This window comes from Leptodactylus fuscus, chromosome 2, assembly GCF_031893055.1.
Source record: "Leptodactylus fuscus isolate aLepFus1 chromosome 2, aLepFus1.hap2, whole genome shotgun sequence".
Lineage (NCBI taxonomy): Eukaryota > Metazoa > Chordata > Amphibia > Anura > Leptodactylidae > Leptodactylus > Leptodactylus fuscus.
In genome coordinates this window covers 171,246,981-171,356,908 of record NC_134266.1, presented here as the reverse complement: position 1 = coordinate 171,356,908, position 109,928 = coordinate 171,246,981, and the positions used below count along the sequence as shown (strand labels likewise).

Sequence of the window (109,928 nt, the reverse complement as noted above, 5' to 3'; positions counted from 1 at the left end):
GCTTCAGCCTCAAAATGTTTTTTTCCCATTATAGACCAACTTGTGGGAGCTTTACCTTTAGGAAAGATGGACATCTCTTCTGAACATCTTGCAGTATTGGAGTCCTGGGTTTGAATCCTGCTAAGGACAATATCTTCAAGTAGTTAGTATGTTCTCCCTTTTTTTGCATGGGTTTGCTTCCACACACCAAAGACATACTGATAGGGAAAGGTAGATTGTGAGCCCTATATGGGACAGTGATTGATAAGGTCTGTACAAGCACTGAAGAATATGATGGCACTTTACAAGTAAGCTTAATAAATAAAGTCAAGGAGAACACAGTGCTTGTATCAAAGTTAGAACTTAGTGTAAAAGGCGCTGGGCAGCATTCTCCACCATACAGCAAGCGTCCCCAGGTTTCTGTCATATGTGTGGTCCAGGGCGGATCTTGAATAGGCCTCAGCCCCAGGTGTGGGTACTGGGCCATAAAAGGCTGCAGAGCTTGCACGTCAGGGGAGATCCTGGGCCCGACATCCTTGCGAGACTGTACTACACTACTTTGTTTTGGTTGTGTGTTTAATAGTAAGCCACATGTATAGTTAGTTTTTTACTGTTTAGTTAGAGCTCATACGAGCAGGATTTTTTCTGTTTTTGTCTGACGTTAAGGGCTAGTTCACACGGGACAAGAGGGGGCGGATTTTGACATGGAATCCACCTCAAAATCCGCCCCCTCACAATAGAGGTCTATGTAGTGGTTTGTTCCTGCTTTTGGAAAAAAGAAGCGAGCTGCCCTTTTTTCAGGCAGATTCTGCCATGGACGTCCGCCTCGCGACACCTCACTCCCGACTAGGCCCATTCATTTGGGCCTAATCCGGAGCGGAAAGACGCGACGGAATGCTGGTGCACTGCACCGGCATCCAGTCACGACAGCTGCAACGGAATGTGCACAAGTGGAACCCCCATGTGAACTAGCCCTAAAGCTATATTATATTTTGTGCCTGATGTGAAGGTTTATTTATTTATTTTTTTACTATTTTTCCAAATAAACCTGTTGGCACCAGACATTGTGTCCCTGTCTCTGACTGGTTCGGTCCACACCATTGCTGCTACTGAGCTATCATCCCCACAGTGTTTATAGTGAATTTCTACACATAGTAATGAAGTGGGGAATTCAAGCTTATACCTGGTTTCAATCTTCATTGTTGCCAAAAATAATAATGATTAATGGACTTAATTATCAGAATATATACAGTAAAATTGAACAATGGGGTATAATGGGAATTTTACTGTATATATTTGTTAAAGAAGACTCTTCATCACTTGGGGCACATGTGGTTTTATACACCACTAGAAAGCCGACAGTGCGCTGAATTCAGTGCACTGTCAGCTTTCACAATCTGTGCCCCAGGTGAAGAGCTATCGGTGCCGCTACCGTAGCCCTCACAGTTAGAAGGGCGTTCCTGACAGGCAGTCAGGAACGCCCTTCCTCACAGCAGCACCTATAGCACTGTACTGTGAGAGCGGGGAGGAACGCCCCCTCCCCTCTTGTTAGTACTTGTCCATAGAAGAGTACTGGGGTAAGGAGGTGTTCCTCCCCGCTCTCCCAGTACAGCGCTATAGGTGCTGCTGTGAGGAAGGGCGTTCCTTCTAACGGTGAGGAGCTACAGTACTGGCACCGATAGCTCTTCACCTGGGGCACAGATCATGAAAGCCAACAGTGTGCTGAATTCAGCATACTGTTGGCTTTCTAGTGGTATATAAAACCACATGTGAATCCCATAGAACACTTGTGGAGAGATCTCTTGATGGCAGTTTGGAGAAGGCACCCTTCACATCTCAGGGACCTGGAACAGTTTGCCAAAGAAGAATGGTCTAAAATTCCAGCAGAGCATTGTAAGAAACTCATTGATGGTTACCGGAAGCGGTTGTTCGCAGTTATTACCGTATTTTTCGGACTATAAGACGCACTTTTTTCCCCCAAAATTTGGGGGGAAAAGAAGGATGCGTCTTATAGTCCGAATGTGGCGCCTGGCACCCGCTGTACTAGAGAGGCGGAAGCCGGAAAGGGATAGACGCCGGGGCCTGAGACATCGCTGCGCTCCTCTGCCCTGCATGAAGCCAGCAGCGGGAGGAGTGATGCTATTCCGCTCCTCCGTCCCCCCGCCGCTGGCTTCATGCAGGACAGTGGAGCGCAGCGATGTCTCAGGCCCAGCACCTGTGCCAGCGTCTATCCCTCCCCGGCATCCGCCTCTCTAGTACAGCGGTTGCCGGGTCAGTATCGGTGGCCCCTTCTCCCCCGGGGCCGGTCCCCACCGGCCCCGTACCTGTAGAGTTGCAGGCCGGCTCCTGCGCGGCGATATCGCAGGAGCCGACCTGTTCGGGTGACAGCCGGGAGCCTAATGAGGCTCCCAGGCCTGTCACGGCTATATATTAGTATTGCGGCTGGTCTCTATGACCAGCCGTAATACTAATAGACAGAATGTCCCATAGACGGCAATACAGTTGTATTGCCGTCTATGGGACTTGCAATCAAGTGACTGCAGGCTCAAGCCCCCGGGGGGGAATAAAATAGTAAAAAAAAAAAAAAAAAAAAAGCTTTAAAAATATAAATAAAAGTTCTAAATCACCTCCTGTCCCTAGAAAAAAAATATATATATATATATATATATATATATATATATATATATATATATATTATCATAAACCACCGTTTTTTTTTTTCAATACAAGGTGATCTAAGCAATAGATATTCCCCAAAATGGTATAACTAAAAAGTACAGCTGGCCCCACAAAAAAAAACACTCTATGCATCCCCGTACAGCTGCAGGGTCACCTGTCAATGTGGCCTTGCAGCTGTTTCAAAACTACAACTCCCATATATTAAATATTTCACCATTTTTTGCTTCAAAATTTTTTTCCCCTATTTTCCTCCTCTAAAACCTAGGTGCGTCTTATAGTCCGAAAAATACGGTATGTCTAAAGCTTGTGCTACCAAGTATTAGGCTGAGGGTGCCAATACTTTTGTCCGGCCCATTTTTGGCGTTTTGTGTAAAATGATCAATGATTTGACTTTTTTTTCATTCTCTTTTGTGTTTTTTCATTGCAAGCAAAATAATCGAAGATATTAATACCAAAGAGTTTGTGCTTGCAATCATTTTCTGGAAGAAAATTAGTATTATCTTACAGAATTGCAGGGGTGCCAATACTTTTGGCCAACACTGTAGCTTTAATATCCCGAAAGCAATATGTCATCATTTTTTTAAGTTAGCCATAAATAAGGATATCAACTACTGAAGACTCCAAAAATGTTTTACTTCTTTCTACAGTTATTCTTTTTTCCACTGGTTAGTGTGCCACCTGGTGGTAAAACATAATCAGTGCATGTTTCAAATTGCTGAGATTTAAAGAGGCTCTATCAGCAAAAATCATGCTGATAGAGCCCCACATATGCGTGAATAGCCTTTAAAAAGGCTATTCAGGCACCGCTAAAGTTATATTAAACTACCCCCCTGTTTTAAAATAAAACCCTAAAAAAAATGAATGTGATCTACTTACGTATCGTGCACGCTGGGCGGGCATTCAGGATGTGTCTTCTTCATCCACGCCTCCTCTTCCTCCGATGTCCTCGGGTCCCGTCCTCCTCTGGCGCTCGCGAACTGACATTGATATAAAAAAATGACCTGGGCACATGCGCAGTAGCATGCGGCTTCTACTATGGCTACTGCGCATGCGCCCAGGCCATTTTTTTATATCAGTGTCAGTTCGCGAGCGCCGGAGGAGGACGGGACCCAAGGACATCAGAGGAAGAGGAGGCGTGGATGAAGAAGAAGACACACCCTGAATGCCCGCCCGCCATGCACGATGCGTAAGTGGATCACATTCTCTTTTAGGGTATTATTTTAAAACGGGGGGGGGGGGGGGGGGGGGTAGTGTAATATAACTTTTACGATGCCCGAATAGCCTTTTTAAAGGCTATTCACGCATATGTGGGGCTCTATCAGCATGATTTTGCTGATAGAGCCCCTTTAACAATAACCATATTCATGCTGTAATCAACATCCCTGAATATACTGGTAGAATTTCTCTGGGTCTTGGCAGTTTTATGCTCATGTAGTCTTAGAGTAAGTTCATACAGAGAAAACTATTGCTGATTATGAGGCGGTTTCCATCTCAAAATCATCGATTTACTTGCTCTTGCTACGTAATCTGCAGTTGATTCAGTTGCAGAAGGTGGAAATCCACTTCAAATTCCTCTTCACTTTTTGCCATGTGAACTTACCCTTACAGTGAATGCATATTGTATTTCTCCATAATTCAGGATACGATTCCAACAAATTCTGATGGATTACACTTACTTACTGTGGAAAACATCTGATGTGGTACCAGTCCCAAAAAACCCCAACCCGTTGGACTACAATGGCCTATAGCACTGGATCCCCTCCAGTTTGCCTATTGGCTGGGCATTGGGGTAGATGATGCCATCATCCATCTTCTTCACAGAGTTCTCTCTCACCTGGAGAAACCAGGGAACACTGTGAGAATAATGTTCTCTGTTTTCTCCAGTGCACTCAACTTCATTCAACCCGGGATACTGAGGGACAAGCTGGACCTTGTTGGAGTGCACCATCACCTGTCCAACTGGATCGTAGACTACCTGACAAACCAACCTCAGTATATTAGAGCCTGGGGCTGTGTGTCTGACACTGTGATCTGTAGTACGGGGGCACCACAAGGTACAGTTCTTGCCCCATTTCTCTTCACACTGTACACTGCCGACTTTAGGCACAACTCATCCAACTGTTACTTACAGAAGTACTCCGATGACTCTGCTATATTAGGCCTTATCACTGATGGTGACGATAGGGAATACAGAGACTTAAACCAGGATTTTGTTGAATGGAGCCAGTGGAACCACCTTAGGATTAATGCTGGGAAGACCAAGGAGATGGTGGTGGACTTTAGTAAACGGAGAAGTGCTCTGACCCCGGTGGAGATCCAAGGGACATGTATTGAGATAGTCAGGACCTATAAGTATCTGGGTGTGTTCCTCAATAACAAACTGGACTGGGCTGATCACCTGGAGGCGCTGCACAGAAAGGGTCACAGCAGACTCTACCTGCTCAGGAGGCTGAGGGCCTTTGGAGTTCAGGGGACACTTCTTAGGGCCTTCTTCAACTCTGTGGTTGCTTCAGCCATCTTTTGGGGTGTGGCCTGCTGGGGAAGCTGTATATCAACCAGGGACAGAAATATACTTGACAGGCTGATCAGAAGGGCCAGCTCTGTCCTAGGTATCCCCCTGGGCCAGCTCTGTCCTAGGGATCCCCCTGGACCCAGCATCCAGGTGGAGGGTGACAGAAGGATACTTTCCGTGGTGAGCTCCACGCGGGAGAATAAATCCCACCCCATGTATGAGACCTTGATGGAACTTGGCAGCACTGTAAGTGACCGCCTTCTCCACCCCAAGTGTGAGAAGGAGCGCTATCGCAGGTCCTTCCTTCCAACCGTGGTCAGGTTACATAATCTATATCTGACTAAGCGAGACCACTCCGCACAGAGAGCTAAATGACTCCGAAGTCTTCCTTCTTTCTTTTTCTTCCTTAGCTGCTAGTATTTTTTTTCTTTTCTCAGCTAATGTGTGTCTACATATGTAACATATTTACTGTTTATTATCCTGTATCTGTATTTCCATACTGCTGTAACACACTGAAATTTCCCCGTGGTGGGACTATTAAAGGATTATCTTATTTTACAAACTATAGGTTATGTCAGGTTGCTTTAATTTTTTATGCTGAGACTATGCTTTTCAATTTTGACCATAATTCCCCAGTTTGCTTCACAAAACCAGGTGGCCATTGATGGTGAACAGGAAGATTGGTTGTAGAAATTTCTGTTACTATCCCATTCATCTGACAGGTTGATGAACTTTCTGCAACTATTCGGCAGTTTGTGAATATACCTTGTGCATGCATATAAGAACTATAAATACCTTCACATTTCATTATTAGGCATTTTATTTGAGGGACTTTGTTTAGCTGACTTGGGTTCTGCCTTACTAAGCATTGTTACAGACCAAATGCGCGCCTTCATGGCAGTAGGATTCCCTCTTTCAGCAGGATAATGCACTCTGCCACACTGCAAAAATTGTTCAGGAATGGTTTATGGAACATGACAAAAGAGTTCAAGGTGTTTACTTGGCCTCCAAATATTGCAAATCTCAATTCTATCAAGCAAATGTGGGATGGGCTGGTAAAACAAATCAGATTCTCACAACTCATAGGATACAAATCATCTGCTGGTAACATCTTGGTGCCAGATACGACAGGACTCCTTCATAGGTCTTGTGGAGTCCATGCCCATACCTCCCAACCGTCCCAGATTCTGTGGGACATTCCTGGATTCCGGGTTGTATCCCGCCATCCCAGTCAGCAGGAGTTATGTCCCTTTTTCAACTCATCTACGTCCAGAGGACACAATTGAGTTGACTCCATTGGTGAACGAAAACAGGAGCTGTCAGCAGACAGGGCCTGCTTCACCACTGTATTCTGGCCCCGGAAGCTGTAAGCGTGAAGTGATGATGTCACTCACATCGTGCTTACAGCTTCAAGAACACTCCATGACTGAGACTGCAGACAGAGTGGCAGGGGAGCGAGGAGAGGTGAGTATCAGTGTTTTTGATGTTAAAGGGATTCTATCATTCAGAAAACACCTTTTCAGCTAAACATATGCCTGAACAGCCTTTAAAAAGGCTATTCAGGTGCTGCCTCTAGTCCTGCAAATGACCCCCCCTGGTTTCTTGGAAAAATTAGGCTCACTGAGCACCCTGGGCGTTCCCCAGGGCCTCCGAGCACCCCCCCCCCTCTCCATGTTATACCTCAGAAAAGCCCCTCCATTGCTTGTATTACGGATGCCCCCCTCCTCCAGACATCCTGTACCACCCATATCTCCATATCTTATCTATTCTCGCTCCGTCTGTTGAAATCTTGTGCATGCGCAGTACCACTCCGTTCTGAGCGGTATTGCACATGACCAAGCGCCACTTTGTTGCAGAGAACTGCACGACCATACGACCATTACTGACAGCTTTTCACTATCAAAAGGGCATTCCTGACAGTCTAGCTGGGAACGTTCTTCCTGACAGTACTGTCTGTAGCTGTATACTGTCAGAGGGGGCATTCCTTACCACCCAACCATGATGCTGAGATGTGATTAAATAATTATACACAGTCCAACCATATTAATGTGACCACCGCCTACTTTTGACGTCAATGTTAAATAACCAATTGCAGAAGGCATGTGTCATCAGCCATCTGGGTGCACTCATCATTGTGGAAGGCACGATGGATCAACACAAGTATGCAGCTATCCTTGCAGACCATGTTCACCCCTACATATGAATTGTTTTTCCTCAGGATGATGGCATCTACCAGCAGGACAATGTGATGTGTCATAAAGCTCGCAGTGTACGTGCATGGTTGGAGGAGCACCAGGATGAGTTTACTGTACTCCCTTGGCCAGAAAATTCCCTGGACTTGAACCCAATCGAGAATCTGTGGGACCATCTCGATGGGGTTGTTCGCACTATGGATGCTCAACCGCGTAACCTAGCGCAACTGGCCATGGGACTGGAGTCAGCATGGCTCAACATCCCAGTGAACATCATCCCAACATCCCTTCGCTTCCTGCACGTCTAGCAGTGGTCCGCTCTGCGAAAGGTGGTTATTCTGGATTTTGACAGGTGGTCACATTTACGTGACTGGACTGTGTAATTTCCACCAGAATACTGGCATGAGTTATATTGGAAATCTATGCCAGTTCCTGAGTGGAATAGGTTTCCATTCTGGCACATTGGCATAAGCCTGATTTATTAAGAGGATGGAGCCTTATGATAATTCACACCAGTCAATGCCTTCATTAAAGGAGTTGTCCAGGATACTTTCTTTTTTTTTTTTTTTTAATTAGGCTGTGGTAGGTGAAAAAAAAAAATGTCAGAAAACGATACTCACCTGTCCAGTGTCTCCTAGCTCAGTCTGGTCCTGCAGCTCCGTTGTTTTCTTCAAGCGGAAGTCTCTGCTGTGTGTGATTGCTGAGGCCAATCAGTGGCCTAAGGGAAAGGACCCTGGACGTCACAGCCGGTGAAGACTTCCGGCATAAGACCATTCCTGCACCAGAGCACCGGAGAGGCTTGAACACTAGTGTTTACCTAGAGTAAGGGTGCGAACGCACCCTAAGACCGATATAGATACAAGTCTTAAATTTCCTCTCCATTTTGTTTTTGTGATATCAGCAAGCAGTCTGAGCTGGTCTGTACATGTCTATAAAACAATGCTTTAGTACAATGTATGATATTAAATGTAATGCTTTAGGCCGGGGCCCCATGTTGCGAATACCTGGCGTTTTGGCTGCGGCGGAAACTCTGCAGCAAAAAATGCTGCACATTACAGTACCTGCAAAGTGGATGGGATTCTTGCTAATCTCATCCTTAGGGTGCATTCACACTGAGTAAACGCTAGCTTATTTTGTAGAGTAAAATTACACTTGTAAATTTTGCTATCCCATTGACTTCAATGACATTTTACAGGCGTATTTTTACAGGCGTATTTTTTACAGGCGTATTTTTTACAGGCGTATTTTTACACTTGTAAAAAAATATCATTGAAGTCAATGGGATAGCAAAATTTACAAGTGTAATTTTACTCTACAAAATAAGCTAGCGTTTACTCAGTGTGAATGCACCCTTACATTGCAGAAAAAAATCTGCTACAGAAATCCTGCGATTTCAAAAAAACATTTTCATATAGGTATAATAGGAACGAAGAAGAAGGACAGAGGCAAACTCTGCGTATGTATTATGAAAGCAAAATGCTAAAAAAATGTGATATGTTTCCTCTGTTGTCTTTTTGCACTTTTAACTGTGGCTCGCTACGTGCGGCCTTAGGGTCATATAGTTGCATTTCTATCAATGACTGCAAAGGCTGAAATCCATGGCCAAACATGTCCTGCTTCCCGGAGGTATGTCCCGGATTCAACTCATCTGCGTCCAAAGAGGACGCAGATGAGTTGAACTGAATGGTGAAGCAGGAGCGGAAAGCTCCTGCCTCACCAGTGTGCTTTGGCCCAGGGAGCTGTAGGCACAATGTGATGATGTCACACACATCATGCCGCCAGCTCCCTGAACAGTCCAGGAGAAGAGACAGTAGGGGAGTAAGGAGAGGATAGTATCAGTGATTTTATTATGTTAAACACTGGAGGGGGACATTAAGCTGGTGGTAAATGAAGGAATATTAAACTGATGGCAGATGATTGGGGACAGTAAGCTGGTGGGGGACATTAAATTGGTGGTAGATGAAGGTGGACATTAAACTAGGGGCAAATGGAGAGTGAGACATAAAACTGGTAGCAGTTGGTGGGTAATTAAACTGGGTAAAGATGAAGGGGGACAATAAACTGGGGACAGATGGAGGAGTGGACATTAAACTGGGGAGGCAGATGGAGGGTGACATTAAACAGGGGGCAACTGGAGGACTGCATTAAACTGTGGGGGTAACTGGACATGTCTGCCTCTAGTTGCCCCCAGTTTAAACTAGGGCATTAGGTCAGGATTTCATACTGTGGGCAATTGGAGGGGAACATTGTAATGTGGGGGCATGTAATGTTAGGTTGACTGTAAGAGCATTATACTGTGTGGGTGCACAAAGAAAAATGGATGAGAATGGGTGACGACAATGTAGGTGGAGCTCAATATGCCACGGTGCACATAGCGCGCCACACATGCTATCCCTTTTTCCGTCCTTTTTTTCCTTCTCTTTTTTTTTTTTCCTACAGTGTGGATGGAATACGTTGAAATCCCATTCATCAAACTTGTACTGCATCTTGGAATGGGTTAACCACTGGAGATTTTGCAGCAGCTAACCTGTTCCAAACTCAGTTGTGCGGCCTTACCCTAGTGGTGACAATTAAAACTGCAAGAAAAATGCAAAACAAAAGTGCAAGTGTTTTTACAAATAAAAAGTTTAAGTTTCACCAGTAAAACCTCACAATAAGGGAAGCAAATCTAAGTAAAACGGACACATGTAAATACACTCTGATAACGGCGTTTTACAGTGTATGACAGACAGTGGATGCTATGGTAACATTTCTAGATGAATAAAGGGTAGTAAGGACATCTTTCAAAGTGTAGACCTCCTACGCATGCGCACTGTTTCCAACACAAAGCAGGGGGCGAAACGTCAATCTCACGAGCGCGCACGTTAAGAGGAGCGAGTACGACGCTTGCACGTACATGACGTCAATTCGCAGCGATAAACGTACTCGGATTTTTTTGGATAGCTTTATTAACAAGTGGAATGAAAAACAATAGCAAGCCGGCTGAAGTCATAGCAAGCGCTATCCTTCAATAGGACTAGTACTCGAAGCAAATGAGAGAAGAGGCGGGAGAGCAGCTGCACCAGTAACAGTTGAACTCAGGCCGGACACACCATGAATCTGTGTGGAAAGGAGTTGTCCAACCTGCTGGGCATCATGACGGAGGAGGCGTGCAGTAACACATTCGAGGGCCTTTCCTCTGCTTTCCACCATTACTTCACCAAGGCCGACCATTTTCGGGTTGGGTCTGTGTTGGTGATGCTCCTGCAGCAGCCGGACCTGCTGCCCACCTCCCCGCAGCGTCTCACCGCCCTCTACCTCTTATGGGAGATGTATCGCACCGAGCCTCTGGCCGCTAACCCTTTTGCCGCGGTCTTTGCTCACCTCTTGAACCCTCCGCCCTCAGAGGAAGCGGAGAGGCCGCTATCAGGTGAGCCCCGGGGTCCAGTCTGCACATGTCCATAAGCTATAGCAATAGGCGGAATGCTGGGACTTCTAGTTCCTACAGAAGGTACTGCAGTCCCATGTTGACAACTATGCGACCTTTTTCAATAGTCTGTGATGAGACAAGTCCTTCCTAGCTCAGATCTACTTTCTATTACTCCTGTTTTACTGTGTAGGCCAGTGATTTAGATGGTACAATTACCTGGAGGGTACATGTCAAGAACAGCTACTCTGGTGGCCTCGCACCGCCATATGGTGACCACTCACATCTCTGGCAGACTATCTAGGTGACCTGGGAACCTGTCTGGCACAATGGGTTTGTACAACCCAGGCTGACAGTGTGGTATCGCTCTCGCCCAGACACTATGCAAGAGTAACTAAAATCAACTAGCAGCGGCAAATCGTAAAAAATAACATAAGAAAGCAAACCTCTATTCCTGCTAATTTCGGAACTCGGACAACTGCAACTGATCTTGTAAATTCACTCCTGGGCTTTAGCTAAGTCTTAGAAGCTTTAAGCACAAACCAGATGACTATAGGTGCAAGGGCTCTCATGGGATTGATCAGCCACAAATGCTCCAGAGGAAAACCACCTTACCCCTTGTTTACATCTGCGTTGGTATTCCGTCCGGGAGAGTCCACATGAGGACCCCGAACGGAATACCAAACGCAATTGCAAGGACTGTGCAGTGAAATCACACAGACCCCATAGACTATAATGGAGTCTGTGTGCTTGCCTCGCGCTGCCCGCACAAATTGACAGGCTGACAGGAAAGTAGATTGTGAATTACTTTCCTGTCCACATGTTCTGTGCAGAGATCTGATGGCAAGCACACGGACCCCATTATAGTCTATGGGGTCTGTGTGATTTCACTGCACAGCGCTTGCAGTTGCGTTTGGTACTCCGTTCGGGGGGGTGGATCCTCATGCGGACTTCCTCGGACGGAATACCAATGCAGATGTGAACGAGGGGGTAGTTTGCCATGTCACTTGCTTGTAAGAGAAATTAGTTGACAGGTTAGGCCTCGTTCACATCTGCGTTGGTATTCCATTCGCGGGAGTCCGCATGGGGACCCCCCCCCCTTCCCGGAACGGAATACCAAACGCAATTGCAAGCATTGTGCAATAGAAGCACACTGATCCCCATAGACTATAATGGGGTCCGTGTGCTTGCCGCCAGATCTCCGCACAGAACATGTGGAGAGGAAAGTAGTTCACAATCTACTTTCCTGTCCGCATGATTCATGCGGTCAGCACACGGACCCCATTATAGTCTATGGGGATCCGGTGCGTTTACTGCACAACGCTTGCAATTGTGTTTGGTATTCCATTTGGGTAGGGGGGGGGTCGGACTCCCCTGGACAGAATACAAATGCAGATGTGAACCAACCCTTAGGTTGGCTTGTGCCATTTTTATGAGCAATTTCTATGAGATATATGTATATTATGATGTATTGTGCATATGATTTGAAAATGATTCATGACTTGAATTATTGCTGATGACCTGTTATTTCCACAGGATTTTTACCACCAATAACTCCACCTGAAAAATTCTTCCTGTCTCAGTTAATGCTTGCACCGCCCAGGGAACTATTTAAAAAGACTCCTAGACAAATTGCTGTTATGGATGTGACCAATTTGGCCCAACCTGTGGACATCAGTGGACTTCAGCTGGCACTTGCAGGTATCAAATCTCTGCATTTTATACCACTGTACAACATGGGTCATGTTGACAACTGAATTATTGGTGTGTTTTGAGCTAAATAATCATCATCTGCATTATAGCCAGAAGTCATGGCAGCGGGCCTCAACGCTCTAGCAGGATCATAGGGGTGTAGAGTGCTTTAAGCCCGAGTCATTAGATCCTAAAGCCCACTTTCGTCTTCCATGAGAATGAAGCGCCACTGTGCATGAATTCCCCCCCCCCCCCCCCCCTCGTTATCGCTGGGCATCTCTTTAAATGCACATATAGCAACATGTCACTGAATCTGATCTCTGAAATGTCCAATATCAAGAATTAAGGGGGCAAAGGGTTAGCACTGCAGCCTTGCAGCGCTGAAGTCCTGGTGTTCAAATCCCGCCAAGGGCATAAAACCATCTGCAAGGAGTTTGTATGTTCTCCCCGTGTTTGCATGGATTTCCATCCCATATTCCAAAAAAAGACATACTGATAGGGAAAAATGTACATTGAGCTCTATGAGGGGCTCACAATCTACATTAAAAAAGAAAAAAAAAAAAAAAAAAAAAAAAAGAATTAAGGGGGCATTTCATCTTCGGCAGAGGAATTGCTGTCTGTTTGCTGGAGTTCTCACCATTAAAACACAAAGAAGCAGTAACTGCTTATTCATAGTGTTCTGTACATGAAGATGAGAAGTCAGTGACTTCTTGCTCATGGCACCAAGTACATCTTCATGTGGAATGTTGAAATATTAGAATTCCACATCCAAAAATCCATGGTAGCCTCTCACCGAAATAACAGACGTGAACAAAATAGTGTTGGTTATTTTGGTTCAGCCACTACAATATCTGCGGTTTCATTTGGCCCAAACTCAGTAAACTCAAAACTACTATTGTATACTGGGGTCTCTTCAGACCCCAGAGTTAAATAAGCAGAGGCCCAGGGAGGTGATCAAACTTTGTTTATTTTATATTTAATTGAGATACTATGCCCGATTAACCCCTTAGTGACCCTTGACGTAACTGTACGTCATGGGTCGCATGGGGATGTATGGAGCGAGCTCACACGCTGAGCTCGCTCCATACAGGGCAGATGCCGGCTGTATCATACAGCCAGGACCTGCCAATAACAGCAGCGGTCGGTGCCCGAGCCGATCGCTGCTGTTAACCCTTTACACACTGCGGTCAAACGTGACCACAGTGTGTAAACGGCGGCACGGGCGCCGCCATGTTTTGCCGATCGCCGCCCTCCTGAACGTCACAAGAGGGCGGTGATCGGTTGCTATGACAGCCGGAAGCCTATTGAAGGCTTCCAGGCTTGTCTCTGCCCGAGATCTATTAGACGATGCCAGAGGCCAGAGGCATCGTCTAATAGAAGTGCTGCGATTTTGCTATTCACTGCAATACTGTAGTATTGCAGTGAATAGTATGAGCGATCAGACTCCCTAGGTTTCAAGGTACCTAAGGGGTCTGATCATAAATGTAACAGAAGAAAAAAAAAAGTTTTTAAAAGTATTAAAAAAATAAAAAAAATATAAAAGTTCAAATCACCCCCCTTTCCCTAGATTAGCTATAAAAGTAATTAAAGAACATTAAACATAAACATATTAGGTATCCCCGCGCTCCAAAATGCCCGAACTATTAGAATGTTAAAACATTTATCCCGTACTGTGAACGGCGTAGCGGCAAAAAAAATAAAAACAGCCAAAAAGCGTTTTTTTCAACACTTTGCCTCCTATAAAAAATTGAATAAAAAGTGATCAAACCATCAGATCTTTCCCCAAATGGTATCAATAGAAACGTCATCTTGTCCCGCATAAAAAGACACCACAACCAGCTCCATACATGGAAATATGAAAAAGTTACAGGTGTTAGAACATGATGACACAAATTTTTTTTTCTATTTTGCAAAGTTTATCATTTTTTTTAAAAGTATCAAAACATTTCAAATGCTATATAAATTTGGTATCACCGCGTTCGTACTGACACGTAGAACACAGGTAACATGTCATTTGTACCAAACAGTGAACGCTGTAAAAATTGAACCCATAAGAAAATGGCGCAAATGCATTTTTTCTCCAATTGCACCTCATTCTGAATTTTTTTCCAGCTTCCCAGTACATTGCACAGCATATTAAATGGTGCCATTACAAAGTACAATTTGTCCCGCAAACAATAAGCCATCATGTGACTCTGTGAACTGAAAAATGAAAAAGTTATGGCTCTTGAAATGTGAGGAGGGAAAAACGAAAATGCGAAACCAAAAAATGGCCGGGTCCTTAAGGGGTTAATCTCTATTTTGATTTGACTCATAATCACCTAGGCTTAGGGTACACTGTTCTGTACTTTGCTCGATCCACAACCAGGAGCTGTCCAAGAATTACAGAAAACTCGGTGTTGGTTGGAGTGGGTGTAAAACCAAAAAGCATACTCTCCTTACCATGTCCAGTTCTATTCCCTTTCCCGTCACTTTCTGGGGCACATTGGGCTAGGAAGTGAGGAGGTTTACATGACTGCTCAGACCAATCTGTGGCTTCAGCTGTCTCTAATAAGGAACTGAATGGTGACTTATGTGAATGGCATAATCAGTACCTTTCCAGTGACTGCTGAGGCCATCTGAGCATCCCCACTTCCAGACCAATGAGCTCCAGCATATGAGATAGAGGGAGGATGGAGGCTGCACAAAGCCTTTTTTTTTTTTTTTTGTCCTTCTTCGTTTTACACCTACCCTGGCTGCCATACAATTTTCTTTAATTTGACACAACAACACCTTGAACCCTTTGGCTGCATGTGCGTTCAAGGAGTCTGCTTAGGCACTAGTGGTAAGCAGCACTTTTCTTTCTGCATGTTTTGAGTGGAAACCACATGGACCCATTATAGTCTATGGGTTCTGTGTGTTTCCTTAGAGAACCGCTTTTTTATGTGCCCTTTCCTTACAGAGATACATTAGACACTTATTATATCTCTGATTCACTCGCATCTTGACTACTATAATTCCTTACTAATCGGTCTTCCCCTTACTAAACTTTCCCTCTACAATCTATTCTGAATGCAGCGGCCAGGCTCATCTATCCGTCTAGACCAGGGGTAGGCAACTTTTTTTGTTCAGTGTGTCAATTTAAATTAAAAAAATCAAAGATGAGGTCCTCAGAGTGCTGGGCAATAATTGTAAGGCTGACGACACCTACACTAAAGTCATATAGCACAAACATAGGGGTGCTGTCATACTGCGCTCCCAGCCACATGCGCTTACCGCTATTTGCCTGGATACACATGTGCTTTTCCATTAGAAGTAATGTGAGTACATGTGTAACCCACAATTAGTGGTAATGTATGTGACTGGGAGCAGAGTGAGGTAACACCTGTAGGGGGAGACACACAATGTTCCATGGGTGCTGCATCTAGTCCCCAGCTGTCTGTAACTTCAGTTTTCTGTAAGGGCGGGTTCACACCTGCGTCCGGTCCCCGCTTTGTGGGTTTCCGTCTTCTGCCCGAGGAACTGGACAGGAGACAGAAACCTGGCAGTCAGTGTCCACCCGTGAGCATCTTCTGATCTCTGCCGCAAAACAGGTTTTTTTTTTGTTTTGTTTTTTAACCGGTCACAAAGTCCTGCATGTCCAACTTTGTGTCCATTAAAAAAAAAAACAAAAAAAAAAAACTGTTTCGCTGCAGAGAGGAAGAAGACGCTCATGGGCGGACACTTTGCAAACCCATTGAATGGGTTTGAAAACTGACTGCCGATTTAAGTCTACTGTCCAGTTTCTCGGGCAGGAAACGGAAACCTGCAAAGTGGAGACCGGGTGCAGATGTGAACCTGCCCTCAGTAAAACGTGAATTAAATTCAGCCTCTTAATTCCTGGCGGTGCAGTAACAGCAAAACCCCAGCCAGGAATTAATGAATGTCACACTTACCCCAAAGTGACTGGTGCCCAGAAACTGGATTTGGCTGTAGTTGCACCTGGGTACACAGTGTTACCACCCAATAGACTCCCACTAAGGATGATGTCCCACGTTGCAAAAACGCTGCTTTTTTTTTTCCCCCCATCAAAGCCAAGAATGACTACAAAACGAATGGGAAATAGGAAATATATAAGAAGCTCTTATACTTCTATTTTCTGCTCAATCCACTCCTGGCTTTGGCTAAAAAAACCAAAATCTGCAACAAAAAAAAAAACTTCGCTTCTGCAACGTGGGGTTTTAGCCTAAGGCTGGGGCCTCCACGTTGTGGAAACACAGATTTTTTTTTTTTTTTTTTTTTTTTTTTTTGTTGCATATTTTGCTACATTTTTCTGAGCCTAAGCAAGGAGTGGATTGAGCAGAAGGGAGACGTGTAAGAAGCTCCCTATATATTTCCCATTCCTTCTGTAGCCATTTTTAGCTTTGGTTGAAATAAACCGCAGCAGAATCCACAACAAAAACCAGGGCTGTGGAGTCTGAGTCGGAGTTAGTTTTGGTTGGAGTCGGAGTTGGTAGAAATGTACCGACTCCAGCTTTAAAATAAAGTATTAATATTTCATAATTGAATTTTCATATGAATTTTATAAATGTTACTCAAATATATATGTTCTATCAAACTATGAACAACAGTGATAAGCAATTCTGCTGGAGATAGAGACATTTCTTACTTCTTGTGTGTCACTGTTCTACACTGCCCTTATGTATTCTTATACTTGGTTAACCTCCTGCTGCCCCAACCCCCCTACTTACAATGTATGAAATGAAACTGAAAGTGATAATGTGTTGCAAATGGGTCATTCCATGTCAAGTGAACCAATGATTTTTCCCTCTATTTTTAATTCTTTTGAGATTTTGTTATTTGGTAATAGTGTGTCAGAGAATGCAAAATGTGAAGAAAAAAAAATTCTAGAATTTTTTTTGGATTTTTAATTGATTTTCAAAGTTCAGAAAAAGTGTGAATTTCTGTGTTGCCTGCCTTTACATTTCTCCTCATAACTTAGGCTAGAAAAAAGATAGAGAAACAAAATAAACACCATTCTACTCAGAAGTATACAGGCTTTCACCAAATATGTCACAAGAGTATCTTTGTTAATATTTTACCCATGTAAACGCAAAATTTTAAAACGCATTTCCGAAAAAAACATTTTATTTAAAAATTTCAAAAAAATGCACATGGGCCTGCTATGCACTTAGCCACATCTGTACCAAAATTCAAGTTGGGATCCCGATGGGATAATATTTTAAAATATAACTATTACAGTGTCATTCCGAAAATCTTGAATTCAGATCTGTTCAGCCTGTGGACAGTGAAGTCCATGAAGTGATAGAAGGCGGCACAAGATTGGCAATGGATGACATAACTGGTTATGTGACCTGTGAATATGCTCGGCGCTGGTGGCTGGCTACTGTACTCTCCAAAGATTGTGAAAATGAAGACATAAAATTGACTTTTTTTGCATCCTTCTGGTCCAGCACCATCCTTTGTGTATCCAAGAAAACCAGACATTTTACAAGTCAACAAAAATCAGATATTAACTCAGGTGGGGCCTAACACCATGACAGGCCGTACATACTCTTTGACACAAAAGGAAATGGCCATTGCTAGTAAGCGCTTATGGACAAGATTACATTTCACTCACTAGAAAGGACAAAATTGATGATAAAAGGCCAGTAGTTTAAAAATGTCCTATTAATTGTTTGATTAGTTCATATTTTATAGAATGAGGATTTATCTACTGGACTATTTTTCTTAATTAATTACATGTTTAGTGATATAATAAAAAACAATTGTTACATGTAGAAATAGGTGTTATAAATATTGGTTCTTGTACTCTTGTTAACATATAATTAGGATGAGACTATTTAGAAAATCGCACTTGAGGATATGAGCAGCTTTTTTCTTTCGGTTTGTTCAATGCATTCAGGTTGAAAATGCTGAACAAGTCCTGTTCTGATGATAAGATGTATTTGTTCTAGCACTTACAGTATTTGTTTTTTATGTTTTTTTTATTGTTGCATATAAATGTTGAATTCAGCAAGTTGTAATTTGAAAAGAAAAAAAAGGAAGAAGCTCACACAAACATAAAATCAGATGATTCAAGGCTTAAAATTTTTTTTTTTTTTAAAAAATTGATCCCAATTTGGTCCCAAGTTGAAAACCTGTACAAATAGAACCAAGAACACAAGTAACACAAATGCATTTTTTCACAATTTTAAAACATACGTTTTTTTCACAATTGCGCATCAAAATTTTGAATTTGATTTCTCCAAAACAAAATATAAAGAAAAATCGTCTTGTGACATATCAAATGAAAGCCAGTAGCGCTCTGAGAAAAATGATGCCTCTCCCACCTATTTATCTTAATTCTAGCCCAAGATATGTTAAAAAATGTAAAGCCATACCAGGCCAAAATTCACACTTTTTCAAAACTTTAGAAGTCTATTAAAAAATTAACTGATGAAGAAAAAAATTCAAAACTTTTTATTTGTAATTAACTTAAGTTGTACTTCATAAAAAATAAAAATAAAAAAAATCTAAAGACGTCAGGTAAAAAAAATATTCCTATTTGGATCACTTGATATGGAATGACCCAAATTCTTAGTAGTAAAGCTCCTCCTCTAGACTAGATGTTTACTAGGTGTGCGTCTTCCAAGCATCTCACAGCTGCCTGCTACTCATGCTATGATAATAGTTTACAACAGTAAATTTATTGTTACGAATTGGCCATTTATGAAGGAGCCGGAGTCGGAACCTGATAAAATCCAGGAGTCGGAGTCGCAACTGTGGCTTACCGACTCCACAGCCCTGACAAAAACACTGCATTTCTGCAACGTGGGGCCTCAGCCTTAGGCCTCCTGCATACAAATGGCACGGATGTGGTTTTCACTGACATATACATTAAAAATGAATTGACAGGGCTGCAAATGCAGATAGATATAGGGTATGTATAGGACAGATATAGGACCTGTATCTGATATAGGACCTGAATGGCTGTATATACAGGTCCTTGGAAATGTATAGGGCTGTACTTTTATCCACAGTTGTGGATAAAAAGTATGGTCATGTGTATTACAGTTCAGTAACTCCATGTGCCTCATATTAATAGCAGTTAACCCCATCATGTCCCTCACATTAACCCCTGTGTGCCCCATATAAGGGTTACTAATATGAGACATATGGAGATAATTAAATATCTTCATTATATAGGTTCTTTATTAGTACCACCATATGTTTCACATGTCAATAACACTTATGTGAAGCACACTGGGGTTAATGTTAGGGACATGATGTGGTTAATTGCTATTAATGTGAGGCACATGGAGTTACTAAAACTAAAGTAATAACCCCAAATGCCTGACATTAATAAGAGTAGTTATTAACTCCAGAAGGTACCTGGTGGTGTTGCTCAGCTTCCTCTCCTCCTCTTCTATTCAGGGCTGCAGAGGGCAGGAGCTCCTCCTCACGTGTAGCAGCAGGGTCCAGGGAGACATTATCCTGTGCAGTGAGAGGCTCAACTCTGATTGGTGGGCAGTGAGAGAAGGGGGCGTGTCCTACACCTCAGCTCTAGCAGAGCACTGAAGAGACGCTCTCTCTTAATTTAATTCATGAAGGTTGCGGGCTGGCTGCTGTGCCAGTCTTGGTACGCGTGCCAGGGGTTGCCGACCCCTGGTCTAGACGCTACAGCGATGCCTCTGGTTTGTGCCAGTCACTACATTGGCTGCCTATTCATTAGAGTTATAGAATAAAATATAAAGTTATCACCCTCATCCACAAGGCTCTCCATAATGCCGCACCTCCATACATTACCCCCCGTCATCTCTGTCTACCGCCCAACCCGTACTCTCTGTTCACTCAATGACCTAACACTTACATCCTCTATTATCATAACTTCCCACGCTCATATGAAAGACTACTCCCGAGCTGCACCACTTCTCTGGAATGCTCTACCCCGGACACTGATTAACTCCCAATTTCTACAGCTTCAAGTGCAAACTAAAGACACATCTTATCAGACAGGCCTATCACAATTCCTAATGTAAACCCTTCCGTACTGTCATTAGAATTCCCAAAATCTAACCCGCCTCTGTTCCAGCTCCCACATTTCCCCACATGATATGATGCCATTTCAGGCTAAATTTATATGTCCAAGCTCCATACACATATTAAAGCACACGACTGGTGAGGGATCATACAGTTCTATGTTTGTGTAATGACAGTAACCGCTATTACAAAATTGTCTGACCACTGTATAAGCAATGCCACCCCTGCTACCTCCTGTGTCACCCCCTCTACCTCATAGATTGTAAGCTCTTGCGAGCAGGGCCCTCAGTCCCATTGTGTGAGATGACTATTTCTTTGTAATGTATCTTTCTGTCTGTATTTGAACCCTACTAATTGTACAGTGCTGCAGAATATGTTGGTGCTATATAAATAAAATTCATTCATTTATGCGTATAGCTTTCCGTTCGGGGGTTTCCAAGCAGACTTCTTGAATGCAGATATGAAATGAGCCTTAATAGTACGGTGCAGCCAGCAAGGGTTTCCCACATTCTGCTGTTAACTGCTCAGAAGCTGAGTGTGCACCAAGCAGAGCATGTGATGACGGTTCCATAGAGCTGGCATCCTGCTTTAGCATTGGCAGCCAGAGTTGAGCTTCAATCATATCAAACTTGGCTGCATCATCTATGGGGTTGTGGATAGTAATTACTGTTTTAAGTCTCTTAGTGGGTCAAAACATACCGTATTTTTCGGACTATAAGACGCACCCAGGTTTTAGAGGAGAAAAATAGGGAAAAAAAATTTTCAGGCAAAAAATGGTAAAATATTTAATATATGGGAGTTGTAGTTTTGGAACAGCTGCAAGGCCACATTGACAGGTGACCCTGCAGCTGTACGGGGATGTATAGGGCGTTTTTTTTGTGGGGCCAGGTGTAGACCGGGCATTTTCAGACACAGGGATACCTAATGTATATGTTTCACAGTAATGTTATACTTTTATATGTATTCTAGGGAAAGGAGGTGAACTTTTATTTATTTTATTTTTTATTATATTTTTTTAAGTGGTTTTTTTTTTTTTTTTTTTTTTTTTTTACTATTTTAATATCCCCCGCCTAGGGGGCTTGAACCTGCAATCATTTGATTGCAAGTCCCATAGACGGCAATACAAGTGTATTGCCGTCTATGGGAGATTCTATACATTACTATCGCGGAGGGTCATAGACCAGCCGCGATAGTAATATATATCTATGACAGGCCTGGGAGCCTTCATTAGGCTCCCGGCTGTCATCGGAACAGGCCGGCTCCTGCGGCCTCGCCGTGCAGGAGCCGGCCTGCATCACTAAAGGTATGAGGCCGGGGGGGGGGGGCTAACTAACTGTCGGGACCTGCGGAGGAGCAGTGGGTTTGCAGCATGGCCGCGCTACTGCCACCGCTGGTTTTCTTCAGCGGCAGTAGCGCGGCAATCCGCAGGCCCCGGCAGCTAAGACAGTCCCCGGCATCTGCTGTAATAGACCGGCGGATGCCGGGGAGTGTCTTAGCTGCCGGGGCCTGCAGTATTGTCACACTCCTGCCACTGAAGAAAACCAGCGGTGGCAGTAGCGCGGCAATCTGCAGGCCCCGGCAGCTAAGACACTCCCCGGCATCCGCCGGTCTATTACAGCAGATGCCGGGGACTGTCTTAGCTGCCGGGGCCTGCGGATTGCCGCGCTACTGCCGCTGAAGAAAACCAGCGGTGGCAGTAGCGCGGACATGCTGCAAACCCACATTCAGACTATAAGACGCACCCTCATTTTCCTCCGAAATTTGGGGGAAAAAAAGTGCGTCTTATAGTCCGAAAAATACGGTACATAGAAAGTTTTATAAAAGAGGCATTTTAGAAGGTGTGCAGAAAAAAAGCAAAAAAGCTAGGCATTCTGAGCTGTTGTAGTAGCTAAATATGTCACTAAATAGGTGTTACATTGAAAATGACACATAATCTTGTACTCTTGATTTATTTTTGTTTCTAAAGAGGGTGTTTAGGTGTTTGCAAGTCCTTTTATACATTTATAATGTATATTATTTTTTTCTTCTTAGAGCGGCAATCTGAACTTCCAACACAGAGCAAGGCCAGTTTCCCAAGCATCCTAAGTGACCCCGATCCTGACTCTTCTAATTCTGGATTTGACAGTTCTGTTGCATCACAAATTACCGAGGCTTTAGTTAGTGGCCCAAAGCCACCCATAGAAAGTATGTGTCATTTTGAAAATGTAATGGCAACTCTGTCAATGTTCATGTTACTCTTTATTTTCGTAGCTATGCAGACTTGTAGAAAATCCTATTATGTTCAGCTACATTACTGGAGGACCTGCCTATGACAGCATCAGTTATGCTTTGCATACCAGTTCCACTCTTGTAGGGTGCCATGCTATTTTTGCTGTCAAAACGGTGAAAACCATATAGACCCTATTAAAAGTCAGTGGGGTCTACCTGAGACTGTTTGGAACTGTTGTATCACAGCTCCATTACGGCTTCATTAGTTTCTTTAACGCCTTCCTGACATCTGCTGTACTAATATGGCAGATGCCGGGTGTTTAAAGATGGCGGCCGCCAGGTGGCTGATGTTTTATATTGCAGACATCTGGCGCCAATGCCCGCAATTGGTGCCTGAAGCTGACTGAGGCGCCATTTTACTGGCGGCACCTGGGCTCCACCATTTTCCCAGGGATCACAGGCACCCAAAGCAAGCTCTGGGGCCTGCATCACATTTCTATGACAGCTGGGTGCCTTGTGAAGACTCTCAGGCCTGTCATTTTATACTTTCTATTGCAGGCTACTCTATGTTAAAACTAGAAGTCATGATGCCGTTGTGAACAGATCTTTATAGGAGAATGTATCGCATTTTACAGTGAGCCTATCTAAACATTTCGGTTGGAAATTTCATTGTAATGTCTACCCGAAGTTGGCAGTCGAAACAAATAAATGACACTAATGTGACTGTATTGTTGCTCCCCTCCTTGAGAACACATGCATGCCTGGCTTAAAGGGGCTCTATCAGCAAAATTATGCTAATAGAGCCCCACATATGTGTGAATAGCCTTTAAAAAGGCTATTCAGGCACCGTAAATGTTATATTAAATCCCGGTCCCGTTTTTAAATAAAAGCATTAAAACATATATGCTAATCTTACCGAACGTGCACCACGGGCGGGGATAAACGATGTGACGTCAGCTTCGGGCAGGCCTGCCTCTTCTGTCTTCTTGTAGTAATGCCCTCTGGTTCCGTTTCTTCCAGCTTCTTCTCTTCAAATCTTGCGCCTGCGTAGTAGCGCTTCCCTCCGCAGCGCTACTGCGCAGGCTCACTCGCCATTTTACTTAATGGCAGTTCGCGAGTGAGCCTGCACAGTAGCGCTCTGGAGGGAAGCGCTATTACGCAGGCGCGGGATTTCAAGAGAAGAAGCCGGAAAAAGACACGGAACCAGAGGGCGTTGCTACAAGAAGACAGAAGAGGCAGGCGTGCCCAAAGCTGACGTCACACCGTGCATCCCCGCCCATGGTGCACATTCGGTAAGATTAGCATATATGTTTTAATGCTTTTATTTAAAAACGGGACCGGGATTTAATATAACATTTACGGTGCCTGAATAGCCTTTTTAAAGGCTATTCACGCATATGTGGGCTCTATTAGCATAATTTTGCTGATAGAGCCCCTTTAACAAGCATGTAAGTAGGGGAGTCGAGAGGAATTGCTGTTGGTTACACTGGCATCTGGCTAACTCCTATTAAAGAAATGTGACCAAAATAACCTTTTCACATTTAAAGGTAGACTACTTACATGACTTGGAAAACCGTCTACTTTATACTTGGGCTTCACATTTGGGTTTGATAGCAGCTTTTCAATCTTATCAAACTGAAGTGCCTAACATCAGGCACCTTTTATTGTGGTCCTTTTTCATACATCTTTTCTCCATTTCTATATGCCCATAAAGTAAAATGTTTGACATATGTACGACATTGGTATGTTGACGTAAATATATTAAGGAGGTTTTCTGGGATTCTGTCAATTGGAGCTGAGCTGTAAGCTTTGGAGCTGTCTGCTTCCAGTTCAGTGCTCTGTATAGTATAGGGATTGGATATGTGTCTTGAACAGCTTAGACTTCAGATATTTATGGCCTATTCCAAGCATAGGAAGTAAAATGGATAGATATAAAAATCTTAGAAAACCCCATACAAAATAACCTATTTTTATGTGTTTAATTTGTGGTTTTCACAATTGTTTTTTTGCAGGCCATTTTCGTCCAGAGTTTATTCGCCCTCCTCCACCATTGCATATCTGTGAAGATGAACTTGCCTGGTTGAATCCAATCGAACCTGACCATGCCATCAAATGGGACAAGTCAATGTGTGTAAAGAACAGCACAGGAGTAGAAATCAAGCGCATAATGGCCAAAGCCTTTAAAAGTCCATTATCCTCTCCTCAGCAGACCCAGGTATTCAGGTCTTCATATTCCTAGAAGTTGTATCCTGTTTTTTCACAATTTTCTAATATATGCTATTGGGAAAATGGGAGACCACAATGTGCGTGGTTCAGCAGTTCTAAAAGCAAAACTGTCTTTATTGCCCAGAGCAACCAATCAGTTTTATTGTATATTCTGCTCCTGAAAGATAAGTTGTTCTGGATTTGGTTGGTATGGGAAACTAAAACAGCTTTGATTTTAGACAGTTTCATAAATCTGCCCCACTGTCTTGACAGGCACCAATGCAGAAGACAGGATGTTCTTCTGTAACCTTTACAATTTTAGTGTCATGGCAGGTACTCCATGTGAAGTAATGGCTCTGTACATGTTACATTCAAAGGAGCGTATGCCATACAATGAGACCTGATGCACGTCTGAAAGCTTTTTTTCAGTACAGATTCAGTTTGTCCTGTGTATGAGACCTCACTACGCCTGCAACTGTTTTGTTCTTGTAGTCCCACAATCTGCTCAACCAGACATATATTTTAATTATGGGCCGAGACGTGGCAATAAATTCTGCTGTGGAGTTTCCTGTTAATGTTTCTTTACATTGCAGAATTTCTCTGACCGATTCAGAGACTCAGATGTTTTGCAAAATCTGCCTTACCTAGACCCAGCCTGAAGGGCTGCTTTACCTCAATAACTGGTGAAAAAGCTAGCGTTAGAAATTGGTAGAGGGTCTCTTTTAAAGGGGTTGGTTATGGTTAGAAGACATGGCTGACTTCTTCATCCCAAGAAGTGACATGTCTGTAGGTCACATGGCAAGGTCACAGCTTAGCCCCCATTAAAATGAATGGTACTAAGCGACAGTATGGCCATGTCACCAGTGGACATAATGTGCAGGATTAGAAAACTTGGTTGATTTCTTCTCAGGAACTGACAACACCTTATATCATTATAAAAACTTGAAACATGCCTGTGGTGGTGTATTAAAAAAAAACAAAACAACAAAACTATACTATTTCCAGGGATTTCATCAGTTGAGAATAGTTGGGATTGAGAGCAGCTGCATATAAATAATACCCTATATTCCCTGCATTACACACCAGGTTCATACACAGTGAGAACCAGTGTACAGTTCTCAATAGAGAAGCAAGGGAATAAAGAAATTTCTAACCTTGTAGCTCCATCATATTACAAATGTAGTCAACAGAGAGTAGTTGAAGTGGGGAGAGAATACCACTATGAGAATTATTTCCTCCATACCATTATTCACCCTGCAGATGGTACTAACTTTTTCCTTTTTATCTTCTTGCATACAGCTACTTGGGGAGTTGGAGAAAGATCCCAAACTGGTTTATCACATTGGACTTACCCCTGCTAAGCTCCCAGATCTGGTGGAAAATAATCCCTTGGTTGCCATCGAAATGTTACTAAAATTAATGCAGTCAAGTCAAATTACAGAATATTTTTCTGTTCTGGTCAACATGGATATGTCCCTGCATTCAATGGAAGTAGTTAATCGGTAAGTGTTTGCATTGGTAATTTTATTTTATTTTTATTTTTGTCTCAATTCAAACAAACTCTGCATATGTAAAGCCATTCAATTACAAAAGGTTCTTATTGCATCAGAGGGGGTTTGTTTTTTTGTTTGTTTGTCCCCCCCCCTTTCCATTTGCCTGACTCAAAACTTGTTCCAAAGAGAATGTGGTGCAATCTTCAGACAATCTGCTCAGCTATTCCGGCCTCACTAACATGGCGTGTTGTTTTTAATCTACAGACTGACTACAGCAGTAGATCTGCCCCCTGAATTCATCCATCTTTATATCTCCAACTGTATATCCACATGTGAACAAATAAAGGACAAATATATGCAGGTAAGTTATGAATGCGTTCTTATACCCTCAGAAATTGGAGAATAGACGCTTTCTCTAAATAGTCATTTTGTATGGAAAGAATATAAAATGTATAGTTGTGGCCAAAGGTTTTGAGACTGACCCACGTTTTGGTTTTAAGAGTTGCTTTTCAGTAAATTTTTAGATCACCAGACAGTCCCACAACAGTGGTAACTATATACACAAATGCTGGCCAGTCACTATCAAGGAACCTCATCCGGTTGCCATTCTTCTCCTGTAGCAAGGGTCTGACCCAAGCTGAGACAATACCATGTGCAATTTGGGAATGAAAAATGCTTTTTCCAGCTTGATGGAGAAACATGTCAAATGGCAGTAGTGATTACCAGGTGGGCTGACAAATAAAAAGCAGTGCATAGGCAAGAATGTGTTGCCATTGGTCACAATTTGACCCAGAAGCTGATATCCAGCATGCCAGGGTGAATTGCAGAAGTATTGAAAAATAAAAGCAATTCACCCAAGCATGCTTGAGTTTTTGTGAAAACCAAAATTTGTCTCAACTTTTGGCCACACTGTATATAAAAATGTGTTTATGACTAAGGGCTCGTTCACATCTGCGCCACGGTCTCCATTTTGCAGGTTTTCGTTTCCTGCCCGAAACTGGACAGGAGACGGAAACCTGCAGTAATTTTTCAAACCCATTCATTTGAATGAGTTTGGAAAGTGTCTGGCTGTGAGCGCTGGTGAGCGTTTTGTGCTTTCCGCGGCGAAACCGTGTTTTTTTTTTGTTTTTTTTTACCAGATACACAGTCGGACATGTGGGACTTTGTCTGGTTAAAAAATCAAAACAAAAAAACATTTTCGCCACGGAGAGCACAAAACCCTCACCGGCGCTCACTGTCTGCCAGGTTTCTGTCGGCAGAAGGCAGAAACCTGGAATCTGAGATCAGGCGCTGGTGTGAACCCAGCATTAAAGGGGTTTTCCCACCTCCGTTTCAGCAGTTTTGCCTGCATCCTCTTCTCAGTTCCTGTATTCCTTATCCAAGCTCTCATACAGCTTGGGGACAACACGTTGGCTCAGTGGTTAGCACTGCAGCCTTGCAGCGCTGGAGTCCTGGGTTCAAATCCTCCCAGGAACAATGTCTGCAAGGAGTTTGTGTGTTCTCCCCGTGTTTGCGTGGATTTCCTCCCATTCTACGAAGACATATTGATAGGAAAAAAATGTAAGTTATGAGCCCTATATGGGGACCACAATCTACATTTAAAAAATAAAAACTCTCGTACAGCTTGCTGAACAGGACACTGAATTATCATAATACTTATGATTACTAAAAATCAAATTATAAATGCTGATCAAATAATATGCACATGATTCTAAAGAAGTGTTATCTGTGTGTTTACATAGAGAGATAAGACAGGGCTTTTTTAGCAAACCGCAATTAACTCAACTGCAGAGCTGTAAAGGTTGAGAACTCGGCCCCCTCAGAGAGCAGTGAGTGTCATTTGTCCTGTCTTATCACACAGGTCTGGCGCCTTGGAAACAAGGGGTAAACAATGGGAGGGAAAAAATTCACATAGCAGGAAAACAAAGCGGCATTGCTAAAGCAATATATTTAAGAAAACGCCTCACTTTACATGATACAGATACCTGTATAAATAGGATCCTTGAGATAGGAACACCACTTTTAAATCCCCAATATTGCGTTCTATCATGTATGATGTCTTCAGTCATGGGTATTTATCCAGGTATTGGCGCATTCAAAACCTTTAAGGTTTTCATAGAAGTCAGCCAGTGTTGATGTGTATTACAAACGTATTCCATTATGTAGCAAAATCTTCATCCCATGTATTTCAGTGGTGTAGTCAGATTGACCATCTTGTGAGTTAACCCATTTTAAAAAACAAATTGACTAAAATCACACAAGAATCTAAGTGTTTAAGTGGAGACAATATTTAGCTGTAGTTACAAATGATGCAATAGTGTTATCATACACTGATATTGTTTGACACTCAGAGGTGCATGGCTTTTATTTCATGATCCATATTGAGACTAGCAAACCATAGCCTCTATAGTTTTTATAGTACTTTTGGAGAAGTAGAACAGGACTATTTATGGTACAGGAATTTGAAGATTTGCTTATCTTCTGATCAGTGCAGAAAGGTATACAGAACTACAGTGTGATTGGTAACATACACTTTCCTATTCATGTGCAACAAGAAATACATATAGACTGATCAGTAAGACATTGATGTGATATGATAGGGTTATGAGACACTGAATTTGTGGGAAAGAAAAAGTTTTATCAAAGAGGCTTTGCTGCAGCAACTTCAGTATCTTAATAGACCTGTATTAGTGCTGTTAAATGGTGTTGTACACCAGATTGTAAGTTTCAAGCCATAATCTTCTGTTTGTAAAATACAGTGCTTTATCATACTGTTATACAGGACAAAGCACCATGACTCCTACAAAACAGTCCCTTGGTCACATATACAGGAGTTGCAGACAGTAGTATTTGTATTATATACTGCCAATAGTTATAACTTTTTTTTTTTTTTTTTTTTCCTCCTTTTTTCTTCCCCTCTCAGAATCGCTTGGTGAGACTTGTGTGTGTCTTCCTCCAGTCTTTAATTAGGAACAAAATCATTAATGTACAGGACTTGTTCATAGAGGTGCAGGCATTCTGCATAGAGTTCAGCAGGATACGGGAAGCCGCTGGATTGTTCAGGCTCTTGAAAACGCTGGATACTGGAGAAAACCCAACAGAAGCAAAACCTGCTAAATAAGCCACAGTATTAATCACTGAACTGATCCTTTCCTGTATAATACTCCCAATTCTGCTTATGGCCCAAAGCATAACAATACTTTGCCATAGACTTGTATGTCTTGTTCAGATAGGTTCCAGGCACATGACTGCACAAGGATTAGAGAAGTGTGTGATAGCAGTGTTCACAACTACATATTACAATGGAGAGATCTGTGAAGGGACTTTGTTAAAGATATTAATAGATTTTTATCTCCAGGCAGTCTGTAATTATAAGAGGGTCCCATATACTGTCTGGCCAGAACTTTCTACCATGTTGTACATATTTTAAACCTGCCTATATAACTTTTTTTTTTTCTTTAGTATGCTACACTAATGAAAATTTCAGCCTATAGATGTCATGGATTGGACTGAAATGACATTTCATTGCATTGTTATATTAACAATGAAGCCTGTGAGTATATTACAGTCCTCAAGCTGCAGGATGCCTGCTGTAAGAGTGCAGCTTCATAAGGAAAGCATCTGCAGATATAGGCATTACTTCACTGTCAATGTGGCACAGGTTATATTAGTGGGTAATGTAAATATACAAGACATGATTTTTAAGTCGTTGATCTTCATTCATAAGATTATTCTAAGTAAAGAATGTTGCAGGGTATTGTTTGTAGCCTACATCGTATTTCTTGCGTGTTGGATTTTGTCATGTTAAATACCAGATTGCTGTTTTTTAAATGTAAAGAATAAAATGATCTGAGATGTCTTGACTGTTTTGTTCACTGAAATACAAAACATTAGCTTTAGGGTGAGGGGATTTCACGGTCCTGTGTATGGGCTGAAGGTCCGGTTGGCTAAAAAAAAACAAACAAAAAAAAAAACTGTTTCCCACACAGAGAGGCTGCATATGGACGCCGGTGGTTTGCTTTTAAACCCCATTCAAATGAATACGTTTTAAAACTGACTTCGAGAAGCCGTCCCCTATTCAGTTTCCTCAGGAAATAGGATGGAGACCCGGAGGACTGACAAGTGTAAATGTCCCCTAAAGAGGTTTTCTGCAAAATATATAAATAAACTCAATATTTTTTGGCTGGTAGCAGATTTGTCTAGAACGGGGGATTAAAATGAGATCTGAACATTTAATTTTTCTCATGGAATTTCCTTAGTGTCATGCAAGACTGTTACAGTCAACTGCAAGAGAGAAACAAACCCAAAGCTGGCAAAGCACAGGGAACGTTGTGGAGTTGGAGTACGAGTACTTCTCCCCATAAGGGATTGGTATTTTTACAGGAAGCCATGTAACATGTCGTTTTATGGCTTGTGGGAGGAAACCCATGCAAACACTGAGAACTTAAAGTCCACTCGGATGTGCCTTTGGTTGGATTTGAACTCCGGTCCCCAGTGTGCAAGGGATATTCTGTACTGGAATCTTAGGCATATGAACAACTACCATATTAAAATAAGCCTACCTTCATTTTCTTGAAAAGGTTACATTATGTATTGGTTATTTGGGCCCTTACACTTCTGTGGGTACCATTACTTAACCTATTCTGTCCCTTCTTTTATACAGAATTTTTTTTATTGCGTTTTATTATTGAAACCATGCAGAGAAGAAAAATATGCTATTCTTTGTGCATACTGTGGTCATGGATGAAGAGAATTAAATATCACAAAGTTCAGGCATTTTTGGACTTGGAAGTACCTAAACTATTAAAATATCCTTTAATTTAAAAAAAAAAAAAAAAATCATTGTAGTTAATGCATCATCATATTGACCAACACTATCTAGGTAATTTTAGAGATGAGTAAGTACTATTCGAAGCTCCCGTTTCGAATAGCACGTACCCATAGGAATAAATGGACGCAGCCAGTATGTAGGGGGTTAAGCGGCCGGCCGCTTCAATTCATTCCTATGAGTGCGTGCTATTCGAAACAGCCGTTACGAATAGTACTCGCTCATCTCTAGTAATTGTCATTTTTACAACACAGTTGATTGCAGAAACCCTTAAGTTGTCAAAAAATGCATTCTCCCACATTCCCAATACATTACACAATATTAAAAGTAATTACAATGTACAATTTTTGTATTGCGGAAAAAAAAAATTAGGACTGAAAAATATTTGCCTCTCTGAGTAGGGCTGGAGATCTGGTGCCACCTTGCTTGTTTATATATACCACCACAGTTATGTTGTCTGACCAGACCTTGACTGACTTGCCTTTCAGATGCGGGGCAAAGTGGAACAGAGCCAGATAGACTGCCCTGAGTTCTTTGAGATTGGACGTCCCCAGCTCCGGTCTTCTCAATTGTCCTTGCATGGTTTTGTTTTCCAGGTGGGCTCATCCCTGGGAGAAAGGCAGAACTTCTTGTGCAGTCCCCGTGGAGAACCATCCCAGGTTCTCAACAATTCCATAAAGTCCAAGGCACCACCCTGGCCGAGGATGACATCAGGCCAAGGACTCTCATGGCATTGCGGATGGTAACTCGCCGGGTCCGAAACAGGAAGCGCGTGGTGGTCTCTATCCTCAACTTCCTTGGGCTGGAGAGGAAGATCTGCATCGCTTCTGAATCCACTATGAATCCGAGGAACTTCCTTCGGGTGGACAGTACGATCTTGGATTTCTCCCAATTGATCAACTCAATTTCCTAAATCTTGTAGGAAGGAGATGGCTCTGTTGAGCTGCAGTAGGAGAACAGCAGTAGACTGAGCTTTCATCAGCCAGTCGTCCAGATAGGGGACGATGAAAAGGCCCTGGAGTCTGCGGGCCGCGCGACTGGAGCAATCACCTTGGTGAACACAAATAGGGCAGAGGAAATGCCGAAAGGCAGAGCTATGAATTAGTAGTGCTCCCTGTGGCTGGCCATGTAAATGGCAATCCTGAGAAATCTCCTGTGAGGACGGGCTATTGGGAGATGAAGGTAGGCATCTTTTCGGTCGAGAGTGACCATCACCTCCCCTGGGTGCAGGAAGGATGTGATGGAGTCCATGGAATCAATCTGAAACGACTTTTTCCTAATGAAGCGATTGAGGTACCTCAGATCTATTATCATTCTCCAGTCCTCAGTAGTTTTGGGGACCAGAAAAACAGGGGAATATACACCCCAACCACAGTCTGGAAGAGGTACCCTTTCCAGGGCCTCTTTTAAAACGTACTCGGCGACCGAGGCTTCCAAGATGGACTGTTGGGAAAAAGGAAGAGGTCGGGTGATGATGAACCGATCGGGAGGTAGATGGTTGAATTCTATGGAATAGCCTTGATGAATTATCTTCAGCACCCAAGCATCTTGAATATGGATGTTCCATGCATCTGAAAATGTAGGAGATGTCCTCCAACAGGGATGAGGGCCACAGGGAGCTGCCCCACGTCAAAATTTGGGCTTCCTCTTAGGGTCTTCCCTGGGATGGTACCTTGAGCGCCGCTTGGATTGTTGGCGCTTATAACCGGATGACGACCCTCTGCCTTTAGGTGAGGCCCGTCTGCCCTTAGATGCTTGGGACAAGAATTTCCCTTTGCCCTCTGATAGGACCTCCATAAGGTCGTCCAGCCCTTGTCCAAATACTCTCCCGGGTTCAAAGGGGAAGAGAACAGAGACGAGATCCGCCCGCCAGGGTTTCAACCAGAGGGGCCTTCTGGCCGCCATGGCCTGCACCATTGACTTAGAAGCGAGTCTCAGCTGATGTCAAGATGACTCAGCCAAATAATCCACCCCCTATGTAGGTTGCCCATAGATGTCAATATGTTGTGACATCGACCCCGGAGTCGATGTCACGATCTAACAGGGACACGCGGGTACAAAGGAAGTCTGCAACAGCGGTGGAAGCTATGGCCACGGATGCCTGGGCGGAGGTGGCAGAATAAACTTTCCTCAGATTAGAGTCCGCCCTACGGTCCAAGGGATCTTGAAGATAGTGCCTCTCGAAGATGGATTCAAAGGTCCTGCGCGACAATTTTGCCATGGCGAGATCCACTTTCGGGGGAGGCCCCCAGGAATCCCACTGAGAAGGGTCCATCGGAAACAGGGATTTGAAAACTCTGGATGAGGAGTGTCCTTTCTCCGGCTGTTTCCATTGTTGATTCATAATATTGGCCAATGCAGCGTCTGCATGGAAGGTGGTATGACCCCAGAGGCGGACCTGGAGGCTTCCCCATCAACATCCAGGTCAACTGTAGACCGGATGGACTTCAGCAGCCTGGCAGTTTGCTCATAATGGAACACAGGTCTGCTGGAAAGTACAGAGTAATCCTCGGAGGATTCTCATCAGCTACCCGTAGACGTTCCAAAGGGGGAAGAGAAGGAGAACGGCTCTCGGGGCATGGTCTTTTATTGAGCTGAGACAAGGTGGAGCGAATATCCTTCAAGGAACCGTCCTGAAAAAAAGAAAGGAAGAGTACATAGCAGAGGGATGTTAGCCTGAACATCTGCTAAGCCCGTACTAACCATATAATCCTTGACCCAAGCCATCATCTCTCTGAAGGAGGGATTCTCAGATGCAGGGCCTCTACACCGGGCCCATTTATAGCCTGAAATAACAGGGCTATTAATGTCATCAGCAGGGAATTCTACCCAAGCCTGCTACCTACCATCAGGGAGCGGCGTGCCGCACTCAAAACACGAAAAATGTTTCCTCTTGGAGGAGACTTTCCTCCTGTGATCCCCAGGAGGGGTAGTAGAAGATGACATAACTTTAGCAGAGAGAAGAAACCGTAAAAAAACATGCCAAAATACAATGCAAAACCACAAAAGTGGGTTGATCTTACCAGATCTTAAGTAATTGAAAGCTGGACAGCTAGCTGGAAGCTGAGTGGCTGGCAGCTGCCAGCTGGAGGCTGGGTACCGGCTGAGTAGCTGGCGGCTGGAGCTGGCTAGTATAACTAGACAGCTGGAGCAGGAGCTGGCTGAAGGCAGAAGCTGAGCTGTAAGCAGACTGCTAAAGCTGGAGCAAGGCAACAAGCAACTGAACCCTCGTAGCAGAAGCTAGGAAGGTGAAGACCCCAGCCCGCCCTATAAGCACAAAAAAAAAAACGGAAGGGGCAGGATCAACGGCTGCAGCCTTAACCACTGCCAAATTGCTCCCCCAAATAACATCCAGGGGAGCATAAATTTGTCCCTCACCCACCCCCTTCATACCACCGGCATAAGCCCCGTTTTACTGAGGATGAGGGCAACAACGCCGTAGCCATCGCCGCACAACATATTCGGATACGGCTACTTCCCTCTATAGAGCGCCGGGGGAACGAATCGACAAAGGAGCATTCTGACCATTCAGATAGGTTCCCCCAAGGCGGCCAGACGTATAGCCGCCGAACAGAGATGGCAGGCAGTGGAAGGGCTTTCCGAGTGAGAGGGATTCTAACCATCACGCAGCCGCACGCCGCCCAGGAGAAAGTGAAGAGGGGAGCGTGGAGGGAAGAGACCAGATGGCAGCCAGGTGGTTGCCAGCCTGGGGAGGAAGGGGGGGTTGGTCAGAAGACCTAACTAACATTCTCTTCTTTCTCACAGGGAAGAGGAGAAAGCAACAAGAATGCTGCAAAAAGCTTGAAAGCTGCAAAGGAGCAGAGAAAACAGAGAGCCCATGTGAGCAAGACTGTACACTGAGCCCTCAAGAGGACGCAAGTCCTCCCACCTGTCCTTGTCCACACGGGACAGAAAAAAAAAAAAAAAAAAAAAAAACACGCAAGGGGGAGGTTCTTGCGCCTTCTTATAGGGCAAGCCATGTACTTATTGGCTAATTAAAATATTCCACCTGTCCTACCAGCACACTGGGGCAGAAAATACCCCACATTGTGCTGCTGGTACGGACGACAGGGAAATCTAATTTGTTGCAAACAACGAGAGCTATGAAGGTAGCCAGAAGTCATCAGAGTTCTCAAGCGCAGCTGGGGGGGGGGGGGATCATCGAAGCCAACAACACACATTATATGGCGTCCCAGCAAGCTGCCGAAATGCTGGAGCAGTCGGGTCATCAACACCAACAACACGCTCATATATGATGTTCCAGCGAGGTGCTGAGATGCCGGAACAATTACAGGCACAGTGCAAGAAACAACTTCAGCGGCAGGCCAGCTTGAGAGCTGCCCACACGCCGGAGCATGCGGATCATCAATGCCAACAACACGCTCATTATATGGCTTCCGAGCGAGCTGCTGAGATGCCGGAACAATCATAGGCACAGCGCAAGGAACGAGTTCAGTAGCAGGCCAGCTTCACAGCTGTCGAAACGCCAGAGCAGGCGGATCATCAACACTAACAACATGCTCATTATGTGGCATCCCAGCGAGCTGCTGACATGCCGTAAAAATCACAGGCATGGTGTGAGGAACAAGTTCAGCAGCAGGACAGCTTGAGCGCTGCTGAAATGCCGGAGCAAGCAAACCATCGACGGCAGCAATTTGCTGAATATAGGTGGCTCATCGAAGCCAACAACCCGCAGACGAAGTGGCAGACAGAGGCTGGTTGAGTATAAATCGCAACTCTAATACATGCTGCCACTATCTATTGTATTCAGAATCAATGATAAATAGGAATCCTAGACACATACTACTGCTCCACAGCCAGACACAAACACACATCAAAACAGGAAATGGGTTTATAAAGCAGACAGAATACCATTAAATGTAACGCCCAAGGGTTCTGTACTACGTATGGAAACGACAAGGGGAACAAAATGACAAAACAAGCAAACAGTTCTAAAAATGACAGGAGAAAAACAGAATAAGGCTACGGTCTCACAACGTGGAAATGCTTTTTTTTGTTGCAGAGTGTGCTGTAGGTTTTTGAGCAAAAGCTAGGAGTACATTGTACAGAAGGGAAAAGAATAGATACTTTCTTTGTATTTCCTATTTCTTCTGTAACTACTCTTAGGATTGGCTAAATAAACACCCAGCAAAATCTGCAACAACAAAAAAATTTGTATGTGTGTGCGTGTGTGTGCACAGTGTGGTCTGATGCTTGGTTCACATCTGCGCTTGGTAGTCAGAGAGTCCACATGGGGACCCCCCGAATGGACTACCAAACGCATTTGTAAGCAGTGTGCAGTGAAAGCACACGGACCCCATAGACTATAATGTCAGAACAATAAAACTATATAGACTATATAGTCCCTATGCAGACTCCCCCAAATGGAATAGCAACGCAGATGTGAACAAGGCCTTAGCCTGAAATTCTAGAGTCCTTTTGTTTCCTTTGATCTTGCCAGAATTCTTCTGATGGGAAAACAGGCACACTTCCTTGCTGGCTTTAACAGATGTGTCACCAGTTGTAAGGTATCACAGTCTCTCCTGCCAGAATGTCCCCTTTCCACATCTTGAGGGTCTGGCAAATGGCTGGTTTCATCTGCGCCTTGGATAGAAGTGTACTCCACAAATGGTTTACTTTTACACAATTAAGATATATTTAGAACATCTCAGATTACTGACATATTACATTGTTCATTACTAAAAGGTGTTACATTTATTCTTTTTTTAGTATCAATTTGGAGCATATACCTATATGGATATAAGATTTATACTGACTAACCATTGATACATTGTTATAAGTTCCCTAATGAACCAGTGTTTGTCCGGTTTCATTGTTCTGTTTGAGGGGATTGGTCGGATGGTATATGGTACCATACCATCTGTACGGATTTGTCTAATCCTTTCTGTGACAGTTATGGTTTTGTCTGTCTATCACATATTGTTTTTGTGTACTGTTGCTAAATGTTATGGGTATTACATTAAAACTTCTATTTTAGTATTTAAGTGTTCTTTTCTCTGTGATACTTTATCTCTCCCTTTCAGTTGAAATCTTACTGTCTTGAATAGGGAAGAATATGCAAATCTGACTTCCATGATGTAATTAGGAAGCCAGTGCCTCGGGCATGCACACCAATAGAGGGCGCTGACTGAGAATGTGCAAGTCCATCTTCCATGATGTAATTAGAAAGACAGAGTCTCAGTCAAGCAAAACCTATAGAGGGCGCTCCCTTTAACATCATGCCAACCCTCTCAGAGACCTTTGTTTGCAATGATGCTGGGATTTTGCCAGATACATCGAAACAGCTGTCCTTGGCTGAGAGACTGTACTTGCATCTCTTCAGCTTGGCGCAGAGAGGACTGATCTGGTAGAGGTGAGAGGCTTAGAAGGGTTGGGGGGATATCGTCACTCCATAGGGAGAGATCACCATTTAGGTGTGTGGAGACTTATTAAGCCATGAGTGACGATATCCCCTCAACCCTGTCTTGAATAGGTCATGAAATAAACACAGATCATGGAAACAATTTATTACAACCAATAAAAATGCTTTAATTCAGCTTTTTTTATATTCTGCACAGTACATTATGTATTAATTATGTTATTTGCTTTAATTCTAAATGTAAACAAAACAAAACAAAAAATATTTCAGCAGCCTTTGGTCAAACTAATGAATGGGTAAACCTTTAACTGAGTCTTATGAGCATATCCACCTAAAATTGTGTAATTTCCACCCACAATAGAATCTGTTCATCACCGCAACCACACAAATTCCTGAGCTGGATCCAAAACAAAACAGAACATAGTTAACATTACAGGTGCCTGGATCCCTGAGCCAGATCCAACAGAACAAAAGTTGTTCATCACTGTAGATGTCCTGATTCCTGAGGTGGACCAAGTAGAACAGAATTTGTTCATCACTGCTGTTTATACAGAATTCCTGAGCCAGATTTCCAGAATCAGCCATCAGATATACTTGCTTGTGTATGAAGACGATAGGTTAAGTACCAGGCGGTCTCCTTCAAGTGCTTTGTTTGTAAGATTTCTTTACATGGAGTCTAAGTATACAGGAAGAGGGGCTAGCACGTAAGCCATCACAGATACTATCTAGTCCACTAAAAAATAAAAAATATGGAGACATTCCTTCAGCTAGAGGTTGTCCGTCACCTCCAGGAATGCATATATTCTGTAGCTAGACAAGAAGTGTGCCTTATGCCCCCTTAGCCAGGCCTTACACAAATATGTAACAAATGCCATGTGCATGTGCTTGAAAAGGGCCTGGATGTTAAATTAAATAGAATAATAATATAATAAGTATCCGGCAGTTATAAGCCTCTTATACTCTTCTCATAAAACCAAATGTCACTTCATGGCTTATATAAAACCCGTAAAATTTCTAGCATAGTCTATAGGGCTTTAATAAGGAAGGTTAGAGAGCAGTCGGCGTTCCAGAATTCTGTGCTTGTTCCCCGGATGCATCCTCACTGCCAGGATCATCTGTAGAGGAAAAGACATGTTACATGTCGTCTGTGTATTCACATGTATCACAGCTATATATACATACAACACTCTAAAATAGATCATAACATTCACAAGAAGTTGGATTTATTTTACTGTGTAACAACTTGGTTAAAGTAGCTGCAAACTGGCACTCATTCCAATATATATTCAGAAAATATACATATTCTAGGTTCTCTCCCATCAAACATTACAGTAGTCAGACTCCTTTATTGTAGGTTTATGTACTGCGAGACCTAGAAGCGAGGACACGCATTAACTAGAGACGCCTGTAAAGTATTTATTAGGGTAAATACTACTAAACATGCACATGACTACTGTACATTAAATGCAAAACAGCGTTTAGCAGCATCACGCAAGCATCAAACCCATTTACATAATCTTACAGGACACGACACCCAATTATTTTGAGCTGGACGGTTAAAATTACTGGAACTGGAACGTTAAACTTCCAGTAAAGCCTACTTTAATAGAGTCATTTGGTTTTACTTATAGCTTACTAGTCAAACCTATAAATCGTGCAAGCAGCTTTCAAAGGGTTTTTTTCCACAGGTAGGGGGGCGAATTAACATCAGCCCAAGGGCATCAGAGTAGTTGGCAATTTCTCTAATGGCTAACTGTTTACATGGGCTCTCAGCTCTGAAAGAAGGTAGAGGCCTGAGCAGGGGAAATCTCAACACCCCTCATTCCCCCCACCTCCTGCTCACAATGTCCATATGCCCTGTAATGGATTGCCTTAATGAGACAATCCCTTTAAGTGAAAGAAATCATGATTCTACTTTGGCACTCCCTCTTATGACATACATGATGCATTTGTTTGCATCATCTGTAGCAGCCCCAGAGGGAAGATGCAGTACAAAGCAGTGAACATTGGGATCATATTCACTTATGATACTAAAGTTACATTCACTAGAACCAGCACAATAGTTTTAATAGTCAAACATGCTTGAGCGAGAGTATGAAAAATCAATTTGGCCATCAAATATCAAGACCATGTCACATTGAACCTATATCTACAGCCATGACTCAGCCATGTATACAACTACATACTTATCCTATTAGAGGAAGGAATTCGGGGTTGTTGGGGAGGATCGTTTCTTCTTATTATTTTATCTGAGGATTGTATATAGAAGTATTCTTTAGGTGTCCAGGAGCTCAGCCACTGGCTATAAGGTAAATGGCTAGAGCAGAAGCCACCCTACTGTGCCCAGTCTGAAGAAGGACAAAAAGAGAAGTAAACTCCACCCCTTGTCTATGTCCCAACACTTCAGCTGCTTCCCAGCTGAAAACGGAATTGATCAGCAGGAGATTAAAGGGATGTTAGATTTTAAATAGGCTGGTGGAAGGTAAAAAAATGTAATTATACTCTCCTTTCCTCAGAGCTTCAGTGCCTCCCAGCACGGTACGGTCCTGCTGGTCTATTGTTATCTTTTGGTGGAAGTCCCTGTCGCATGTGTCTGTGAAGGACATGGGATGTCACTGCCTGTGATGTCCTGGGGTCACATCCTGATGTTTCTGAGACCAATCAGGTATCCAGAAGGGATTTAGGATGTCACAGCTGGCGAGGAGTTTCACTTCAAGAAGATACCAAAGCAGCAGGACTGGACCACGCGGGGAGGACACCAAAGCACCAGGGAAGTCATTCTACACTTGACTTCTCCTCATCAGGCTCATAAAGATGAATGGAGTAGAAGGGTGCCTGTGTCATCTTTGCTCCATGCAGACAGGTGGTGAGTATGCATGTGTTCCCAATAGGGAAAGTAAATAAGACACTGCCAGACTCCCTTGGCACGGCTTATTTTCCCTGAGAACAAAAGCACTGGCTATACTCTCTCCCCATTGCAAATGTTGAGTGGAATAGAGTTGAAATAACCTCAATGCACATTAGACTAATAAGCTCTGACAAAATCTGTGGGCTTGGCTGACAGTCATCTAATGGGTAGGCCACCTTAAAGGAGAGGTCCACTTTAAGACCAAGATTCAAAGACAAATGATATTGTCTATATAATAAAAACTTGCACAATTTTCCAATACACTTTCTGTATCAATTCAAAGTTTTCTTGATCTTGCTTTCATTCATTCGGCTTACTTTGCGGATAAAGATTAGTTCATTATCATAAGACATTTATGGTCCATGGTCATGTGATTTACGGTCCTTGGTCATGTGATGAGCACACAGGTGCACAGCTCGTTACCAGGTAGATATCTGACTACTATGCTGTGACTGTAACGAGCTGTGCACCTGTGTACATCACATGACCATGGACTGATTCTTATCCAATGGCAGTAAGCAGAATGATTGACAGCAAGCCGAGATCTAGAAAAATGTGAGAAATTAATACAGAAAGTAGATTGGAAAATTGTGCAAACAGTAAGATTTGTCTCTCAATATTGGTCTGAAAGTGGCCAACCCCTTTAAGTCCTTCTTGCCACACTGCAGTTTGTCAGTATTTTGAAGCTACTGCTCTGCTTTACAGAGATGGACATGCAGATAGCATTTTCCATCTGTTTGATCATCCCTCTATATGACATTTGGGTTTGTTACTGTAACACTAAAGTAAGCAATACAGAACAGGGAGATAAAAAAGAAACACATACAGCTACCAAGCAGAGAGAGAGACAGAGGAGCTCCGTTCTCCAGAGGACTGCCCTTCGCCCAGCAATGCCCTCACCTAGCAATGCTGTAGTCTCCCCTGCGTCTTCCTTGGCACTGTTACACTGCTGTAAAGTGTCTGCCGTTGAAGAACTAGGAAGGTTGTTTATTTCACTTCTATTCTCCTCTTGGGCAAAACTTAGAGTCCCAACAGAAAGGCTGCTGCCGGCGATTGATTCAGGCACGGGGATTTCAAGTGTTTCTTCTGGCTCCACCTGTAAGATATTTACATTTATTATAGAAGTAACCTAGAAACTGAATACTGTATATTACTGTATAAGAACTCGATGATACCCAAGATCTGAAGTTAGTTACTTGTGACTATTAAGAGTCAAATAGTAGGGTTTACAGGTCAATACACACCTTTGGCTGAGCTCACACAGAGTTTTTTGGTCAGGAATCATTCAGAGTTCTATTGGGAGGCTTTTATTTTGGAGGCTGATTTTGAGGCGGATTCCTAACCAAACTCCTGACCAAAAAAAACTTACTGAAAATCCTGAGCATGTGTTTATGTGATTTCATGATTGGATAAGTATTTGTGTCACATAAGCTGAAATATAGTCTACATGAGAAAATAAACATGGCCAGGTACCAAATGCATTACATTAAATTAAAGGGGTTTTCCAGTTTTTAAAAAAATGCTTAGAGTGTTCTAAAATAAATAGTTTATACTTCTCCAGCAATCTGATACTCAATCTCCTACAGGTCTCTGGCTGCAGCAATGACCTGCTATAGTCATACATTGCCTGCAGTAGTCATATGGCTGTGATGCAATAGCCATAGCTAGAACAGAAGTACAGAGAACAGACAGAGGACTATGTAGCATTGGAATGAGTGTGGCGTGGATCAGTAAGGTGTGCATAACTCTATATTTTATTTTAGTCTGTGTTTTATATATGTATTTAATTTAATAAACACCAGGACAACCCCTTTAACCTCAGACCCCAATATTCCTCCTTAAATCAAAAAGAACTTTCACTTTTTTTACTTTTGATTTTTCTCTAAAAATATTAGATTTTTTTTATCATAATCAAAGTTTCAAACTATTACACATACGTTTACCAATTCCATGTGGAACAGATCCATATTACAACACTAGAGTTATGCTATAGGGAGTATATACACCGCCATGTGAGGGAAATATATTTTTTTTGCATGTTATAATATAATGCTAGGTCATTATTCCGCTGTACTCTTCCCTGGTCAGACCACACCTGGAATACTGTGTACAGTTCTGGGCGCCTCAATTCAAGAAAGACATCGATATATTGGAGCAAGTCCAGAGAAGCGCAACCAAAATGGTGGAAGGTCTGCAAACCATGTCCTATGAGGAGCGGCTAAAAGAACTGGGATTGTTTAGTTTGCAGAAGAGAAGGCTGAGGGGAGATTTAATAGCAGTCTACAAATATCTGAAAGGTAGTCACAGTGCAGAGGGATCTACCCTATTCTCATTAGCACAAGGAAGTACAAGAAGCAATGGGATGAAACTAAAGGGAAAGAGATACAGATTAGACATTAGGAAAAACTTTCTGACAGTGAGGGTAGTGAGAGAGTGGAATAGGCTGCCACGGGAGGTGGTGGGCGCTCCATCAATGGAAATCTTCAAGCGGAATCTGGATAAACATATAGCTGGGATGATTTAGGAAAACCTGCACTCGCAGGGGGTTGGACCCAATGGCCCTTGAGGTCCCTTCCAACTCTACCAAAAAAAAAAAAAAAAAAAGTAAAAATAGGTTCACACTAGCGTTTGAGTCTCAGTTGTTCAGTTCCGCATGGGGACCCGAAAGAGAGAGACCCTGCGGAAACCCACGGACCTCAGAGACTATAATAGGGTCCATTGAGTTCCCATTGGTTTTATATTGATGTATATATTCTCCATAGAATAACCACCCTAGTGCTGTAATATGGATCTGTTCCACATTGCAGATCCCATTGTGAAACTTTTCTGTCCACCGATTTTAAGTGGAATCTGCGGTGGATTCTCAGTCTATCAGCTATGGAGAGTAGCCATTGGTCAGAGTGCTTGTATATGGGAAAAAAATATCGTGGCATACTCCATGAATCTTAAATACAGATTTATCAGATTGGACAAAAAACTACTTAAAAAGTTAAGATTTCTCTGTTTTCAAATAGTATTTATCCAGAACAAAATGGGTATATACTGTTACAATGAAGAAATGGTACCACATCCCATGTAACCTCAGATTACACATCTATACAGAGTGCCCCATATTTTCTGTTTAATATCTAGATCATGGTCTAGTAAAAAGAGGAGAGAGAACATAATACATTACTCTTGCCAGTTTTCCTCTTTGAACAGCAATGTGGGAGGTTCTGATGAACACTGAACATATGGAGTTAAGGTTTGGGGAAGATAGCACGGGATTCCTAAGCAATGGCTATCTCATACAATCTTCTTATAAAATGCCACTTCAAACAAGTTCTAAAACCATAGCTATTCATTGAAATCAGTAGGGCAGATGGCAGCAAGTTTCACCTGGAGGCAAATTTATTAGGGAGTTTTTTTGGGAACAGAACTTATTTTTATACTCTCACATGCTGTATTACACCATGTGCTCCAACCACCAGAACACTGGGGCCTTGTATCTACAACCACCTGAGCTCTGCACACAGAATGAGTACTACAAATGCCAATGTATACAGATGCACAAAAGCCCTGCGTAATCACTTTCTTCACAGACTTGTACAGAACAGTAAGTTACAGAGATCATCTAAAAATATTCAGACATTATGTTACAAAGATAAAAATAGGTCTTAGTACATAGTAAAGTACACATCCAAAAGTGATGATAATAATAACGAACTGTGAAACACCATGTCCTGACAGCTCCCAGTCATTTACATGTTCAAGTACAATAATGCTTTGTGCTCTTTATGTAACTCCAGGATTCATTTCATAATATGCCCTAGTTTACCAACTATTTTTGATGAGTGATACTGCCCCCTATGGGCATCATTGTTACATTAATCACAACACAGATTCAAAGCTTTTTTTTCTACTGAAAGACTTGTTCTCAGGCTGTAGCTGGTATTACAGTTTACCCCATTCACAGATCATAAAGGAGAATGATGAAATATATTCAAACAAGAGACTTTGTAATCTCATAGAACCAGTGGCGTAACTAGGAATGGCGGGGCCCCGTGAGAACTTTTGACATGGGCGCCAAAACTGACCTTCCCTCCCCACATTCCTGCGCACACTATTATGCCCCACAGTGGCCCCTGCACACAGTATTATGCCCCATAGTGGCCTCAGTACACAGTATTCTGAAAAGACCTCAGAGTAGAATAATGGTGCTTCTGGGGCCTGCGGTGTCACTTACAGATCTTGGCCCTTGCCAGGATCGGTAAGTAAATAGGACCCGTTACTGGATGGAGTAACTCCAACTGGTAACGGCATATTAAAAAACAAAAAAAACCTGCAGCGGTAGTGGCTGTCGCTGTGCCCCCTAATGTCCCGGACTCTGTGGCAGCCGCTACCACTGCTACCTCAGTAGTTACGCCCCTGCATCGAACCATATTTTTACTCAAGGTACTGAACACTGAAATTACATGATGCCTATTGCCACTATTAGACAATGGTTTTCCCACATAGACCCTTTTTAAGAGAACTCCACCATGATCTGATCTTGTGGGTATGGAAATCACATGTCTCACTAAACATTTATACAAGCATTAGAAGCTTGTTTCTAGGTAAAAAAAGAGGCTTCTGCCCTTTTTAAGCTGAAGTAACAGCACTTGCTATTGTCTTTAAAAGACTTGAATGTAATATACTGTATGTGTCTGTATTACATATATATGCACCCTGTAACTGTTAGAGCAAATTTTAGTTCAAAATAGAAATGTCATAATAGATGCATAAAGCATAGTTTTAAAACTTGGTAGCGTCTTTTTAATTCTCTCAAAGCAGATAACTCCATGCGTTGTATGGCAGGGGAGTCAATAAGGGGCCCACAATGGTAAACAAGCCCTTATACAACGTGGGTGTTATTGACCGTGGCATGTTACTGGTTAAATACCCTTGATGATAGTTACAGCAGAGATCTACTGCTTATCATGTCTGCTCAGCTCCTAAGTTGGAGCTATATACCACAACTGTACATATACAGTGCAGATTGTTAAGGACTTTGGCACTGTGCTTTGCATGTATGGTGCAGAGTACTAAGCAGTTATACAGGTATTCCCATCCTCTTATTTAACCTTGTAGCTTATGTTAACTAAAGAATTTTACCCAGTATATTGCTTTACTCATCTTGCTTGTCAGGTACTGCTGAACATGTTCATCTTTATTTACAGCTAGTTGCTTCGATTCCAGACTACCTCTACTATCTAGCTCCAGAGGTTGGGGTGGTGACGTCAGTCCCCGTTTCCAGCTACCTATAGTCTAGTCTTCATTGTTACTGACAGTTAATGGAGCTTTCTGTCAGTACTTCAAAGTGCATTTAGCTGCTGGGCCCTGATAAGCACTAGAACAGTGCCCATGTTTGCTGTGCATGTAAATCCAGAGATAATAGCGTGCAGGTTAGTTTCGGGAGCACACTTCTGGCATGATTTGTACATCACACAGGCTAAACCTGCCTATAAATTTGCCATTGGAACCAGTAAGTGGAGTGAAGAGGAGCCAGAAAAGCAGATGAAAACCTTAGATGAGAGAACCCCTTAAACTTTTATAAAGCATGTATGATGTATGATGTGCTCTAATGCATTTTTTTTTACACCTTCTTACAATTTAATCCAAAAAGTACTGCTGTTTGAATAAATGCACCTCAGGTTTTGCACCTCCGAATATAAAACACAAAGCACTGAAAGCTGTAAACATACAGTAAATGTATAGGCCACACAGAACACAAAAAAAAACATAAAAGGAGCAGCAAATATTAAAGCAGCAGCAGTTTTGTTACTGCCATACACTGTGGCTCTAATTGACTTACCCAGAATCCAAGAGCTTTAATAACATCCAGTTTACACATAGGACATGTCCTGTGTTCAAGCAACCAAGGGTCTATACACTGTCGATGGAAGATATGTCTAAAGAAAGTAGGAGTAAAAAAATAAATACGTCTCTATAACTATTGTATCAGACAGCAATTAACAATGTGTTTGATAAGGTTTGACTAGGAATGTAAGGGCTGGACTACATGATGTGTTCTAAACCTAGTTCCGGAGTATTATTTCATATTATGAGCATCTTAAGGAATTATTTTGTGTTTCTATAATATGATTCTTAAAGTGCAATAAAGTACAGTTCTACAGCTACGTGAAAAACATCATCTTGGACTCAAGGGTCTCAATTTTTACAGATTCCCCATACATTTGAATGTATGGAGAGATCTGTGGCAATGCCCAAAAATAAGACATGACCTATAGTATTCCGGTCCGTTACAATGTGAATATCTGCCCATTAAAAAAAATGCCAATAATTATCAATGTTGTGTGAATGCAGCCTAAGATATTGCTGCAACACACTCATAATGGCCACAGGTCTTACTAAGTTTTACTATGTGTGTATCAGTCAGTTAAAAAATTACATTTCTCTAATATTTGACTTAAAGGAGCTGTCCAGTTTAGAAAACCCATTTTCACATACCTTAATAGAGTATTTGAATTTAATAGAAGTGGGTTCACTGCCCAGGAGTTTCTTAGCCAGAGTGAAGAGTTGTTACCTAGAGCGTCTCTTGATCTGGAGACACTGACCTGTCTTACATTACACAGACAATCCATTCATATAAATAGGCACTGTGTAATACTAAACTTCCACTGAGGTGGCACTATAGGGAAATGAAATACTGACAGGTTCATCCATAGGATTACAGCTGATGCTGGGGGTCCCTGCATGTAAAGTGACCCTCTAATAAGTAGGAATTATCTAAAGTGGAGAGAGGGAGTGTACCCTCCACTGACTGCTTCAACTAAAGCTCGCATTTCTTGACCTTATAGATTAATGTGCAACAAAAAACATTTTTATTATATTGTAACTGTGCATGTAATGTAGAAATTATGGTGGGACACATAATGGAAATATAGAACATACTTGCATGGAAGGATGCGAACAACATCTTTGGGCTTGTAGCTCTCTATACACACTGCACAGTTTTCGGCTTCAATATCAATACCCTGAATAAATATTGAAAAAAAATTAAAAAAAATAGTGAAGCAATTCCATAATGATAACATGTCAGATTATTACATACGCAGAATTGGTTGCAAAAATGTAATAACAATAAGTAGTGAGTCACATCCTGCAGAGATTACACTAAAAATATTTTTAAGGACAAGCCCTGGATGATGCCATAAGCAATGGAAACCTTACAGAGGAACTTGTTAAGACTGAATCTATTCTAATAAAGAACAGAACTAGTCCATGAAAGAGTTGGAGGAGGATACAAGCGTACAAACAGCAATGCCATAGTTTGCCTAATGATTCAGTCCTGTTCCTCCCAATCACTCTGTAAATGTTATGAGATTTCTGGTTTCTAATTTTGTCGCGATAATATTTAGAAAGCAAATAAGTGATAAAAACAAGCCTGAGCCAAGAAACGTTGTAGTGTAATGTTATTGATAAGTTTTCTGCCGTGAGTTTATCATTGCAGTTGAAAGGTAAAAATAGGTCATTTCTAAAATGTATGTGGTTTATACGGCAGTAATATCACTTAAAGATGAACATGATTGCCTATTGTTGGACGTAACATACGTATTGAACATTTTATCACACTGAGGGTGATGATGATATCACAGAAACACTATTAACTGGAGATCATCAATCTACTAAATGCAGATGTCAGTTTATAGCTGTATATCTCTACATGGGTAAGTTCACACGGCAGAAACCTTTTCCGCCCTGTGACTTTTCTGCGCGGCTAGCCACAACGGGATGCTGATGCAGTGCATCCAGTTCCTGATCCTGAATAGGCCCAAATGAATGGACATCTCGCTTCTTTTTCCTGCTAGCTGAAAAAAATTGCAGGACTCTCACTGAAATGAATGGGAGATGTTTTTTGCAGGCAGATTTTGTGGTGGATTCTGCATCAAAATCCACCTGCAAAATATGTGAACATACCCTTAATAATCTGTGCAATCCATTAATCCAGCACATGTTCATTGAAATGCCTGACTGGGAGAACTTAGTTCGGGGGTTAACAGGTATTACATAAAGGAAGGTGTATGTTCTGGCAGTAAAGCAGCGGATACTCTATAATATAATTCATGTTATAATTAAAGGAATATTAAAGTGAAAATTGGTTCTTGATTTATATTTATTCATTATGTTAAGGATCGGCCCTGCATGCTAATCTAGAGGCATCCTATCACTCTGCAAAGTCTTGCTCTTAAACAACACTATATGAATACAATATTTCATGTTAGAGTGAGATTACTCGTGACCGAGGGAGAGAGCTGCTTCTACACTTTCCAAAGATGCCGTTCTTATTCTGCATTGCAGTTCTGCTTTCATAGAAATTCAGTACTCTATTCTTCTGCAAATTAGCAGGAAAGGACTTTGGGAGTATTTCTTCTCCTGCTGAGGCCTCGCTCTCCACTCTATTTAACCAACTCTAACAGCAGACATTGGGCGACAAAAGTGGGAGAGGTCGCTCAAGCAATTGGAAGGGGAGGAGGTTGGGCAGAAGTTAGGTGTGATTATTTAAAGCAGACAGTGAAGTCCCAACAGCAGAATAAGAAAGGCAACTTTGGAAAGAATAGAAGCAGCCCTACAAGGTACAGTCATTAATCTGATACCGATTTTCCTAATATAGACTCCCTTTAAACGCATCACAATGTGCCAAAATAGTGTCTCAGAGCCTATTAAAAGGTGGTGTAAGATACACCACATTTATCATCCAGCATTATTAGCCACAGTGATCAATCTGGCATATCTAAATTTATGATGTCCAACTATTAGTAAATCTGGGCCTCTATATATACTGTAATCTGTGATTATATTAATCTCAGCTGCATCACAAAGGAATGAATATTCATTGGGATAATGTGTTCCAACCAGTATTTAATTATATTGTACCGAAGACTACTGACGCTGTGATGAGTCACGACAATAGAAGAACAGGCAGAGACTAACTGTTGGATCACCACCTCACATCTAAACATATCTGCTTCATGGGGAAATTCCCTTATCTTGCAACTTTGAATTTTTGTTACCAGGCTAACTGGTACAGAAAAAAACGCCAATATGGATTTCTGAATTAATGGGGAGGAGGGTCCACATACTTATCAAATCCTGAATTTGCCAACTAAGGGCTCGTTCACATCTGCACCCAGGTGTCCGTTCTGCAGGTTTCCGTTTCCTGCATAAAACAGAGCAGAATACGGAAACCTGCAGGAGTCTCTCACCCATTCATTTGAATGGGTGAGAAAGCTGTCCGGCCGTGAGCAGCTGTGAGCGTTTTATGCTCTCCGCCGGACAGCTTTCTCACCCATTCAATTCTCTGTTTTTTAATCCGGACACAGAGTCGGACATGCAGTACTCTGTGTCCAGATTAAAAAATCCGGTTTCGCGATGGAGAGCATAACACACTCACCGCCGCTCATGGCCAAACCCGGTCTGTGCTTTCCGTCTTCTGGCATGCAGAAGACGGAAAGCACAGAACGGAGACCAGAACGCAGGTGTGAACCTAGCATAAGCCCAACAATAAAAACATTAAATCACAATCAAACCCCTCTACAAATACAGAAAGACAAAAACACCCCAAAACGTGTATGTGTGTGTAAAAGCAGTGAACTTAAACAGATTTTTTCACAAAATCAAGTTACCCAGGGCCCATAGGATGGGGGAGAAGTTTCAGATCATAGGTAGTTCAACCGCCCAGACCCTCACTGATCAGGAGAACGGGGGACTTTCATCCCTATTAATTCATCATCTATTAATTTCAATAGTAGTGCCACAGACAGCCAAAGCACAGTGCTCAGCTAGCTCTGGAGCTCCCAATAAAATTAATGGAGGGATGCACACACAGGCACACCACCACTCCTTTCAGAATGGGAGATGAAAGTCCCCCGTTCTGCTAATCAGTGGGGATAACTTGAATTAATGCGAAAACCCCTTTAAACGCAGTATCACTATTTTGTACTGTAAAGAAAACACACATATGTAAAGGCAAAGCACAACTGCAGATACCTAGTGGATTTAAGATTTGTCAAACTACAGACAGTTTTGCTTGATCAAATACAAAGAACTATACTGCGCTCAAGGCAACTGTAAATCTTAAGTTTTTACACGCTTGAAAGCCAATATATTGAAAATACTGCAAAGGAAAAAACCTTCCCATATCACCTGCCCGGTACTATAATATGTGCTTACCTTCTCTCCTCTCTTTACTCTATGCAGCTGAAGTTGGCTGATGGCTTTTTTGGTTTCTTTTCGGTTACCCTTTGAACAGAGTACAGAAAAGTAATAAACAGTGAACACATTGTAAATCATTTCATCTTATGATACTATATATACCTACACATGGTTCATAAAATAAGACGCAAGTTATTGTATGAACAACAGTTCAGTTTAGTCACATAGTAAATACAGGGTGTGAAAAGGTACAGTATCCAAGTTTTATCTATACACTACACAATGGTTTCCATTGGTGATGTGGCAGATGTTTAGGCAATAGTCCAGACACGTGGCAGCGTGTAGTCACAGGTTTTTCAGAACCTATGGTTAGGGGTCAGGAGTGATTCTCTAAGTTCTTGATGAAGCCCCACAGAGAAAAGTCACAGGGTGTTAGGTCTTTGCATCATGGAGGCCAGCACACCACTGGGGAATTGCTGTTTCCGGTGTGAATGATCCAGCATTGTTGTAGGATTTCAATCTGGCATCGGCGTGCAGTTTGCCTGCTCATTGCACAGAACAAGTTCCCTCATGTGTTGAGAGAAAAAAAAAAAAAAAAAAAGAGAGAGACTTTTGGCAATTGATCTTCCCAGTGAGATAGAAAGGTGGCTTCATCGCTAAACACCAGCCTACTGTATAAGTGAATTTGTCCTTTTCCAAATGGCCCTGCAGGTTATTGCAAAAGTCACAACATTTCAGTTCGTCTTCTGGCCTGAGCTCCTGAAGAAGATGAAATCTGAATGGCTTACAACGCAGACATTTTGTAAGTTATGCCATACTGTGATTTGTGGCACCTGTAGTTTCATACTAGTCAGCCTGATGAACTTTCTAGGACTTTACTCTTACACAGATTGTTCACTGCCTATTTGGAAGAGTCTGGGTCGCCCAAAAACACACAGTGGTTTTGAATAGCTTCACCCAACACAAAATGAAGCTTCTATGTGGAGCACATTTACCAAATTTATTCTCAAAGTTTCGCTGTACTGTCACAACAGATTCTTGCAAATTCCAACACACAAAAAGCTTTTTCTTGCTTTGATGTCACCATCTTTTGTTACACTATGTAAGCATAGTTCACATTTGGCTCTTGAAAAATAAAAGTTGTGCTGTTATAGGTTGTTATGGGCAATAAGCCATGTTTGCTTTGCTTTTCAGTCACTAGCCATTTACCACGCATGTACTACTACAGGCCGCAGCTTTTGCGCCAATTTTATTGAATTACTCTATATAACTGAAGCTGGCCACATACATTAGATGAATCCCAATTACAGCAGTATTGGCTGATAATCTTAGAGCATGAGGGCCATTTAACCAGTTCTCCCACATCAGAGGTCAAGGAATATAATGGTTAAGTATCATGGTGGTACTTGGCAGTGGCTTATAGAAATACTACAGAAATACTGAGAAATGATAGAATGGAAGTTATAGTCACCTGGTTTCCATACTGAGCTCCAGTATATAGGAAGCGCTGGATGTAGTAGAATATTAACCAGGCCAGAGATATGATCATCATTGTGATGAAGGCAATGGCCACAAACACCACAGACTGACCACTGATGAATTCCTGGACATGCCTGGTACCCACGGTAATGATCATCTTTACTGGTATATTTCTTCTCAGAAGTTCCATGATATCCATTCCTTTGGGGTAGCCAACCATTATTACCACAGTATTACCTGTTCCTGCAAGAGACAGCAAACAATAGTAATCAATAAGAAGTGCACAATAACAGCACAGCAGTGACAGAATGGAAAAAAACGGATAGAAATGTTGATTATATGAATATAGAGGTAATAAGTTATTCAGCACTACAAACATACTGTGCAATAGCAGTCATATCCAAGGACAACATTTTGAAGAGCAGGAACACTTGACCCTTGTTTGTTTTAGGTATCACTAAACACTAATATATACACATTTGTTTTTACTATAATTCTATTTAAAAACAAACAGTCACCCTCATTCTTTCCTGAAGCCAACTTTCAGGCTCTGGATATCAACCCAAAATGTCAGAATCCACCTTCAGAACAGCTCTAGAAAAAAAAATCCAGTGCAACAACAAAGGCGCCAATTGCCATTTTGCTAGAGACACTATTTAAACTGTTCACATACACGTATAGTCTGCTTTCTATTTTTGGATTTGGAGTATTGGCTACATTGGTTAGACTGTGATGTTAGACAATGTAGGTGTATAACAATGTACTTTTCATACCGGTATGCCAACTATTATACAACTATTCTCAGTAGTAAGACTGATCTAGCCTGGATGAGATGACTCTAAGCTATGCTTACAGTGAACACTAATATTGGTATCTGAGCTATTTGATGAGCTGAACAGACTTGTTCTGTCTGTATTTCAGGACAGACTTCATAAGAGGTTTCTCTGATCTATCAGACAATGGGACTTCTGTTGAGTTGGGCGACACAAGAGCTGGTAACTACATATAGTTATGTGCTGACACAGGGAAGAAACTGCAAGCTTAGAGTCTAGGAAAGAATAATGCACGTAGGAATATAATGAATAATAAAGTCATGATAACACACCACCAAAACTTACATTGCCATCCAGTCTTATGGAAGACAAACATAAACCACTTTATTGACGTTGTATCATCTTATTTAACAAGACATAAAAAGTCATCAGTTTACAAATAAAATGGGCATCAAAAAAATAACTCCACCCAAAACACACCATGATTTCCCTCCTCCACAACTAAGATCATAAAAACTTGGGTCAGTTAAGATCTCACATTGCCGAAAAAGCTGCCTTTTTTTTCTTCAGATAGTGCTGTATTCTTTTGAGTCAAAGCACATGCAAATGCTACATTGGAACTATCATTTAGATGTTACGTTATCATGGATTTATTTAAGCCATTTTAGTAACAAACTGAATGTAAAAGGGAAAAGAAATCCGTAGCAAATGACCTATACTCACTGCAAACATTCACACACAAGGTTTTGGGGGATTTTTGATGAAAAGCTTCCTAGACTTCTATAGTTCTTTACCACTTGATATGGAGGAGTGATATACAATGGCGTTGGCAACAGCCGTTTCGCACCAATACAGGTGCTTTCTCAAGCCTAGTATGTGTTACATTTGTTGCCAACGCCATTGTATGTCACTTCTCCCTTCTGGCTCTGTTTTTAAATAATATGCTTCAATAAAAGTTTAAAGAATTTTTTAAGAAAAAGACTGTCATTTGGGTGAGTGTCCCCTACTTTTTTCCTCTACAAAGTTTATGCTATTTTGTCTCTTTTTGGGCTGTTGAGCACCATCCTGAAGATCCCCATGTGACGTGTGTGTGTGTGTGTGTGTGTGTGTGTGTGTGTGTGTGTGTGTGTGTGTGTGTGTGTGTGTGTGTGTGTATATATATATATATATATATATATATATATGCACACACACTATGTCGGATTTTTGGAACGTGGAGCGATAGTGCCACTGTTCTCTTCAGAACTGCAAAATAAATACACTTATGATTTAGTAGTATCACACAATGATAATCCAAGAACGGTGAAGGTTTTGTAGCTGCACTTTAAACATGGAAGCAGCGGTATCCATACATTAGGCCACATACACTTATACTTGGAACCATAATTCAGTAAACTCAATATTCTCCATAGCTCTTCATGGCACATCATGAACCCAAACCAGTCCTATGATTCATTAGATAAAAACACATAATAGTTAATAAAAGTTAGATAAGTGGGAGTTTGACTTGTGGGGTCACCATGGTTAATGGTTTCTATAACATAGACCAATTTGTAAACTTATTACTGCAGGGTACACCTGAAAATGGTTTCCATTTGTGGGATCTCCTAATACCAGTCTTGCCTCAAGAAAACTTTATGCAGGAACATGTAAAACTTATATAATTAAGATTATAAATCTATAATTCTTGTCCATTTCTTTTATTTCTCACAGATACATGGCCCGCAAATCAACTTAACATACGAGTATGTGATCTACACCCAGACCCCCAAACAGATTAGCTGCTCCAGAAAAGGCTGGGCGACAGAAAGCTATAGCAGGGCTAGTAGGCAGCACCCCCTCTACTTCATAGTAGTGGGTTCGGGGAATTGCAGCATCGTTCCCATTACTTGAGTAGAAGCAGTCTACTTGCTCCCTGTCAGCTGCTGCTGCTTCCACCCCTCAAACATTGCCAGAGCAGCTGATCTGTGCAGGATTCAGGTGTCAGACCCCTACAGATCACATACTGGTCACCCATTCTGTAGTTAGGTCATCAGTAGAATAAACTGGTATTGGGGCTGGACAAGCATTTTGCAAAGTTTTTGTTTTTTTAACAGTTTGCCTTCGCTATTTTATGACTGACAGGTCTTGTGGTTGCTGTGTCCTGAGAAACCCCAGATCAGAGCTCAAGGAACCCTACTTGACACATACTATCTGTAGAGATCATGTGATCCTTTTACCTCCTACATAATTGTCAAGCTGTCAACTCCATCTCAGAAACTCCTGAAGAAGCCTCAGAGAGGGTCTGAGGATGGAGGTTGCTGCAGACTCTGTTTTTTCTACATTTATGGGTTGGGAAATATAATATTTGCACCTTCTTTATTTATAAGCTTTTGATCGTATTTTACTTCCCAACCTTTTCATGATATAAAGCGAATACTTGTGCCTTACTTTTTGAGCTCTCCCTTTCGTGTAAGGTTTTAAAACTTTGATAACTGTGTGGTATATGGACCGTGTGGACTTCTGCATGAATTAAGTTGTGCTATTTTATGATTTTGGCATAATATATTATCTTGCTTTATTTATTGGGTGCAATCTGTATGGGCGCTTGCATGTCTTCCAGTCTAGCATTTTACACTGAGAATACTCCTGGGTAGACTAGCTATTGTGGGGAATATTAAAATAGGTTTTTAAAAAGTCATGAATAACCTCACTGGTTGCTTTGGTAATTAATAGGGCACAGAGATTAAGACTGTGGTGGGATGTCCATATAACAGAAGAGGATATTAAATTACGCTAGATTTACACTAGTCTTGGTCTTTCCATTGTCCTGGTCCACTGGAAGACCAGAACAACAGATAGGTGGACACATAAAAAAAAACCCAAAAAAACCAAAACAAAACAGTAACATAAGGATCCCAATGAACCCTATTAAGTATAATGGGGTCACTCAGGTATCCGTTCTTTAAACCTGTAACCACCAGATGACAAAACCGGACTTGCAGGACTTTTTATATCCTGTTATACCGTGTAATATGGTATTAGTTTGGTATTATTATTAAAACAAACACTAAAAAAATTGCAACTGAAGATTCTAGTCTTATGGAAAAAATTGAAGTGAGATTGACAGGTGCAAGAAGAAATCTCTGTACACGCTAGAGCACTTCTAATCTACCTCTGCTTGCAAAACTATGTCACAAAACCCCTTGGGAAGTATGCAGAGCATATGTGTCCTACGACTGCACCCAGACAGTGCGTTGAGATAAACACTATTAATAATGTCCCTAAGGAGGCTCTAGTCCTTTACACATGAGAAAGGTATGCAAAATGTATATATGCCATCGACCTTGACCAAGTCACTAGGCATGCCATTCATGTACATGTTTGTGCCTTGTAAAAATTAGAGGAGATGAAAAGAATACATTGCATTTCAAAGTAAATGAAGGCTACCTCAATATTGCTAGTCAAATGCAGGAATTTAAAGGAAACCATATAGAATACATATTTGCCAACAGTTCACATTTTCAGAGGTTAGAAGTTTAAGCTATTATACATCGCACGGGTAAATTTGAGGCATTTTGTGGGCATTTCTAACTGGAACAGGGGGACATTCTCAATGATAGAGGATTTAAATGGGGAAAAGTATGAATCATTCAAGGTAATAGTGAATTCTTAATACATATTGGTGGCCGCAACATTAAATGCTGCCCTTTCACAGAGAATCCAGTTTTTGGTGTAATGTTTTGATCCAAACACAGGAATGTATACAAAATAAAGAATTTAAGAAATAAGATCAGTGTTTTTTTTTTTTTTTTTTTTTTATTAATTTAAAAATTGCATAAAAATCATCTTATGTATGTTATTACTTGAATTTATTTAAAGAATACCTTCTTGTACATGCAAAATTTCCAAGTATACTATCAAATAGCTCTTGAAATTGAAGGGGGATTGAAGGAGAGAGAAAAAAAAAAATAAAACTGTATCACAAATTTGGCAATAGCTGTATCAAATTGTTTTGGACATCAATTTAGGTAACCTTTTTACTGATCTGTGCCAAGAAGTAGTAACTGTGCTTTTCACAAGTGTCTAGTAACAGTGTCCAGTTGCAAAACATGGCATAAATATTACTGACATACCCCAGTACTTTGGGTCTAGGGGACTGGCCCGGATATAGCATTTTTCAGTTACCTCATAGAGGATAGGTGATAAATGTTTAGAACATGAATACCCATTTAAGCTAAGTATACAGGTACACTTGTAAATCTCTCTGTACATTAGCCACTCCATGTAAATGTGCAGCCTTCACTGTGGTTGGGCCTTCGCCAGTTATAGAATAGACCTTGCTGTAATAATAATCCACCCTTGTTTACATGTGTAATTCTTCCGAATAAAGGAACATTAATACACAGACTCACTTTGTCCTGTTAGGCTGATATTAACATATTAAGACCTCGTCTTGTCCCTCCATTATTCTTGCTTTTTAATGAGCTATCTGAATTAGAAAGAATTCATGTTCTTGGCGAGTTTCTTTTCTACACACTTCATTGTCACTTTGTAAACTGAAGGGAAAAAAAGAGGCCTGCCAGACCCCTTGTGTACCCACAACAGAGCAGTTGCTCCAGACAGGCTGCTTGGGTCCAGTAATGGGCAAAATAAAAAGGGACTTCATGACAGGATAATCTCAGGCAGTTTCCGTGTATGACAGCTTTGTTACTTTGCTATGCGTATAATCATTGCTAGGGGACATCCTCCAAAAGAACCTTCTGTGACTGCCAGACATCTGTATACAAGCTGAGGTGCACAGCACAAGTATACATCGCTATACAGATGGACATCTCACATCAGCCCCCCATTCAGAGTCACCATCTAATGTCCTTGTTGGGGATACATGTGGGGTAGATTAGTATAGGCTACATGGATAAGAACTGACTTGCTTGAGTTAGCCTAGGCCTCAAAATGGACAGGGATAGAACCTGTCCTGAGTTTTGCCCTGAGCTCACAGCCCCATACATGGACCTGTGATAATACATGATAGGGTGTATGGGGCCATGAAAAATAAGGGGTCAGTGTGCTAGCTCTGAAAAACACTAGCACACTGACAAAGCCGCCATTCCTGAGACAACTTGAGTTCCTTGCAGAAAGTAACCATTGCTGACAATCACCTGCAAAATGTACCGTATTTAAAAATCAAGCAACATAGCATTGCAACCTTCAGGCAAGATCACCACTGACTAACCCGCTGCAAAGCTCGAGAGCTGCAGGGACCCACAGAGAAATATGTAGATGAACTACAGCAAAGACCACCCAATGTGTAGTGTTTTTCACCACGATGACTTACAGGTAATTCTGAAGTGCGTTTGTTCTGTGTGACCCTGATTGTAATAAAAGATAAAATATAAAAATGGACTATAGAAGTTAAGAAAATAGAGACATAACCAAAAGGTCGATAACGTCTGTTATTCCATTAGCATTTACCCATGGAAGTCATTTCTGCAGATATGACAACAGGACATTCTCATTTTGTCAGAATGTTCACTCACTCTCATAGTGACAACTTGCCACTGGTTTCTAAGAAGTGAATAGGAACTACCAATATGTCTACATCATGTTATTTTTCTAGAAATATTAGCACAACTAACATTTTGCAGCAGTACTCCAGACAGATTTTACTCCATTGCCACAGACTACTTCTGAAAGCATCCATCACACATCCACTTGGCTTAAATGTTAAAGAATTGTTGGATATCCTTCATTTTGTTTTCAGTCAAAATATAGTGTAGCATTAACTGCAAGCCCTTAAAGACTGTGGGGACTGAACGCATTTATATTTTAATGGGATGAAAGGTCACATAACGGGATGAAGGGGCACATAACGGGAAAGCCGACAGTGCACTGAATTTAGCGCACTTTTGGCTTTCTAGCGGTATATAAAACCGCATGTGCCCAAGGACATGAAAGGTCCTCTTTAATATCTTATGAAGTTCTCTGAACATTAAAGTTGTGGGCAACAAATACAACTCGGCTTTTAGACAGTTTTCATCCAGTGTCCCCATAATATGCAACACACTTAAAGGGGCTCTATCAGCAAAATCATGCTGATAGAGCCCCACATATGCGTGAATAGCCTTTAAAAAGGCTATTCAGGTACCGCTAAAGTTATATTAAACTACCCCCCCCCCCATTTTAAAATAACCTAAAAAAGAATGTAATCTACTTACGCATCGTGCACGCTGGGCGGGCATTCAGGGTGTGTCTTCATCTTCATCCACGCCTCTTCATTCTTCCTCCGATGTCCTCTGGTCCCGTCCTCCTCCGGCGCTCGCGAACGGACATTGATACAAAAAAAAAAAAAATGGCCTGGGCGCATGCGCAGTAGCTTCTTTTACAGCTACTGCGCATGCGCCCAGGCTATTTTTTTTTTTTATCAATGTCCATTCGCGAGCGCCAGAGGAGAATGGGACCGGAGGACATCGGAGGAAGAAGAGGCGTGGATGAAGAGGAAGACACACCCTGAATGCCCGCCCAGCGTGCACGATGCGTAAGTAGAGCACATTCTTTTTTAGGTTATTATTTTAAAACGGGGGGGGGGGGGGGGGAGTTTAATATAACCTTATATGTGGGGCTCTATCAGCATGATTTTGCTGATAGAGCCCCTTTAAATCTACTAAAACAGAGAAAAGATGCGAAAATTAACACGTTACAGGGGTTTTCCAATAACTAAATGTTTTTTTGTTTTTTTTTTCTTGTATGACCATGTGTTTAACCACACATGCCTACCCGGTCCTAGTGTCCCCTGATGTTTTCTTATATATTTGCTGGTCTCTTCTGATACGAAGTACTTTAAACATGGCGCCTCTGTCTGAATTCTCTGTGTGCACAACACTGACTGTACGTGCTCACGAGAATCAGAGAGCGCCTACTGCCTTAAGAATATACAGAATATGAGACACTTGCAGCTCCTGCACCAATGTCAACAACAACATCCCTGCATTTACAACACTAGATATAGAGATCACAGGGTCTAGCAGGAGATTACTGCACATGATTGACCTGAAGAGACCCAGCACACACAGTTACCACTAGAAGTGAAGCCGAAACACGCAAGAGGGATCTCAAAAAAATACCTATACGAGCTAGACAGAGGCAACTTATTGCCACTGGACAACCCCTTTAAGGGTAAGTTCACACAGGAATTTTTGGCCAGGATTTTGAGGCCGTAAAAAGACGGCTCCCGTAGCCGTATTTTGTCCAGGATTTTCTGGGAGCCGTAAAAAGACGGCTCCCAGAAAAAGAAAAGAGATGCTCATTCTTCAGGCCGCTTCGCGATTCGACCTGAAGACACTCCCTTCTCCGAAATAGCCCCATTCATTAAACCTAATCCGGAGCGGAGTGCGCGACTGGATGACATTGCAGTGCATCGGCTTTCAGTCACGGCAACCCAGTTTTTGGTCCGGAACCTGAGGTGGCCTCCAGAGGCCGCCTCAGGTTCCGGACCAAAAACCAGGTAGCTGCGACTGAAAGCTCGTGCACTGCACCAGCATCCAGCCGCGCTCTCCGCTTTGGATTAGGCCCAATGAATGGGCCTAGTTCGGAGGAGGGTGTATCTTCAGGCCGAATCGCAAGGCGAAATGGCTTGAAGAATGAGCATCTCTCTTTTTCTGGGAGCCATCTTTTTGATCAGGATTTTGAGGCGGATACGGCCTCAAAATCCTGACCAAAAATCCCTGTGTGAACTTACCCTTAAAGGGGTTGTCCAATGGCAATAAGTTTTAAGATTTCAATGGGAGCCGTCTTTTTGGTCAGGATTTCCAGACCAAAAAACCCCATGTGAATTTAAGGAGCTGTGAAGCACAGCACATGTGTGGACCAGATTTCCCAGATTGACCACAGTTGTGTGAATGGAACTTGGGCATGATATTGAATTATGTAGCGAGCTTCCGAATGTAAGCTACTATACCAAACAGACAGCTTTATGTCAGTTCACTACAGTTGTTCAAGAGCTCACAGGATCATCATTGACTAGGATGTAGTGAGTCCCATACACACAGCTGAGTTCAGACCAGGAAATATTGCTCACACATGGACAGAACTTGGTCATGTAAATACAGCCCAATACTGTTACCAGTACCCTCTATATGCACAAAAGAAAAAGAGCACAGAAAAGTATGTCAGCAAAGAGCAGGAGAGGCAAACTGCACAGTATCTGCTCTGCCCACTCAGAATATATACACAAGTACATGATGGGGTCCATGTGCCAAGCACCAGGTTATGCCATGCTTTCAATTAACACTGCTCCATCTGTGCAAGCTCTGACATGTATCACTGCCAAAATATGACTACTTGTCATTTAACGAATTTACACAGTATTAAAGAGACAAGACATTCTGCCGATATCTGTTTCGTATACTGGATTCGCATATAAAAATACATTTCTTAGATAACTTGAAACACTTTCTAAAGTAGAACTAGTAAGACCGTGTTCTCATCTGGTGGCTTACCTCTGTTGCAGATTCCATAAAAAATGCTGGGCATAACCTCATACCGTACTGTGCATTGTCTGGTACAATTACTGACACTATGATGGAAATCCAATGAACCTCACTATAGTCATTGGCATCTGTTGGACACCACTTGTGATTGATTCAACAGTGAAGTCATTTTCATTGTTCTGCTATTACTGAAAAACAATGAAAAGAACTTATATGGTTGTCCAGCCCTAAAACGATTCAGGATAGGTTAGGACAGGTCGTTAGTATTTGATCTATGGTGTACCACCCGGACCCGCACAGACAAGCTGTTTCGGCAGTGTCTGGTTGACAAAAGCAGCAGAGTGAATGGGGAGGTTCTCCCATTCAAGCAATGGAAGCAGCACTGTAATTCCCTAGTAGCACTGATATACAGTGAATGGGGCTGTTGCACCGCTCCTAATACTGGAAAAGTAGAGCCTCCACACACTTCCTGTCCACTGCTGCTGCGTCTGGCACCCAGATACTGTGGGAACAGTCAATCTGTGCATGGTGCATGTGTCAGGCGCCCAAAGATCACAGACAATCCCTTTAAACACAAATAAACAATGCTAATCTGCTATTGAAAAAGAGTCATGACACCCCCTGGTACTGATCCTCCTAGGATCAAACAATAAATGCCTCAAACATGTCCGTGCAGGTACATTGTTCAGTCAGAGACAGATATTGAACAGCGTTATTGATAATATCGACCGTACAAGCATACAATATTGAAGAACAAGGTTTAAAACAGAGGAAAAAGAAATGCTTGAGCGCTGTCACCATGTTCACAGTGGTGCACTGAGTCCTAACAAAAGCTGCCTAACCATAAAGTAGTCTACGCTCAATATTAGTTTGACAGTAATACTTTCTTAAAGGCTCTAGTACAATTTCATGTAATCTGCAGCCAAACTGAGTATCTTGAAGTGATTTTGTCTTCCTAAGGCCCGGTTCACATCTGCGTTCAGTATTCCTTTAGGGGAGTTCAGTTGGGGACCCCCAAACAGAAACCTATACACATTAAGAAGCGGTTAGCTAAGAAACTACACAGACCCCATAGTGTACAATGGGGTCTGTGTAGTTTCCGCATGAAAAATGGGAAGAGAAAAGTGCTGCTTGCAATACTTTTCTCTCCGCATGATTCGTGCGCACAACAAGCGGAAACTACACGGACCCCAGATGTGAACCAGGCCTAAGACTTTCAAAGTGCTGCATCATGGAATCCCACGTGTCTGTCTTTCATCTGTCCCTGCTTCTATCTTTATACAACATACTGATACGCTTATTACTAGAGTCTATGGAGAGCTACACATCACCTATACGTCTTCAGCACTAGAGACTGTACCACACAGGTTTTCTTCCTATCACATTTACTGCATGTTCTAATTCGAGACAATCTACTCTCATAAATTCTATAATGTATATGTCAGGAGAGTGGACAGGCCCTCTTGAATTTGTAGTCCCATAATGTATCACCCATATTATGACCAACCTATCAAATCCAAATGTCTAGTTGACACATATCCCTGGAAGACACCTGCTGACAATAGAGACGTGAAGTGTGCAGCTTAATAATGTCACAAAGTGATCCTTCCTAAGACAAGACATATTCTACAATCGTGGGCGCATACTGCCAAGGCGATAGCAACACTGAGGAAATTTTGCAACATTACTGTACATCAATCATCAGAAATAACAGATAATAACCTTGTCACCACATTTGGTGCTAAATAATCTGCCTGGAACAGATTGTTCTAAAATTCTCTTAGAACAAAAGGCTTTGTGTAACATTTATGAGCCGAGCCTGAAGCTAAGCTTTCTTCATGTGACTACCCTCTTTTAATTGGCACATCATCAAACAGAAGATCTGGCATGAAAGAAGCTCAACATTTGTTTGTGCATGGGGGTTTTTCACAAAACATAACATGCTGATGGATTCATGACCTTACTTTCTCCTTAACTTCAATCTGCTTCATATCTCAAATCAGAACTGAAGACTTAAACCAAGGTGTCAATGACATTTTTGAAAATAGAATCTGAAAAGTATTTGTGAAAAAAATACTACACGTCCAGTCATATATCTTCTTGTAGGTCTGCAAACTATACAAAAATCTCATGAAAAATATGGAAAAGTTACACCTGCTGATATGACTTGAGTTTTCGAGTTCCTCTGGATCAATTTTGTGGATTTATAGGTTGGACTTGATGGATGTGTAACTTTATCCAAGCTTATCTTATCTTATGTTAATAAACGGAGAAGATTAGATTAAGTGAATGAGATGGTGACTCACAGTATTTTTGAAATACACACTATGGCTTCATGCGCATTGTTAGAACCTTTCATTTGTATGGCACCATATGCACCCCCATAACAATAGCTGTCCATTTTGTACTTTGGGCTCACTGAAGGCAGTGAATGAGGCAGTGGAGGCACATGTAGCACAAGGAGATCATGCATGTGCTGCCCAAGTACATGCACACAGTCATGTATGTTGCCATAGTTAGCATTCTGTAGTCTAGCAATTGCCATTATTGTCTCAAACAATACTTCAGTGAGCTACTTAGCATAATGATATTATCATTCACCATTCCACCTAGTTAATGTCACTCATTCAAAAAAATAAAAAAAAACTCATCCTAACAGGCCTGCTTTAACTAATTCGGACAGTTTATCAGACAGGTATTCTGAATACACTGACAAAAACAACAACAACAAAAAAAAACACCAAGAGTTAATGGAATCAAATAAAACTTGTGTAAATGCAATGATGATACATTACAATAGTCGAGTCAAAGGATAAGTATTTGAGGAAAAATTTGTTCTAGTCTGGATACAAGCTAAGATACAACTGGGCATGAAGGCCTACAAGTTATGTATGGAATCCTATGGCACATTTGCCCACAGATGTTGTAACTGGGCCTTTACATCCTATACACTCTTAGGATGCCAAAGCCGGCATACCAGTTGGTCCCATCAGTGTTCAATGAGGGCTAATTCTGGTAACCCAAAGGCACTGTAAGTGTTGCAGTCTGGCATGGACATTCCTGGGAAAAGATTACTGAGTGTTGGTGTAGGTTTATCATACTGAAGAATGCCAGGATGTCCTGCACATTTTGTGGAGTTGTTAGTGACCCTCATATTACTACTAGAGGTGATCGACTGTCATATACAATGACTCCCCAAATCATCACAAAAGTAGCCAGGACAGTGTGTCACTCTATTACAAAGGTAGGAGTGAAGTGCCCATCATGAGGCTTCCATACTCTAACCAGGATTGTTGACTGATCCCAAACAGAACCTGGACTTATAGATAAAAACAGTTCCAACCAGTAGGTTTATTGTTCATGACACTACTGTAGGATATGTAATGGGTGTCATCTTACTAACTGCTAAGCACCTGGAAATGATGACAGGGGTTTGTAATGAAAGTGCTGCCTGTATCTAGATGGTGGACAAGGACAATATGGGAACTGCTGATGCCTAGTGGTCTATCCAGAGCCTATTCTCCATGTGTGCTTCCCTCAAATAACCACGGCTTCCAATAGCTCCTAAAAACTAGGAAATTCAAAACAACCATCCTATCCCCCCACTCTTCTCCTCCCTACTCTTCATCCCTCTCACCAACCAGGTTTAGGAACAGATAGTTAAATTTCAATAACTTACACGACTGGTTGATAAGAAGGGGCTGACGCTTAAAAGGGGTTGTCCCATCACAAGGATCCTATCTATACTGCTTGTTAATATGGATGTAAGACTTTTCCTAAATACATTGCTTCAGCAAAACTGCTTTGTTTGTCCACTATCTTACTTTATTCAATTCATTGTTGACACAGCCCTTGACTTATCTGCTCAAAAGTCAAGTGATGTATCTGCTGCTCTCAGGGAGGAGGGGCTAAGTGCACGGAAGCGAGCTTGTGTATCTAGCTATTCCTGTGTCTACACCACCTGACCTAGGTCCTGCACTCAGATATGGGAGAGGAACTGCTTTCATTTCTTCTGTTCTCCCAGTTATCAGGCTAGCTAATTCAATTGTGTTCATTATGGCAGAGACAGGCAGTCTCTGTATGTAACACAGAATGGAGTTGTTGCTGCCTGTACTTCATAGTCCAATATGGGTGGGCAGAGCTAAACGGCAGGTTGCATGTGAAACCCCGCCCACCAAATGATGCAAGAAACCAGGAAGAAAGAAGATTTTACAACAGTGAAGACTAGTGAGTATGCGACATGGAAATACTCCTTTAAAGGCTTGTGATACCCAGAACATATAGTGTTGGAGAATGGCGTTTAACATGTGATCCCAAAAAGCCTGAACAGATGCCCTGCTGGGTTAGGGACAGCAAGTAGGCACTCAGAGCAAGGATTGTATGACAGACCTTGAACTACTTTGATTCCACTGAACATCATACTTTCCTCCCCATCTGGTTATGTTTCTGTGTGTTTGATTGTTAGGTGGTATAACCACCGGATATTCAATTTTGAAAATACAAATAAAGATATTAAAAATAACAAGCGCGCGCGCGCACACACACACACACACACACACACACACACACACACACCTTGTACTTTTTTGAGTTCTATTTTCAAAGTCCGTCAACTAGGCAAAAATATCTTCGAGTGCATCAACAGTCTCTCGCTAAGAAGTATACTACTCAAAAGTAGCCTCCAAGAGCCTTTTTAGAGGGAAATGGGGAAAGCACTTTTGTGCCTTCTTATGGAAAAGCCCAGTGTATCACACCACACCTGTAATTTACATACCTGGTGTCAAGTTTTGAAGCAATCCGACATTTTTTGCCCTTGTGTACTTGTAAGGCTCGGTTCACATCTGCGTTCAGGTGTCCATTCGGGGCGTCCGCTTGGGGACCACTCCCAAATGGAAACCCATCTTCATAAAAAAAGCGGATCACTAAGGAAACCCGCAGATCCCATAAGCTATAATTGGGTCCGTGTGGCTTCCGCATGAAAAATGTGCTGCTTGCAGGACTTTTCTCTCTGCATATTTCATGTGGATAGGGGAACGGAATGGCCCAAAAGCAGATGTGAACTGGGACTAAGAATAGAAACAGATTTTTTTTTCCTAGCAATGGCTCTATGTAAAGAGACATCCAGCAACTGTTAGCAAAGTTAAACAGATAAATGGATGTACTAAGTAGATGGCCAAAGGTGACGTGAAGCCGGCCCTCTGTAGGGGTATACCATTTTCTTCTGTGTAATATCTGATTATCTGTCTAGCTTTGAACTGCTGTTGTGTGTTTTTTTTAATGACTGTCAGAATTTGTGGAGAATTTATCTGTCAAGAGAAGAGAAGCAAGAAAATCAACTCTCAACTTTACTTGTTTTTCCATTTACATTGAAGTTCAAGGAGTTGGCTAGTTTGCAGTAAATAGAAGTCATAAGCAGCAAAATGAAAATGTATTACATATATTAATGCAAAATGTAAGTTTATTTTCAATTGTACGTGGGTATGTAAGCAGGGCCACTATGGACGCAGCAGTTATATGGCATTATCAAGTGGCCTCTGCCTCCAGTACTATTCGAAACGGCCGTTTCGAATAGCACGCACCATTCATTCCTATGGGTGCGTGCTATTCGAAACGGCTATTTCGAATAGTACTGGCTCATCTCTAATCACCACCAATACGTATGCCACATTCTTATGTATTACTACATAACTTCAATAACTTTCATAAGCAGAATTCTGAATTCCAAATATTTCTATTGTCTCACAAATTTACTGTTACACTCTTCTCCAAATTCATTTTTTAGAAAAGAAGCAGTCTCTCTGCCAGAAATGAAAACCAACATTCTTGGAATCAGTACAAAACCAAGTGGATGGACCTTAACCTGTATGATTACCAGGGTAGATCTGATGGATAAGTGTTTATAATTTTATATATATATATATTATAGATATATATATATATATATATATATATATATATATATATATATATATATATATATATATATATATATATATCTATGTCTATCTCAATAGATTGAACTGTTCCAATAAGAATATAGACACCAGTGACATTCCCTCATGTCATTCCAAACTGATCTATAAAAAACAAAAGTTTGGCATGTAAAGTGCATGCTACTGAAGTTCATACAATCGGATGAATATGATTATGTATTTGTACTAATATAGTTCTGTAGTATGTTAACCCTTTAAATGATTAGGAAGTTTCAGATTCCAGTAGGTTGTCCTGTTCAGCAAGCAACAGCCTCTCCTGTATAACACTGCATGCAGTTTTCAGTCAACCAACTAGACTCCAAAGTAAAGAAAGAACAGAGATTTATACAAACAAAATGAAATTGTTATACTGAATATTTTCCCAACAAAACTACAAAAATCAATCAGCTCATCCCCTGCTCCATCTATAGGACTGCATAAGCACTTGTTCCCCCATGTAAAATAGCCTAAGGGTTCATGCACACAGCAATACCCAGAAGCATTCATTAGCAAATGACACCCTCAAAAGTCACTAAATTCTCCTCAATAATCATTCTATGTTGAATAGAGTCATTTATGAATTTGATACACCTGGAGCAGCAGTGTGACCTTTAAATGCTATGTATTTCCTTTAAGGGTAAGGGCTCGTTCACATCTGCGTTCTGCTCTCTGTACTGCAGGTTTCCGTTTCCTGCATAAAACAGAGCAGGAGATGGAAACCTGCAGGAGTTTCTCTCACCCATTCATTTGAATAGGTGAGAAAGCTGTCCGGCCGTAAGCGGCGGTGAGCGTTTTATGCTCTCCGCCGCGAAACCGTTTTTTTTTAATCCGGACACAAGAGTCGGACATGCAGTACTCTGTGTCCGGATTTAAAAAACCCGGTTTTGCGGCGGAGAGCATAAAACGCTCACCGCCGCTCACGGCCAGACCCGATCTGTGGTTTCCGTCTTCTGGCATGCAGAAGATGGAAAGCACAGAACGGAGAGTAGAACGCAGGTGTGAACTTAGCGTAACTGAGTTTTCATGAAAAGTTTAAATATGTGCAGTTTTATTGGGCAGTCAGTTCTATGACTGTATAGGGAGCTGGGGATATCGTCACTCCTTAGGGAGAGACCACCACATAGGTGTGTGGAGCCTTCACACGATGTTACGCTCCACTCATTCTGAACGTAAAAGTCGTTCAGAATGAGCGTGTAAGAAGCAGCTCCCATTGATTTGAATGGGTGCCGGCATACGCACACTACTCGTTCAAATCAATGGGAGGCTTTTTTCCCTATTGCTTTCAATGTAATACGTGCCTTCATGCATCTTGTTTTCTTGATGATAATAGACACACTATGAATGTATCACGGTTTACATTTCACTTTCAGGCAGGGGAGCAGTCTCCCTCCCTCCCCTATCCATTACTGATGCTACTGGTTAAATGGTGTAATTCTGCCAGAAGTAACTGTACAATAGTAAATAAATAATTGAGCAAAGCCAAAGTAATCACAATATAGGATATCTGGGATCACTGCATTACAAAGACAACCAGGTAATACACAGGGAGAAGAGAAAAAAAATCTGCATCAAGTCAGAAAAGGTTAGTTTGTGGTCTGTAAATGAATCTGTAAACCCACAAGCAGCCAGATGTAGATAAAAGTACATAGAAGACTTTCTTCTTACATTGTAAGCTGTGAGATGTGCAGAAATGTTCAGTTTGCACACATCAGTTTGCAGATGTGTGTTCAGGCTGTTAGGAGAATCAACCCCTCCCCTCTCCTTTCACTGTGTTAAGACAGAACAGAACCTTGCTTATCTAATGTATCTGTGGATACAATTGTACTAATGGTGGTAAAACAATGGTGCTAATAACCTGCTTTATACTACAGTATGAGATATCATAGTTCGAGTACTTTGAACGTTTCATAAGAAAAAGCTAGGGACAGGCCTACCAAAAAATAAACCTACAATAAAACAGTTTTCCACCATCAAACTTGAAGCCAGCATGAGAACATGCTGCTGATGCTCTTGTAGGTCAACCACTAGATCGCAATCTACTATTTTACCTTCATTGCCTTAAAGAAAGGCACATAATGTGACACTTCTCTATTTATATAAGTAAATAAAAGTCCATATAAATGCTCAACCACTTAGCTTCATTACACTGGAGAGAATTGAGGGAATATTCTGTAAAAAGTGTTCCTTCAGATATACCGCGGGGTGACATTACTAGGAGGCCATTAAAATATTTTTATTTTATGACTTAGTGCATCAATTATGAGTTCAATCTTGACCAAGTCTATTTGGAAACTGAATATGTAGTTTAACCACATAGAAGTTGGCAATCGATCAGTAGCTGAAAATAGCCCTGATGATTTGTGTAGAACATAAATGTTTCAGTAACATTGACAGCAAAGACCCATTCAGGTATACTTAAAAATGGGCAGATGGCAATAAAAATCGACGACAAGGTAGATAATGATAAACCATTCAACACAAACATATCAAGATTCTCTAATAAAAATCATATAAATGCTTATTGACCATTCAGAACCCCCACATTAGCAATGCTGGACAACAAATACAAAGGGCACCCCCTATTCTGGAAGAACCAGCATATCAGCATATCTGTATATGGTGCTATTGACAAGATTATACTTTTCCCCATCAAGAAAACTTTAAAGGGATGCTATCATTCAAACGCATTTTTTCTGACTAACATGTAAGAATAGCCTTAAAGGGCTCTATCATTGGGAAAAGTAATTTTTAACCAATCACATCCTTGCATAGCCTTTAGAAAGGCTGTTCCACACCTACCTTTAGTATGTAAATTGCCTCAGTAGTGTTTGAATGAGACCATTTTTATTCACATGCTACCGGTAATTAGCTTCTCCGTGCACTGTCCTTTGTATATACAGCACAGGATGCTGCTGACTCCTCCTCCCTGCTCTCATACACAGCACACGGCAGGGAGCTGTCCGACAACTTCCTGTGCACCCTGGAGCCTAATTAGCATATGTATAAAAACGGACTTAGTCAAACACTATTGAGGCGATTTACATACAAAAGGTAGGTGTGGAATAGCCTTTCTGAAGGCTATGCAAGGATGTGATTAGCTAAAAATGACTTTTCCCAACTTTTCCCAAATGATAGAGCTCCTTTAAGAAAGGCTACTCTTCTCCTACCTTTAAATGTCTTCTCCGGGCCGCCGTTGGCCTGAAATCACGTTTTTTCTCGGTATGCAAAGGAGTTCTCTCAACACTGGGGGCGGGCACCAGCACTCAAACAGCACTGGGGGAGTCCCCAATGCTGCGAGAGAACTCTCTCCAGCGCTGCCTCCATCTTCGTCAGCAAGAGTCTCTTCACCTTCTTCTGGGTCAAAATTAAACACATGTGCAAGTCGGCTCTGCCAGCGAGCATCAGACAGAGCTGACTTCACATGTGGGTGCCAATAGAACTACAGGAGCGTACTGCATACAGTCGCGAAAGCGGCCACAAAAAAAATGGCTGCCCACATGTGAAGTCGGCTCTGCCCGAGGCCCGCTGGCAGAGCCGACTTGTGCATGCGTTTAACTTTGACCCACCGAGCGCCGGAAGAAGGTGAAGAGGCCGATGCTGATGAAGATGGAGGCGGCGCTGGAGAGAGTTCTCTCGCAGCATTGGGGACGCCCCACTGCTGTTTGAGCCCTGGGGCCCGCCCACAGTGCTGCAAGGGAACTCATTTGCATACCAAGAAAAAAAAGTATTTCAGGCGAACAGTGGCGCGGAGAAGACAATGAAAGGTAGGAGAAGAATAGCCTTTCTTAAGCTATTCTGACGTGTTAGTCAGAAAAAAAAAAGTGTTTGACTGATAGGATCCCTTTAATTTGCCAACATTTTTCCAGAATTCCTAGAGGATCATAAAGGAAGAAAAAAAAAGAAAAAAAAAGAACCTTTCTACAAAAGGTTCAAAAGTGGCCAAAAATGCATTTATTTGAAGGTGCATTTTGCAAGCCAAAAAGACTGTGTGACACATTGTACTTTACAAAATGAAATGAGAAAGGCCTGATCTAGGGTTGACGGCTACGTAAATATTTTAGTAGCAGCGCCAGTGGCAGGGTTCACCATAAGTGCAAAGGTAAATGTATCCAAGCCACCTGTGCACAGGAGTGAAGCTGAAACTGCTATGATACTGCTCTGCTATTCAAAGCTGAAACGTAAGATCAAACAGAAGCACAAGATGTCACCCAAACCTAGGTCCAATATCAACCCAGGTATCACATTAAGAGATCCCATAGATATAACAATTACCCATATAACTACCATTTACTCTTCCATAGTACAACTGCGGTCAAAAACTTCAGCCTATTCTGGGACAACACAGGAAAACAGTAGCCTGATGCCCAAGGATGTGGAGACAAGGCTCAGCTGTAATTTCAGCACAAATAACTGGTGTATACAAAGCAGGTTACCAACAGCCTCACACACTGGCCTAAAAAAAGAGATGTGAGATATTTTAGGATGTTTTTCTGGAAGTGGTAGGAGTATGTGGAGTTTGACAGGTTTCATTATAGCAGACAATAAGGACATAACTATCTTAACAAAAAACAAAAGATATCTATCTATATCTCACTGGTCCGCAGATGGGACTTACCCCATATGGACAGCAGGAGCCATGGCACTGCAAGTATATAACCTTGGAACAATATAACTTCATCCACAGTGTGGTTGCTGTGCCAGGTTAGTGCAGCTCAGCTCCCAGCTGACATTCCAGGGATCTCTATGGACTTGCTATAGAGAAGCAAAGTACAGCACTTGGCTATCTTCAGTGGTCCCAGAGTTGACTGGTTCATCGGCATGCATGCTCAACTGCTGTTCCATACAAATGGGGGATGCAAGGTCTTCGTTCTTATAGTCCTTACTGATCAGATACTTATCACAGTCTTTTAAAAAGGGTTTTCCAAAGGGGAGATCACTTTTATTTTATTTAATAACATTAGATAGTGAAATATAGCCCTTTTTAATATGTTTCTTCCCGGGTCTGGAGTGGTAAAAATAAAGTAAAATAAAAACAAAAAAAAACAACTACGTTTAAATGGGGTCACGGGATTCCCTTGTGACTGGTGGGGTCCTAGTAATCTTACCCTTCTCATTTGTATCGTAGATAGGTAATAAGTGTCAGTCTTAGGGCAACACCCTTAAGGCTATGTGATAGAAGATTGTCAGATACCAAACAGATGTCTCACTTTGCATGTATAGATACACTGCTGTGAAAAAGTATGTCACCATACAGGTTTCTTTTACCTTTTTTTTTTTATCAATTATATTTTCAGATTACTTACATTTTTCAGATTATCAAACACATTTTAATATCAGAGAAAGTTACCCTGAGTGAATACAAACTGCAGTTTATCAATGATGATATCCTTTATTATGGGGAAAAAGTTATCCCAACCAACCTATTCCAGTGTCAAAAGTAATTGTCCCCTAAACCTAACAACTGGTTTTACCACCCTTTGCTGCAACAATTGCAATGTAGCATTTGTAATAACTGCCAATGAGGCTTTCACAGTCCTGTGGAGGAATTTTTGGCTACTCTTCTTTGCAGAATTGTATTAATTCAGCCACATTGGAGGCTTTTGTAAAAGGACTGTTTAAGGTCGTGCCACAGCATCTCCATTGGATTTATGTCTGAACTTTGACTAGGCCACTCCAAAACCTTCATTTTTTGCTTTTTTTGCCATTCAGAGGTGCGATTTGTCGGTGTGCTAGTATCATTGTCCTGCTGCAGAACCCAAGTATGCTTGAGCTTAACGCTGGACATTTTCCTTCAGGATTTTCTAAGACCAGAGTCTAACAGCAAATCATCCAAGGTCCTGAAGCAGCAAAGCAGCCCCAAACCATCACATTACCACCGCCATATTTGACAGTTTTTTTTTTCTGATCTGATTTGTTAGTTTTGCTACAAATATAATGGGTGACATGCACAGGATTTCAATCCTGATGAACACAGCATCGGCTACATACGCAGTGAAGACGTCAACTTGGAAGAACCAAATGGCGTGAATAACAGTCACCAGATGCGGCGTTACAGGGACGGCCATGCTGTGCACGGACACAGGGGGAACTACCTGAGCAGCATTTGCATAAATGAATAATAAGTAAATAATAATTAAAGAAATCATAATTGAAAAACTGCTTTTCTATTTCTCGTCTGACATTTAGATTTGTTTGATAATCTGAAGCATTTAATTGTGACAAATCTGCAAAAACAAAAGAAATCTGTAAGAGAACAAAAACTTTCACAGCAGTGTATATCTAAAATATCTCAATTTCTGAATTGTAAATATGGCTTCAATGCAGTTCTCCACCGAAATGTATTTAACAATACTCTGGTGATAAACACGAGATAGAATGTTTGGCGGGACTCTTTCTTGTTATATGCATTTCGTATCGTGGCAATTTTTCCTTGAAATAAAAGCTGAAGGCAGACTGGGTGCTGGCAACTTGTCTTGGTGCCGACCAATCCTATGAAGAAAGAATATGGTGGTTGGGTGATATATCCCTAGCAACCAGACTGTATGGCAGAATGTATCTGTTCAGTGTAAAGCTGGATTGGCACAGTCATGGTAAACTAGCAACCAGGCAGCTATCACACCATGCCACCATTCATCTCTGCCTGTATTCCATATTGGTAGAGAAGCCATATGTGTGAGTTACAGTGAAGTGGTTTCCTCTATTTACAGGCATGATCAAACAATATTTGACCAGGAGACATTGTACTCCAGGAGGTCATAGACTTGACCCATATGGCGAACAGATGTCTAGAGCATGGTAAACCCTCTACAGTCTGCATTTCTACCTCTATCCGCGTCATTGCCCTAGCTTAGTGCAGTAAGAAATGTTTGCTGAATAGGAGGGAGGAAAATGAAAAGAGGCAGAAGAAGGATGACTGCCTATTATGTGTAAAAACAATATATCTTCTCTCTGCTCTTCTTTTTCAAAGAACTATAAAAAGAAAATGCTTCCATATTTATTTTTGCAGGCATCACAAAGAGCATTGCCTGGAAACATTTCTTATAGAGATGTTAAACAAATCATTTTGTCACAAAAAGATAAGATTATCCTGACTACAAACATCACTTTTGTAACTCCTCAGCATTGCATAACCAAAAATCTGTTATTTGCAGCTGGAAATGTTATTTTAATCATATAGGAAGATATACGTGTAACCCTGCGCTGGAAGGTAAAGTCCTGCCTAGACCTGTTATTGCATGACTAGTTAGATGCATTCTCACTTTAGCCTCCATGATATACTTATGGCCTCACTATATACTTACTAAGACCATCATGGCCTTTTAGAATAGGCAGAGGACATCTAGACAGTACAGAACATTACAGCAATGTCAAAGCTGAAGTTACTTATTTACACCGGTTAAACACCAAGTATGACGTCTACAGAAAAAGCGCAGTGTTTACATGTCCCGCTGCACATCCAGAACCAAGGACAGGGTAATATTGGGAAACAAAGAAGCAACTTCATTTAAATTTCAAGAAAATTTGTATCTCTGTCTGCATCCATGAATTCAGGTCAGCCAACTATCAGTCCCCAGATGTTTCCTCATTGCGTCTCCATTGTTCTCACATACAGACAGCTTTGTCTGCTCTCTCTCCAAGGACAAACACCTACTAGAAACAACAATACCAAATGATATCATCTGGAGCAGAACAGTAAATACACAAATAAAAGCTAAGGTAACTGCACAATATAATATGCCAGAAGCCACGCAAACACTACTGGCACCAGTCTTGGTGTAAAGCCAACCATACACATAAAACAGCCATCTTACTACTAGTACATAAACATAGTAATAGGGGATTACCGTAAGTCTCCAGGAACAAAGGATCAGGTATGTGGAAATTCCATATATAAATCTATCTATTTTTTATTTATTTATTCAAGCTTAGATGATAGTCAAAAAGCCCAGGAATATTATCTATTGCCTGAGCTGCAGTCAATGATGGCCGAGATGCAGTAACAGTACCCCATTCTGTGTATAGGATGGGGACCGGAGATACCCCCGATCAGCTGACACCTGTGCTGTCAGTCCCCCATCATTCAGATATTTATAATCTAAATCTTAAAAATAGGCCACAAATAAAGTAAAAATACTTTCAAAAATAGAAGTGTTAATAGTTTATTCTGGTCAACGAACAGTATACAAAACAGCCTCAATTCTTCTAGGTACTCAAGCATATTTTTGGCAGGGAAGTTGTTCCAAACATCTTGGAAAACTAACCACAGATCATCTTGCTCAAATCCTTCTGTCTTTCTTTGGGATTAATGACAGACATGATGATGTTGAGATCTCTGTGGGGGCCATATCATCACCTCTACGACTCCCTATTAAAAGGATTGTCACACCAAAAATTGATATGATTTACACTCCTTCATTCACTTTACCCAACAAAAAATAAACTATTAACACTTCTTACTTTGTAGCAAGGTTTTCCATATTGAAAACTTTTGCACAGTACCATATACCAACCACATATGACAATTGGCATATGCTGCCTGGCTAATAATAGCCTATGTACATGTCAGAAGAATTTGGTTGGCTATATACTGTACATGACACAGAGTGTCAGAAAATCCAGAAAACTTTTAATTGCATGTCATTATTGCAAGTCATCATAACCGAGACAAGCAACTGCTTGACATAAACAGACTATTACTAGGAGCCACGTGGGTGTTCCTCCATCACATGTCGAAATATTCCATATTGGATTAGCATTTGCTGCCTAGCTAAACACTATACATCAACCATTTTAATATCTAGCTATTTAATGGGGAAACTTGTAGTTATTACTGATACAACTTTGAGAGAATTCATCAAAAAAAAAAAAAAAAAAAAAAAAAAGCAATATGGCCATTCTGTGCTTTGTCTTTAGGTTTGTGATGTGTTTTTTTTTATGATTTAAAGGGATTCCATCACAAAAAACACGTTTTAAACTAAAAGCACACAAGACTAGCCTTTATTAATGCTATTCATCTCTTACCTTTACCCTGAAGGTCTGCGCCACCGTTTTTGAATTTTTATTAATTCTTCATTGTGCTCAGAAAGCACAGGGGGTGTTCTCTCTGTGCTCTGAGTACAGTGTAGTCATCCATTTCAGTACCACCTTTCTTCTGCTCCATCGTAAGAGACCACCACAAAAAGGCCGACAGACATGCACAAGAAGATTAAAGAGGAGAAGAATGGCCAACAGAGCAAAAAAAAAAAAAAAAAAAAAAAAAAAAGAATGCCCCCTGTGCTTTCTGAGCACAATGAAGAATGAATAAAGAATTCAAAAACAGCGACGTGAACCTTCAAGATAAAGGTAAGAGATGAATAGACTTTATAAAGGCTATTCCTATGTGCTTTTAGTTTAAAACTTGTTTTTTAATGATAGAATGCCTTTAAAGGGGAAGTCCAGAACATACATTATCTTTTCCTGGAAGCCACGAGAAGATAAAACGTTTTTGGTCCTCCTGATCACTGGGAACCCAGCAATCAGACACTTATTCCCTATCCACAGGACAGTGCATAAGTATCCATATCAGGACAAGCCCTTTAAAAGAAAATCATATGCTTTAAAAAAAAAACAACACACACACACGAAAGCTAGCCATAACTACCATAACTAGAGCATGGTAAATAAAAAAAAAAATTGCCATTGTCCAAAGTAATGGCAATAAGGAAGAACACCACAAAAATCCACTTTTTAAAGAGAGTTTTGTGTTTTCTAACAGCAAACATCTGACCACAGCGTGACAAAGAAAAAATAGTTACTTAAAATAAAAAAAAAATGTATGACCCAGATTTACTAACAGTTAGACAGCGTAAACTCAGGCAGTCTGAAAATACGCCAGATTTATCACGGTGATTGATGCTGGATGATAACTCTGACATATCTAGACTGGACTGTAGTCCACATTTATACCGTCTTATAGGTGGCTTACTTAGAGAATTTTGGCACATCTTTTTCTGAGAAGACATACCCACATGCTTAGCAAGTCAGAAAAAATTTAGCTCAAACTAGATGCACCACATTTACACCAAGGTCTATTGTAACCAGAATAAAAACCTGGGCTTATGTGTGAATCACCCTAGAGTCGCTTTCACTCAGCAGCATATATCACCTTTATGTCCATGTTAGTAAAATATAAATGTCACTAAATTAATCAGAATTCACTGCGCATACGGCCAAATGCTTCCATCTGCCTATGGATTTATTTACATATGTGCTGGTAGTTCTCACGGTGCATACAGTAAGCACACTCCGCAGAAATTGATGATCTTCTGCTTGGCCATAAGAACGTCACCCAATTGGTGCCCAAGCCAACTCACTCCTGTGCAAGCCAAAGGTCAAGAAAACCACAGAACCAAAGAAACTCTCCACTGGATCCCCAGCAAACAGACAGGTAAGACTAGGTTCACATCTGTGTTCAGGTTTCCATTTAGGGGATCTACTTGGGGACCCCTGAACAGAAACCTCATCCGCATAAAAAAGCGGTTACCTTAGGAAACCCACGGACCCCATAGACTATGACATACACTGATGTTTATGTAAACAGATGGCCTGCTGTTTGCCTTTATTTTTTGCATCTGTTTTTAGTATCCGTTAACAAATGTGTAAAATGGATGTAAAAAAACGTGATCTAAATATAACAGGATTGAAATTTCCTGACTAATTCTATTACGGAGACAATATTGTCTAGTAACCCCTCACCTCCAGCCTATACTGCTGGATTCACACATAACAGATTTAAAGGGGTTCTATCAGTGGGAAACGTCATGTTTAGCTAAGCAAATCCTTGCATATCCTTTAGAAAGGCTATTCCACACCTACCTTTTGTATGTAGATTGCCTCAGTAGATTTTGAATAAGTCCATTTTTATACATATGCTAATTAGCTTCTCCGTGCACCCGGAAGTGTCTGTGATCACAGTCTGCTCTGTGTGTATGAGGGCAGGGAGAGGAGTCATCAGCACAGCAGTCTCTACTATACATATACATAGGGAATAGCAGAGAGGAGTGCACAATGAGACTTCCGATGCACGGAGAAGCTAATTAGCATGTGAATAAAAACAGACATTCAAAATCTACCGAGACAATTTACATACAAAAGGTAGGTGTGGAATAGGCTTTCTAAAGGGTATGCAAGGTTGTGCTTAGCTAAAAATGACATTTCTCAATGATAGAGCCCCTTTAAAGGGGATTTCGTGCTCCACATTTATTTTTCAAGGTCCAGCACCAGACCTTGCGTAGATCAGTTATTTCTGTGCAGGGCCTGGTATCAGAACCCCATAGATCACATACAGATGACCAATCCTGTAGATAGATCATCAGTATGAAAAAATGCCCCACATTGCGGAAAAGCAGCTTCTTTTATTGCAGATTATGTTGCGTTTTTTTGACCCAAACCTAGGAGTGGCTACAAAAGGTATGAGAAATATATAGGAAGCTCTTATACTTCTCCCTTCTGCTCAATCCACTTCTGGCTTTGGCTCAAAAAACCACAACAAAATATGCAACAAAAAAAAGCTGCTTTTTCGCAACATGGGGCCTCAGCCTTAAGCTTAGGCCCGAAATAGCAGCCCACAGCAGGAGAAAAAAAAAAAAAAAAAAAAGCACCGTCAGAAAATCCACAGCAGAAAGGCATTATGGTTTTTCCCGCATCAATTTTGACAGAAAGTCTGCAGACGTTCTACTTCTATCATACCTATAGGAAGTGTTTCCATAGGTATAACCGATATGCTGTTATTTCCAAAAACACAACGATTTTGGACATCGCAGTATTTCCACTGTGGGTATAGCTCTGCAATGTATGGATGGGATTCACTAGAATCCCATCCACACATTGCAAAAGATATGAAATGCTATGGTCTTTGCCGCAGTGTTTCCGCCACGGCCAAACCACGGCGTTTTTACCACGTGGAGGATTCAGCCTTAGGCTAAGGCCCCATGTTGTGGAAATGCAATGTTTTTTGTTGCAGAATTGGGCCACAGTCAGGAGTGGCTTGAAAGGGAATGGGAAATCTAAAGGACAGGTGTTCCCTTTCGGTTATATCCACTCAGGACTTTGGCTCAAAATGGCACTTAAAATATGCAACAAAAAATGCGGCGTTTCCGCAATGTGGGGCCTGAGCCTTAAGCATGCTATGCACATTAGATTTTTGAGGATATCATTCATACAAACGCCTGTTCCAAACTCAGAAACAACATTTCAATGAATGTTCATTTTCCCCAAACACATGAGCTTTACCAGATGAAACTAAAGAAATTTTTTGAGAGAAGTCCTCAGTAGTTGATACCTTTTTTAATGAAACTAATAATATAAAAGAAGTGACACAAAGGAAATTATGTCAATTTTATAAAACTGTTTTATGAAAAAATAATTTGTTAACATAAAAAGTATTTGACACAGAAATATACAATCATAATACAAAACGCACATCTGTTATTAAAAACAAACATTTGTTCCGACCTATGAGATTTCTGATGGGCAAAAAAATCCAACACAACCAATTTTGGTTTTGATCAATTTTAGTTTAATGGTCGGCTGTGTGGGATGAATGTTCGTAGGTTTTCATACAAAACAATTGTTTGCCAACTGTTCACAATATGACACTTCAGCAGTATAAAATTTAATAGCCACCTTATTTATAAAAATGCCTGCAACTGTGCCATTCATCTGAATGAAACCTGGAATCCACCAAAACGGCCTCATTTACAAGAATGGCGGCAGAAATCTACTATGTGTGAATCCACTCTTAGGCCCAGTTTACATCTGCGTTTGGGGAGTCCGCTCAGGGACCCACCCCGAACTCATTAAAAAGTGGTTAGCAAAGAAACCACACGGACCCCATAGAGCATAATGGGGTCCGTGTGTTTTCTGCACAGTGTCCGCACGAATCATGTGGAAAGAAAAGTGCAGCTTGCACACGGACTCCATTACACTCTATGGAGTCTGTGTGGTTTCTTAGCTAACCACTCGTTAAGACGTCCGGTATTCCGTTCGGGGGGGAATACAAGAACGGAATACCAAACGCCGACGTGAACCAGGCCTAAGGGAGCCTTCACACGGAGTTAAGCTCCTGCTCATTCTGAACGTAAAACTCTTTCAGAATGAGCGCGTAAAAACCAGATCCCATTGATTTCTATGGTTGCCGGCATACGTGCGTATCTCATTGAAAGCAATAGGTAAAAAAGCCTCCAATTGATTTCAATGGGTAGCGCGCGTATGCCGGCACCCATAGAAATCAATGGCATCTGGTTTTAACGCGCTCATTCTGAACAAGTTTTACGTTCAGAATGAGCGGAGCGTATACTCCGTGTGCAGGCTCCCTTAGGGTACACTCATAGAGCGGACAACGAAGAGAAATTCTCCTTCATTTCCCCCCGCCGTATTTGGCTGCGGTCTAACCATGACGAGACACCGATGCAGGGCATCAGTATTCCATTGCTGCTTGTCACTGCCGATTAGGGCCAAATAAATGGGCCTAATCCACAAGGAGTCTCAAGATGCAGAATCCATGGTAAAATGAAGCAGGATGATTATTTATTTAGCTGCAGTCTATGCCTACCATTGAAAAAGATCAGCAGGGAATTCCCAAGTGTGAACGTACCCTTAGTATTATTATGATCAACAGGTTGCAATGAACATATATGCCGATAGAGTAGAGGTGATATTTATTTCTACTGAAAACCTTTCTACGTAGATACCCCTGGCTAGAAAGTTCATTGTACCAGGCAGGTGGACTGTGCACCCCATTATATAGGAATACATTTAGTCCATCAGTGTGCAAACCAATCAAAACATTGAAGAAATAGAGGAAGAGAAAACTGCCTTAATTTAAGGCTCTATTCATACCTCCGTCTGAAATTCATTCATATCTGACTAGAAGAATAGCGCAGCACTATTGTCCCTGACTGATACTGTGTCTGTCAGGCAGCATTGGTGTCAGTCACGTGACAGATCAGATACTCTTTGTTTTGTTTTTCTGATCTTACCCAAAGAGAAAAGCAAAAGACTGGACACAAGTGTGAACAGTGCCTTAACATCTACATAGAGCTATTGCCAGTTCCTGAAAGTACTAATATAAGTTTATGAAGCAGATACCTGGCAGTGGATGATCCCCCAATAATACACATGCTGTGGGTGACACAGACCACCAGTACCCACCCAGAATAAAGGGCTTACCTAGATGTGCCATAGGAACCGTCCCATTGCCATTCTTGGCCTCATTGTAAATGACCACCGCTGATGCCTTCCTGCGGGCAGCGTTCACCACCTTGTCTTTGAAGGTGCAGCCTCCTCGGGCCACCAGCGCTATCCAGGGCTCTCCCTCCTCCATGGCCCTGGCACTCATGCCGGGCACAATGTACTGGGCATCAGGGTGACAGCCCTCCAGTTGACCTGGATCGCGGGGGAAGCCTACCAAGCCTTGGACGCTCTCCTTAGGCGAGCTGTCCCCATAGCGGCCGCTCTCTGTGGTACCCAGCACCGTGGTGTTGGTCAGCGGCTCCGTGTACTCTGTGCGGACCAAGGCGGTGAACCATTCCAAGGAGCGGGCGGAGGAGCCCGGGTACAGGGCACACAGCAGAGACACCACACACAGCCAGCTCAGCATCCTCTCCTCTGCTTGTCAGCCCCTGGGCACAGTGCAGGGCATTGACCCTTTGTACTCTAGTCAGTGCCGCCGAGCTGGCATGGGCTGTACGGGGCACTGAGCTCTGCTCCTAGCACTCGCTGTCCGTGTATGACCGCACAGTCCCCCGTGTCACCCCGTACAAGCTGCTCGCTGCCCCTTGTGACAGTGTTTTGCTCGCACAGGTACAAGTCACCCTCCTCCTCCTCCTCCTCCTGCACTGCTTCCCCTTATCCTGATGGCTCCTCCCTTTCCTCTTCCCTGGTGCACAGGCTGTGTCCACACACGGCTTCTCCCAGCGGCTCCATGTTACTGCAAGGTGTCAGTGTGGATCCTGCCAATGGCCGCTCAGTGACAAGATGGTTATGTACAAGTACAGACAGGACAGCCATCTATTACCGCACAGAATAATAGCTGACATAGGAAATGTGCTTATAGAGCAGGGGTGATGTGCTGTTCACATTGAAGGTCATCTCTGCGTTATTCTCTTCTTATGGAGAGACGATCTCATTAATAGCCCACAGATTAGTGTGCCATTCCCCTTGTACTATGCCATCAGTTGGCATTACTTGGCTTCTGGTGGGCTTTTTTGGTTGCTAGACTAGCCTAGACGGCTCTAGCACTTGGAATATGTCTGTTATGGTCAACAAAAGTGACCTTAGTGTGAATAGAGACTAAACCAACTGCAACACCCAACCTCCTGCTTTCGTCAGTGCTGAAACCCATATCTGCTATTATGGTTATTGACTGGTAAAATATGCCGCACATCTCTGAGGCTGAAATGCAACTTACTAGACATATGACCGTGACTTCTCAGAAAAATGGGTTAATGCATCAAAACCGCGTTGTAAAATTCTGCGGCCAAGTAAGCCAACTTTTATATGCTTCATTGTAAGGCCTCATTCACACGACCGTGTAGACCAGGGGTAGGGAACGTACGGCTCTCCAGCTGTTGCAAAACTACAACTCCCAGCATGCATACTGGCTCTGCTGTTCTGGGAACTCCCATGGAAGTGAATGGAGCATGCTGGGAGTTGTAGTTTCACAGCAGCTGGAGAGCCAAAGGTTCCCTACCCCTGGTGTAGACAGTCAGTGTTCTAGCCATGTTTTTGACCCATTAATTTCTATGACCCCATACACACATTCGTATATTTTCACAGTCTGGTGCATGTTGTCGTGAGAATAACTCAGGACAGGTCCTATTCATTTTGCATCCATACTCACTGGCCGCACTAAATAAGACTGCAGGGGCACAGGCGGCACATGGATGTCACTTATGTGCCGATCAATATCAGCCCGGCGACAGGCACAAGGTCGTGAGAGATACAGCTAGCTGAAGTGATTCCTCACCCTTTGGCAACTGCTATGGTATATCCTCATATACTGGCAGTACAGGATGGGTCTCCATCTTAGAGTGTTGCTTAGGAGAACTTTAGAATCAGTTTTTTGGTAAGGGAGCGTTCACACTACCGTCGGTGTCCGACATGTAGTGTCCGCTCCTAGTGTCCACGGACACTAGGAGCGGACACTAGATGTGTCCGTGACACCTGTCATTCACTTGAATGGGCATCGGGTGCGTTCTTTTGCACTCCGTGCCCGTCCTTTCCTGTCCGCAAGAGAAGATGTCCGACTTCTCAAGCGGACAGAGGAACCCTGCATGCAAGAGAAAGTACAAGAGATTAATAAAGTATGTTGTCAAAATATTTCGCAAACCTCTTCCTGCAGTGTACCCTGTTAAAGTGGTAGTGGTATGTCAGTGGAACACCTGGAGCTGTATGTCAGGCTCTTAGCCCAAAGTTGTATAAATGCCTTCTGATGGCTTGTGTGAACACTGTTTGGCTTAAGATGTGAAGCCCAATTTCACTTGCAGTACAGAATGGACCACTATGTGCCATCTTCCAATCGTTCTGTGCAGAGGTTTGACTTCATGAATTGTGTTGTCATTCCAAATTCATTGTTTTTCTTCAACAACCATTGGGATGTGCAATGTTGAACAGTGCTGACATCACAACCTAGGCACTTAGCCATCAGCCTCAATGTAGAGGAGAGTACATACAGTACATTTATACACTGTGTTCCAAATTATTATGCAAATAATGTTTTCTCATGTTTTTTAAAAATTACATATATGAATTGCAGTCATTGTAATTTTCCAGTCATCAACTATTAGAGTACAATTGTAAGGTTTTTGAACAAACTGCCTATGATAGCAGTATATTTTAATAAAAAAAAATAAACACAAAATGCATGTTCTAAATTATTATGCATGGCAGAGTTTTAAACCTTTTTATTTTTATAAAGAACAAAAAAATGGCCATTTGTGAAATTATAAGCATTAGCAGGTTATTACAAACTGAAATCAAACAGTTTTCAAGTCAAAACTTTATTCTAGGTGATGTTACATTTGCACATAGGACCCCTTGTTCGAAAGGAGCTTCTGAACTCTCTTGTCCATTGAATTTGTCAGGTTTTGGATGGTTTCTGCTTCATTTGTTTTGCATGAAGACTGAATACCCTCCCAGAGCTGTTGCTTAGATGTGAACTGCCTCACGCCTTCATAGACACTCCTTTTGATGATGCTCCAGAGGTTCTCAATGGGGTTGAGGTCAGGGGAACATGGGGGCCACACCATAAGTTTGTCCCCTTTTATACCCATAGCAGCCAGAGATGCAGAGTGTTATTTGCAGCATGAGATGGTGCATTATCATGCATGAAAATGATCTTGCTGCGGAATGCACGGTTCTGCTTCTTGAACCATGGCAGGAAGTGCTGTTTGAGAAACTCAACATACATTATGGAGTTCATCTTTACCCCTTCAGGGATCCAAAATATTACTCCACCTCCTCCTTGTTGGCGCCGTAGCCATATTTGCATAGGATGTCCATTAACCAGCCATCCTCCACTCCATCAATCTGGACCATCGAGCGTTGCACAGTACTCATCAGTGAACAAAACAGTTGTATTATTTGGCCCACTAGAGCCGTTTCTGCTTGTGTGCAGTGGATAGAGGAGGTCGACAGGATGGCTTACGCACAGCTGCAAACCTCTGAAGGACCCTGCATCTTGTTTTTCGGGGGACGTTGGAGGCACCAGCAGCTTCCAAAACGTGTCTGCTGCTATGACAAGGCATTTTTGCAGTTGCTCTTTTAACCTGACGTAATTGTCTGTTGGAAAGAGTCCTCAATTTTCCTTTATCAGCACGCACACGTGTGTGCTTGTGTGCTATGAATCAGCTACATACTTCTTGATTGTGCGATGATCACAATGAAGTGTCTTGGCAATGTTGATTGTAGTAATTCCTTGACCTAAATACTCCACAATTTGTTGCTTCTCAGCAGCCGACACATCCTTTTTCTTTCCCGTTTTGGCAGAAAATGTAGGCTGCTTAATAATGTGGGACAGCCTTCTTAAGTAGTCTTGCCTTTAATTGGACCCACCTGCCGAACTAATTCGCACAAGCGTCTGCAATTGCTTTCAGTGATATAAAGAGCCCTGACACACATCACCATCAATGAGTTTAACTGACAAACAAAAAAATTCTTACCTTATCACTCCTAAACACTTTTTGCATAATAATGTGGAACACAGTATAGTGGTGTAACTAGCAAACACTTGGCCCCCCAGCAAACTTTTGACTTGGGGCTGCCTCACGGCATAGCGATCCCCTTCCTGGTCCCCACACAGTAAAAAAGACCCATTTACACACACACTATAATGTCCCAGATAGTATAATGTCCCATAGCGGCCCGTCACCACAGTATTATGTCCCACTGTGGCAGATGCACATAGTATTATGTATCACTGAGGCCCCAGAGTATAATGACTGGCGATCTGGGGAGGTGACAAACATAAACAACAATATTTCTTACCTCTCCCTGGCTTTGGCACACTTCCTGCTGCTTTTGGCCCACTTCAATGTTGGTACAGACGTCATGTGAGCCAGGCCGGTGTCGCAATGCATAATGGTGCTGACTTGGCCCACGTGACGCCTGGGACAACATCAAAGAGGCCTGAAGACTGCGGAAGCGCAGGAAAGGGGAATAACTTGGTTTTTATGTTCCCTCACCTCCCCTGGGCATCCGATCATTATACTCTGGGGTCTGAAAAGACCCCAAAATATAATGACATCAGTGTTTGTTGGAGTTCGCGAGCCTGCAGCCTCACTTACCGATCCCCGCTCCTGCTCAAATTGAAAAGTGAATGAAAGAAAGAGAAATCTAAATCAAATCATTATTTGGTGTGATCGCCCTTTGTCTTCAAAACAGTATTAATTCCTTCTCAATTCCACCTGACTTTTGCATAGTTCTGTATATATAAAATGCAATATTTTTTTTACACTGACACATCAGACTATTAGACAAGAAAAATTAGGAGAAAATATGTCATATTAATTTAACATTTCCTGGTGAGTAAATCGAGTTATAGGGTCAAAAATGTCACTGGTATGCTAGGGAAGATAAAGGGGATTATAAAATAATAATCTGTTCCTGCTGCCAACAAGGGCCACATACACAAAAAGCCCTAATATTGACTTCCACAGGGTATAATGTCCTATTGATGCCTCCACAAATCATAATGGAGTAATATTTGCTGTGGCAGACACAAACGGTAGTATACTGTGTTACTGCACTAATGGAGCATTATACTGTGAGGTGTGCACTAATGGGGCATTATATGTTGTGGGGGCACTAATGGGACATTATTCTGTGTGATGTATACTATTGGAGCATTATACTGTGTGGGGACCCTAATTGATCATTATAGTGTGTGACAAGAACTAATGGGGTATATTGTATAATGGGCACTAATAGAGCATTATTCTGTGTGATGAGTATTAATGGAGCATTACTTGGTGTATGGGCCCTAATTGAGAATTATACTGAGTGAAAAGCACTAATGGGGTATTATACTGTGTGATGAGTACTAATAGGTCACTATACTGTGTGATGGTCACTATTGGAATATTATACTGTGTGGAAAGCACTAGTGAGACATTATACTTGTATGATGGTCACTAGTGGGGAATTATACTGTGTGATGGTCACTAATTGAATATTATACTATGTGACAAGCACTAATGGGACATTATAGTGTCGGATGCAACTTCCTTCCCCCTACATGCTCTAATCTAACAGATCAGTGTGGGACAGGGAGGGAGAGGGCGGTGCAGACACACAGCTCTGACACTGATCAGGAAAAGCTCTGATGAAGCATTTTTTCCAATAATAAAGCATCAGACTTTGAACTATTAAGTTCACACGTGAAAAAAGCTAGCTGATTTTGTCACTGATTTTTAAGCCTCGCTTTTTTTGGACGCTGTTTTTTGCATTGGACGCTGTTTTTGATGCTGTTTTTGACGCTTTTTCGGTCGCTGTTTTTTTTAAGCTTTTTTTTCCCCAGCCCATTTTTTAACTAGCCAGCCCACTGGGCATGGCCAAAACCAACCCCTTTTTGTCTGTAGGCGCCATTTTAGCACACATCTCCAACTGAGCAGAGCTCACTGCTACTTCATAGCAAGCTGCTATCTTTGATATCAAAAATGCTGCTGTATCCAGATGTGCTGTGCTGTGATGAGTACTGTCACAAAATGGCTGCAGGAAGCAGCCAACACCCATGGCCACTCCTCTGGGATGTCACTTCCAAAAGTGTGATAAAAAACAGCTAGCTGTTTCAGTCGCTGTTTTTGCCAAAACAGCTGCAAAAAAAAGCGACCAAAAACCGCTAGCTGTTTTTTCAGCGCCCAATAGACTCCAATTCATTTTTTCAGGCGGAAAACGCCTGAAGAAAGGTCATGTCGCTTCTTTTTCTGCTAGCAAAAAAAGCTAGCAATAAAAAAAGCTAGCAGAAAAAAAAAAGCTAGCAATTCACATAGGGCTCCATTTTATGGAGGCTGATTTGGCCGCGAAATCAGCTGTCAAAATCAGCGTCCATGTCCCCGTGTGAACTAGCCCAGACACAGGGGCTTTTTAGCATCAATATATTAGGAAAACATATTTCTTTTTAGACCAACAAAGTGCTACTGGGGCCTACACCCCTGGTCAGAACAACCCAATGCAGACCCACTGGCATGACCCTGATGATCAACACAGTTGGGCAATAAAATCTACAGCAAGCAGATAATATCATAGGAAAGTTGTGGCCGGCACATATTTATGCACTAATAAAGCAGACTTTTATTTTCTCAGTATACTCAGAAACTTTATGACCGCAAACGATTGCAAATAAGGTTAGTTCTTAGTGTTTGGTAAGAATGGCAGAATATTTACACAATATCCTATGGAAGAACTCTTGCTACATTCCACAGATGATAAAACTACAGTAGGAGTGTCTGTGTGAGAGCTATGTCTGCAGTCACATTTGTTACATGATGTTAGAATAGTATACTGTGCAAAAGTTTTAAGAAGGTATAGAAAAAAAAAAAAAATATATATATATATATATAGAGAGAGAGAGAGAGAGAAAAAAGTAGACAAAAAACAAGCAAAACGGAAAGACAGACAGAAAAGCCATGTGAGTTATAATCCTTTTGTTTCCATGGATTTTGGAGTATCTCAGATGGGATTGCCAAGTCTCAGTTTTTGCTGAGCCAAAGGTGTGACAGACTTCTCCTAGAATCCATAGTTTTTGTAATGGTGAGCTACTGTGTCATCCAGGGTAGCTGCCAGGGACCCCTCTCCTTTCCCTTGATGAAGTGGCAGATGATCTGATTCATGCTCACCTGGGAAAGCTGATGAGGAGAAGAAAGTAGATTGTGATCTACTTTCCTCTCCCCATGTTCTATGCGGAGATCTGGCGACAAGCACACAGACCCCATTATAGTCTATTGGGTCCATGTGCTTTCACTGGCACATCGCTTGCAGTTGCGTTTGGTATTCCGTTAAGGGGGGTCCCCATGCGGACTCCCCCGGACAGAATACCAACGCAGATGTGAACGAGGGGTTACTGTTGAAGGAGAACACAGCAGTAATAGCCACTAAACTTTGCTTGAACTTGTAAGCGCACAGTAGTTTCCATTAAAGGAAGTATTGGTATGTAAGTAAGAGGCAATAATGGAACTATGTACAGTCAAGAGGAAACATTTGGAGATTGAGATCTGTTACTGATTAACAAATTTATGTTAAAGAAACTGAAATGGCTATATCTAGACCAAGACGTTCTAATAGTTCCTGCATGTTCCATCTTAAATAATGGATTTCACAATAGTGAAACTTGGGAATACGCTGGGAAGTTTGAGTTTGGAATAATTACTTGAAAACCCCTCAATGTGTCCCTTTGTCATTCTTTTGCATGTTCCCACATGCATCCACATCTGGATTATTGGAGGATTTAAAGTAAATGAAACATCATACAGATAGCACAGGATAATGGGACTCCTTGCATCATATACCACTATATACAATATAGCACAATAAAGCTGCAAGGAGGCAGGGACACGTTGCATCATAGACGACTATAACGCAAGGTGTCCCGGTCTTTAGACCACATTCAGTCTTGGAAATGCAGGCAGTATCAAGTCTGGATTTCAGACCTTATTTGCCAGTGTGCATGAGCTTTAGGGAAAGTTTACTGCATATCTATTTACTCAGCTCCTATTATAATATGAAATCCTGCTATTATCAAAGGAAAATCCAACAGCATAAAACAAATTCGCTTATAGAAGCCCCTGTCCTAGAGTCAAATTATTTTGCTATCCCCAGGATAAGGAGGCCCCAAGACGATCCAATGATTGATTCTGTAGATAATGACTAGCAAAAGTGGACCAGACTATGAATACCTGAAGAATGCACCATAGCAATGACAAAAGTAATAGTCGCATGCAGCATTGACAGATACAGGAGCATGGATCACCAGGTTGGTAATAGAGATCAGGTAGGCTGAGGTGTGTACTACTAGGGAGTAAATGTAAGCACAGTCAGTTGTATCAAATGTCAGGTAACGCAGATCATTGAAGGAGAGCTGGAGTATTACAACAGGCAATGTTTCAATAAAGGTGGTAAGACTAGGAAGTGGTACAGGAAGAAGTCCACCAGGGAAGCCAGGTCATAAGATAAGAAGATAAGTCCATAATAGCCCAATAAAGTGAACCAAGCTGTGCTGTAATACCTGGTAAAGCCCATGGACAAGATTGGTGCCTTCTCTGGGGAAAAAAAATCCTTTTTTTTCTATATTAGAACAAGATAAACACATTTAATGGATATAACTGCATATAGAGCTGCTCTCAGATAGGGGAGAGGAGCTGCTTTCATTTCTGAACTCGTCTTCTGTTCTCCCAGTTATCAGGCTAGCTAGTGTTCATTATGGCAGAGACAGGCAGTCTCTGTATGTAACACAGAATGGAGTTGCTCCTGCCTGTACTTCATAGTCCAATATTGTGCATATAGTGTTTAAGGACCTTTGATGACATCACAGGCCCTTCAGCCGCCCCATAGGATCACGATATGCGGTGGGCCGAGCTACACACTAATGTGGGGGCAGAGCTAAACGGCAGGTTGCATGTGAAACCCCGCCCACCAAATTATGAAAGAAACCAGGAAGAAAGATTTTACAGCAGTGAAGACTGGTGAGTATGCGACGTGGGCATACCCCTTTAAGACCAAGAAATTACTGTTCCCCACAGAGATGTGACATTCATCTTGCTGCTATAATCTTTAATTTTTTTTTATTTTTAAGCCAAGAACATTTGATCTGAATAAGTTCTGATCAGGTATATTTGATTTATTGGTTCTAATTCATATGTAAAAATCATACAAAAAAAATGAATATGATGGCAATTTAGGGGCAGCCCTCTGGTGCAGGTTTTTGCCACTTTTGCATACATCCAATCTACTTCTTAAGAGTTTTATGATGTGTAGTTTGTAGAGGTATTCCAGCAGAACATGTTGAGAAATGAAGAACCCGTGCAAGAACTGAACACCAGATGGCCTACGCATGTGAATGAGTCATTGGAGCGGGCATTACACAGAAATCTGACTCTAATTTTGCAGCTTAATTAAAAGTCCCAAAGGACAAGAGCTCCTTTCATAAAGCACAATAGAAGTGGGTAGTGCCACAGGGTTTAGAAATATTCAGAAAGGTTACTTGTTAATATGTATCCAAATCTTCCATGGAACTACTGTTTTTTAATTAAACTGTTTCGATTATTAAACATACAATAAATTTTGTTTACAAGGGAATATTTTTGTGCATTAAAACCTGTGAATGTTTATTTATAGAAATATAACAAAAAGACATGACGTAAACTTGCTAACCAGAATGAGCTGTCTTTGAATTAGTGTACAGTACAGGCAAATATAGAGACAAAGCAGCCCAATAAACCACAGATCAAGCTTGTACTGCTCTGTATAAGCTCTCATCAAAAAAAGAAAGGGGGGAGGGTAACTCTGAGCTTAAAGGGGTTTTCCAGGATTGTGATATTGAAGGCTTATCCTTAAGATAACTCATGAATATCAAAACTATGGGAGTATAACATCCAGCACTTCCACTGTTTAGTGATGTTACTGGTCTGTGAAGTCTTGCCGATGCCTCAAACAACTGATCTGTATGGGTGTTGGTATTGAACCCCTACTGATGTGGTATTGATGACCTATCCTAAGGAATGGATAACAATATCATAGTCTTGAAAATCCCTCTAAAGGAAGATCCTTGTTTGTTAAGAGTGAAAGGTAAGGGACTCCCTTTTCCCAGTTGCCACTGCATATAAATAAAGCTGTCAGTCACTAACTAGAACAGTTCCCTGGACTAGAATGAGAAGTCATTTATATGGTTTGGTTCTATATTAAAATACATTTTCTTATGTCTTGTTGCACTTAAGTATCTTGAATATTTCAGTAGGATCACTAAGCATCAAATTGAACACAGAAGTTCTATAGATCTATAAAAGGTTACATTCATGTACGTACATTACATTCATTCCTGCTTACAATACCACATGTTTTAGGTAGTTGTATAATCTTTCACTGACAGTGAAAATGTTACTTAGATTCAGGTCACATCTGCGTTTGGGGATTCTGTTCCCCTCTCTGCATGAAAAATGCAGAGATAAAAGCGCTGCAAGCAGTATTTTTGTCTTCGTATTTTTCGCGCGTAAACCGAGCGTAAACCACACGGATCCCATTATAGTCTATGGGGTCCGCAGGTTTCGTAAGGTAACTGCTTTTTATGCTGATTAGGTTTGTGTTCAAGGAAGTACCTTGAACGCAGATGTGAACCTAGCCTTACTGAAGGTATTTTTCAGTTGTATTTTTTTTAAATAACAATTAATCCATGTCAACACCATGCCATATGGATAATATAAAGCAAACTAGATTCTGCTCATACTATCATATTCACTACCAATAGATCTATTGTCTGGCAGCAGGAACTGATTAATAAGTGCAAAATATGTGGTTGTCTGGGATGCAAGGCTGTAAGCGGGCACAATGGTAAGCAATTAGTATACAGTTGATAAATCCAACTGCATAATCAACTGTATCAGCATCCACCAATACAGCTGCTTACTGTTGTGTTGGCACAGGAGTCTACTGGAGGTCGGTATTTGTTAGGAAAGCCTTGCGAGATTCATCTTTCAAATATTTGCAAGGTTTATCTGGCAGGTTTTTTGGGACCAAATAAGTCAGAACCAGATCTGCTATTATTATTTTCTGAAGACTTTTCAGACCCCAGAGTACAATTATTGGAGACCCAGGCAAAATAATGTAAAATAGAAGCCCTCTATGTAATATAATGTCCCAAAGCAGCTCTCCATGCAATATAATGTCCCATAGCAGGTCCTTCAACACAGTGTAATTTTCTACAGTAGCCCCTCTTCTGGCTTCCTGAATGATGTCAGGGACCACTGAGGCCCATTAACAGGTGTGGTCATGAGACCTGCATGATCCATGTGACTGTTGAGGCCCAATCACAGGCCTCAGTGGCCCCTGGTTTCACTCAGGAGACTGGAAGAAGATGACAACCCATACTGGAGCCCAGGGAAGGTGAGTTACACTGTTTGTTACATTTATGCACCTACCCTGGGCTCCTATATGGGTTCCTTTCCTCTTCCAGTTTCCTGAATGATGCCAGAGCAAGTACAGCCGAAGGTTGCTTACCCCTGATCTAAACAGTAAAAAAGTTATAGGCGTCAGAATACGGTGATACCAGGAAAATCATTCATATTTGAAAAATTATGTTTAATTAGTATACTAATATAAATATGGTATCGTCACAATCATAATGACCCATCGGGCAAACTTTCCATGTTATTCATGTTATTTTAAGAGTGAACACTGTAACAGGAAAAAAAAGCAAAAATTTGACAGAATTGTGAATTTATTCCCCAGCAAATGTTGCTAAAAGCTAATCAAAACTTTATATGTAGGGTTGAGCGATCAGGATCAGAAAAGATCGGATCTCGATCGGCGATCGAGTAAATTTCACGATCCTGATCAGGTTCCGATCCCACCTAAAAAAAGATCGGGAACGGAATTCTGATCCCTATCACTCAACTTACCTCCCCGTTCTTCTCGCTCCTCTTCTTTCTCCTTCACATGCCTTCAGAGCTCCGTGCGTGCCCCCGCCTCCCTAGACTACTGTTAGAAATGCTGGGAGAAGGCGGGGCTTGTGGCTTAGGAGAGTGTGGGCAGGTACTGGGAGGGGAGACGTGAGTGATGCCCGCCCACACTCTCCTAAGCCACCACAAGCCCTGCCTTCTGCCATCATCTCTAACACAAGCCTAGGGAGGTGGGGGCGCGCACGGCGCTCTGAAGGCATGTCAATGAGAGAGGACCGGACCGTGAAGAAGGGGGAGCGGCAGCAGCAGCGGATCTGTGCAGGCAAGCGGACACCAGGGGGGCTAAGTAGCCAAGTGATTTTTTTTTAATCACTGCACAGAGTGGAGTCCAAAAAGTTAAACAATTTTTGATCTCCATGCTGTGTAGTGAATAGGATAGTTTTTAAAATCCAATATTCGATAATTTAAAAAAAATCCCATGGACTTGCTTTGGGATCGGAATTGGGATCAGGTTTGAATGGAAAATGATCGGAAATCGGATTTTAAAAACGATCCTGAAATTTCAAGATCGGCTCAACCCTACTTATTTGTACTCCAAAATGGTGCCAAATAAAAGCACAACTTGTAACACAAAGAATAAGGAAAATAAGAAAAAAGTTGCCAAGCCTTAACGTCCAAACTACCTTGCATCCTTAAAGAGTTAGTAGAATTGGAGCTTAATTTTGACTCCCTGATCTTTAAGAAAAATTTCCATGAAATCTCTTGGCTATACATAAGAGCACATTTACATTCCATCTTAGAATAAATGACTGCCAATTACCGTTTGTTCCTTTTTGTATTAGTACAAGTCTTCATAAGGAGTTGAAGATACAGAACAGCAATAACTTTCCAACAAATCCTGCAGTTAGAAGAGGTAATGTTTCAGTAAAGGTGGTAAGACTGGGATGTGATACAGGAAGGAGTCCAACATGGAAGCCAGGTCACAGCAGAAAAGTTCGTAATAGCCCAATAAATAAAGCCAAGCTGTTCTGCAATATCTTGCAAAACCCTTGGGCAAGATAGGTGCTGTTTATGGGGAAGAAATTACTTTTCTTTCTATATTCGAACAAGATAAACTAAACAAACTCAGTGGACAAGCCTGTATACATTCTCTACAGCCAATTTATTAGACGGTTGATAGACATTGGGACCCCATCATTTTACTGTTTAAAGCCAAGAAATTACTGTTCCCCACTACTGAACAGACATGTGACATTCATCTTGCTGCACCTTATTTAAAGCAAACTAGTAAAAGGACTGAAAATCTAAGGTTAATATTCAAGGACCATGAACGACTGGTTAAATGAATCATCTAGAAGTTGCCCAAGAAGGAACATTGATGTAAAATCCCTATACCTAGTCTCACTGACACCAAATACTTTTTTGTCCAACAAAGTAGCAAAATAATGAACACATAAAAGCAGCTGATATATGATCAAACTAGTTCACTTTACCAGACTTTGTTGCTGGACTTATTGTTGCTGCAGGAAAAATTGACTGTTCCCTTAAAGGGATCCTACAATTAAAACTCAATTTTTTGTCCCTAACACGTAGGAATAGCCGTAGGAAAGGCTATTCTCCTACCTTTAGATGTCTGATCTGCACTGTCATTCCGTTGAAATCCCGATTTTTGTCTGAATGCAAATGAGTTCTCTCCTATTGCTAAAACAGCACTAGGGGCATCCCCAATGCTGCAAGAGAACTCTCCAGCGCCACCTCCATCTTCTTCAGGAGCGGGCTCTCTTCGCGTCTTCTTCCGGCAGAGGCTTCAAACTTCTAGGCTTCAGACCTGCGCATGCCCGCCGGCCACAAGAAAATGGCCGCTTACACAGTATTGTGGCTGCAGGCATGCGCAGTCGGCTCTGCCCTAGGCCTAGAAGTTTGACCCCCAGCGCCGGAAGAAAACGCGAAGAGAGCCCGTTCCTGAAGAAGATGGAGGTGGCGCTGGAGAGCTCTCTCGCAGCATTGGTAACACCCCCAGTGCTATTTGAGAGCTGGGGCCCGCCCCCAGTGCTGCAAGAAAACTCATTTGAAAACCGACGAAAACTGGGATTTCTACAGAACGGCGGCGCAGAGAAGACATCTAAAGGTAGGAGAAGAATAGCTTTTTTTAAGGCTATTCCTACGTGTTAGGGACAAAAAAATGAGTTTTAATAATAGGATCCCTTTAATGTGTCTTTAGAGACATCACTGGAACTCAATGATGGGTATCTGCCATTCTCACTGGAAGCTCTGCACACTGGCCTCGGTTGTAGTTGTTAGGTGACCATAGGATCTTATATTGGGTATTCCATATGTTAGAAAAAAACACACCCTTGTATCACAAATACTATTCTTGCTCATGTTGAAATTAAAAAAATTTTAGCACTATGGACAAAATACTGTATTTACAGCGATAAGCTGTAGCTAAAACAGACAGTGACATCTTCAATGCAGTAATACTTGGTAAGTAGGTAGAAGTTAGTCTTTCTGTTGCAATGTTACAGACTGCTGTCAAGTGTACGATCATGCTATGTAAACGTGAAGAAAGAGAAGGCCTTTTCTTCTTATTTAGGATTCACGTTGTAATAATCCTCCAGAGGGAGGCTGTATACTCCTCCATAGCAGTCTGTTACATAAATGTGCTCAATGTTCATCTTCATTAGGAGACAGTTGTAGCTTTGAGACCACTTTCTCATAACAGGATGCCTGTGAAAGAAGATAAAAATGAACAGATTTCTGTTTGGGTGAGAGATTATATCATGTGAAACATTTTTACAGGGTTGGGTCTTGGTTAAAATAGTAAGAATTGCAATGTGAAAAATAAATTGTCACGATAATAAAAACAGATTTGACAAAAATAAATGATCAATAAATGAAACATATTACTGTATAGATACTAAGTTACAATTTAGATCTTCAGCCAAGTTTCCTTTTATTCAAATCCTATGTACCACCTATGCAAGATTTTGCATTCTATTACAGAAGAAAGTAGCGGGGGTTTAGTACGAAGAATATGCAACAATTCTGGCACAGAGTGCGGCAAAAAAGTGTAATTTTTGGTGTGTGCCAATTCTATAAAGTATTTTACACTGTATGGACCCCACTAGAATGTTTTAAAATGGATGTGGCTAAAAGGATTCCTAAAATGTACTAAATCAATGTGTTCACCATTTTTAGTACATTAGGGTGCATTCACATGGAGTAACGTGCCACGTGACCTGGCACGTATACGCCGTGTGAGATTTTGAGTGCCGTATATGCTCCCATTGATTTCAATGGGAGCTAGTCGGCCGCAAAATCACGGGCGCAAAATAACATGGCGTATACAATCCAGGCTCCCATTGAAATCAATGGGAGCGTATACGGCGCTCAAAATCTCATATGGCGTATACGTGCCAGGTCACGCGGCACGTTACTCCGTGTGAATGCACCCTAAGGTTGTAAAGTAAGCCAAGCAGGAGGTGGGGTACAAAAGAGAAGCGTTAAACATTGAAATAATATTGGAGCACTTTCTGCCTGTCTGGCCTTGTTTCATCCAGTCTAAATTTAGGACAGTATTAATAAGTCAGCCCCATAGTGTGTAAGTATCCATAAAGAAGCTGTATATTTAGAGACAAGGATAAGATAGGAAGTTATTAGGAGAGCTTTCTTGCAGTAAAGCTCTGTGTAAAAAAAACAAAACATGAGCGTTAAAGTTAAAGGCTTTACAATTACAATATGCATCTGGTGCAAACACTGTAGAGGATACTGGGCTCTAGAGTAAATGGGAGCACCAAGATAAGTGGGTTTGGAGGGCTTCACATTGTGCCTTCTAACGCTAGGTTTACACCAGTGTTCAGGAACTCCTTTCCCATCCCGCTTAAAATAGACAGAGAGAAAAGTCTTGCAAGCAGGACATCCCGGAGGGCCCCATTATAATCTATGGGGTCCACGGGTAACCACCTTTTAAATGGATAGGGTTTAATTTTTTTCGAGTCCCCATGCGGACCCGGAGAGTGGACCCCCGAACGCTAGTGTGAACCTAGCATTACCAACCAATTGTGTCAGCCAGGTGGCAATGAGTTATGAGAACCTTACTTGTTCCCAGGAAAACAAAATCACAGACTGTGCGGTCTGAACCTTGACTCTCCTGAGCACCTATGCTAAATCCAGGTAGCAGAGCATTCATCCTACCATGTGCTGCTTCTAGCACTGGTTTTATCACATAAGGCACAGAGTCTTTGGGATCCCGTATAATGCCAGGGCCTTGGTGCTACTACTGCTATGCCCTTGAACTCGACAGTGATGATTTACATAAAGATATTAAAATAAAGAAATGATGAAAGAATGAAAATGAAAAGTTGTACGCTAAGGAATTTACCAAAGCCGAAAGCTACTGTCATCTATTTTAGAAATCAACTGATGTGCCACTCTTAGGCCGGGTTCACATGGAGTATTGTGGCTCGTCATTTGGTACGTACACGCCGCGGGATCTTTTGCGGGCCATATACGCTCCCTGGGAGCCGGTACCTTACACGCGGCGCTGTTTTGCGGCCGCCAAAAAATCACGGCCGCAAAATAGCGCCGCGTGTACGGTACCGGCTCCCATTGAAAACAATGGGAGCATATACGGCCCGCAAAAGATCCCGCGGCGTGTACGTACCAAATGACGAGCCACAATACTCCGTGTGAACCCGGCCTTACCTCTAAAGGACAAATGTGGAACTTACTTTAGGTTTTAAGCTAAAGAGAAAACATGGTTCTTAAATTGGTTTCCCTACAAGTGTAACTTCTCCATAGAATAGAGGATAAGTTACAGATTGTGTTGAGCTAAATAAAAAAGATCATAAGTTACATCTTTGTTCCTGCTGCGGCGTGATGTTGCGCTGTTTTAAGGCAGGTCATTGCTGCAGGCCTCAGTGTTGACCACTGTGAAACTGAGACATCACTTCTGAGGTTAGTCAGTGAGGTGATGGTTGTGTACCGGTCACCACTGAGGTCTGTGATTAGCTGCAACGATGACCTGTCCTGTCAAGAGTGGTGGCAGCAGCAGGTGGCCATCCTGGAAACAGAGGGACAAGTTATGATTTTATCTTATTTGGTCAAACACATTGGCGTATTACAGCAACATTTAGCTAGGTTGGACTCATTTAAACATTTAATATCTCTGTAAGTAAAGGAAACAGAATTACAAAATGTTACCATTGCTTTAACTGATTTATAAATATATGGCCAACTCTTTTCCTTTTGACTGGAAATCCACCTTTAAGGCTGGGGCCAATACCATGGTGTTTTACAGTACCTGCAAAGTGGATGGGATTCTGGCTTATCCATTACACATTGCAGAAAAATATTTGCAGTGGGAATGCTGCAAAAATTGTTGCGTTTTTGTAAATCCCAGCAGATGACTTATACCTGGCGTTTTCTGTATAGGTATAATAAGGACTGAAAGTCTACAGAGGAAAACTCTGCAGAATTTCTGACAAGCACTGCAGAAAAAAATGTGAAACGGTCTTTTCCGCAGTGCTTTATGGCAGCGATTAGTTGTATGGGGCCTTAGCCTTAGACACACTGGCCATATGCTTATTTTATTTTGGCACAAAGTCACTACCTGGAATATAAAGCTTTTTTGGCAAATTCTTCTCCATCTGGTTGTACATTCACCATTTGACCTATCAATGTTAAGGCAGCACACTGTGGGTCCTGTGGGTCTGTGATAGTCTCCCTGGAAATACACAAACAACAAATGTCTTATTTCAGTTTCAACATGAAAATAAAGAATCATTTCAGTTTTCCCATAATGTTATACTGTAAATCATGGTTTTATATGCAATCCAAAAACATTAGAAGTCTCTTAACTGAAGAGTTTAGGTAAAGCATAATAGAACTAGTCCCATGCAATGCCAAGTCTAGCCTCAGTAAAGGGAGTCATCAGCACTAGTTGATTTCTTTTTGTTACATGGTGATAAGATGATAACATGGTGTACCCTGCTGCTGGGACCCCCAGAACTCAGCTCTAATCTGTTGAGCAACCAGGCAACAAGCGTTCAGTTTTTCTAAAACTGCACCACAAAGTCAATGAAGCAACACAATGGATAGACTCAGACTGTAGAGAGCCCGTGTGCACAAAACTGTCTCTGCTCCCACTCCTGCAACACTGGTAAAGTTATCTACATAATCATAATACAGTGTGATACATGAGGTGCAAAAATATCCTCATACAGATAAAATCTAAACATATTTTAGGGCATGCTGCTGGTTTTCAAATTCTCACCATGTCCTATATGTAGGGGATTAGCTGCAGATTTCAGTCTTTAAAATGCCCACAGGACCTAAGGAATTACACAGCTAAATTAGCTCCAGTCCTGGTTGTTGTAGTAGTGTGTCAACTGTAAGTTGTATAGCTGACACCCACAGCTGATGCCACACTTACATGTATGCACATCTCACACCAGTGGATGGTGTGCTATATGGCCGCACCACAGTCCTCAGCAACTGACATACTACTTAACTTAACTGGACTGCCCTCATGAAGCAGTCACCCAGCCACACTATCCCTTTTGCATGATGCCAACTAGAGTTCTTCACTGGCAAAGGGAAAGAGAGACATGCACAATGGAATCACTGGCACCTTCGTTGTAGAGTGCCTTACCAGTTGGCAGGTAGAAGGAAGAGAACACTTGTTGACGGTAGTAAAAAGTGGTTCTCTGGGTCCCAAGTGACATATATTGTGGTTCTGCTGGCTGGCATAGGGGAGACAATGCCTACCTTGTATAATGTTTGTCACCACTAGTCAGGGGCTAGTCACAGACTGCAGAGGGCCCCTGTGCAAATAACATGTCTGCCCCCCCCCCCCCCCAGTAATTAGCTTCAGCAATCATGTGGGGTGCAGGGCTTCTGGGGAATAAGTTACTATGCATGACCGAACAGGCTGCAGTATCAGTCAACGGAACGCAGGGGACATATAACATAATGTCCCTTAATGGCCCCTCCACACAGTACAATGTCTTACAGAGGCCTCCACACACTATAATGCCCTATACTGTAATAACCTATAATGTCTTACAGTGGACCCTCAACACATAATAATGTCCTATGGAGGCCCTTCCACACACTAAACTGTCCCACAATGGCCTGATACAATATAATGATTCACAGTAGCCCCTCCACACACTATAATATCACAATGTGGCCCCTCTGCACATTATAATGCCATATAGTGTTTCCTCCACATTGTATAATGTTACACAGTGGCACCAATACAGAATAATGACTCTCAGTAGCCCCTTCACACTCCTAATTGTGGGGATTCACCACCCATGAACCATTATTATACTCTGGGATCTCTGCACACCTCAGAGCATAATGAGCAGAGGCCCAGGAGAGGTTGTTAAACATAATATACAGTTATACTCATCTCTCCTGGGCTCTGATGCCAGTCTTCTGGTCCCTTATGGTCTCAGAGCTGTTACGAATAACATCAGAGATTGATGAAGCCTGTGATTGGTCACATGGATTACACTGCCGTCATTTATCACCATGACACCAATGCGAGTGCCGAGGCCCAATCACAGGCTACAGTGGTCTATGATGTCATTTGTGACATCTGTCAGGCCAGAAGTGGCCTAAGGACCGGTGCCAGAGCCTAGGAGAGGTGAGTAACACTGTTTTTTTTTTTTATATATTTAATCACCTCCCTTGGACCTCTGATCATTATACTCTTGGGTTTGAGGAGAGGTTGGTTAGTGCTATTAATAGGTTAATAAATGCACCCAACTACCCTTAGCAGTGTTTTGAGTGATTTCTGGGTTTCTCTGAGAGGTCCTGTCATCTTCTGCATTTGTTTACATGGGTATCTTCCTGTTCTGTTTTCCTACAACTACCATGATGCCTTGTGCTTCACTCAGAGCTGACTCCCTCTCCCTCACTCTCTCACTACCTCCTCCTCCCTTTCTCACTCACACCCCCTCTCTGTTTCCCTAGCTAGCCCGCCCACTACTAGCCCTTCCTAAATAACTCAATTTTTGGAGTTGCTGCAAAAACCACTAGTGTTTTTTCTGGCTATCATACATTTGAATGAGCTTTGCAAGACTGAATCTGCCTGAATATAGGTTCTGATGCTTTTTTCCTTCTAGCCGAAAAAAATCAGCTAGAGGAAAAAGACCTGCCTGACCCTCATCGAAATGAATGGTATAGTTGGGAGGTGTTCTTCGAGGTGGAGTCCACCTCAAAAGTCTGCCAGCAAAAAATTCTATTTGAACTTAACCAATGATTTTAGAATGATTCAAGATCCTTACTCTATAAAATCCAACTCACTACTTGGGCACATTTGGTGATGCAGTAAAACAGTGGTCAAAGCACATGTCCTCAAATCCAAAAAGTCTGCTTTGTGTGAATAGGTTTGAAATTTCCAATCACATGCATTGTACTATACTTTGTCACATATTTTTGGTGCACCAAAAATCCACAACAAATTTGACAGGTGCTATAACAATCACTGTTATCCTATAGTACCCAGTATCCAAGATCTCAAGCAAGCAAAACTTGAAGTGTTGCCATGTGTTATTTCCCCTATATGTTTGATGCATTAACCACTGTGGTTATGTAAACTAAACTACTGCTTTTCACAATCTATGATGAAGCAGAACACAAAAAAACACTGAATTTAGATATATGAAAGGAGCTTATTTACTACATTTGTGCCAATATTACAGTCCATTACAAAGAATAATATTTATGCTGAGCATCATACAAAATATCAGAGTATGTTGGGAAATATAGGGACTAGGAGTTTTAGATGGCATTGTCTTTATAACCTAAGATAACAGAAAACTATGATAGAGGTAACCTACTATTGTTCTGTAGCTTATGCTAGGTTCACGCTAGTGTTAAGTCTCAATACAAGAATCTCTCCCCCATTCAGTTTAAAATAGACAGATAGGACTTTTCTCTCCGCACTTTTCAGCGACCCCATTATAGTCTAGAGGGTGTGTGGGTCCAACAATCGGGGCTGCAAAACTCAGGATATGTCCTATTCCTGTCTGGTTTTGTAGTCGTACTATCGCGGCCCCTACTCATTGATTGAAAGGGGACACAGGAACATGGCCGGTGCACGGGCGGCACCCGGATGACATCTATGTACTGTCTGTGCGCTGGATGTGCCGTTCAATCACAGCCGACAGCTAGCACGCTGACCTAAGTACATATGATATTTTACGAAATGCATGCAAATAAAATAGTTAATGAAAGCTGTGACTTTAGCACCATCTGCTGAAAGGCAGAAATAATACAAGTTAATGTCCAACATTTCAAACAGGTCTTACAGGATATGATGACGTATCAGAGTGTAACTTTTTATGTCCAGGCAACATCTGCAGATTAAAGGACACTGACTGGTGATGGCTCATACAGCTTTATTAATGTGTAATGGAAATAAACTCTATCACAAAAACGTCTCTCTACTGTATACGCAATGCTATGTCCTATGCCGCCCCTGCTACCTCTTGTGTCACCCCCTCTACCTCATAGATTGTAAGTTCCTGCAAGCAGGGCCCTCTGTCCCATTGTGTGAGTTGACTATTACTCTGTAATGTATCTTTTTGTCTGTACTTGAACCCTACAAATTGTACAGTGCTGCAGAATGTCTTGGCACTATATAAATAAAATGAATTATTTTTATTATTATCACCATCAACATCAACTAGGAAGTAAGTCAAACCAGACAGTCCTCTGCAGACAGAAGTAGAGCGCTGGTTTGGCTGAGTGAGAACTCAATTGGAGGGGGAGGGTATTTCTTGTCCCAAGTAAAAGCACCATGGAGACATAAATTGTATCAGGGGCGTAACTACCATAGAGGCAGCGGAGGCGGCTGCCACAGGGCCCGGGCAATTAGGGGGCCCGGTGACATCCGCTACTGCTGCATTTTTTTGTTTTTCTTTAAATTGGCCGTTACGGGCGCTATTTACTTGCCGATCCTGGACATAATACTGTGTGCAGGGGCCACTATGGGGACATAATACTGTGTGCAGGGGCCACTATTGGGTATAATACTGTGTGCAGGGGCCACTATGGGACATAATACTGTGTGCAGGGGCCACTATTGGGTATAATACTGTGTGCAGGGCCACTAAGGGACATAATAGCGTGTGCAGGGGCCACTATGGGACATAATACTGTGTGCAGGGGCCACTATGGGACATAATACTGTGTGCAGGGCCACTAAGGGACATAATAGCGTGTGCAGGGGCCACTATGGGACATAATACTGTGTGCAGGGCCACTATGGGACATAATACTGTGTGCAGGGGCCACTATGGGGACATAATACTGTGTGCAGGGGCCACTATGGGGACATAATACTGTGTGCAGGGCCACTAAGGGACATAATAGTGTGTGCAGGGGCCACTATTGGGTATAATACTGTGTGCAGGGGCCACTATGGGACATAATACTGTGTGCAGGGCCACTAAGGGACATAATAGTGTGTGCAGGGGCCACTATGGGACATAATACTGTGTGCAAGGGCCACTATGGGACATAAAACTGTGTGCAGGGGCCACTATGGGGACATAATACTGTGTGCAGGGGCCACTATGGGGTACAATACTGTGTGCAGGGCCACTAAGGGACATAATAGTGTGTGCAGGGGCCACTAATGAACACAATACTGTGTGCAGGGCTTACTAAGGGACATAATAGAGTGCGGAGGACGGAGTCGGTCGAGGTCTTCGGCGCTGGTGTCAGTTGGGGGGGGGGCCATGTCAAAAGTTCGCCACGGGGCCCCGCCATTCCTAGTTACGCCACTGAATTGTATTATAGGCTAGGCCATGCTTCTGTGAGAAAAAAAGTATGAACATTCTCTTCAATATAATAATAATAATCATAATGATTAATTTTATTTAGATAGTGTCAACATATTCCACGGAACTGTACAAATCAGAGAGTTCATGTACAGACAAAATGAGACATTAAAATGTAATAAATCAATTCCCACAATAGGAACCTACTCATGAATGGATCAGGGTTAGCTGTAGGGAGTGTATTTGCCAAAGTTTGGTAGAAATGTGAAAGGCCTGCCTGAAGAGATGTGTCTTTAGGATGTGCTTGGTGTCCCACAGCAAAAAAGCTCTACAAGAAAAACCGCAGCAGTAACACATTGCGGATATTCCTGCAGCGCTTTTCACAGAAAGTTTGCAGTTTTCTTCTGTGGACTGTCTGCTTCAATTATACCTATAGGGAAACCACAAGCGTTTCATGAGTATGATTGATTTGCTGCGATTTCTAAAACCACAACAGTTTTGAAATTCACCACATTTCCACAGATCATATTTTAACGAAAAGTGGACACGGGATTCACTAAAATTCCATTAACTTTGCTGTGACAGTGAAACCTATTTTTTGGTGGCGTTTCCGCTTTAGGAAAACCATGGCATTTACGCCACATGGGGCCTGAAGCTGTAGAAGTTGGGATTTAAGTGGGTCAGGGTAGTGTATTGCAGAGAAGTGGTGCGACTTAGTAGAAATGTTGGAGGAAGGTGGTGCTAGAGCGACAGCTTGCTTTCTTTGAAAAGAGGAGAATATTGAATGGAACGTTACTCCTTACGCCTTAATGGCACTTTCCCTAAGAAGAAACAGTATTACCAGATATTAGAACATATTGTTTAAAGCAGTGCATACTATTATTGCGACTGTTATTTGCAGCATTCTCAGTTATGTATTGTAATGGTCCTGGATCAAATATTTGTAGTTTTAAGTAAATATACTTCCAATTATAGTTGCCAAAGTTGGGTAAAATCAACCTCCAAAGTGGGTGGTTTGTGGATATTCCTGGATGTGAAAGGAGCATTACCAGTTGGGTTGTGGGTGGGGAAGGGTTAAAACTCCTCAATTTTTGTAGGCAGCTATGCTTTCAATTTGTTTTATAAATATTAATTTTTTTGTACCTGCAAATATCACCATCTGGATCTGCGAATGTGAAAGATATCACTGGATTCTTCATCAAATCTGTAATGAAGCTTGACTTTGGAGCAATATAAAAGAATGGAACTCCAGTACTGTTGTCCATAGGACCATCACTGGTTAACAGAGCCTGTCCAAAAGGCACTCCTTGTATCTAAGAACAGGACAAAAGAAGGTACATGTGGTACATGACATTTCACAAAACATTGCATCTTTACTGTATTTATGTTTCATAGTTAAATATACGTATCATATATATCAATTAGAACAAATCATTCCCAGGAGTGTGGAGTTATGTGACTAGAAGTTAATGTTTTACCTTCATCTTTAAACATGACTAAGAGTCAGTTCACACTAGTGTTCAGGGACTCCTTCCGCATTCAGCTTAAAATTGGCATAGAGAAAATTGCTACAAGCAAGATTTTTCTCTCTGCTGATTTCAGGTGGAAATCAGCTGGACCCCATTATGGTCTATTCCCATTATGGTCTATTATAGCGGACCCGAAGAAGTGAAACCAGAACCCTCGTGTGAACCTAGCGTAAGGGTTGGTTCACACTAGCGCTTGTATTCCGTCCGCAAGGAGTTCGCATGGAGACTCCCCGGACGGAATTCAATCGCAATTGCAAGCAATGTGCTTGCAAAGCACATGGAGCCCATAGACTATAATGGGCTCCGTGTGCTTGCCACGCATTGCCCTCATGAATGAATTGTGCGGGCAGTGCACGGCAAGCACACGGAGCCCATTATAGTCTATGGGCTCCGTGTGCTTAACTGCACAGCGCTTGCATTAGCGTTGGTATTCCGTTTGGGGGTCTCCATGCGGACTCCTTACGGACGGAATACAAGCGCTAGTGTGAACCAACCCTCACTAGGATATACGGGCAACCCACCTAGAAGGAAAATTAGTTATAGAATTTTCATCTTTGAGAACAGTATTCGTGAACTACACTTACGGGGCATTCACACTTGTGCCCCTGTGCGCCTTGTGTCATTCCTCCGGCTTCCCGGCGGTCAGTTTTAAAACTCATGATGGCGGAATGACACAGGGCGCAAGTGTGATCGCCCCCTAAGCAGTATTTATTTTCCAACTGATTAGAAGGTAAGAAAAAAAGCAATGCATGTTACATAATACAGCTATTGTCGCTTAGATCATATTTGACATATAATAAGCAAGGATTTACATCAAAGGGAATCTGTCACCTGGAAACTCAATATTAAACCAGGCAAAGAGCATTGGACCCTATGGCACGCTTCCATTTACTTGAACCTCATATGTATATTTATAAAGTGAGATTTTTCAAGTAACTAGTGCATCTATTGGACTATCTAAAGGTGTTGTGTTGCTCAGCACAAGGTCCCCTACCATGTACAGTACTATGGCTGGTTTGATATTGCATTTCCTAATGTCAGACTCCTTATAAAGGTTGTGTGCAACACACTTTCATTCAAAACTTGTCTATAGCTTTTGAGTTTTATACTACACAGCCAGCTGCAAAGTTGAACTTTGTAAAACAGTCTTTTTGCTTGCCCCTTTTGGTCATACACCATGTATATGGAACAAGTGTGGCAGGTAACTGTAGTAATAAACTGCCAGGACCATGCTGCAATAGTCAGGATTAGACATAAGTCTGATCCTGACCATTTAACCCAGGGGTAGGGAATCTTCGGCTCTCCAGCTGCTGTGAAACTACAACTCCCATCATGCTCCATTCACTTCCATGGGAGTTTCAAGAATAGCAGAGCAAGTATGCATGCTGGGAGTTGTAGTTTTGCAACAGCTGGAGAGTCGTACGTTCCCTACCCCTGATTTAACCCCTTGGATGCTGCAGTCAATAGTGATCACAACATCTGCGGCTAGGTTATCACCTGCGCCCTGTCTCTGCCCTGGGATTTGGTCCCCATTCCATGAGTTTGAGGATAACCGCTTTTTTAAGCGGATTAGATATCAGTTCGAGGGGGTTTTCAAGTAGACCACCCGAATGGAAACATGAATGAAAACACAGGTGTGAACCTAGTGTAAACTGTAAGATATTGGTGCCCTAGCAACACAGTCACTGGGTGTTAGTGGGTTTCTCTGGCAGCCTGGGACCTAATGATAGGAATGATACACTGCAGTATAGAAGTATGTAAAAATACAAAGTTAAATAAAAGCAAATGCAAGAAGGAAAAAAACAGCCAATACGATAAAGCTAATGTGTTATTTATCTGGCACAGTGAATATTGTAAAAATTCCTGAATTTCAGGGATGTTTTATTTGTACCAACTTACAAAAAAATTGTGTTGAAAAAGTTGATACAACATGCCAATAAAAAAAATCTACATCTCATCCGGCAAATAACGAGCCATCAGCTCTTTCAAAAGAAAAATGTTATGAGTCTTGGAATGTAACACAAGACATTGCTTGGGTACTTCTGTTCTTAATGTAATATTTTTTTCTTCTTTTAGAATACAAAACAAACAGTATTACAACATTTTAGTACATTTTCCATCCCATCCTCATCAAACTTGTGAGATACTTGTTAAGATATGCAAATAATTCCAGTATGCCTGAGAAGAAGGATGGCATGCCTTCATCTGAGTCTCTATACACAGACTTGAGCACCAATGCCACACATAGTGCTCTATATGAGTAGCGCATTGGTTATACCTCCTCCAGATACATCAGATACAGTGATGTGTTATAAATAAAATAAATTAATACAAGTAAAAAACAACAACTTCATAGTATTCACAAATATATGGAGGAGTAGAATATTGCCTGTATAGCATATAAGGGACACTGATGTATACAGCTGCATCTTCCAGGCTGCATCTCACCATGAGGTGCATCAGACAAAAGACATAACTGTACAGCAGATGTAGACCAAGACAATGAGGGATCAGGGATGTAAGCATGTAACTGCACATGGGAGACACACAGCACTTACATTCTCCTGGGTGGAAAGAGTTGCCAGGGTCCCCCATTTGCTTTTGTGGGCTAATATTCTGGCCTTTGTGAGCAGCTTGTTGTGGAGGGCTGCTAGAGAAGGGGAGCTCTCAGTGACTGTGCTGCTCTCTCTCTTGTAGGAGAACATCCTGGATGGTGAGATCATCTGTTTAGACACATCAGGCCCTGGCCTGGACTTCATCTCTGCTTCCTCCTTGTAGGTTGAAGCTGGATAGCTTTGCTTCCACATGCTGATTGTGTCTTCTAGTAGTGCTGGCAATGCATCCTCAGTAGAAGAGCTGTCCAGTTCTTCTTCTACCTCATTGGTGACTGACCAAGAGACTGAATTTACAATCACATATCCATGTGAGTAGGAGAGTAAGCTACACCCTACCAGCCATAGCATGTAACATGCACAAACAGTTGATTTGCAATTGAAGCCAGACTCAGACATTTTGTGCTAGGCAAATGATGCTGGATTGTACATTCGTCTTGCTAAGCCAAGGAGGTCTGTTCTTCAGCAAGTCTGTGAGCACCATCTACTGGTCGATTTACATTCTGGTCTCATTCAGAGCACTTTTCTATGGCTATATTTAGGATTGCCAGTTTTAGAAAATACAATGTAACAGAAGGGTTAAGAAGTGCACCTCATACATGTGATGCACTACAAAACGAACTGGATAGATCTCTTTGGAAGAAAGCCTGAATTGTACAAGAATTTTAGTTTTAATTCATTTTATCCTCATTAGAAAGGAAAATGGAAAGATTTGAGGCGATAAGAGGTTAGGTTTATTTCTACCTTTAAAGGTGCTATTCACTGCTATTTTTCCTGGTATTGTAAAATGCTACATTTTTTGCAGTAGCATTTCCACTACGTGAGGCCCCAGCCTAAAGTTACAATAAACCCAATAACAAACATCACCCTATTGCATCAGCAGTAAAAATAGATTTCTTAAATTTTATTGAAAAATACTCAAAAAAACCCCTCTAAAAACACAAACTATATAAAAACTTCAAACACATAATACTTCTCCCAGGTATAATTCTTGCCCTGCAGCAGAACTTATTTCCACCACCTGGTCCTCAAACAGGTAGAAGATTGTCCGTGCTTACCAAAAATTCGTCTTTATTTAAAGGGATCCTATCATTTTAACACATTCTTTTCTCCCTACTACGTCGGAATAGCCTTAAGAAAGGCTATTTGTCTCCTACCTTTAGAAGTCTTCTCCGGACCGCTGTTCGCTTGAAATACTGGTTTTCATCGGTATGCAAATGAGTTCTCTTGCAGCACTGGGGGCGGGCCCCAGCGCTCAAAAAGTACTGGAGGCGTCCCCAATGCTGCCAGAGAACTCTCCAGCGCCACCTCCATTTTCGTCAGGAATGTCATCTTCCTGTGTCTTCTTCCGGTGCAGGCTTTGAAACTTGTAGGCCTCGGGCGGAGCCATCTGCACATGCCCACAAGAAAATGGCCGCTTACTTACTGTGTAAGCGGCCATTTTTCTTGTGGCCTCGGGCATGCACAGGCCCCAGT

The 109,928-nt window shown here is 41.9% G+C and overlaps 3 protein-coding genes across 3 annotated transcripts; 1 reads left to right on the top strand and 2 right to left on the bottom strand.

The window, feature by feature from the left end:
• The first annotated feature begins 10,288 nt into the window (after nt 1-10,288).
• On the top strand, nt 10,289-30,241 carry CNOT11 (CCR4-NOT transcription complex subunit 11). The gene is made up of 7 exons (XM_075265133.1): nt 10,289-10,771; nt 12,305-12,469; nt 22,493-22,645; nt 24,682-24,884; nt 26,174-26,376; nt 26,632-26,728; nt 29,291-30,241. Exons 1-7 carry the CDS (start codon nt 10,456-10,458, stop codon nt 29,486-29,488), a joined length of 1,335 nt encoding a protein of 444 aa, XP_075121234.1. The 5' UTR covers nt 10,289-10,455; the 3' UTR covers nt 29,489-30,241.
• Nucleotides 30,242-37,755: 7,514 nt separating this feature from the next.
• On the bottom strand, nt 37,756-82,272 carry RNF149 (ring finger protein 149). The gene is made up of 7 exons (XM_075265091.1): nt 81,577-82,272; nt 52,148-52,398; nt 50,695-50,763; nt 47,416-47,498; nt 46,316-46,412; nt 41,383-41,578; nt 37,756-38,689 (listed from the first exon to the last, which is right to left on the bottom strand). Exons 1-7 carry the CDS (start codon nt 82,004-82,006, stop codon nt 38,622-38,624), a joined length of 1,194 nt encoding a protein of 397 aa, XP_075121192.1. The 5' UTR covers nt 82,007-82,272; the 3' UTR covers nt 37,756-38,621.
• Nucleotides 82,273-95,801: 13,529 nt separating this feature from the next.
• CREG2 (cellular repressor of E1A stimulated genes 2) lies at nt 95,802-108,881 on the bottom strand. Its single transcript, XM_075265148.1, has 4 exons — nt 108,399-108,881; nt 105,455-105,624; nt 99,124-99,237; nt 95,802-96,239 (listed from the first exon to the last, which is right to left on the bottom strand). Exons 1-4 carry the CDS (start codon nt 108,849-108,851, stop codon nt 96,098-96,100), a joined length of 879 nt encoding a protein of 292 aa, XP_075121249.1. The 5' UTR covers nt 108,852-108,881; the 3' UTR covers nt 95,802-96,097.
• Nucleotides 108,882-109,928: the final 1,047 nt, after the last annotated feature.

What these genes read in the sequence shown, in the direction of transcription:
- CNOT11 (XM_075265133.1), top strand. Translation starts at nt 10,456, where the DNA reads ATGAATCTGTGTGGAAAGGAGTTGTCCAACCTGCTGGGCATCATGACG. An exon ending in AGCGGAGAGGCCGCTATCAG is followed by an intron (nt 10,772 to 12,304) that starts GTGAGCCCCGGG and finishes TTATTTCCACAG; the next exon opens with GATTTTTACCACCAATAACT. An exon ending in TAAAGGACAAATATATGCAG is followed by an intron (nt 26,729 to 29,290) that starts GTAAGTTATGAA and finishes TTCCCCTCTCAG; the next exon opens with AATCGCTTGGTGAGACTTGT.
- RNF149 (XM_075265091.1), bottom strand. Translation starts at nt 82,006, where the DNA reads ATGCTGAGCTGGCTGTGTGTGGTGTCTCTGCTGTGTGCCCTGTACCCG. An exon ending in GGTTCCTATGGCACATCTAG is followed by an intron (nt 52,399 to 81,576) that starts GTAAGCCCTTTA and finishes TGTCTCTTGCAG; the next exon opens with GAACAGGTAATACTGTGGTA. An exon ending in GGAGACTACAGCATTGCTAG is followed by an intron (nt 38,690 to 41,382) that starts GTGAGGGCATTG and finishes TTTCCTCTACAG; the next exon opens with ATGATCCTGGCAGTGAGGAT.
- CREG2 (XM_075265148.1), bottom strand. Translation starts at nt 108,851, where the DNA reads ATGTCTGAGTCTGGCTTCAATTGCAAATCAACTGTTTGTGCATGTTAC. An exon ending in CTCTTTCCACCCAGGAGAAT is followed by an intron (nt 105,625 to 108,398) that starts GTAAGTGCTGTG and finishes TCCTGTTCTTAG; the next exon opens with ATACAAGGAGTGCCTTTTGG. An exon ending in AAAAAAGCTTTATATTCCAG is followed by an intron (nt 96,240 to 99,123) that starts GTAGTGACTTTG and finishes CTTCTTTCACAG; the next exon opens with GCATCCTGTTATGAGAAAGT.